At 38.5% G+C, this 144179-nt stretch overlaps 7 protein-coding genes across 13 annotated transcripts in view; 3 read left to right on the top strand and 4 right to left on the bottom strand.

The window, feature by feature from the left end:
- Positions 1-33851: 33851 nt before the first annotated feature.
- On the bottom strand, positions 33852-46416 carry gnpat (glyceronephosphate O-acyltransferase). 2 transcript variants are annotated; one of them, XM_067571507.1, is made up of 17 exons: positions 46244-46416; positions 43930-44121; positions 43293-43469; positions 43047-43176; positions 42673-42800; positions 42359-42434; positions 41897-42048; positions 41327-41457; positions 40323-40573; positions 39798-39896; positions 39195-39368; positions 38636-38715; positions 38382-38522; positions 37561-37660; positions 37363-37456; positions 36330-36391; positions 33852-36207 (listed from the first exon to the last, which is right to left on the bottom strand). In XM_067571507.1, the coding sequence occupies exons 1-17, from the start codon at positions 46265-46267 to the stop codon at positions 36164-36166; spliced, it is 2055 nt and encodes a 684-aa protein (XP_067427608.1). In that variant the 5' UTR covers positions 46268-46416; the 3' UTR covers positions 33852-36163. The 2 variants fall into 2 exon arrangements, with proteins under 2 accessions (XP_067427608.1, XP_067427607.1); XM_067571506.1 differs by having other exon boundaries at positions 39195-39371; positions 46244-46415.
- Positions 46417-46463: 47 nt separating this feature from the next.
- c18h1orf131 (chromosome 18 C1orf131 homolog) lies at positions 46464-51171 on the top strand. Of its 4 annotated transcripts, none has more exons than XM_067571508.1 (9): positions 46464-46665; positions 47467-47643; positions 47746-47864; positions 49325-49384; positions 49586-49681; positions 49848-49934; positions 50106-50140; positions 50512-50647; positions 50826-51171. In XM_067571508.1, exons 1-8 carry the CDS (start codon positions 46587-46589, stop codon positions 50645-50647), a joined length of 789 nt encoding a protein of 262 aa, XP_067427609.1. In that variant the 5' UTR covers positions 46464-46586; the 3' UTR covers positions 50826-51171. The 4 variants fall into 4 exon arrangements, with proteins under 4 accessions (XP_067427609.1, XP_067427610.1, XP_067427611.1 ...); XM_067571509.1 differs by having other exon boundaries at positions 50515-50647; XM_067571510.1 differs by having other exon boundaries at positions 47764-47864.
- A 5285-nt stretch (positions 51172-56456) lies between these two features.
- On the bottom strand, positions 56457-106212 carry LOC137168770 (tripartite motif-containing protein 67). Of its 2 annotated transcripts, XM_067571504.1 has the most exons (12): positions 105328-106212; positions 81487-81582; positions 78456-78578; positions 69394-69504; positions 66288-66441; positions 63661-63741; positions 61503-61666; positions 61005-61143; positions 59135-59259; positions 58828-59006; positions 57222-57384; positions 56457-56727 (listed from the first exon to the last, which is right to left on the bottom strand). In XM_067571504.1, the coding sequence occupies exons 1-12, from the start codon at positions 106141-106143 to the stop codon at positions 56680-56682; spliced, it is 2199 nt and encodes a 732-aa protein (XP_067427605.1). In that variant the 5' UTR covers positions 106144-106212; the 3' UTR covers positions 56457-56679. The 2 variants fall into 2 exon arrangements, with proteins under 2 accessions (XP_067427605.1, XP_067427606.1); XM_067571505.1 differs by lacking the exon at positions 63661-63741.
- Positions 106213-111115: 4903 nt separating this feature from the next.
- Positions 111116-115085, bottom strand: exoc8 (exocyst complex component 8). The gene is made up of 4 exons (XM_067572326.1): positions 113811-115085; positions 113207-113460; positions 112688-112936; positions 111116-112443 (listed from the first exon to the last, which is right to left on the bottom strand). Exons 1-4 carry the CDS (start codon positions 114958-114960, stop codon positions 112036-112038), a joined length of 2061 nt encoding a protein of 686 aa, XP_067428427.1. The 5' UTR covers positions 114961-115085; the 3' UTR covers positions 111116-112035.
- A 1098-nt stretch (positions 115086-116183) lies between these two features.
- Positions 116184-121238, top strand: sprtn (SprT-like N-terminal domain). Its single transcript, XM_067572458.1, has 5 exons — positions 116184-116796; positions 117375-117474; positions 118039-118167; positions 118285-118579; positions 119354-121238. The coding sequence occupies exons 1-5, from the start codon at positions 116465-116467 to the stop codon at positions 120346-120348; spliced, it is 1851 nt and encodes a 616-aa protein (XP_067428559.1). The 5' UTR covers positions 116184-116464; the 3' UTR covers positions 120349-121238.
- A 6715-nt stretch (positions 121239-127953) lies between these two features.
- Positions 127954-136899, top strand: fam89a (family with sequence similarity 89 member A). The gene is made up of 2 exons (XM_067571764.1): positions 127954-128373; positions 130645-136899. The coding sequence occupies exons 1-2, from the start codon at positions 128125-128127 to the stop codon at positions 130933-130935; spliced, it is 540 nt and encodes a 179-aa protein (XP_067427865.1). The 5' UTR covers positions 127954-128124; the 3' UTR covers positions 130936-136899.
- Positions 136900-140367: 3468 nt separating this feature from the next.
- The window catches only part of arv1 (ARV1 homolog, fatty acid homeostasis modulator), a 6953-nt gene continuing 3141 nt past the window's right edge, over positions 140368-144179 (bottom strand). Inside the window, exon 5 of one of the 2 annotated variants that reach the window (XM_067572384.1) lies at positions 140368-143381. In XM_067572384.1, coding sequence (XP_067428485.1) covers positions 143254-143381 — 128 coding nt within the window. In that variant the 3' untranslated portion in view covers positions 140368-143253. Of the gene's footprint in view, positions 143382-143598; positions 143754-144179 lie in introns of those variants that run through there. The other variant, XM_067572382.1, reaches the window with a different exon arrangement.

The raw sequence follows: 144179 nt of genomic DNA on the forward strand, positions 1-144179 counted from the left end.
GGTATTTTCTCATTTATTTGGGAAGGTTGTCCTCGGAAGTTTTTTAACAATCAGAAGTGAGCCTTAAGTTACAAAAGGTTGAGAACCCCTGACATAAAAGACTATATGTTCCTCCTTAACAAACTGGCATTATACTGTATGTGACAGCAACACAAAAAGCATGTCACTTTCACCTGTTTGTCACTTAAGTGTTGCAGTTGTTCATTTAAGTCAAAATACTTTAGTTAAAGCTATGGTTAAGGTAGCCATTTAAACAACACCGTGGTTAAGGTCTGGTTGAATTTAGGCACAAAAATGACTTAGGTTTAGGGAAGCATCTTGGTTTGGGTTCAGATTATTACCTTAAGGGGACATAACATGCTTTTTGTGATTTTCTGTCATTTTTATATGTCAGATGTCTATGTTAAACATAGTCAAAGTCCCAAAACTTGAGGTGAGCATATGTAAAAATGCTCCCTGAAAGTCAAAAGCCAGGGTTTCAGCCTGCCCTTAATGCTCAGTTTGTAATGTTACTTCTACTTGCATGTACAGTATTTGAGAAGTTACCATTTCAAATGAAGAACAAGAAATAGAAATAGAAATGAAATCCAACTATTACCATTTGCTTACTTAGCCTCCAGAGCTGGCAGAAGTCTGCCGGGGGGCAGCTTCTATAGGACCTACAGGTCGCTGTCACTTGAATGTAAACTTACAGTATGTTGTTGTGGGGCACCTTCAGAAACAGCTGATTCAGTCATTTCTCTTGGGAGGACAGTCTTATCCCTAACTAACAGTTAGTGCAAAAGTAGAGCACTGCTTCTTTTCATGCATAAAAATTTCCTTCTTAATTCTCATTCACAGACTATGAGAAAACTTAAGATTTCGGGCTTACTTCAATGTCACGAAAAATTTAAGTTACCATTTAATTTCTCCTCCTCCATGCATCCTCAGATTTTGTGTACTATCAGGATGATTATTTCTTTACCCAGTATAAGAAGTGAACGTTATTCAAAAAGTGTAGCTGGTGGCTCTTTCTGTCAGTTTTGTGGGCGGACTGTTTTATCTTTAGTTGAGACATCACAAGTGGACAGAAATATTCTGCTCATTTATGCCACTTTCGGGTGCACATAAATACCCTCACCTGAGTAACATCTTATTACCAGTAGCTGCCTCTTCTCATGCTTGTAAACATTTATACAATCCCTATAATGTTTAAGACAGAGTTTAATGGCTTGGAGAAAGTGAATCTGTCCTTCAAAATGTTTTAAAGATGTTGTGAATTGCCAACAAGGTCAGAGCAGCTAAAAGGGGTTGGTGACATAGACGACAAAGAAAGAATCAGGTGAGGAGATAAAGAGAGACAAAGAGAACAGACTTACCTTTTCAACCTTTACAGACAGTTACAGTGTCAGCACTCCCTCTTCAGTGCAGCGACAGTCTGAGAACAGCAACCCCGATGGGAAGGTGACATTTACCTTTTTCTGGCCTACAAAGAGCCCTTGACTTCTCAATGGGCACAGACACACACACACACACAGCACATTATAGCTCCTGATGGTCTCAATGTTTCCATTAAGCACTGAACATGTGCCAATTTAAATGTCTCTGAAGAGTAGACCAGCTCTTTTCACAAGCGAGGCTGAGAGTGTGCAGGTGTGGAGATAAAAAGAGATTTTGAGATGAATGCTTGGTTGCATAAGTGGTGTGAACACATGTATTGAAGGTAAAAAAATAAATTAATTAAAAAAACATACATTGAGATATTAAGGTAGTCAGGAAGCGTGAAAGTGAATTGTTACATCATGGTGGATGGATGGGAAGGATCAGAATGGTTCCCATGTTAAGGACATCTGACAATAGGCCATAAGGTGAACTAAGAAAAAGTGGCTAGAAAGTTCTTTTTGTTCCCACACCTAGGCACTACTTTTTAAATGCATAGATAACACCCATATGGACCTTGTGTTAAAAGTTTTTTGTCACAATCCATAAATGTATATAAATGTGACAAGTAATGGTGCATTAGTATACTTAAGTGTGAATTTAGACCATGAAATATGGCAAATTTGTTTGCTTCAGTGATTGGCACTAAGCATAATTAAACATATCCATGGTAAATTTTGCACGTTTTGTGCATCAACATTTTCAGTAGCCACTATGTAATCTGAGGAAGAAAAAAAAATGCACACTTTGGCCCAAGATGGCTGAAATTAATCAAAATGCTACCCCACCCCCCTTAATTTTTCCCTTCTGTAGTGGTTATGTGTTTGTTGATGCAGGTTCAGCGACAGAACATTGCAGCATAACCTATTTGTATGGTGGGTAGTTCCACAACTTGACAGTATCTCCTCCCCAAAGTCAATATTGTCCCACACAAGTATTGTAGGAACCTTCTTTGAGAATCCTTTTGGTATTTTCATCAACCTGTCTCTTAGACCCCATACCAGCTAGGCTGCTTAAGGAAGTCTTACCCTTAGTTAGCACCTCTTTACTAGATATGATCAATCTGTCTTTAGAAACAGGCTATGTACCATAGTCCTTTAAAGTAGCTGTAATTAAACCTTTTTTTCAGAAGCCTACTCTTGATTCAGGCATTTTAGCAAACTATAGACCTATATCTAACCTTCCCTTTCTTTCTAAAATCATTGAGAAAGCTGTTGCCAATCAGTTGTGTGACTTTCTACATAACAATAGTTTATTTGAGGATTTTCAGTCAGGATTTAGAGTGCATCATAGCACAGAGACAGCACTGGTGAAAGTTACAAATGATCTCCTAACTGCATTGGACAAAGGACTTCTCTCTGTACTTGTCTTGTTAGATCTTAGTGCCACATTTGACACAATTGACCATCACATCCTATTACAGAGACTGGAACATTTAATTGGCATTAAAAGAACTGCATTAAGCTGGTTTAAATCCTACTTATCAGATCGATATCAGTTAGTACACGTTAACGATGAATCCTCTATGCAAACAAAAGTTAAATACAGAGTTCCACAAGGTTCTGTGCTTGGACCAATACTATTCACCTTATATATGCTTCCTTTAGGTAATATTATTCAGAAACACAAATAAATTTTCATTACTATGCAGATGATACCCAATTATATTTATCAATGAAGCCAGATGAAACCAATCAGCTAAAGAAACTCCAAGCATGCTTTGAAGACATAAAGATTTGGATGACCTGTAATTTTCTGCTACTAAACTCAGACAAAACTGAAGTTATTGTGCTTGGACCTAAACACCTTAGAAATACATTATCTAATCATATAGCTACTCTGGATGGCATTACCCTGGCCTCTGTGGGAGTTATCTTTGATCAGGATATGTCCTTAATCTGTTCCAGAATAGAATTTAAAATCCTTCTCCTCACCTCCAAAACCCTTAATGGTCAGGTACCATCATATCTTAAAGAGCTCATAGTACCCTATTACCCACTAGAACACTGCGCTCCCAGAATATAAGCTTACCTGTGGTTCCTACAGTCTCCACAAGTAGAATGGGAGGCAGAGCCTTCAACTATGAGGCCCCTCTCCTGTGGAATCATTTTCCAGATTTGGTTGGGGGGCAGACACCCTCTCTACATTTTGGAGTAGGCTTAAAACTTTCCTTTTCGATAAAGCTTATAGTTAGGGCTGACCAGGCTTGCCTTGGACCATCCCCTAGTTATGCTGCTATGGGCCTACACTGCAGGGGACTTCCCATGATACACTGAACTCCTCTCTCCTCCTCCTCCTCTCCATCTGTATGCAGTCATGTACCATTAATGCATGTTACTAACTTGGCTTTTTCCCCAGAGTTTTTGTGCTTTCTCGTCTCACAGAAAACTCTAGAGTCCAAGGGATGGTGGTGTGGCCCTGTGGGTTTTCTGCCTTGACACCTTCTCCAGCTATTATTGCTATTATTATTACTAGTCATATCTCTATTATTATTATCATTGTTATTGTTGTTATTGTTTTTATTATGCTTCTCTGTGTCCTGCTACTGGCAAGCCCGTCCTAGACCTTAGGTGGAAGCACAGGTATTCACTACCTGCAGGGCTTTGTTGCCTGTTGCACCTCCACTGGTGCCACTGGGCCAGCTTCAGTGTCGTCAGCTGGGAGCCACCCTTCACAGATGTTTCACCCCTTTGAGCCCAGAACATCTCAAGGTGGTGGGGCAGTGGTAGGGACATCTCATTACCGTTCCCTGCAGCTGACTCTAAGATCCTTGCTTATCCCACTTTGCATCTTTCCTTCTGAGCCAAAGCCAGAAACTCCCTTGCTCTGCCTCCTCAGCCAGTTCCCTGAATGCCATCTTTTGCCTGGACCCGGAAATTCCGAGAACCTTCAGGAATCTTTGGGTGGATTTTCCAATGAATCCTCTGCAGGCGACTTCCACCAGGTCGGTAGATGCCTGCACCCTGCTTCTGTGCATGCCACAGACAGCTCACTATACTTCTCATTCTTCCTCTCGAAGGCTGCCTCCATACCTTTCTCCCACAGGACAGTGAGTTCAGCCATAATGATCATCTTGGCAAAGGTGGACCACAGGAGTTTCTTAAGTTTCTTAAGAGTCTCTCCCTAAGTTTCTTTCTTGAACATTAATTTGTTGAGGTACTGCCTGATGGCACAGATTTATCTCCGTGCGCATCTTGAGCTTCAGTATGCTGTGTGATCCGTTTCTCAGCCACATCCAGTCAGTTTTTCTCTTCTCTCTGTAGCAAGTGGCATGAAACCCAGCATCTTTGGGAACATTGTCAAACTCGATTTTTATCTAATGTATGTCTGTTTCTGCTATTCTTTGATTCTCACCCTGCAAGCCAAGCCACCATTTGATGCTGTTTCTGAATGTATCCCACCGTGTGCATGTAAAATCCTTTGCCTCTTCTTTCTTTATGGATGTGAGATGCTTATAACATTGTTTATAATCCCTTTTACACACTTTTGAAGGTCTGGCTGTAATTTCCTCTTCTTCGCTGCTCAATATTGATGTTGATGCATGTGACAGTTGGTTTGCGAAGCCTCATCAATCATGATTAAAATATGATTACACAAGGAAAGAACTATTGCCGACTTTAAACACTAATAAAAAAACTGCAGGATGACACATGGAGAACTTTTATTTTCTCATTCAAAACCAATAGATCTTTCAAATGAAGTAAAAATTATTTAGTGCAAAACGACTTCACCTTATGGCCTACAACTCAAGCACTCACATATTATTAAGTGCCAAGTCAGATATGTTGTAGCTCTCTGAAAAATCCCCGTTTCCCAATCATAATTGCAACTTAGAGGTTGACATGAACACTATTTTCAAGTGGGAAACTAGTAATCATGGCACTCCAATATGACATGAATGCAGCATTAGCACCTCATGTTCTAACTACTTGATACTGTGGGTCCAGTCTGTTTGATTACATGTTGTAACAACCCTGCAGGTGCCTGGAGGGTGGGGTCAGGTGGTCCGGGAAATTCAGCTCACCTGGCCTGCCCTCCTCCTTTTTATTTGAATAATAGTCCATGGCATGTACAACTCTACAACTGTATGACTGTACACCTTTCAGTGATGTTGCAAAATGGCAATGATTCATAAGTGTCTGAAATCTCCAATTACTGCTCACTGTTAAGTGCACTCAACTACTGAGTGTCTATTATATTTTGGGAGAAGTGAATGAGTGAACAAGGGAGTAATTTTGGACACAGCCAGCACCTATTATTCTTTTCCCTGGTTTGCACCTTTAAGGTTTGTTTAGTTTTGGTTATGCTAGGTTTGGTTTTATTTGGTTAGTGTTTTCTGATTTAGATGGCTAATAATAAACTAGTTTCAGAATTGAGGACAAAATTTCACTCCTTGTGTATAAAGCCCTAAAGGCCTTGCTCCACTATACCTCTCTCTGACCTAATCATTCAGTATGAACTCTTAGGTTTTCTGGCTTAGACCTTCCAGTTCTTTTGAGACTTAAAACAAAAGTTAGTGAAGCAGCTTTCGGTCCCAGCTGCTGGAATACCTTTCCAGATTATATAAGATGTGCTCCAACATTAACAGTGTTTGATTAGTTTTATTGTGTTTAAAATGTTGGATTGTTTTACTTGGTTGTCTACATTTATGTGTATGTTTTGAATGTGTATATGTATATTCTTTATATACATGTTTGTGTTTTGTTTTGAGTTTTTTAATGTGAAGCACACTGAATCTCCCCTGGAATGAAATGCACTATATAAATAAAGTTTGCCTTGCCTTAAAGAATAGCCAGGCAGTGGTTGACATCAATTTCACAATAATCATAAAAATATTCAGGATTCAGGATAGAAACCTAGAAAGTTGCTTTAAACAATATTCTAAACTAAAAAATGTTTATTCTCTAACTGAAAATATCTTAATCTACTTCATTTATGTGCATGTCTCTTGTTCTAGGACTATATAAAGTATGTCTGTGTGTGCATGTGTGTGTAAAGCAGTTGAGCTCTATAAAAGAAAGCATTCCCATGATAAAAACTCTATTTTGGCATATTTCCTGCTAAATAGAAGAAAACGTATATAAATATATATATCTATTGCAGGTAACAATCTCATCTGTCACACAGGGGTGCCAAATAAGAAACACTCTTCACCTCTGACACACTCACAAACCAACACACACATGCAGGAAACTCATCTTAAATCTCCCCATCTTTTGTCAGTTTCAATTTCACTGTACACCTCCTGCACTGCTGAGCAGAAGAAAGAAAAGGGAGAGGTCTGCAGAGGAATGACAGAACAAAGACAAGTGGCACTGTTAGATCAGCTGAAACCTACCAAATTGAATAGAGTTCTTCCAAATTTCTTTTTACCTGCTGTGAGAGCCGTCTGTCTCAGGTAACTTATTCTTAAAGGTGTGAGGGGCTTACTGCTTTCAAACAATACTACAGCTTTATGGAAGTGAATACAACTTCTTAATCTGGTCCATCAGAGTCATAGATTACCATATCACTACTTGGTTAAGGTTAGGAAATAATTGTGGATAAAACTACTTGTCTTATCCATTAGGAATTACTCAGTAGAAAATAGGATGTCAACAATTGTTTCCCGAATCAAAGTCACACATTTTGTTGACCCATCCATCCAATCCAGTCTCCTACTTAAGTGCTAATAACAATGTCACACTACTTCTGCCTTTGTTCCTGACAGACAAGAGACATAATTCACATTTCACTGAGGGAAATGTGAATCATGACATTTTAAGCATTTGAACAAAGAAAAAATGTTTTCTTTTAAGGACAGTCTTACTATAATGCACCAACCAGGAGCAACCTGTGGAAAAATGATGCTCTATGAGTATAAATGACAACATGCTGATCAGATCTGAGTTCCATACAGGTCAGAACAACCCTGTCTCCTTGAAATTACTTTTATAGACTACTAAATTGTTTTCCCTATTATGTTGCATTGGCGGATGTATTCGCTGCCTGGATTATGTTCACAGGCAATGTTTTATTGAATGAATTCAGTGCTATGTTTATATATCTCTCTGAGGTTGAAGGGAGGAGGTCAGGATGGACGCAGGACTCGGGTCCGCATGCTGAGTCCAATGTGTGGTAAGGTTTAAGCAACAAAAGTGCTTTGGTTAAGGTCAGTGAAAGATCGTGGTTTTGCTTAAATTTTAATAAACATGTTGTGCTTCAAGTCATTTTGGACTTTTTCTGTATTAAACCAAGACCATGATCTTTCCCTAACCTTAACCAAGTGCTGCCAGTGTCTAAATACAACCATAAAAAGTTTCATATTGCTGCATTTACTGCTAGCAGATATTGTACTGCAAGATCAAATATTTTAGTGGGTAAAAAGAACTATGATGTCTCTGAACAATTCACTCATACATTTAGTATCAACATTTTTGCAACTTGCCAAATACATTAATTAACAACATTATGTTGAGAGAAAACATGATTCAGCCAGCAAAATATATATGCTGTCACAATTTAGTTGTATATAAATGTAATTTCTAGGAGACAGGGTTGTTCTTTTTACGCCAACCATCTGCTGCTTGGATGGGAAATGATAAATGGACTGCACTTATTAGTTCTTTTCCTCTTTAGCAAACATAGCGCTTTACAATTTGCCTCATTTACACACACATTCACAAACCACTGGCTGCCATGCAAGGCCATTGGGAGTAATTTGGGGTTCAATGTCTTGTTCATTGACACTTGGATACATGGAGCTGGGGATCTGGCCTACTCCACCGCTCTACCACACAAAAGCTCTACGAGGGTTATTTTGTGTCTGTATGTGCACTTTTCCACTCTCATACACATTTTGTTTTGATCTACATTTTATGGGCTATAGAATGTAAATCAAATTACCAATATTTTCCCAGAAATGTATTGTAAAGAAACCACTTGGTAATTGATTAGTTTTCTGAGCAATAATCCCAACACTGCAACATTTTATCTCCAGAACTTAAAATTTAGCTATGAAATTGTATTACAGTCACGTGACATGCAAGATGGTTTGTTAGAAAGAATCATTTGAGAAGTCGTCCTTGGAAACTGTTTGGAAAAAGGCAGTTTCAAAAAAATACTTGGCAGGTGGTTGGATGAACCATCTGTCTCTCAAGGTCTATCAATGTCTTACCTTGCAAGGCAGCTAGATATGTAAGATCACAAGATCACACAAGAATCCTTATAGGATGCTGATTGGTCCAAACTGCTAATGGTTTGGACGCAAGCGTATAACTGAGAGTCTGACAAGATGAAGATTCCAGAATCCAGAAACTTTGCCTTTAGTGAACTGAACTGAACTGAACTCTCTCCTGCTTTCTCTCCACTCTCCTCCGCACATCCATTGTTCATTTATTTTCATTTGTATTTTTCCTCAATTTAATTTTTCATCTGTGATCCCTGGACAACTGAATAGGAAACTATCTCAGATTTACAGCACGATAGCAGGCAAGCAATTATTCCAGTCGCCTTTCATGCATTCATACATACTTCTGGAGGATGTGAAATTCTTTTTATTCTGTGATATGGTCAATTGAAGCTCCAAATGATGCTCATTAACATCAGTAAAGGAGCATTAGGATGGTAATGATTATGAAGGTGATATTCAGTCTTGCTCACAATACCTCCTGTTTGGAAAAACTGATAAAATATTGGTATTCAAAAGGAGGCACCTGCATCTTTAGTTTTGATTGAAGTGCTGTGAGTGCTGAGTACACACACATATGCACGCGCGAGATACATGGTGGGTGACAACTAAAAGCAACAGGGGAATTTAATCAGTTTTTAAATTGAAAAGAATTGGACTGTCATCACAGTATAATTTGGACTGTAAACTGTGTCTTTTCAGTGCCTGAGGTGTGTGTGTTTATGGATGTGTGTGTGTGTGTGTTTATGTGTGTGTGTGTCTGACTCTGATGAGACAGGGTCCTCTCCAGTGTTGTCCCACAGTTTTCAATTTGAGGGTCATTTGTTTGCATTATCCAGTTTATGACAGGCGGGGAGGGAGAATGCCACTGTTGTATCGGATTCTAATTATTTAGCAGCTGTAAAACACTTGTCGCTGCCTCTCCTGTTTGCCTCCAACTCATTTGTCTGCTATCGTCTTTTTTTTTTTCTGGCTTCCCTCCTCCCCGCCTCCTCGTGCCTTTTTTTATGTCACCTGTAGTTACCGCTAGCAGTGCCTTCTAAAGGAATACTCCAGCCATTTTCCAGTCTTACCAAGAATTAGGTGAGAAGATCAGTGAGCTAGGTGCGCAAAAATGAGGTAGCTCCGTAACATATTTAGCCCAGCTTAGCTTTTAGAGCAACTTAAAGGCCAATTCATGCTTTCTATATTCATGTGACTGTGAGGGTCTGCATGATGTAAATTTTGTCATCTGCCCCTCAGCCCAAAATATGAGGCTGCCATCCACATGCAAGTGGACATGGAACATGAAAAGCATGAATTAGTCTTTAAAGCAGTTAACAGCAATGGTTTTGCTTCTAACCCTGCTGCAGTGATGTAGAAGTGTGCTCCAGGGTGTGTCGGTACACCATGACATCACTGCTGAGTGTGGCTACAGTTGCAACAAACCACACTTCTGGGTACATGAAAATTCCTTTAATTGCATCCAAAGCATTTTGAACCAGCTGCAGGCAAGATAAAGGTGACTGACTAATTTCTATATGCAGAAAATTACAATAGTTAATGCAGGAGAAGATAAAAGCGTGTACTATGGTCTCCAAATCCTCAACAAACAGATATTATTTTAGTTTTGTAAGTGATCTGAGATTGAAGAAGCTGGTGAGTTGATTTGTTTATCAAATTTTAAACCAGAATCAAAGATAACGCGGACTTGCATGGGAATTAACATTCAATTTTAGAGGTACAAGAGTATTTACTGTGGTTTTGCAAAAGTCTGAAGGGCCAAAAATTAGGACCTCAGTTTTTTAGATTTTAGAGAAATGAGATATCCTTTCCTCTGAATCGTTAGGTGAAGCGACATCTATTTCTGATGACAGTGACACAGCTGGATCACCTGTCAGTCGGCTTTAACAGCTCTGTAGCAATTTTTGACAGAGTTTGTATTTGCACATACACTCACCGAGCACTTAATTAGGAACAGCTGTGCAAATTTAATGCAATCCAATATGACGGCTCTGCCATAAATTCTACATTTACGAAGCTTATACATTTTCAGTTTTTGTTGACACTGTCAGAAAGGTGATAATTCTACTTTATGTTTATTACTGAGGTCATAGTGGGCGGTGGTGGTGTACTGGAGTGCATTACTGTATATTGAAAAGTGTTCCTAATATTTTGCAACCCCAGCTCTTTGGAAGTATTCTAGTCGCATCCAACAAGGAGGAGACACCGGGGCAGACCCAGAGCACACTGGAAGAATTATGTATCCCATCTGGAATCTGGGAACACTTTGGTATTCTCCAGGGAGTGCTGAAGAATGACAGGGTAGAGGGATGTCAGGGTGACTCTGCTTAGCCTGCTGCCACCACTGAGATTATGCCTCTGCAGACCAAAAAGGGTCAAGCTCAGCCACTTTACTGCATCCTAAGGACACACACAGTCACTTTATGCCACACAAACGTACATGCCCATGGAAACAACACCATCGACAGTCTCTGGGACAGATGCCACCTCTCCCCGTCGCACCATCTCTGTCTCTCTTGTTCCCCTTTTCGGAAATTAATCAGGCGACGTGTACTTGGGAAATGAGGTGACATTTTCCTATAATGAGAGCGATGGGTGGAAGGCAAGGAATCACTGCGTTTCCAGGGCCCGCCATCGACAGAGATTGACATTTTCCATTACAGAGTCAAAATGTACATGTGTTGCTCCATCTGAGTTGCTGTGTTTGTGTGTGTGTGTGTGTGTGTGTGTGTGTGGTTTAAGGTTGGTTTTGGCAGCAGACGGCAAGGAGGTCATCCATCTTGTTACAGCCATATCCCAAAGTCTATGTGTGTGTACATTATGTGCGTATATGTGCCGTGGTGTTTGTGCATGTGTGTGGCGCCTGTGTGTGCTTGGGTGCAGAAGTGCATGTGTGTGTGTGTGTGTGGAGAGAGAGTGGTGGTAAGGCGTAAAAGCATGATTTATGGAAGGGAGTGGTGCTGGAAAGCTCTAGGTACAGCGACGCCTGTAAATCCTGATAAAAAACCTGGATAGAAGCAATTTAATACCATCAATCTTCCTACCTAGGGGCTGTGATATATTGGCAGGTAGAAAGGAGTGTGTGTGTGTGTGTGTGTGTGTGTGTGTGTGTGTGTGTGTGTGTGTGTGTGTGTGTGTGTGTGTGTGTGTGAATTAAAGAGGTAAGCTAAACCCATTCCTCTGGTACACAAACCTGCTTTGAAGAATTAGTTCAAATGTAAGCTGGTGGCTATTTAGTGGACCAGAGACAACAACGGCAATTTTGGAACAGTCTAATCTTGAAATTTTCAGTTTTAAAAAACATTTAAAAGAAATTAATCTTGAAATTTGTTTTAACTCTGTTCATACAAACATGAGTAGCTACCGACCATCAGAATGCATTCCACCTCTGAAAAGTCAGGAGGGAGAAGAGTTTGTTTGGTTTTGACTTCCTAATTTTTATGTCTACTAATTTGCTCCAGCAAATATGTTTTCAAAGAAAAACATGATGAGAAAACATTTTTAAGGAACATATCTGAAAAGTCACAAAACATCTGTGCTGAATGTATCTGCAAAATGTTCACTGATAATATATTCTATCCTGCAATATCCACCCTTGGAATGTTTGATTTTTGTTTTCATGTAACATTTTGTGGACAGGAAAAACAATTGTCAACAAAATCCAGGCAACAATTTGATTTCCTCGCAGATGAATTTGGCAAAACTAGTAGTATATAAACATAGTTTTGTAGATAAATCATCATAATTACTCCACAATGAAACTTGGAGTCTTGGCTTCGAGATTTACATGGATGAGACTGAACTGAGACTGAACCTGAAACATTAGTTTGGACTTGTTTTGTTTGTTGTCTCTGTTGTGGTTGTGCTGTTCCCCTCACACTCAAAAAAATGATTCCAAAGTTTCACTTTAATGACATAACTAAATCTTGTATCTCTCTGCATCAGTCAAATTCAGTTAATTTTATGGAATCAGAAGGCCAATAAATGAAGTTCTAACAAATGTCACAATTCAAGATAATGTATCATGTTCAAATGTCATTAAAGTTCATCTGTGGGGTCACATCACTGCACACGATTTCAATCCACAACTTAATTTAATATGAATAAAAGTGTGGAATGGAGCTGGGTCAGTTTGTAGACCATAAATATAAAGTAACCAGTTGTTTGATATCTTGCTCTGGACAAGTGTTTAAAAAAACTAACAAACCAAATGACAGAAAGACAAACCTGCTAACATTTCCATATTAGAACAAAAAAAGAAACAGAAGTCAGAGAATTGCTCACGCATATGCACATATAAATAAACTGTGTTTTTTATCACTTAGCTGTGAATTCAGTGCATAATTTGACCATAACTACAGACTGAAGGCCAAAAGAAACACCAAGTAAAAACAGCCTTTTGTTTACACACTCCCCCGAGGCTCCGATGACTTTCCATTCACTCGGGTTAATAAGAGTATGATTTATAGCAAGACAAGGTTCCATCTATCTAACCACAGCTTGTGTCACCGCTCGGATTTGCAGTTCTCCACTAAATGCTAAACACTTCAGCAGCATCTCAAGTAAAAAGATGTACTGGTTGTGCTGTTTTTGGGAACTTGTTCATGCAATGAATGGCAATGCAGATGAGTTTATCGCTCATCATCAAGTCAGTCAACCAAATAATCAGTGAATTCATTCACTCATAATGTTTCTGCTTATGATAGCAGGACGTTTAGTGAATGCTGATAGGGGGGGTTACATTTTTTCAAAGGAGGATGTGTGTTATATTATCTAGACACCTAAAAAATATTGAATCATGTCATATATCATATATAATGATCATCACAGAGTTCTAGTGACAATTAATAATTTAAAATCCATCATCATCACTCTGTGGTACTGAACTCCTAACACCTGTAATTTGTCAATATTGTTTGTTGTTTTGTGCAGACTTGATGTTTATATCATGTTCTTTGCTCATTTTATGTCTGTCTTGTAAATCACTTTGTTATTATTATTATTATTATTATTATTATTATTATTATTACATGCCACATTATCCTGTTTTGAGCCAAGTTAGTTCATTCATGTGTCACAAAATCAGGTAAAGGTCAACCTGGACTACTGTAACCAGGATATAATCTTTATGTGCGTGTGTAGATATGTCAGAGTGCAGAGATGTCAATTTGATTAGTACAACAGAGTATTATGGCCACTGTTGAGGTAAAACATGAGATTTTGAGCAAAAGTCATAGTCATTATTAGGGGTGCAACAGATCACAAAACTCACAGTTCAGATTGTATCACGGTTCATCACATATCAGATCATTTTTCATATCAGCAAAAAAAAGGGGGTGACAAATATAATTTTGCTTTCCATTCTTTAAAACACTTAAAGCAAGGAGCTTTTGCTCATGGTCTTAAATGAAACAACACTCAAGATGTCCAATGTTTAAATAGAATCTTAAAATATATAAGATATTCAATTCTCAATTGTTAAATTGGAGTGCAATATGAGTCCTGATACCTTCTTTGTTTGAACATGGTAGTGAATGAAACAACAGCCTGTGTCCACATCATCAAAACTCGATGATAACTTACAAACATGAACACACGTCTTGTCCTGCAGCTTGTTGAACGAGCCACCGAACAAACATTCACAGTCAAAGTGCACTACCACCATCAGTTAGCAGCTAGATAGCTAATTAGCTGCTCAGCTGCAGCACATTAAACAGCTTGTAAACATACCTGCAGATGTCACTTCAGACCCGCTAGATGCTGGTTTGGTTGTTGCTCTTCAAAATCCCTGTTAGCGACACGCTGTTTGTCCATGACTTGTAGCTACCGTACCGTGTTTACTTTGTCTCCATTGAGACTCATTAAATTTTGCAGGTAATCTGCAGTTCACATGCGTGCTGAACCGTTGGGTCAACTATGTTCTGTTACACCACTAGTCATTGTAAGAAGGAACAAATTGTAATTTTTGAAGTAAAAGTCATGATATCATGAGAATAAAGTGGTTTGATGCAATTAGAACAATTACATCTTTCTTGTCTTTATTCTCATAGCATTTTGTCATTTTCTCTAAATATAACAACTTTATTCTTGAAATCTCTTTTCCCTCCACCCCAAGAGTCATCCTAATACTCACCGTGGATTAGTATCAATGCTGCGTTTGCATCTCAATTCATGCATATTTAAAACAGCATGACCCCAAAAATGTCATAAAAAAACTATAAACACTTGAAATGAGACAAACAGCAAACTGCCAGAAAATACTGGTACACTGTTTTTGTCATTACACTCTGACAACAAAAAAGTGAGAGTGAGTTCAAGGAAACAAAACAACACTTTAACTTTAAAAAGCCCCAGTTTATGCTCACTACACTTGAATATCAACAACTTTTCAGGTCATTCAATTCTTATTCAACTACTGATTTAGGTGTTACTTCAAAACATTAAAAAAAAACAGCCTCTGAATATTTTATTGAGGCTATTTGACTGAGAACAGAGCAAACAGCATTTTTTAATATAAACATTCACCAGAGAATTCTCTTTGTTTTGGGGTGACAGAAATTTAGAAAAAGATGAAAGCTGATTGAGGTCATAATAAATCATTTACACATTATGTTTAATTGTTCAATTTTGTCCCAAACTTGTTACTGTAGTTCCTCCCTGGTCTGCTCCGATAGCATTTTGTGTGAAGATGAGGCTGCATCGACAGCGTTATCTTTCTGTGTGAAAGACTTGACTGGAGAGGCCTTGAGAAATGATTTAATTTACCCCAACAGGCACTAAATCACACCCAGTAAGAACATCTACTTCACAAATACACACACACACACACACACCAATACACATTTCCAGACAGGCACACACACAAGTGCACTTAAACACAAACATACACACACAATCAAGTATCCCTGATGGCAAACAGACATAAACATGCACACACACATATTGTCAAGGCAGTGCATCAAACCATGAGCCTGTCCACTCTGCTGTACTGCTGATTTGGAAAATTCACACCTCTCGTTTTCTCTCTCACATCACATTTCTACCAGTTATACTCATCAAGTGACACCATCAAGCTGCACAAGAGTGTTCTCATAACACAAATATGATGCTGCAGCTTGTGATTCAAGAGACAGCACTCTTTGATAATAGCACCCAACACCTCCCCCCGAATCCTCATATTTCCTCCCAGCTCACTGTTGATGTTGTGGAAGTCAGTATAGTTCACAGTTGTTCACAGTTTCAAAGAGTGCTGGTAAATTTGGGGATGCTATTTGGCACAAATATGTCAATGACCAAATTGGTGTTCATGTCCTATCAGAGTTACTTTAAGTTTCCTATCTGGTCCAATACCTTCAATCACAATAAAAGTCCGGCTCTGATTTTCCAAGTAGATTTTGTTTCCAACACTTGTGTTCAGATATCCTTACACTCCAATATCCTGTGCATCATTCATGAGTGTGTGAATTTGTCTTGTTCCTCTAGTGGAGGATCATTTGTGCAAAACTCTGAAATGCTGTCTCTTGTCTGTTGAGAAGTTTTCTGTTGGGCCGTCATTTCATGAGTGTGTGTGTTGTAACAATATCAGACTCTTCTCCAGTAGTTTGTGCTTTATTTTGCTCTGATTCGCCATTTTATGGTTCCTTAACCTAAAAATCCTCTGTATGGCAGTCATAATACAACCAGCCTAGCTAGCTTCCTACAACCTCATCAGCTGACAGCTGACAATGACAATGAGCTGTTAAAAGTCAGCTGTTTTCTCCTCTAAACTGTACATGGGCAACGTTGTGAAACTCTTACCAGGGTGTACCAACATACCCCACTGTAATAGGTCACAAGCCCATTCAGGTTGTTTACGTTGACTCTGAAACACCGCAGTTGATCACATGAGCAGTGAGCATGTCACTATAAAGAGAGGAGATCTGTCAAATTAAACCCAAATGTCATGGGTGTAGTGCTGTCTTGCTCAAACTACCAACTCTGCAGTCATACAACCGTCTTCAGTTGTTCAGTTACATGAATTCTCAAAAGTCGTATATATTGGAATCTATCCAAGCTGTGCCATCTGTCTTAGATGAGGTGAACACAGCATGAGCACTGCATTATGTGACACAGCTGTGAGAAGTATAGGCACATTCATGCATGCAATTTGCAAAAGTGTTGGGTAAAGTGGAATATAGTTAATGCTCAGCTGATCACATTTCTTCAGACATACCTTTTAAACAGCAATGCTCACTTGAAAGGGGCTGTCTTTAGTTTACAGATCTGTCAATTCCAAATAATTTTCTAATAATTTCCTAGAAAGTGTCTTGGAATGAACCATGTAATTTGAGACTGTAGAAATCATGTACTTTAAATGAATTCATTGCATTTAATAGGTATTGTAATCTAGAGTCTTTAAGTCAGTACACAATAGGTCATGCAAAAATGTGAAATGTTTCTAAAAGAAACATATGTGAAGAATTAAGTTTCCAATAATTAACAAATATTTTTTTAAAGTTTTAATTGAAGCATAGGTTCACAAGTGTGTCTTATAACAACAGTCAGGTGTCCATGTGAACGGTGAAAGAGGCTTCAAATGTGCTTTCAATGTAAGTGATGGAGGCCAAAATCCACAGTGTGTCATTTTGTGCAAAAATACATTTAAAAGTCTATCTGAAGCTTATATGAGGTTCCAGCAGTCTGAGTTAGTCAAATCAAGTAGATATCTGACACATTTACAGTCTTTTTAGCATCAAATTCTCTCTTTGTGTTTCCTCAGACAGTGTTTCCCTCTTGAGCTGCAGTGGAAGTATAGTAACAAAAAGAGAAACTTTGGCACTAAAAAGACTGTAATGTTGAAAGATATCTACTTGATTTGACTCATTTGGACACTGAAGCTTCATGTTAGCTTCAGATAAACTTTTAAATACATTTTTGCACAGAAGGACTGTGGATTTTGGCCCCATCACTTATATTGTAACCACATTATGAAGGGATCTTCTAACAGTCCGTATGAACAGGAGGAATGATTATGACAAGAGAAACCTGTTTCAATGTTCATCTGGGCACCTGACAACTGACTTGAAAAATTGTGAACCTGTCCTTTAAGCACTGCTTTTGAGGACATTCCTATGGCAATAATTAACTACATTTAAACTCAATACAACATACTAAATTCTGTAAAAACAGTTCATGAAAATTGTCTCTATTTCTCACATAAAAATAATAAGTAGTTATTATTACCAAATTACATAACGCTTTCTGGGAAATGTTCAAGAAATTATGGATCTGAAAACTAAAGGGTTACCTATTGAATACATACGTTTAATTAACTGACATGTCTGACTTTTCAGAATTTTGGATTTCAGTATAAATAGAAAAATGTGTATTTATCTTGTTTTTAATGTCTACATTCTTATTCCTAGCTCATTTTTCTTGCAGTATTCAATTGATATTTGATGCTTTATTGGCATAATTTTTTTTTGTTATAACTGTATGTACACCTCCCTCCAAACACATAAACAGGCACTTATCTGCTCCCTGACAGTGTATAGAGGAAGCTGAGGAGAAGGTCCTGGGTAGGAGAATAAAGTGTCAGCTTGAAATGTCTTGTGATGGGCATCGGCTATCCAAATGACATCAGTCCAACATCCCGCCAACTTTAAGCCCAGCGTCCACACACCTCATGACAGATAGATTAAGATTTTGACAGCCTTAAGCCTTCAAAGCTCATGCCTCGACACATTCTTCTTTGAACTTTTACTTTGCTGCTCTCTCTCTTGACCGGTGCTCGCTCTCTCGCTGAGAATGACAGACCTGTTCGTCACAACAGACTGACTGTCAGACAGACACTGAGCTTTTTTTTTTTTTCTAAACTAACCTTCCCTGCCCGTCTGTCTTTCCACACAGACACAGAGGACTGAGGCAACCAATTAAAAATGATTCCTACTGATGTTCACCTGTGTTTATGGCCTGTATCAGAATAGTAATGATTTGGTTTTTCAATAGAAATGCCAGAATCATGTCTTTAGTTTATATAAAGCACTAATGCATGTTGTTCTACTGTACTGTAAGACCTACAATTATGGCAGTATACAATATACAGCTTTGCTATGCATTTATAGACTTTAACAATGTAACCGATGGGATTAAAGCTATTTCTATTTTTCAGCATCATGAACTACAAGTGTAGAGTAGTGGAGTATTTGTACTGCTAAATGCACTATAAATAAATACCCATTGGACTAAAAATCAACATTTATAGTCAAGATTGGTGACAATTAAAGCCACTATGTGTACAATTTTCATGTGATCATCTGAGTGTTTCTCCTGCATGAAAAATGTAAAGGCAGCCACATCTACCACAACCTGATGGCAATGATAAAAGCGATTTGACATGTAAGCATTATAAGTGCCAAAAACCACTATGGAAATACCGCCAGGCTATTCTGAAGCTGATCACTGATTAGAAGTTGCTGGTATGTTTGTCACTAACATTTCTTAGCTGGTTACACACACAGCAAGCTACTGGACTTATAACTAACTTGGCTGACCTGATCAGAATTTTGGATTTCAGTATAAATAGAAAAATGTGTATTTGTCTTGTTTTTTAATGTCTACATTCTTATTCCTAGCTCATTTTTCTTGCAGTATTCAATTGATACTTAAAATTGGAGTCAGTAGTGTCACTTATAGATTTTTTTTTCCAAAGTGAGAAAAAGTTGCAAAAAGTCCATAGAAACTTCTGAAACCACTCCTGTAGCAAAATCATTTTCTCCTCTATGCCTTCATATGCATTCAAACCACTTATTTGCTCACCAAAATATGACACAGCTTCTGTTTGTTGTTTGTAGATAAGCATCTTTGTCACATAAATATGTTTGCTTGGTATTTCACCATATCCTGGCAAAAATATAAATATTTGGACTATCCTGAGCCTGTGGATAGACAGTGAAGAAGTGGACTGAGAAGTTTCCGGATAAGCGGAGTTGCTTCTGTTTTAGCTCTTGTCTCTTTAAGGCCCACCTCCCAATGAGCACACTCTGTTCTGATTGGCTGGTGGTTTGAGAGGCTACATAAACAGTAGTAATAGGATTTAACTTATTTTTCTCATTTTTTCTCGAAATGGAAACTTCTCAAATACATCCGTACATGTTTGAGTCTGGATCCGATCCGAAATATGCAAGTGGACAACGCGAACAATACATGGAAATGCCTTAGCAACAACTTTAGCAACAACGGCTATGGAACGGACAGCTGTCTGTGAGCATGCACAAGCAATCTGATGTCATCATGAGGAGGAAGTAGAGGTAACTTTGCAAACGAAGCCCCGGCTTTTGACTTGCAGAGAGCATTTTTACATATGTTCACCTCAAGTTTTGGAAATTTTACCATGTTTAATACAGACATCATAACAGTATAAAAATAACAGAAAATCACAAAAATTATATGTCCCCTTTAATTACATTTGTGTCATTCCATAAGTACACCAGCTTAAAACATCCTGAGAGCTCCCAAGGTCAGAACCACATCTTTGTTCCTTGCCAATCCAATTAAACCCATGACGAAACAATCACCACTTATCATGACTGACACATATGACACAGCCCCTAACCCTCATGTGCTCTTTTATGGAAAATGATAAGGAAAATGTTCTCCCTTTGGAGGTTTTCTGTCAGTGACATGATTCAGATCTTAATTATCCAAGATAATTATTCAAAACTACTTCTACATGTACAGTATGTACACACACTCATGTTACCAATCATGCTAGTGCTTATATTGGTTAAAGCTTGTGATTCCATTCAATAATTTGACAATTTTTTTCTTTTTTTGCATTATTGTATAATAATAATTAAATTATTATTAAATAGTTTTATTTTGTTGTTGTTTTCCTCTGCATCTACTGTATAGGTTAACAAAGTGGGTGGGGACATGTCAGTCATCCAGGGTTCCAAGTCTTGTCAGTGTCAAATTAGTTGGGCAGTTGAGCAACTTTGTTAGAAAATATCTGTTTCTGAGTGATCTGGTGATTTTCTATATTTTTCTTGTTGTCAACAAATCTCATGTGCAGAGCCAAACTAACAATGAACTGATCTACTTACAAGCATTGTGTGTGTGTCCAAAGCCTGATACACATCATTCCTCTGTGCTGTAGACCTCTGTTGTGGTCCAAAAACTATTAAAAAACTTGTTAGTGAGCCGCATTGTTGCACTGGGTGACATGTTCCTTCACCACAAAGAATATGGTCACATTAGTTCATATAAAAACAGCTCCAAAGACTAGACTTTGATAGCTTGTTGTTCTACATATCACAACCTCTTGACTGGTACTACACTGTAAATTTCTCAAAGAACTTCAGTACAAAGTCAAGAGGTTGTGATGTGTAGCACAACAAGCTAGTGAAACTCTGTGGCGTCTGCCTTACACAGAACTACTCTCCAGAGACTGAAAACGTGATCACTGTTATTAGTCTTTGGAGCCATTTCTAAACAAATTTACATGACCAAACTCTTATAGAGATAAAGGAATATGTTGCAACGGTGTGGCTCACTGACATGTTTTTAATAGTTTTTGGACAACAACAGAGGTCTATGGCACAGAGGAATACGATATATCAGGCTTTGGATACACACACAATGCTTGTAAGTAGATCAATTCATTGTTGGTTTGGCTCTGCACATGAGATTTGTTGACAATAAGAAAAATAAAAAATTACTAGCTATTTCCTGTAAGTAACTATTGAACAGTGTTTGGTTCCAAATTGCAACAATGAAGCGTTCTGAATTTATCAAGGCTCTAATTTTCACCTCTGGTAGAGTCACCATAGCAACAGCTGCTGAGGCTTATGGGTACCTCAATATTTAGAGCCGTCACAATACCAAACTGACAGAAAAAAAAGTGATTTCTTAGAAAGTTGGAATAGGATGACTATAACATAAACCTTTAGTACAGGCTAATTTAATTATCCAGAACACTCCAATGTTGCTATGATGAGAAACTGTGATTATCTTTAAAATAAAACTTTCAATTTCTAATTTACAGTGGGAAAAATACTTCTCTAACCACTAGCTTTTACTTTACAACTTAACACACCCTTATCCTGATGGGGGACATCTTTATGAACAAGCATCCTGTTGTTTCCACCATTATAAGGTTTTTCTTGTGAGTTTCGCCTTGTCTTTAAGGGTTTCAGCAGGGTGAAGAAGCCTCTCCTCTCCTCTCCTCTGCAGCAGGGAGGGCAGGCAGCTTTGTGATAACCTTGCCCTGTCATTGCATTCTTAGAACAAATCTGCTCTTATCAGGATCTTGTAGCAGGCAGCAAATGCAATTTCCCAACTCCCCCGGCGGGTGCCTGCCTCAAATCCTCCATGGGCAATCTGCCTGTGTGATCTGACGTCTTTAAGAGGGACTTGAACCGAGGCGGCATTAGCCCATCTGACAACTAGCTCTGGCTCTGACAAAGTGTCAGCCTCACAGTGCGCTCCCTCACTCTTTCTCTTTCGTTTTCACACTGATTGCTTTCTGTCTCTTTCATCCTTTCTGTGTATTAGCATCTCTCCTTTTTTTTCCCTCTTACTTTCTTTCTTTCTCTGTGGTGCCACTTGTCAGCTCTCAGGCCACAGATCACAGGAACGCATTAGCGACTCCTCTTGTCCATCATGCCTCTCTTTGCACGCCACTTCTCTGTTCTCACAAAGTCCCGTTCTTCCACATATAGCGGATTTGTTCAGACAGGCTGCTGCTGAGGTGAGGGTGTGTGTTTGCCTGTGTCTGGCTTTGGGTATGTGTGTGAGTTATGTTTCATGGAGCAAGCCTTTTTTCAAATAAACTACCTCTACACTTCATGCCGGGGCAATGAAGCAAAAACAGGCTCAGTCATCATTTTTGCTCTTGATTGTACCAATTTATTCCGTGATTATTCTCCCAACTGTCTACCTTGCAGACCTGCTGCTACATGCAAAAAGAAAAGAGCTATTAAATTACATCAAACATCCAAGAGACCTTGAAGCTAATTGCTAGACTAAGTTGTGAGGAACCTGAACAGGACTTACATTGACCTAAAATCACACAGTGAGGCTGCAACAAGGACAAGAATCAGATCAAAATTGTTCAATGCAGCATTGAAAAAAGTGACAAAGGAGCAAGATCTCAAACTTTATTATCTATTTTGTTGCCATCTTTGTTGCTTAGTGTTCATTGCTTTCTGTTCCTTGGATTTTCTGTTGGTTGGGTGATGCTCTTTCCTTCATCTATTTCAACAGGTTGGCTATGCTAACTGCCTAGTCGTTGTTCTTTTGTGTATTAAATGTAAAAAATTAGCCAGAGTTAGAATAAATGTTGTTTTTTATGAGAATGATAGAAAGGTTAATATTGTTATGGCACTTGTAAGATTTTATGATATCGTCACTGAACTTATTACAATTCATCCTGTGGGGAAATTAATGTACCGTCTTTAATGACATTTAAATAGTAGTTGAGACATTTCACTCTCAACCAAAAATATCTGTTGCCATTAGAATAAAAATTGGAGGATTGCCAAAATCAGTAGAATACATGGTCTGGGAACCATGGATATCTGTACCAAATTTCATAACAATCCATCCAATAGTTTTCAAGATATTTCACTCTTGGTTATAGTGTACAGAGCAAATTACATTGCCACCTCCACCATCACATGGCTACATGGCTAAAAACATGTAAGATGCTAAGCTACACGTGTGCCAGAGGATTTATTCCCAGAATAGAAATTAGAGATAGCCTCAAAATGGACATAGCTCTGTTTTTTATCCATGCTTTTATAATCATAACTTTGATGGAGAAAAAAAACCTGATTAAGTCCACAGGAATAAAGCAAACTCATCATCTCTCAACTATCTGGTCCTGGCAATAGCATCACTGCAGGAGCCTGACAGCAGCCAGATGAAAGCTGGTGTGACTGAGAGTCACATAGCCCTCAGAGAGATCATGTGGTGCTATTGATGAGATGCCACTCCATCGCTTTACTCCCTTGGTGGTAACGTGTTGTACTCTGATATTGAACCAAGAAAGAAAACTAGAAAATTAATCTAAATATTTTATACAGTCTTATACAAATGTTATCCAGCTCATCTTCAGCCCACCCCAAAAATATTTGTTGAATTAGTTGTGCTGTAAGTTGTCAGAGGAAACAAATCATAGCCTCTCGTCTTCTTCATCTGCGTATAGCCTATTTGTTTTAAGAGACCAAAAAGAACACAAAATATAAGTAATGAAATTACATTAAAGAAATAGTTTTAGCAAATATGTTGTTTTTTTTGTTTGTTTTCATTTGCTTTCTTTCTGAGAATTGGATGAAAAGATCGATGTCATTCATGTCATGTCTGTGGCTTGGCAGAAATGGAATATAATATTCATAAGTATGTATTCATTATTGTATAATTCCATGAAAAGGGCCTTTCGTGTTTTTCACGAGTTTCATGGCCACCGTCAGTTCTCCTACATGCTGGGAAGAGGAGGGTGAGGGGAGGGGTATTCAGTTGGTTGCACTCTGCATCCTCACCACTAGATGCCACTAAATTCTACACACTGGTCCTTTAAGTATGGAGCTAGGCTTTAGAGGTGATTAGAAAAGCATAAAGAATTAAAGCCTGTCCTTTAATACGTATCTTGTTTTGTTTAATCCGTATACAAGCAAACTGTTACAACAAGACTCTGGGAAGTCAAAGTGCAACTGTTTCTCAAAAAAATTACACCTAAAAAACACAAATTGTTTTTTGTTTTTTTTTTATCTTCTTGTAGCGATTAAACTAATGAGATTTAATATGTGTGCTGGAACACATATTTTTGAATTTTGGACAATGACTAGGCTCCCCCTGCATCCTTTCTGTATGCTAAGCTAAGCTATTAGCCTCCAACTCTGTACCAAATTTATACTTAATTATACCTTGATCCAGTTTCATTGAAATTTTATAGTTTAGTTTTTTATCTTTATTTTTATTCCTGTGTGCCATCATGTGGCCCACCCAACATGTGATTATAAGACACTGGTATTTTACACAATTTTCTGGTAATACATATGGAAAAACATATGGAAAAACAAAAGAAAGAAATAACAAAAACAAAAGATTCCAAATGAATTGTTTAAAGAAAAGAAATGTTACATTTCTACAGCTCATTTTTCTCTTCTCCCAGGCTTTCTCCAAGTAACTAATTTATATGTTTCATATGTGAACAGCCAACTTTTCGTGCATCATCCATACAAAATCAGTATATATTTTTCATCTTCCAAACAAGGTATTTTTTAATTCCCAGTAAAAAGGACACTAGAGAACAATGAATTATTTTTTCATAAAATTTCTCATATTGGATTTTGATACAAGCACATCCAGCACTGATGTGGTTAGACAGCTGTCTTGATTAAATCTATGCAATCTTTGGGAGGATATATTCTCATCTATGACTGATTAAAAATGACATTTTGGAAAGACATGATTTCATACAAATTGGCCAAAAGGTGAATGTGGTAGTAGCGCTGGAAGAAGCAGATCCTTTACTTCAGTAAAAGTACCAATACAGCAGTGTAATAATACTCCATTACAAGTAAAAGTACTGCATGAAAAATCCTACTTAAGTAAAAGTACAGTATTAGAAGCAAAATGTAGTTAAAGTATTGCAGTAAAAGTAGTGGTTTGGTCCCTCTGACTGATATATTATTATATGTGACATTAGATTATTCATACTGAAGCATCAGTGTGTAAGCAGCAAGTTTATTCCAGTGGTTCTCAACCTAAGGGTCGGGTCCTTCCAAAGGGTCACCAGATAAATCTGAGGGGTCGTGACATGTTAATGGGAGAGGAAAGAGGAATAAACAAGGTTCTGATACACAAATCTGTTTTCGGTTTTGGACTTTTTCTCTAATCTTTGATTTTTGGTGAAATATTGGATTGTGAGAAGTTTAGAGGGAAAAATCACTATTTGGTGGAGCTGTTAAAAACTCATAGACATCTGAAATGTGACCCCGACTACACACTGCTTTTTGTCAGACGTCAAAAGCCAAAAAGGTTGGAAACCACTGGTTTCATCTTTAACAATGTGTTGTATTTTAAAAGCTTGTAGCTTGTAGAGTAGAAGTATAAAGTAGCATCAAATGGAAATACTCAAGTAAAGTACAAGTGCCTCAGAATGTAACTTAGGTACAGTACAGAGATAGATTTATTTGACAACAATAAAAGTACATGCAGGACTATAGTCACTCAGTCCTGACGTACAATTGAATTATTTAGGATAAAAATACAATAAAGCTAAAAGCTTATTTCCATGGTGGTCATCTAAGGGGGGGTAGGATGGCACATATTCAACTCAGGCAAGACCATTTAAACACAAACAATCAAACTAGCAGACAAAGACAAAAACAGAAGAATCATACAACAAGCAAAACAAACTCATGATGGGCTTTTCATTAACCATTTCTCATAACACCATCAAACTTTCTATCACCCATTGCCATCAGAGGAGGCAAACTGTCAATTATTGGGGTAATCTAACACTATGGAGTAATTGAAAGAGTGTGTGTAGGACTAATTGGAATAGATATGTACAAGACTGATTGGCTTAAATGATTAAAAGTGTCCCCTTCAGCAGCCATCATGACAGCATGTGAACCTCCTGTTGTGAAACAAGCTGGTTAAGGAAAAAATCATTAAAATTTGTTGAACATCCAATGTGTGCTACTGGGATATCTTGACAGCATATTTTGACATGTGCATAGCGCTGCCAGAGGTGTGCACTCTACTAAGCGCCATCTTGTCTATGTTGTTAATAACATATTCAGGTAAGATTTCATGAGCACTGTGCAAATGAAAGCCTTCTCTTGAGTCATAGTGCATTCCTGCTGTTTTGAGCTGTCAAGTGTAAATGCTGTTGGTGCAGCCATTTGTTAAATTTCTGTCACTTTTGTTTTAATTGGATAGGTAAAAAGCAATTATTTAAAACATGTTTTGTAAAAGCTTTTGTCTACTGTTGTTTACAAGGTCAAGAGTTATTTCAATCTCAACATTTGAGCCAAAGTGGACTAGAATTACTTAAAGAGCTTAGAAAAATGGAAATTTGAACATTTACAATTCCATGACAACCGGGCAAACTCCATATGCTGAGGAAGATCATGTTAGATGATTGAAAGCTCCAGAACAGCTATTGAGGAGATCTTGTAGTGAGATTGTTTTGTCAACTCAGTGTTACCTTTCTGACATACAGAAACCTTTTAAAATCAGCTTTTTTCAGTAATATTATTAATTTGTGGTTTGTTTTGTTGGTTTAGTCTATATAACAAAACTAAGAGTCTATAGGCAATACTAACATGCTGATGTTTAGCAGGAGTATTGTTTACCATGGTCACCATGCTTGTTAGCATGCTAATATTTGATAATAAGTACAGCTGAGGCTGATGGTAGGGTCATTAGTTTTGCAGGTATCTTGACATAAACCAATGAGACTGTCCTCCCACCAAAAATGACGATGATACAACAGTGGATTATGCCACAGGAGACCACTGTTTGTTTCCTGTTTCCAAGTCCAAATCAGGACAGTTTTTTAAAAATCATAACTACGATTGTCCTCTAACCTTAACCCTGTGGTTATTATTGTTGCCATGACGACGAAGGTTGCCAAACTTTAAGGAAGTTGTAACTTTAACCCATGCCGCATGTTTCTCTAACCTTAACAAAGTGGTCATTTTAACCCAAACCATCTTTCCCTAAACCTAACCAAGTGGTTTTTGTGCCTAAACCTAACCAGTCATTCTGTGTCATTCTGGAGTGCATGGTCAAACAACATATTTGGTCATTTAATTTGGAGGACTTATTGAAATCAAAGTAATGGACAAAAATAAAATTGTGGTGCTAGATGAAAAGTTAAGGGATCACCAGAGTGATTACTATATATCCTGAGGTTGCCAGTTGCCAAGGTGTTTCAATCTGGACCAGAGCAATGGACCAGTTGATCAACCGACCAACAGTCCCATAGAGCCACGCTGCTTTTAGAAAACTGTCATATGAAATAAGATATAGCAAAACTGACAAATCCAACAAAAAACACAATTTTGTCACCTTATCTGGTGACTTATGAGGTAAAAAAGTGACCTCTAAAGTAAATTTCCCTTCACTTTCCCTCCCTGTCTACATTGCACTGCTGAAATAGTCTAATGAACACACTAAACTGTACAATACATTCACAAGCTGTTCTGCACTGTCTTCCTCACAGGCTCTCCTGATGGAGGCAAAGTCAACAATCAATTCAGTCATAATTATGGAAGTTATTTTGGCCCTAGAGAGCACTAACAATGTGGGGAGAGAGAGGAAGTTTACCCATCCTGTCATTTTAATTAGATCCAGATTTACCTTTCACAATCTTAAAAGGCCCCATGGAGGACTGCAGAAGTTCATTTGGCTTTGTGTTCTGTTTCTGAGCCTTCACCACAATCTGCTAACAGACAGGATCTTGGCTAGGAAACGCAGCTCAAACCTGAGGTTTCATACTGCCTCTTTCACCTTATGCCTGTAACCTTCCAGATGCCATTGTGGATTTAAACTCCAAACACACGTGATATTAAAGTGTGTTTGCATTCTTCAGAAGGCAGGAGATGTTTGTACTATTACTTTTTTCAGTTGTATATTAAAATGTCATGTTAATAGAGAACATATTAGGCCAAAAAAGGTCAATAATGTCAGCTTATTGTCGCTGTCAGCAGAACTGTTTTTGCTGATTTACAAAGATCAGGGGAAGCAATTTCCTCTCTGTGCCTCACAACCCTTAAATAAATAAAATATCCTTGAAATAGAAAGATTACACAAAAACATAATCATCTACATCGAAACTCCCCAGCTGCTGCTCTTTTCCCCAAATGCCCCAGCCGGAATTAGCCATGATTTATTTTCCCGTTAAATTAACATTTTTAATTGGTCAAAGAGAGGAGAACAGTTGACCGCTGAGTCTAGAAGTCAAAGAATAGCTTTCAGATAATGTGATACAACACTCAGGGAATATCTCAGGTGAAACTGAAAATATTCAAGTAACCTGCAATTCAAACTGTGACCACTACGCCAAAATAACCGCACAGTTGTTCACCAATGCTATTCCTAAGTACAAGTACCTCAAAATTGTAGTAAGTACAGTACAGTACTTGAGTAAATGTGCTCTCCATCACTGGAAACCAGCTAGCCAAACTTTTCCTTTCCATTTCTCATCATCCAGTAACACAGATGTATTGGAATGTTAAGTTTATTATAAGTGTGGATATTCAGCATATTCTGTAGTCTTCCTACAAACACTAATAACATAAAAACACTGAAACATAAAAAGCAATAGTAAACAGACATATGTTTACCTGGACCTGTTCTCTTTTCTGTTAATAAAAAACATTATATTCCAAAAATCTTGATTTAAATAACAAACCTTTATCTACAAAGGCCGTTCCACTACAAACACATTCAGACACACACATTTTCCTTGCTCCCTCGCTCACTCGCTCACTCACACACAAGCACACACTCTCGCACTACTTCAATTAGATTCTATTGGATTTTATTAAATCTTCCTTGAGCTTTCACTTCATGGCAGCATCCATCAGAGGATTATTATTTATCTTGCTGTCAAGAACTGGCAGCACGTAGAATCCCACAGAGACATAGAGGAAGACTTGTGTGTATGTATATAGAAGCACTCCTGTGTGCAGAGGTATATATGTCTGTGTTTGTGTGTGTATGTTTGTGGGTGTGTGAACTCTCTGGTGTTAAAGTTGAAAGAATGGGAAATCAGATTCTGGCTAATTGCAGACATTAGCAGAGCATATTAGAGCCATGCATGTCTATAATATAGTTACAAATGTAAATGTTTTCATTCAGCACTAGTCACTGATCTTACAGGAGCTTATATTTGATGCGTAATAGAATAGACAAAAAGAAATAGAAAATAAAAAGAGTAAGACGTTGACATTAATTGGTGAAAGCCAATACTGTAATTGTATCACTTAACGTTTGCTCTAAATGTCTCATTTGTGGCTAGCTTTTGCAGTTGATCTTTTTGAATATGTTAAATATGCAAATAACCATATGACACCCCAGATGTTGCTGACAGAATATATGTTAATATTCCTGGTAATTTCAATACTTTGAGGTGAGGTAAAAACTGTGAAAAGCTAATTTATATTAGTTATGCCAATTCCCCAGAGTCACTATATAAAACACCTTCCTGATCCAAAACACAGAATCTGCCAAAAAAAAAAAAAAATTATCTGTGTGTTTGATGTGGAAATATATATTATTTCCTATTTGAAGATTAAGTTTAAATCAGAATCAGAATCAGAAACAGGCCAAGTAGGTTTGCACATACAAGGAATTTGCCTTGTTGTTAAAGATAACTGTCTCCCTTCATGCTGCGACATAACCTCCCACTTCACCAGTAGACAGAGAACAATGTGCAGATATGATAATTGCTGCTCACTCCATACAAAAATAAGCATTATATGAAATCACAGTCGTCTTATGAAACATTTTGATCCTACTTTGTGTCAGCGAATTGTCCCCGTCGCCCTACCATTTCTCAAGATTAAATAACAGGTGATGTTACAGTGGGGGCTGAAACACTTAATGATGCCAGGACTTCAGTGGCCAAAACTAAAATACACCTGAGGAAAATAACAGGAAAAAATATATATATTATATGTGAGAAGAAACTAAAGCTGAGTGTTTTGAGCCACTTTCTCTTTCAGCTGTGCTCCTTCTGGACCTCTTAAAGGTATTTTAGGCTGTAATGTGCAATTTGCTTCAAACTGCAGGAACTAGGTGTTGAATTATTATGTGACTTATGGATGATATTTGATTCTAGTTCCCGAGGTTTCAGAAGTTTTTACCTATCAAGATGGGCTCTCTGAGCACTTTTCCTCCCTAACTTGTCAATAAAGAATGAGATGAGTGCTTTCAGGGCAAGAGCACTTAAAGCAAAGATGTTTTGTGCGATAAGAATCCTGAAATGCCATAGTTCAGCCTTTAGCCTCTCTATCTATATGTGGTTTGGTTGAGAAATCCTTTAAATGTATAGTAATTGGGATCTCCTAGACTCTCCTCAGGGATCCTTGGCAGTCCCAAGTTTGACTTTGAGTGCTGCTCCCCCTACTGTATGTAAATGCCTCAGCCTCCAGCTCAGCGCTGATAAACGGGATCTGCCGGAGCAAATGAGCTGAATCCATCAACCTACCATTACCTAAGGTTAACTGCTGAAACATTATACACCAGGGTGCCTTTTCTTTCAATCAATTCCCTACATATAGACCTCCACAAACCCCTGTGGGCACAACACCAGGGCAGTGTGCACTCAGTCACACCTATGCGTCCACACACAGACAGAAAGTAAAAGAACAACACTGACCAGACTTTAAAGAACAAAACTAAACATAGGCTACTGCACTTCTGGCCATAAAACACTAGCCGTCTGCTGCTTTTGTTTCCCAGCAGCTGCCACAGGTCAGGAGGCAGTTGATGAGGGTGTTGTTCTCCTTTAAATTGTGGGTATGTGTGTGCGCGTGTGCGTGTGCATTTGTGCCCCTTCAATAGAGCTTGTCATAATGTAGCAGATAAAGTGCTGATATGGCTGTGGCTGACACTATTATACACCACCACCAAGGAGACGGATATGGATGGAGAGAAAGAGAAAGCAGGAGGAGGGAATGGATGGATGGATGGATGGATGGATGGATGGATGGATGGACTGGAGTGTATAAGCAATTTGGAATGGCAACTTTGGATGAACCTCTAATTTGTCAGAGACTGAGTGAGTGCGAGAGAAAGGGCAATATGGATGGAAAGTGGTAGATTTGGTGGCAGCAGTCTCTTACTCAGCAGCATGAGCCACAAAACATGATGAAGAATGCTGCTGTGATAGGGTGTGTGTGTGTGTGTGTGTGTGTGTGTACATAAACAATCTGCCATGAACTGAGAGGCTAACAGCGAGGCAAGTCTGACACCTAGAGGTTGGTTATATTTGCTGTTCTCTAACTGCACTGAGAGAAAACTGCAGTACTGTATGTGACAGTTTGATGCAATATAATGTCTTCCATACCTTATCTCTCCTCACAACCTCAGCTCTATGTACTATATACTGTATGTCTACTTCTGTATGTTGCACCATTACATTGAACTATTCTGTTATTTTTGGTCTTGTTATGCACATTATCATACCATTACCTCACTCCCATTAATACCTAAATTTTTCTTGTACTACAACTTGCATATTACATTAACAAACTTTCTCATTCAAGTGAATGGGAAGGTGTGTCCAAACTTTTGATTGGTATTGAATATATACACATACATACATACAGTACTGTGCAAAGGTTTAAGGCACTGAGTAAAGTGAGGATGCTTTCTAAAATAATGATATATAGTTTTTATTTATCAATTAACTTAATACAAACTTCAGTAAACAGAAGAAACCTAAATAAAATCAATATTTGGCGTGAGCACGCCTGGCTTTTGAAACAGCAGCAGTTCTCCTCAATACATCTGCACACAGTTTTTCAGGTAGTTGGCAGGTCGGTTGTTCCTTCATCTTTGAGAAGTTGCCTCTTCTGTGGATTTAGGCGACTCAGCTGCTTCTGTGTCTTCACGTAATCCCAGACTGACTCCATGATGTTGAGATCAGGGCTCTGTGGGGGCTCTGTGTAGTTAGTTAGTTAGTTAGTTATTGTGTCATGCACATACAAGTGTCCAGCCCACATGGACTTACATGACACCAAAACACAGTTGCAGTGGTGAAACATTTGTCAAACATAGACAAGAACAAACCATTTCACATTACATTGCAAACAAAGAACTTTATCTTACCAGGCTTTAAAAATAAAATCAGCCACACAGATGGTTCCCTTCCTGAAACACAGCTCAAGATTTTTTTAATAAACATTCATCCAGAAAAATTCGTCAGGAATTATGGACTTTTTACTAGATAGTGTAGCCTTTAGAACATCACATAATGATCAATAAAACATAAGATGGAATCATCTTCAGTCTCACTTAAATCACATAGCAAACAAAGTCATTTCTCTTTAGGAAGAGCAGTAAACCTGCCAGTTTCTATAGCTAATAGTAATGTACCTGAACATGACTGTGCACAGAGATCTTTGACTTTTGACAAACAGTACTACACAGTACTGTATATATATTATTTATGTATTATTATATATTATATTGTAAGTGTAATATAGCTGTTTTTTAAATTCTTCTTTTAGTGCTACTTTTATATACTTTGTTCTATTTTATTTCCAATGTTACTGTTTGATTCTGTTCTCATTTAAAATAATTGAATATTTATTACATCTTTATGTGTGTGTAGTGTAGAGGGGGCTTCAGCTGCAATCCCAAAGATTGATTATTTGTCAGTAATTTCAGTTTGGGAACACAACAGGCAAACAGATGACGCACAACATTAGTTCCTAACCTGAGGTCCAGATCCTGCAAGACATTCAAAATATAAATTTTAGAGAGCCACAAGCTGATTAAAAGGATTTAATAAAAAGAAAAAACATATTTCTGATACATGTGTGTATATTTTCTGACTTTTTTTCTTGGGTTTGTTTTTTTGTTCTTTGGGGTTTTTTTTGCTTTTTTCGGTAATACTGGAAACTTTCACCTCTTCAGACCTTTAAATGAAACTGTGCAAGAAAAATCCCTCTTTGGCTGAACTGCTCATAACTCAAAGACATGCAACATGTGACATGGGGTCACAAGTAGATATTGCTTTATTTTACAGGGTCATGGTCAAAACATTTGAAAACCACTGATGTAGAGACCACCATATTGTACCCATTATGAGAAATGTTTTTTAGAGGTCTAGATTCCATAAAACCATTGTTTCAACTGAATTTCAATGACTATATTTCAATGTATTAAGAACCCTCTTCACACTGAAGCATCTAAATATTGAACTCTTAAAATTCAATGAGATTCCTTGACTTCCAGGATCAGTGAGAAGTATGTGAATTGGTACCTCAGTGATCAGTTCCAGCACAGGTAAATACTAACAAGTCTGAACCTGAAGAGGCGAGCTGTCAGGTTAAAACTTTGAAATCTTTATTTTTCTCTGTCTCTGAGTAAACACAATACGATTAAAACTGACCATTTTTAGTTGTTAATCAAAAAAGATCAAAGACTTTCTATCAGCTGACTATCAAGCATTTGATATCAGAGGATGATGGAGTGAATTTTAATCCATCTGCCCATCTTGACCCAAAAAGAGACACCATCTAGGCTGCAGTTTGTATTTCAAAACACTTTATTAACATGCTCTTGTTCTTCATCAGCCTGTACATTCAGTACTAAAAGGCCTCACCCAACATACACACTTAACACATAGTTATAATTATGAATGCACACACACACACACATACAAAGACACATTAGGCATACTATAAAAGCTGTTACTTTTGGGGGAAAAAAAACAATTCAACCACAAAAGCACTCACACTGACAACTTGCACTTTGGATGAAGTGTGTGTTGACATGCAGATCGTAGTTGTACAAACACCTCTAGGTTGCAGAGCTGCTTTCTTATTGGTTGAATTAACGTCAGTGAGTGAAACCTGAAGAACTAGTGTTTAATGTTTCAAGACAGTGGTGTTGTTTATATTACACGGATAATTTGGTGATGTTTCATATGAGCATTTGGGATCAATTAGAAAAAACGAACAAAAAAAAACAAAACAGATGATGTCTCATTATTCCAGTGAGACTTGTGCACTGATGGAGACGTTTAAAAGCTCAAAGTAGTTGAACATTTCAACGTAAGTGTAGCCACTTCGAGGCCTGCACACAAATAATGCATCCCATAATGCTCCAATTCAAACTTGTCAATGGATGTGCCAGCTAATCCCATGTGAACGCTGCCTTGTGACCTAAATTGGAGCTACGATATGTTCCTGCAGTGAAAATAAAGGTTGAGTGTAGAACAGAACTTTCAGTCTAAAGTTACTCTGCAGGTGTTTGGTTTTACCACCAGGTGTAACTCAACCAATGACGTTTCTACCTCCAAAGCAGCTCTGCCTGTATTTGTAAAAACCACAATCTGATGTTGACACTGGGACTGCTAGTTAACTACCAAATAAATAGCTTCAATATAAGGATTTTTTTTTTAAACTACTCTAGTTTTAATTCGGAAACTTTGATAAAAAATACACACTTCTGAACAATGTGTCAGCTAAGTGGGTAATCCTGAGTCTTCAAATCACCCGTTGGCCTGTTATTCCTCTGTGTTAGTGACCTTTCATGAGCTGAGCTTCTGTGCTCAAGTTAATGCTCTTGTTTTCTTTTATTCCCTTGTAACAAAATGATATCAAATGTGTGTGTTTCTTTGGAAATAAATAAAGACTGCATATTAAACAACTTTATAACATCCCGACTTCAATCAGTCGAGTCAGTCAGTAAAAATCAGTAACTATGATGTGACTTCGGCAACTATTTTTAGACTTGAGAATGTGAGAGAATGCAAATTTTCTTCAACCTTGACAAAGAATATGCATTGGATTCCTTTGGTGTAGCTGGTAGTGCTTCAGTAAAACTAACGGCAATTTTATCTGGTGTTTGGCAATAATGTGGCATCTGACCTGTAGTATTATCTCCACTGTGTAAACAAAGATGAATGCACTGCTTGTTGGTGTAACTTGGAGTGTTGGCAAAGGGCCTGAAGATGGGCTGCAAACTTAAACCAAGGTGGCTTAAATCCAAACATGCAACCTGGCACAACTACTTTTGAAGTAGGCCCTGGCTTTGTGGCAAGTTCAACTCAAATATATATAAGTTCATACAGAACAATAGAAAATCATTTTTACCAAAAGCTAAAATATGCAACTTCCCAAATTTTTCATCCACCTAATTAAGCAACTTTTGTTCCACAAAAAACACGAATACTGAAAAAAAAAGAGTGTCAAAAGAGAGTTAGGATATAGGTCCACACCACAGTGCATGAGGGAATTCATTAAAGTGCTCAAAAGAAGCAGACAAGACTAAAAGAAACTAACAGCAAACAACAAACAGAGACAGACTGAAGTTGATATGAAAGAGGAGACTGAAAATAACACAAAGAAAAGCCACACTGAGAATAGAAGGATACATATCAAATGCAGTCATGGAGAATGGCCACTATCCTGAGTGGAGTTGGCACATTCAGAGGCTTTCACAAGGCTGCTCGTAACAAAAAGGTCAGTTATGCAGAATGAGACAAAGAGCTAAGCAAAACACCTTCAAAGGCCTTACTCATCATCATCTGGTTTCATGTAGGTATAGAAAAAAGTTTTAATAGAAGAGTCTCAAAAAGAGAAAAAAAGGCATTTTGAGAGGAGAGGTGCAGAGAAGAGAAAGAAATGAAAGAAAAAAAAAGAAAATAAAAGAGGTCTGCGGATGGCACCTCTTCTGTTCCGTCTCTTATAGAAAGCAGGTAGGTTGGACTGCCTTTGTGGGTCGACTCGTACTGTACCGCGCTGAGATGAGCTGAGAAAACGCTGCGTTTTGCATATGCAGGTACAAAGATTCGACCCTTCTCAGTCCCTTTTTTTGGCTAACGAGGTCGGTGAATTAAAGTCGAGCGACAGCAGCTTTCTGAGTCGGGAGTTTTCCTCCTAGACAAAGAGACAAATTAGAATTTTTTGAAAAGCCTGGAAAGAAAACACTATTTTTTCCTTTATTTTTGTATTTGAAGCCAACTAAATGTTTAAGCTCCAACTGACGGCTTGTTTCTTACCTAGAGTGTCTTCCAATGAGTTCACCATCACCTTGTTGACCTTTAAAGTCCCTTGCTCCGCTCTGAAGTAAAACCATTGAAAGGAAAGGTTATTTTCAGAGCAAAACAAGTCTGCGTTCACACTCGCTGCTGAATCATAGCTTATGTAGGCACTATTTCACTGTTTGAAAGCATTTCCAACGTAATCCAGAGTAAAATGGACACCGTTTCTTGAAATATGGTGCTGCTGAATTTTTCAATGCTGTGAACATCACAAACACAATTCCTTTCACCTCAGATGGACTGGGGTGCAAGCAGAAATCTCAAAAACCAAACCCAACAAAAAAGAAACGCACTGAATGGCTGGATACCACTAGAGGTCAAGTAAGATAATATTGGATTTTGTCATTCGGGTGAACCCAAATGATTCATCTTTTGTTTTGCAATGACGACACAATTGAAGGGTTTTTTGGGAGTCTTTATCCAAATTGAAGGTTTAATTATAGAGGTTATTGTATTATGTAAAGACTGTAAATCCTTTTGAGGCAAATTTGTGATTTTTGAATTTTGGCTACATAAATAAAACAAAATAAATAAAACTGACTTGACTTGATACAAACGTACGATAAGGCTGTAACTCACTTTTCTTGACAAATAAACCAATTTCTCAAGTAAAGGGAAAAGAACAGAACAAAAAGGAGCTCAAAGCGCCGTGTCACTCAGAAATGGAAAACGAAACAAGCACCTCAGCTTTAAAAAAGTCCGGTGATCAGCAACATGATGAACTGAATATGACCACTATATAACCATACTGATTAGATTCATTAATTAAGCTAATATAAATAAAAAAATATCTGTCGACCCACTTCACATATAATATGTGTGTAATATTATTCAAGGTCCTGGTAGTTTCCAGAGAATTCATTTTCTCATTGATATGCTGTCTAGCTATTATTGGACTGTTGTATTTTCAGCTTGTGTTTTCATTTTAGTCAGCTGTTGCTTTAGGCTATCCAACCAACCAGGGACACAAGGATGATCAAAACCAACATACCCTTTGATTTTCCGTACAGCGCCCAGCCTCAGCAAAGCTGCCAGAGAGTTCTTCTGAAGGTCAGATGACAATACCTCAGTGTATCTTAGTCTACCTGGATAACAAACAGACACCACTCAAAATCAGTATATTTTGTTGAAGGTTGAGATAAAAACACAGGAAGAAACAGTTTGAAAAAATTGGCAAAGAGGGAGAAACCTGCTAGCAGGTGTTTGATGATGAACTTGCGGACAGCGGGGATGAACTGTTTTTCTGTCAGAGCCTCAGTGGCCTCTTCACACAGGAACCGACACACCACCTGGACCCAACACACACAAACACACACACACACACACACACACACACACAAACGTAGCTATTAAGGTCAAAAATGTGTTGACAACACCCTCTAAAGGACATCTGATATTAAGAGTTCTGTTGCTTAATCAATTTCTTAATGAAAAAAAGGCTTGATGTTTGCATGCAGTTTACTCTTGTTTAGTGTATGTGCATATGCATGAATGTGTCCTAAGATATGTTAAATGGGACTTGACATTACATTTAGAGACCAATTTAAAAATAATTAAATATAAATAAATCTGTAAAACTGGAAAATACTGTTTAGTGCTGCAGATGCATGATATATAATGTTTTCTGCATTAATGAAAGAGTGGACAAAAGAACCTTGTCGCTACATTTTAAAAAAAAAAATCTGACTTAAAGATGCTCTATTAGACCTACAGATTTATAATTAAGCCTGTAAAAAGTATATAAAGACTCAAAGATGTCCGACATATTTGATGAAACTTTGTAAATTTCAGATGCAAATTAGAAACAGCAACGTTCAAATAATGCTTGGTAAAGTCTAACACATTTCAGAAACTTAAATAAAGTGTGCAAATACTCTTTTCCCTCATCTGAATCTATTATCCTGCATCTGGACTAAATACAGGATTGGATATGCACATAACTAATCTCCTGTATACAAAACCAACACAACAAACATTCACAGAACTACAGTGTGTGTGTGTCTCCCTCACCTGGTATCCTTGTAGAAAGGGGTCCAGCATACTGGTGAGGAAGGTCAGGGTTCTTTGTCCTCTCTCTGTTACAAGAACTTCCTGCTGAGTAACCTGCAGAGCTCCAGTCTTCACCAGCAGGTAACAGGCCTCCTCAAAATCCTACAGGACACATGACAAGAGTGAAAAATGAAAACCACATGTCTAATGGGCCTTACCGTAATTTACTGCAGGGCCATTTATTTCAAGCACAACAGAATACAAATGTTCTTCACCTGCACTGTAGCCCCAGGACAGAGGATGAACTCATTGGAGAACATGTTTCTCAGGAAGCTGAAGCTGTTATAGACCTCCTCTGGAAAACACACAATGATTTACATGCAGGAGAAGCAGCACACTTGTATTCTAAATATCCATCTATACCATGTGGCTTTCTGGTATAAATATGTTGAACTATTAAGAGTGGAAACTGGTGTGCTCAGCCAGCACAAAATTCCTTGAAAGGGATTTAAATCTACTGCATTTTGTGGAATTTCTCTTCCCTTCTGAAGGATTTGTGTGCCTTTGTCTCCTGAGGCAAAACTGACACCCTTTTTACACAAATTTATGCATTGAAAGCCAGCTGTTATTGAGTGACTATGAAAGGTACTCATCCTATTTTCTGTCACAAACACATTTTAAAATATCTTTATTCAAGTAAATGTTCCAGCAAACAGAGAAATCCCTGAAAGTAATGTGAAACTATAGCGACAAAATAACTGAGTTTGTAGGATTGTTCCCTTTACTTGCCTGGGCTGTGTTGTTCTATCACATTTCACAATGTGTCACACTTACGTTTTTTGTTGGAGGTGGCAGTGTGTATGGCCGAGGCCAGCAGCGCCGGTCGGATGAAGACGTGCAGCGCCTGGTTCCTGTAGGAGGAGCAGGAGAGTACGACGACTGCCTGGCTCAAGAGATCCTCTTCTGGAGTGATGGTGCTGTGAGGCTCCTCTGGCTTCACTTGTCCTCCTGCTTCAAGATCATGTTTAATGTCAGATGAAGGTAACACATAAGGGAAAGATGGTTTATTTTCCAGATATTGTATATTTGAAATCTAGAACATTTTAGCCAAAAAAAGCACCATTGTTGGACTGTAATTGTGTTAATGTCAAGTTTTTAAAAGCTAGATTTGTACTTAAGAAAGTAAAAATGTATTTATTTAAAAACACCAGCTCACCTATGTGACACATTTCAGAACTAAGAAAGTTTTCTCATCCCATCTGAAGTATGTTACTTTTTTCAAGCATGTTTCACATACTTTAAGTGAAAGCTAGAAGCCTAACATATACACTGTAACTTAACTTTGTAGGACTTTTCCTGATATAACAAGGAATAAAAAATAACAAGGAAATACAAAAATCAAGGAAAGAGGAAACAAACAAATGAATAAATATAAACCTTGTTCCACTGCCAGCTGGACTCTTCCCTCAGAGATCCTCACTAGACCTCTATGCAGGGAGAGACTGGAAGAAACTACCTCTGATGGAGGCATGTGGTCTGAGGGAGAGAATTAAAAAATCTTATCGACAAAATCGAAGGAGCAGGACAGAGAGAAAGGAATAAGGGGACGTGAGCACTTGTGATTAAAACTTACATATTGCATTAAAGCTATCCAATATGCAAATGTATCTAGCAAGATGGTCTTAATCTGAATCTAATCAGATAATCTTCTCCATATGGAGAACTTAAGGTTTCAAGAATAAATCTTTTTCTGGTCTCAAATAACGCCACAACAGTATCATCATTAGTTATATCTAGATTACTTAATATCACTTCAGCTCCCACTAATAAGCTCTTTTCAACCACTACATCTGAAAATCAACAAAGGCGTCTTGTTAATCAGCTCACTTGAGCACAAAGTCAATAGTATCATTGTGACAACACTGAATGTGCCTGAGAGGGAGGACTGGGATCATACTGTACCAGGCCAGTGTAGGAAGGCTCCATACTGCCGGGAGAGGTCCCTGAGCCACACAGCTTTTTCAGTCAACTCGTCCAGCACCATCCCCTGTTTCTGCCCCGCCGCCTGGTTCTGGTGGTGGTTTTGGAGCAGCAGGGAGGCCAGAAGGACCCACGGCTTCAGGACCATGTTCTCCTCCTGTGCCCTTACCAACCTGTAGGCAGAGTTATTCACGAAGCTGTGGATCTCCTCGCTGGGCCTCCTGGGAATGTGTCTGGACAGTGAAAGCTTACAGTCAGGCAATGTTTTTATAATTGCAGAAAATATGGTATAACCAGTATATGGAATTATTTTTGCACATTAAAAGAAATATATTTTTATTTTAGAAAAAAAAAAGATTTTGTATAGATTTTTTTTAGATTTGTACACAAGGACAGCCACATATTATAAAAACACTCTTTTATCTACATATCCTCAGCTATACATGAATTAAAAAGTGAACAAACACTTGTGCAAGAGGGGTAGGAATCTATAAGCTAAGAGACTAAAGACAAGATCAACTGAATTATATTAAACATGAATGATGAGGTGTGGAAAAGCTACTACAAAATATAGGATACATACAACCAGGAACATGATACAAACCTTTACAAGAGGTGGCTGCCAGGTGAAACAGTAACAAGCTTTTTAAAAATCAAAATCAGATATCAGTGGGTTCAGAACAAGCATGATGAGGGATTTACTGACAGGTCTCAAGTATGTAAATGTCAAAATTTGCCACATTTTTTAGGTGTATACTGAAGATAGAGTAATCCTGACTAAATAAAATCTAGATAGAAGGCCCACTAGCCTTGTTATACTCCTGAAAAGAGACAATAGCTTTACTGATTGATGCACAACATGACGTGGAGGAAGTTAATTCAAGAACTATTCATGTTGTAAAAACAATCAAATAGCAGTAACAGCACTGGATGCCTGGGCGTTCCTTTAGTTTTTACACTGATAGTTTTATGCTTGTACATCATACCTTGGTTTCAGGTTGAACTGGCAGCGGTTAACCCTGCCCTGGGATATACTTCTGACAGACACAGGCTGACCAAAGTACACATGGATACTGCCATAGTCTTCACTGAGGACCTTTCTGGCTTTAAACAGACCCTGTAAGAGAGAGATGATGTAGTGATAAACAAACCTCATACAGACTTCCTACACCACTAACAGATTGCTATGTCTCTACCATAAAACTCACTTTCTGTTAGCAGCACTCTGTTAGTTCATTTACCCCCTTTTGGTAAATTAGCATAATGTTAAAATGTTTCATCTCTGACATGGACAACCAAAAGCCAGAAGTCACTTTCCCAATTTTACCGTGGTGGAAAAAAGATGATGATACCTGGTGATAAACATTTATTTCAACTAGTCATGTGAGCCAATTTAAAATGCCAAAACTAATTCTCATATATGTATCAATTTTCTTTCAGGCTGCAAAATGACTTTTGATGAAAAGATTGTTTCAGATTTAGAGAAAAAAGGGTGCAGCTGTTGAATTTTTACACTGATTTGGGATTTTTCCAAATCAAGTGTTTAGGTGACTCACTGAAGTTGACTCCTTGGGTTTAGGTACACCCAGTAGTTCTCTGGCATAGAGCGACTCCTCCAAGATCCTCTCATAACTGATACTGACTGGGACCAAGCTGACATCATACACCTCCCCTTTGAGGAATGGATCCATCACTATGTTCAACAGACCTGGATGAAGACACAAAGATAGGACACTCAGAAAAATATTGTTTATTGTACCACAAATAAAAATTTGCAAAATGATGTTGAAACATGTTAAAAATATACTGTTTGAACCAGGCTTTTTGTTTTGTTTTTTTGTCAGATATTCAGTATGTTTTAAGAAGCTGTACTGGCAGAAGAAACTACAGAAAAACCAAAACACAGTATCTGTTCAAACATCCAATGGGAAATGTTTTACAGATTACTTGTAGATTATGAATTTTGTTTTTCCATAGAAAGCTGGGAGAGCTTATGGTTGCTTTTTCATGTGACTTACCTAACTTTGGAGTCAAAGACTTGCTTGTTCGGCTTCTGGTCCCCTCTAGGAAAAATTCAACTGGTGCAAATCCATTCTGGAATAAAAAAAAACATTTACAAACACTTAAAACTGATTGTATTTACTCTCCCAAAGTTGTGCATTCAACACAGAAATAATATCACAGTTGTAAGTTGTATGGACGGTGTTCACTCTTTCTGGTTGGGCTCTGTGTACCAATTGTGATCAGGCCTTTAAATTATTAAAACGGGCAAAACAAATGTCCTTTAAAACTTTAAACAAAAAAGTCTCTGAGGAAATAACAGTATCCTCACCTTGAGCATGGTCTTAACGTACTCTGAGAAAACAGCCCAGTACAGTTTGTCTCCACCGAATGACCGCCGAATAAAGAAAGCTCCAGACATGCGCAGCATCTCCCCAACAAATTTCATCCCCATGAAGTCTGCAGGGAAATACTGACTGTAAGTTTATACGCAAATACAGGACTGAATTATGTTGAGAGGTAATCTGAATGTGGACAATATGAATATAAATCATTCTAAAACACAGCAGAGTACGTCCTCAAAAAACACCATAAAGTAGAATCAACACCTCTCTGACACAATGTCAACAAAACCTGGACAGCTTGTACATGTGTATCTAATAAGCTGGTACCTAAGCACACACACTTGTTCTTTCCCATGCTTACCCATGCCGGCAGCGATGACAGGCAGAGCCAGGTCGTAGGTGTACAGGATGTATGACATAAGCAGGAAGTCCATGTAACTACGGTGACTAGGTAGCAGAACTACCGGGTGCTCCTGAATGGCCTGCTGGAGCTAACAACAATACAAAAGCATATTAGGTGCGCATGTGTCTGTGTCAGTCTTCCAAAGTGTTTTTAACTTGTCACTGACACTTAATCATTAGTGTCTGTGCCTGTGTTTATACTCACTCTCTGGATGCCCTCTTCATTGACACAGATGCTCCTGAACAAGGTTTTAAAGACCTTGCTGAGTGTGAAGGCGAAGAAGCGAACAGTGCTGAGCTGCAGGCGGTGAGCCATCTCCTCCAAGATGGCTGATGCCTCCTCCTGGACATCATCAACAGCCCTGCCCATCTCTTTGGAAACCTTGGACATTCAAAATAAAATATTTCTTAGTACAGCATAATGTGGTAAATGTATTCAGCATCTGTCAGCTGTGTATTTGCCAAAGCACACACATGTACTTTTTAGGAACTATGGTAATATTTTCCTATAACTTAGGAAACCACTGGCATTAATTACCACAAATACTACATATTTATTAATTAAGACATGAAAACATAATTAGAGAGAATAATAGAGTTTACACTGTAGCATAAGCATTAAAGCATAAGCATAAAAATATGCCATCTATTGAGCATAATCTTAATATCATTTCACACACTGACCAGTTTTCCTTGAAAGAACATCCATCCTGTATAACCATACTTGAAATTGATGTCATTTATTGGCTAAAATTCATGCCAATACCAATATATCTACGACAACTAATATCAGCCAATATACTGGCCTGGCTTATTTCAAGTTCAGATGAGCTATGACTTACCTGATTGATGACATAGTGTATCTGCTCAGACTGAAGCACCATGTTCTTCAGCTGGTTGGCTTTGCAGGGAGCTACTCCTTTGTAAAGAACGGGAGTGTAACATCTGAGGGCGTATCTGAGGTCGCTGGAGTTCCTCCTCTCTTCCAACATGTCTTCAAAATCATCTCTTTTCTTCAGCATAGGATCTCTATGCTAGATAAAAGCAAAACATCACACTATGTTAGAAGCAGGTATTGTTTCTACAGGGTCTACTTTGTGTCTATTGGTAGTTACACATCTGAGCAGACAAAAATGACATGTGGAGTTCCCCAAGGCTCCATTCTGGGGCCTCTTCTGTTCAACATCTACATGCTCCCACTGGCTCAGATTTTCGAAAATAACAAAATATGTTACCACAGTTATGCAGATGACACACAAATTAACATAACCGTATCACCCAGGGACTATTGTCCAATACAAGCACTGAGTAAGTGCACTGAACAAATCAATGATTGGATGTGCCAGAATTTTCTTCAGTTAAACAAAGATAAAACTGAAGTAATCGTTTTTGAAGCCAGGAAGAACAATTAAAAGTCAGGACTCAGCTTCAATCAATAATGTTAAAAACCACAAACCAAGCCAGAAATTTTGGTGTAGTCATGGACTCAGACCTGACTTCCAACAACTACATTAAGACAATTACACAGTCAGCCTACTATCACCTAAAGAATATATCAAGAATTAAAGGACTTATGTCTCAGCAGGATTTGGAAAAACTTGTCCATGCATTTATCTTCAGTAGACTTGACTACTGTAATGCTGTCTTCACAGGTCTCCCTAAAAAAAAAATCAATCAGACAGCTGCAGCTAATTCAGAACACTGCTGCTCAAGTCCTCACTAACACTAAGAAAGTGGATCATATCACTCCAGTTCTCAGGTCTTTACACTGACTTCCTGCCTGTCAAAGTATTCATCTTAAAATACTGCCATTGATTTATAAAGCACTGAATGGTTTAGGGCCAAAATGCATTTCTGATCTGCTGCTACATTATGAATCATTTAGACCTCTCAGGTCATCTGGGACAGGTCTGCTTTCTGTCCCTAGAGTCAAAACTAAACATGGAGAAGCAGCGTTCAGTTTTTATGCTCCACATATCTGGAAGAAACTCCCAGAAAACTGCAGGTCTGCTGCAACTCTCAGTTCTTTTAAATCACAGCTGAAAACTTTCCTGTTTGCCTTTTATTAAACCAAATTTGAGGGTTAATATCTTACACTGCACTGTATTTTTTATTGTCCTGTTTTATCTGTCTTATTCTATTTTAACTTATTTTCATTTCCAAATTTAAAACTTTTAATTGTATTTAAATGTCTTTTTACATTGCCTTGTGTTGCTTTTATAATCTGTCTTGATGCCTTTTATGCTCTATGTAAAGCACTTTGAATTGCCTTGTTGTTAAAATGTATTATACAAATAAACTTGCCTTGCCTCCTATTCATACTGACTATTAAAAGATCCCCTTCCCCCCTTGTGCTTTCAATGTAAGTGCTGGGGGCCAAAATCCCAAGTGTGTTCACACACAGTCATTTTGTGTAAAAATGCATTTCAAAGTTGATGTGAAGCTTATATGGGGCTGCAGCAGTCTGAGTTAGTCATATCAAGTGGATATCTGCCACATTTACAGTCTTTTTAGCATCAATTTCCCTCTTCAAGTTTCTTCAGACAGTGCTTCCCTGTTGAGCTGCGGTGGAAGTATAGGAACAAAAAGAGGGACTTTGGCACATAAAAGACTGTAACATTGAAAGATATCTACTTTTAAATACATTTTTGCAAAGAGGGAGAACTGTGGATTTTGTTCCCCATCGCTTAAGTGCATCACGAAGGGATCTTCTAATTGTCAATATGAACAGGAGGAATGACTATGACAAGCAAAACCTGTTTTAAATGTTCATATGGCCACCTGACTGTTATTTTAAGACAGACTTGAAAAAATGTGAACTTATCCGTTAAGGCACTGCTAAGGTTACACAGTTTAAAGGCAAGAAATCAACTGATTAACTTAGTTCTGCCACAGTGATTCAAACCGTCGCTGCATATCATGTTGCATAACAGTGGCATGTAGTATAAAACTACCGCGAAGTAAATCAATAAACTGCCTTATTAATGTCCGTAACATTATCACCTACAGTACAGAACAGTATGTTTCGAAGCTGTGTTCTTATATACACACACATATGAATGTGTTATTTACTTGTTTGAATGAAACGTCAAATGCCAAACAGTGAGAGCTAAGTTAGCTTAGCCTTCTGGCTAGCAAAGCATAACAGTTACATACCGAACAAACAGCGTTGGATGTCATACTGCGTCACTCTTTACAAACACATACACGCTGCTTCCAGGGATGTTATATGTGCATGAAGGATTTCTGTGGTCCTGCTTCTTGGTAAAGAATGCTCCTAGTTGATGTCAGCACTTGAACAACTTCACATGGGCGTGTTACTACCAGCCGACTTTTCCGTATATTTTCACGCAAACCTACGGTGGCCCGCAAGGACCGCCCCCACGTGCTTCCACAGTTTGTTTTCATTCATGCTGTCCGGCTGCTATCGTTGAGCCTCAGCGAGTTAGCATCTGTTTTGCTCTCTTTTTTGTTAACCTGCATGTACCATTAACTTAAAATGAACTCCAAAGCTAACGGAGAAGAAGACGAAGATTGTTTGTTTCTTGAACAAGTTTTGGACAAACTGTATGACTTTGGTAAGTGTAGTGAACAAGCTAGGCGGCTAGCTCATAGGCCGTCAGAAACCTACCAACTTACTACTCCTTTCTTACTTGTTTTAGCATGTAAATACATAATGGAAAGTTAAATCGGTGCAACAGAAGTAAAAACCTATTGAAGGGATGTATTTCCATGTGTTTTAGTAATGTAGGATGAATGAATAAACGCTCTACAGTCTTATTAACCATCAGTGATCATGATGGTATAACAGTGATATACAGGCATGTTTACCCCTTGTTTCAGTTGCAGGCTTTTATCCACCTGTTTAGAAAGATATAGTTCTTAAAAATTTTATTTATATCAAGTAGTAAAGGACCTGTGCAAGTTTAAGTTTTGTATATTAGTGGCCTATACTAATCACTCCATGGAAGTCGGGGATCGATATATTTTTATTTACAATCACAGAGGTGATCATTGGTAAATATTGTTAACTCAAGTAATCAGTTAGCAAGCTGATGTGTAATTACAGAGACAGATGTTGAACTCTACTGCCCACTGTCTCTACTCTTGTTTCAATTTTGTGTGCTGTTTTATGGCTTCATAAATTTGTGTTTTATGTTCAGATTTTTTGATATTGAAAATTTTGTATTAAGGTATATATGCTAATTCCACATATTGATTTTCAATCTAATAGCCTTTTATTGCTTTTAGCTCACATAAACACCACGAGGGGACATAAACCCTGTAAAATGATGATGATGATGTTTAGCTAAGGTAACAGGGACTGGAATCAGATATTTCACGCTTTCTGTACCCGTGTTGTTGACTTGATGGTGCAGGTAATAAACCAGCAACCAAAAAGAAGTCTCGGAAGAAGGGAAAACGGAAGAGATGTGAGGAAGAGGAGGAAGAAGACGCTCCTTCAGCTGACAATGAAGACAACAGAGCGGAGCATTTTGGTGTTGCTCACCAGCAGCAACAATCAAAGGCTGACAACACTACTCCTCAGCAAACAGGTAGGCTGCCACTAAAATATGTTTTGTAACTCTGCCTCCCTCCTATACCTTCCCTTATTCCAGCACAGTTTTCTGTATGCTTCCTTTTCTCACTTGTTAAAGGTATCATGTCTTACTCAGGTCCTACCATGCAGCAGGTGAGCCAGGTGGAGGTAGTGACCTTCCAGGACCCCAATAAGAAACAGAAGACCAAGCCGACGCCAGCACCTGACAAAATACCTGTAAGTCTATGATTGTTTTTAGCTTACTCCGTATATATATCAAAGCACAGCTGAGGCTTACAAGGTCCAGCACACACTTGTTTTCCTCTGGTGCCACCCTCAGTCCTGTATTACATTTGTTAGCCTTTTAATCTAAGAATAGCAAAGTAGAAACTGGTAGAAAATTACGGACCCATTATAAATTGCTATGTTCTAGGATGCTGTATCATCTAGACTATATCTGTCTGTATTCCCCTGCTGCTCTTTGTGCTTGTTGAAACATTATTTACAGATATGATTATTTCCTCTTCAGCTTCTGCTTGTTGAACACACCATTTCATTTTATTTTTCCTTTTTCTCGCTTTTTCCATGCTATCTCTTGATCATTCAGCTTGTGAAAAATGAAAGAAAGCAACTTTATCAATTTCATAATGCTAGTTCAGGACACAAGCTATCCTTCATAACACTGTAATAAAGTTTCTTTAGTCTTGGTATTGTCATCAATATTCATACTGTACTGAGGCTGAGAGGCTTTCCATCGTCTTGAAACAGTAAAGTCAGAAGCTTAACTGATGCACACCGTTGTGCAGGAGTTTCATGATATCATAAGTCCAAGGTTGGATCATTTTATGCAACTTGTGTCATAAAAAAACAACTTAAAAACTGTCTGGACACTCAGAGCTCAGTTTTGCTTGTTTGAGATGTCTTTATTGGATTGCATTTTAATATATATCTAATTACTGTGATATTAGTGTGTGTAACCATATGAAAGATGAAGTAACATATATATATATATATATATATATATATAATTTTAATATTTCAGCAGGTAGACAGATACAGATTTTTTTAGGTCAAACAGACATATTAAACTTACATTTCCATGCAGCCAATATAAGTTTGAAAAGGAAAAAATGAAAACAGATGATCTGCTCTGTGAAATCTTTCATCTTTTACCAACTTATGTGCTGCATTTTACGTAGAGTGTCGCCAGTCAGACTTAGTAATGAATCTGAAACTCTATACAGCACAAAGGAAAAGTAGTTTTATTGCACAAAGAGGTGCTACACTTCCTCACAGCATAAAGGAGTAGAAATGGAACATAGAAGGGGTGAAGTGAAGTTTATATTCTCTCACAGGAAATGTGACAACATCCTTTCGGTCGCATGAAGCAACAGGGCTGAAGGGGAAGGTAGTTTTGACATTACAGTGGTATGAACTAAAATCATCTCCTCTAGGATCAGTTACTTTTTACAGCAGCTTTACCAAAGAACTGAATCAAGTCAGCTATGTGCACAAATGCAGCACCTTCTTATAAAAAGTCTTTCTTCCTAGAAACTTGTTTTGAATTGAAAACCTGCCACCATGTGACCCATAGTTAACCTTCTCTGTTTATACTCTTCCTGTCACCATCCATTCACTTCATTTTCTTTCTCCTCTTGTCTTTGTTGCCTTTGGATGTGTGATGTCTTCACTTCCAGCCCCTTCAGATAAAAGAGAAGAAGCAAAGCGACCAGCTAGAAGAACTCAACTTGGAAAAGGTGACAATTTTATCACACTTTATATCTTTAAGACATTTCCTGTGGCATTTATATTGATGTTGCTCCCAAGCTGATTTACTAAATTAAAACATCTGCTTTAATTATAGATTTAGTGACAGGTGATGTGAATATTGTTATTTTATAATTTCTACATGTTATAAAATTACCTTCCTTTTATTTGTGTGTATGTACTGTATGTAGGCTCGTCTGGAGGTGCATCGGTTTGGAATCACTGGCTATAAGAAGGAGCAGCAGCGTGTTTTTGAACAGGACAGAGCAGTCATGCTGGGAGCCAGAGTAAGGAAAACTTTCCTCCCGTTCCTCCAAAGTTGGAAATACTCATGACTTGATTTCTTTTAGTGTTTTTCCAAAGTGCTGTACATATTTTCTTAGCGTCACGCCGCCCTTATAACAGCTGAGTGACCAACTTGTTGACGTACAGTAATTCTTCTCTCCTGATCAGCCTCCTAAGAAGGAGTATTGCAACTACAAGGTGCTACAGCAGCAGATCAAAGAGAAGAAGCAGAAAGCAAAGGAGGAGGTTCAACCGGTAAGACCTGCACCAAAATGGGTTGCCCTAATTTTATATATAAGTGAACATATATATTGCTAGGTTAGTTAGAAGGTTATGGGGATGATAATAATAATAAATGAATAAATAAATATAATGGTAAACAAAAAAATTAAATTCTTATTCTAACCATGTGTCCTTGCTCTGTAGGACCTGAAGAAAAAGAAGAAGCAGAATAATCAAAGGTGGGTGGACTGTAAACATTTCCCTCATTACATATCTTCATGGGTCACGAGGCAGCAGCAGGGCGGTGTAAAGTGAAAGACTTACATGCTGGCAAACATTTTCTCTCCTTAAGTGTCCTTGAAGCTGTATAGTATATAATTATCTTAAATACGTAAGTCTAAAGCACAAGAATGTCTCCTTGATTAACAAGAATTCATCATAACCTGTGGATAGAAACACAGCACCGGTAATTTGCATAATATCTTTCTTCAGTATATTTGGCATCATTTGAGCTTCGGAGAGAAAATCCCACATTAACAGATGTTCACACAGGCTGCCTAGCTACATGTCAGTGGTTGAAACCTGCATTTCCATATGCTGCCATCTCCAGCAGGGACAAGAAGAAGAACACGTCCTCTGGTTCGGCCTCGGCTCCCTCAGGTCAGGTCGGGCGCTTCAAGAACGGCATGCTGATCCTCAGCTCCAAGGAGATCCAGAAAATCAAAGGCAAAAGGGGAAGCAAATAGGTGTGTTTTCTCACACTTCTATAAATCACTTAAGAGGAATTAAAAGATGAGGACTTGTGGTTATTAGGGACTTTAGGGTTAATATTAAACTCCTGTCAAGTGTGAGGGCCAAGGTTAAACATCTAGTGATGAGGATTAAGGGGAGTGCAAATGTAAGTGCATATGTTTGTGTTCACAGGTGACCAATTAAATCTTCAGGATGGGAAAATATCAGCAGACCAGAGGAAGAACCGGTATCCAAACCTCCATCAGTGACTTTGCAGCCAAACATGAAGGAGGAAATGGACAAAACCTGATGTTGAGAAGCAGATTTCCTGAGGACATGTCTCAGGTCTGCTGTAAAATATGAGGTGACGGTGTTCCTGGTGAAAGACCGCTGAGTCAGGATCCAATTTATCAGTCTTCAAAACGGACCCTGAACGTGCGCCATGGCAGGACGTTAAATGCACAAAACTGGAGTCTCTGTCGAATCATATTCCATCACAGTTAATTTATTTTTGTTTTATAAATGACCGAAAAAAGAAGACATTTTCATTTCTCGTGTTTTACACTGTAAAGGCTTTTAAAATTACGCAGTTACAATGCATTTCTCATATACAAACCATGTAGTCGTACAAAACATTTACAACTTGGCAGGAAGGGAGGGGGGGGGGTCAAAGGGATCTCAACAAGACACATGTAATTTAAAAAAAATGTCGACGTTTTCATGAAGAAACACACATAAACACACTGGATGGACCACGAGAAAGCAGAATCGGTCTTGCCCCTAAAAACCGTTATTTACATCACCTCTTGGGAGCCTCAAGAAGCTGTCTTCTAGATGTCAACGTTGCAAGTCTTCACAGAAACCAGTTCGTTCCATTTCATTAAAGGAAAAACATAAAAAAATAATGACGATGGCGAAACAAAAGCTTGTGATCTGGCAGTGTGCGGCTGGGTGAGGTCACAAATTCTCACACCATTTTCTTGAAGCAGCTTTTTGTATTATTTATATATGTTTAAAAAAAAAAAAGAAAGAAAGAGCATGAGGAAATATCTGCAGCACATCGCACATGTTTCAAGCTGTAAGCACATCTGTGTCACGTTGAGGAGACTTTGTAGCCAGCAAGCCTTTTTTTTAACCTCTTTCAATCAACCATAGACGGTATATATAATCAGTAGCCATTCAACTTTTATACGGAACAAAACAAAGAGGGTGATAGACAAAAGAAAATAAATATATAATTAAATATATTTACATACTTAATACAGTAAATAAATGACTTTTTTCCTGTGCTGTTTTTTTAAGATAACTAACTGCATTGACATGCTTTTTTCCCCAGCACCATATCTTGAAGTTAAATTAGTAAAATATCTCACATTCATGGGTGGGTAAGTGTGGGGTAAAGGGACATGCCATACAAGCACTCTTACAATACCACATCTAGACAGGAGTGACTACAATGTGAATCATTCTAAATATGTGATATTATGGTCTGAATCTGCCACATAAAGTATTGGTTTGAAGGAAATGGACTGACCCCATTTTACCTGATATACTCTCTGGCTTCCCAAACCTCTGAAACACTTTGAATCCTAAGCTTTTTGGTAGTAGCTTATATTCCCTCCAGTCAAGATTTCCTCTGTGCCACTTTGATATCAGAACTGCCCAGAGACATGCAACCCCCCCCCCCTCACCCCCCCCAAATCATCCAGACTTTCAGAAGAACGTGATAGATGTCTCACGTTGCTCGTGGGCGCTAAATCTATTCCCGGGTTACAACAAAGTCTACCTTGGGGCACGTTTCTCCTCTGGTGTGGGAGGTTAGAAGAGACCGAGCAGCAAGTAAAGCTTCACATGATGCAACGTAGCCCTTAGGTAGTAGCTGGCAGTCTGGGGCACGTCACAAAGTCCCCTGTGGCAGATAGTTAGATGTTTGGTTTCTGGGTCGGGGGGTGGAGGGGAAGGATTGGTTCAAATCCTGACGTTTACACTAATGCTGCATTCATGTCACAAGGGGAAAGGTTGTAAATATACTACTGGAAAGCACTGCTTAGGTCAACGGGTTCATATATACCACTAGAATATACTGTTTGTCTTCAGTAGCTCCTGCCTGTAGTCAAGCATAGAGGATGTTACACAGCTGGTAGACCATATATGGCTGCATGCCAATTAAATTTCAAATTAAGATTTCAACTTTAATAAAATTATTTATTATGGGTTTTATTTCTTGATCTTAAGTTAGCACAGTAATGAAATACTTTGGTTGGTGTCAATTTTTCCCAGCAGACATTTTGACTTGTCATAGTAGGAAAAGCACAGGTGTTACTATTAACATTAGCAATGACTCCTGTTCTATTCAGGTGTCTCAGTAATTAATGACAACATCCTTTTCCTACTGTGAAATGTCAATATATCTCATGTGAAAAATGTCTAAACCAAACTCTGCAGAAAACCTCAGCTTCTTCATGACTTCAGACAAGCTTCCCCACATAATCTGAATGCAGCATTCATTGCAGAGAGCCAGTCAAACTGGTCAGGCTTGTTGCAGACTCGCACTGTAGCGTAAAACACCGTCTGTTTTGCTATCCTAGGACTTAAATGTCATGGATTTGACATTCTCGATAACAGCTTTGATTCAAAAATAAATATATAATCCCGTCTCCAGCTCCCAGAAAGGTTCAATCATCATTCTTCAGTAGAATTTCTTCATTCAGTAAAGAAAGAACCCAAATTCAGGAAGCAGAACAAAACATAATTAAAAGATATTATACTACTCTAGTCCTCTACAGTTAAGTAAATTATTTTAAAATAAGTACAAATGAATGTATAATATTTCTGTTATATTATTGAAAATAGAGCTTTCTAATTTTAGTAAGAAATACCTGCTTCACCTGGCTTATTTAAAGTTTGCGTTGAACTGAAAATGAGAAGAATAAGGGTGTGGTAAGGAGGATATAAGTGCTTCCTGCGATCATAAGAATTTGTCAACATATATAAAAACATGTAAAACAGAAAAGAAATGACTGTTTTATGTCCCTGATTGAATGTTGGAATATCATGCGATAGATGAGACAAAATGCTTGCTGACATTTTTTTTTTTTAAAGTCAGCAGTTAAAGGTATGAACACACAGTTGACCCATATGTAACAACAGGATTAGTTTAGAAATGCATCAATCCTGTTGTACCTCCATCCAACAGCAGAGGGCGAGCTGTCGTAGCGGTTGGCTTTAACATCACTCTTTGCAATAACAATAATACAGTTCACTATTTACAATACAGCTTCAGATATTTTGTAAACTTGTTTGATGCGTAATCCATGCTTAATATCACACGTCATAATCACATATCAGTATTTACAGTTTGTGGATTCCCATACACACACACATATGACCCCAACATCTGTATGGCAGGTCTGCTGTCTACACTTCTAACGACTTCTCTCTCACACTCAGAACGTTATAGATAATAGAAATATTTCAATATCGTAATAAAGATTAAATAAGTTTAAATTCATTTAAAAACAAACTTCTGCATTCTCTGCTGCATCGAGCTGAGTGACATGATAAAATATACACGGGTGACGTATGTTTAAACGATATTATCTTATATCCTGTGTCACAGTGGTCTGGTTGAATTTTGAAGCTACTGTCCTCTACAGGCTGCCATATCCAGCCGCCTGACGAGACGTCTGCAAATGTAGCTTTACCTGATGTGACTATTCAAGATCATTAAAGGTACCTGGTCGTGTGAGATTCTACAGAGAGACTGAAAGATGAGCACACGATAAAATTACTAAGAGAAAACCACACTTATTTTTTTTAAAGCAAGGTTAGGCTCAGTTCCATTTCATTTTAGCATGTTTTGACGTTCATCCTGATGTGTACAGAGCATGGGAGAGGCTGATTGAACTTGTTACCTCACCTTGATTAATACACACATTTAAACCTCTTAAACCTCATTGAAACACCGGTTGGTCACTTATAACAAACTCATGCTGTGCTGCAAAACATTATTCAAACCCACAGAATAGTTTTTAAAATTCTAGTGAAGATCCAAAAGTTAGCGAAGATGCCAAATATGTCTGATAAGTTGAAATGAGGAAATATGTATAAAACGATGCACAAGACATCTAGAATATATCTATTTGATTTAATGACAGGATTCTTGAGTTTGAATAAAGCTGAAGAGCTGTAATAAGATGAAGCAGAATATAAATCTCTCAGTAAATGTGGAATAAGAGGCTTTAAATGACCCTACAGCTATTTAAAGGGGAAACCTGAATATTAAGGGTTAAATGTCAATTTAACTCCTGCAGGATGTTTCAAACTGATTTCAATCACTTCTATTAAGATGTTGGTTGCTTGCATGTAAGGCATATTATTATTGGTGGTAGTAAAAGTTACAATAATACAAGCTAAAGGACCCAACAAGCCTGGAGTGGCGCTAAAGACTAGAAATTGGAGTTGTATCAGTTAATAGTTAAGTCCACTGTCTGCAACTACATATGAAGTTATTTCCTGGGCTTGTTTTACCGCCTACTTCCATGCAGCTTTAAATAACACTGAATGATAATAATCCAAAGCAAAACACTATGCTTACAGTTGTAAGGAAATGTAGCAGCCTATTTAAATTCATTTTCACAAAGTAGTTTGATATCTTGGAAAATGTGTTCTCCGCTTTCTGCCAAGAGTTTGATGAGAAGATTGATACCACTCATTTATTTGTCCATAAAATATAATGCTACATCCAGCAGCGGATTAGCTTAGCTTAGCATAAAGACTGGAAGCAGGGGGAAACAGCCAGCCTGGCTCTGAGTAAAAGTAACAAAATCCACCAACCAGCACCTCCAAAGTTAACTGATTATCAAGTTATGTCTCGTCTCTTTAATCAGTACAAAAACAAAGATTTTTCCCCGTTTCAAGTCTTTATGCTAAGCTAAGCTAAGCAGCTGCAACTAAATGAATTCAGCACTTTGTGTTGCAGGATAAAACATCCCCCCCTTCTCTTCCAGGCTCTGTAGATCTATCACATCACTGAACAATGAAATGGAACTCTCCCAGCTTGACCTCAGTGTGTAAACCTCTTTGACAACAGCACCAAACAATCTTTACGCCACTTTGCATGACACAGAGATCTCAGATATTCCTACCCACAGACAGGAAGTCAGTTCTCCATTAAATACGAACTGAGAGGGGGAAAACAGAAAACAGAGAAGGCGGCGGTGTTGTCGGAGCTGCAACTGAGATAAAAGTTTAGCTTTTGAATATTTCATGAGTGAAACAACCCGTGGTGCCATTTGAACTCCTAAAAAAAACTGTTTTCATCTGGTTTAATCTGTAAACACACCTGAGAGAGAAGCAGAGCAACAATGAGCATCACTGAATCATTTCTCCCTCGTTTTTTTTTCCCGCCTTCTGAAAGCACCTTGCTGCTATGAACTGCTATTGATAACTAATGATGACTATGGTGTTGTTTTCTGATTGTATATCAGTAAATCAGTAAACAGATCAGATACCAGTTAGCACAATAAAAAGCAAAAATAACTTCTAGCACAATATTATTTCACTGCACAGTGTGAGAGTCTTCACTGTTGATTCTGTCAAAGTGTGAGGATTGATTCGTTTGATCACAGGCCTCTAGGAGACATTTCAGGCCGTATTGTTCTTTCAGTGACTTTTTTTTTTTTTTTTTTTTGGAATGGCACAAGCTGGGATAATAACATGAGTGCTGTTATTATTCTGGAGTTCACAGGGCAAAGACCGGGATATGAAAAAAGTATGGCGATCCACAGTAACTCTGTAGTGACATCCACAAGCTTCAATCAATGTATTTATAGCCAATAATAACTCAGATTTAATCCTTCATCACAAATTATGGAGCAGGATTTCACCCTGAAGTGTATCCAAGACAAAGGGCACCTTGAGAAGGGTGGGAGAGGGCTAAATCCCATCTGGCAGGATTTAAAAAGATCCATGTGGGAGTGAAGTGAGGCTGCATATGACGTTGTTGGTTTGTATCCAGGGCACGCTCAGACGGAGGAAGGAGCTCCTACTGTTTGATATTCTTTGGCACCTCCAGGCCCGTCAGTAAGGTCACCTGAAGAGGACAAAAAGACAAAAACACAACAATGAGATCATCACTACTGAGGCTGAGGACAGTCCAGCTGGATCTGGAGAACATACACACATTTGACATCTAGTATGATTTAAGGCACATTTGACCATTAACTGAGATCACAGTTTTAGTTGGATTTAAGGAACTTCTGAACTACCAGCTAGGTTGACACATACTCAGTGAACACTTGGGATTGGGCAACGCAACACAATGAAAATTGATCACACTTTCAAGTTCAGAAGTTGTCAATACAGCTCATGGCTTCATTCAAGAGTTTTCAGTTTTCAACAAGACTGGTTGCTATTATTGTGTTTTACAAATCAGGAGATATTTGTTTTGTGCTGCTGCAAATGAAGGTAAAAATCTGAGCACTACAAGAAAATACAACACTGGCTGCACCGTTTTTTGCTGCCGTTTTTTGCTGCGACACGTGGCAGCTCTGATGTCAATGTAAAGTCCCAACAACACACACTGACCTGTACGTTTCTATTGAGGCTGACTGCGGGCATGAAGACCCCGTCCAGGTTCTCAAAGGCAGTTGGTCCATGCTGTTCCTTGTTGATGAAGAAAGTCAGTGTGTGTTTGGTCAGATCCAGCAGGACGCCCACAGTCGAGCCTTTACTGATGCCTCCCTCCGCCCTACACACACACATACAGATAGATAAAAAAGGATAAATTTGGGGGATACGTGAAGTGAAAGTGAGAGAAAAAGTGTAACTGGAGGATCTACCCAAATGTGAAATTAAAACAAAGACTGTTTTAATTAAGAGTTTAAAACGTTTCATCTTTGATAAGTGATGAACTTCCGGTGGAACTGATTTGTCAGTAAACTAGATGAGAACAATTTGTTGACCCTCACACTGATTGACATTTTTGACTCAGTTAAAATGCCTGTTACTGACTGTGTCAAACGTGTAAAAAGGCCCAAAATCTAAACACAATATAAAGGCAGCTCACAGTGGACCTAAAGACCTATCCACTCCAGATGTTTAAAAGATTGTTGTTTTATTCTACATCTGACCACAAAGTGCTTGAGAGACATTAAAATCTCATTTTCAGTGATATAGATTTTTATATAATTTTGTTAAACATGTCTTCTACAAGCACATTCAGGACAGACTGTCTTCTACCATCTGTTCAGTCCAGTCTATGCAGTAGAGGGTGAGAAAAATGAATGTCTCTAAATGTAAAAATGAGATATGCTACTGAAAACGTGTTTTAACTGTAAAACCTGTTTTCTCTTAGAAGCTAAGGTGTGAAACCACTTTTAGATGTGCAAATAGCCACGTTTCTCTGAGCTCTAAACACATTACACCTGCCTCAGGCCTGGGCTGAGTGAAAGTCAGCACTCTGAGAGAGAGAGAGATGAGGAAATCAATACATGGCACATAACAAGAAACGCAGGCATGAGATGATTAATGACATGAAAGCAAATGGCACTGTGAATGCACCTGTAGTCTGGGTGAACTGCGAAAAGAAAGAAAGAAAGAGGGAAAGTGTGCGGTTTTACATATTCATGTGACGGGTCGTCTTTTCTCTTGTGAAGAATAGACATTTTCTTGAGAATAAATGTTTAATGAGAGTTTGATAGCTTCCTTGTGACACTGAGAGAAATGGTGCAGAGAGATGTTTTGATGTCTTCTGCAGCCTGCAGTCTTCTTCTGCTGCTCCCTGGTGTGTTTGTTAGTGGATATTGTATGAACCCCGGGGTTCCCTCTGTCATCCTGTGCATGTATCATTATCCTGTGTGTGTGTGTGTTTGTGTGTGTTTGTGCGCGTTGCTGGGTGAGATTTAACGAACAGAACACATGATGATGAATTGATGAAGAGAATGCCTCCTGCTGTTCTTGTTGACGAACGGATGGTGTTAATTAGTTCAAATGATAGTTGCCACTCTCTAATGAGGCATACTTTATTTAAACTTTATAAGTTTTAACTGATTGACCTAATTAATGGTTCATACATGATTTAAGTAACAAGACTTTATTAACTAATGACATTACACATTGTCATTTCATATACTTTGTTATTATAGCCACTTTAAACACTATTGGCCTTCTGGAACATACAGTGTACACATACCTGTTGGTGTGGGAGTTGTTGTGCATGAACCAGGAGCGGTTGTTGTCTACATACATGGCCCAGGCCTTATCATCTTTCCCCAACATCATGTCTTTCATGGTGTTGATCCTCGCTATGCCAAACGCGGGGTCCGGGTGGTTGTCATAGCGATCGATGCTGACCTCCCAGTAGTGGATGCCCTGAGATGCAAAGGAATATAGAGCACATCTGATTAATCTTCAATATAAGTCACTATAGGAGAGCCAATTAGTAGAGACCTGGTCCTACTACAAAATGCTAATCACTAGTGATACGGCGTGAATGTCACCTTAGAGAAAGCAGCGGTTCCCAGAACCACACGGTCATCATAGCTGTTACAGGAGACTGTCTGGTTTTCATTGGTCAGAACAATGTCCCGGTGAGCTGAGGTGGGGTCAAAGGTGAACCAAGCCACTGTAGGAAGGACACAACAGTCAGTCATGATGCTACATCCATGTGCTATGATTCAATTTTCAGACAGAAAGCTATTATAAAATGCAGAATAAGAAACTGATTGGACTAGTGGAGCTTTATTTGCTGGGTGCTGCACTCTGGAACTTTTCCTTAAATTGACATTGGATTTGTTCACTTTCTCATTGTACCATCAAAAGTTTGTATTATAACAACATCTCTTTCTCATTTTCATGTTATACTAAATATACGTTCTTGTTAATATGACATTATAACAGGCATTTTTCACTGTTCTCTGACATTTCATAGACAAAACAATGAATTGAGAAAATCAGCGACTTCATTGGCAATGAAAATAATAGTTAGTTGCAGCCCTACATCTAATTCATATTTTATATTTAGACATTTTAGTTATTTAATAGTTGAAAAATAAGTTATTCACATGATATAGTATATAATAAATCATATGTATTAACAGTTTGTTTCTGCCAGACAGACTTCTGTATGGAAATCAGTGTCTGAGGATATTATGATCAATTGGTAAGTCTGGCCGTTCATAAATGTGTGAGTGACTTTTACTGCAGGGTGCAAACACACACACACACACACACACACACACACACACACACACACAAATTGGACATCATAATCTGTTTGTTTTGCAGCCACAGTCTTTGTCGCCAGCTCTTTTTTCTGGTTAAGCCAAGCCAACAAAAGTCACATCCCATAATTTCCCTTTTTCAGTGTAGCTGCAAGAAGCCTCTCAGTCCTCAAGGAGAGAGGGAGGAGGAAAAGGAGGATGGGTGAGGGGTGAGACATAAAAGAGAGAAAGGAAAAGAGGGGGAGTAGGCACTTAGAAAGATGACAGAAACAGAGAAAGAGGGTGGGAGGGATGAACGGTTATGAGTCACAAAACAGACTTTCATTGTTACTGTGGCTGGCAGAGACAGACTGTGTGTGTGTGTGTGTGTGTGTGTGTGTGTGTGTGTGTGTGTGTGTGTGTGTGTGTGTGTGTGTGTGTGTGTGTGTGTGTGTGTGTGTGTGTGTGTGTGTGTGTGTGTTGAGTGGTCATCCCACTGCAGATATGAAGGATTTGTTACTGTACCTTTTTTTACTGCCCTTTTCTGATGGTTCTTCTAACCCTTTTCTTTCCTTCTTTTCTGCTCCACTCTTCGCCTTTCCTTCCTTTCCTCTCCTCTACTTTCCTTTCCTTCCATTTCCTTGCCTGTCCTTTCTTTCTTGTCCCCTCTTCTAATTTTTCTTATTTCCTTTTCCTTTCCTTTTCTTTCTCCTTCCTTTTTTTCTTTCCTTTGCATCCTTACCTCTCCTTTTGTTTCTTATTCACTCCTTTCCCTTAGCATTCTTCCTTTCCCTTTCCTTGTCCCTGCCCTCCTTGTCCTTCCTCTTCCCTCCTTTCCTTTTCTTTCTTCAGATTTCCTTTCATCCACTTCCCCTTCTCTCTTCCATGTCTTTATTCTGGAATATAAAGTTACTAAATGCTTCTTCTTCTCTTGCCTTTAAGAAAACCACCAGTCTCATCTTCTAAGAAACTTCTAAACTCAATGTTACAAAGTGAAAATAATTTGAACTTCAGTAATGTAAAAATGAAACCTGTTTAACGAAAATCATCACAAACAGAACAAGACAATCAAAGGAGTTGAATATAAAACGAGACAGACATTGTCCCTTTGTGTTGAAGCCGCTGAGGGCCAATCTTTCTCTCTCTCTCACACACACACACCACCTACCATCAGAGGTCTTGAGCACTACCGTCTTGCTGTACGGCCCAACACCGATGGCATTGTAGGCTTTCACTCTGGCATTATAAGAGCTGTTAAAATGGAGGCCGTCCACCGTACACACTGTCTCCTTCCCCACATAAACTTCCTGGCAACACACACACACAAGCACTTTAGTAACATCAAGATAAATACAGAGTACAAGTACAAGTACTCAAGTTTTACTGATAACACACATATTACATATTACTACACACACACACACACATACAAACTACCATCTGGCTTTTTTCAGAGTTGAGCAGCATATGGATTATTAATAATGAAAAGAGAGCCACAGAAAAGCTTGTATGACATAATTTACTGCATTTTGGATCAGATTACAGTCACATTAGTGTTAAGCCTTGTTCTCTGTTTTACACACGGTATGTATTTTGACTATGTGTGTGTGTGTGTGTGTGTGTGTGTGTGTGTGTGTGTGTGTGTGTGTGTGTGTGTCACACCAACCCTGTACTGTCCTCCGTTGCCATCGTCCAGCTCCAGGATGTATCCCTCGATGGGGTTGATTTGGGGCGCAACAACCCTCCAAGCCAGGGTGGCGCTGTTGTTCCTGGTGCAACATTTCTCCAACTGCAGGAGCGGAGCCGCGGGCACAGAGGGTCCAGACTCCACTGTGGGGAGAGATGAATCAATTTGATATTAAGATTTTTTACTGGAGGATGGTCCAATGGGGATACCAGGATGAAGAAGAAATATAGAAAGAGGGAAATATGCAGGGCAGGAGCAAAAAGGAAGACAGACAGGGTGATGTTGTCAGCTGGCTGGATGCCTTTAAACAAACTAAAGGGAGAGAAACAGGAGCTTTAATGTGGATCTAGTGGGAGATAAAAGTAAAAGAGCCTTAAGGTGAATGAGCTCTGGGTTCATTTACAGTACAGGGCAACAGCTGGGAATCAGTGGAGGCTTAAACAAGGCCACGTGAGGACATTATATCCTGGAGCTTTAAAGGTTGATGTGGATACTTTTTAACTGAAGCTTCTGGAAACCATTATTTGAGCACTATCTGTCTAATTTGTTGTATTATTACAGTCCAATCAGATTATGTTCCTGGAAAAACCTCTCAGACAGCGTGTAGACCATCATGAGATACTAACTCTCCACCAAACACCAGGCTGATGATATTTTTTTTAAATGAGTTAATAGCTTAAAGGCATATTTAGACTGTGCAACAACAATAGTTGTGTAAGTTTATTGCATGTCACACTGTGCCAGATGCCTGTAATAAAATCTTTGTCACAGTCTGTGTCACACTGTACTGATATAGATATGAAGCTGTCAGATTGTGCGCTGAAATGTGTGGTGAATCATAGCACTAGGATGTAAATAGAAAAAAGTATATGAAATCAGAGGCATGTCATCAGCTCGGGTCATCCATCTGCGCCACTCTGATGTTTTAAAAATACTGCAAAGTCACACAAACTTTTGTTTCGCCTCCATTGTTTTAGTTTGTGTGTGTCATGGACTGCACTCACGCCAGCCAGTGTATTCTGTGTCATTTCAAGTCTTATTCTGATTAGTTTGTTTGTAGACGTGGGTCATAGCATCAGTTACATTGTAAGAATTTGGTCTTAAATTTCTGACACTGCCAGAATTTTTCCTCAGGCTGTCTTTGGTCACCAAAGCTCCAAATCTGTTGTCGGTGGATGAGTCTCACAGTGTGATCTAGGACCATCGTTTTGGATTGACAACCAAAGATTTTGCCACATTTCTCTCATGATTGTAAATCATCTCAGACAGTCTAAATCACACAGTGACAAGGCCTTTAGGGAGAGCATAACTCCCTGGGGACATGAAAGTCAAGAAAGGCAGGAACCAGCATCATATCAAAGACTTTATCAAAGACAAAATAAAAACCTGTATATCTCACTAACCCTTGTGGTAGTAAAACATGTGCTAACAAATTGCATTCCAAAAGGAGCTGAAACAGACACACAAACCACACAACAGGGTAAAAATAACCACTGAACACAGAAGTGGAGATTTTGTGTAACACAGATCTCAGGGTATTGAAGTCATATCATGTCTTTATATGCTGGCACTTATCTGATCTTTCTAAAACAAGGGAAGTGAAGACACAGGGGGAAGGCAGCAGTCAGGACACAGGGAACCATGTGGAAGAATTTATGACTCAGTATCAATACCAATATTTATATTCATTATTTATAGCATTTATAGCCGAAGTAGTTTTTTGAATCATGGACAACCACTAGACAATGTGGATTATTTGTTGTCAAGTAAAGAAGATTATTTTTTCATTTAGATATAGCCTTTATTGCTAGTGATTGAGTAGCAAAATTAATATTTACATAAAACTAATTTGAAAAGTCAAAATACTAGATTAGGAAACAGAAAACTACTTCATGCAACTACTTCATTGGTAACTTTGTGTTCCAGTGAAGGCCACACTATTCTGTAGAGGCACTATTCTGAAACCATGCAGAGGAAAGAGACCAGATAGACACCGTGGGACAAAAAGACCAGTGAGTTTCCAACCAGATTGGCCGTGAAGGCTACCAGGACTGAGGGAGGAGGAGGAAGGAGTGACAAAATAAATTCAAGGGAGGAAAACAGAGGTTTACTGTGGAAAGTAATGTCTCTTAAATACCTCCTGGTCTCTCTGTCTCCATCTCAGTCTCACCACTGCCTGCTGCCTGCATTTGTTTCAATAACGGATTCTCCTGCACATCTGGAAATACGACGTCGGTTCGGGAGTTTTAATACAAGCGCACATGGACAGAAGACGGCACATAAAGCAGCTGGTAATGACAGAAAGTCATGCTATGTAATGACCAAACATAATAAATGAAAAGTATTTGTGAAAAGATAAATCTTCATGATCATTCTTATGCATATAATATGTATATTTCATGATTTTCACCATATATTTATTTGTAGATGAGGCCATTATAATTCATAACACTTCATAACAGAAACTCCCCCAGCCCCCGCTCCCCACTCCCCACGTTCTTTTGAAAGATGATATAAACGTTTTACAAAGTTTTATCAATGTAAAATACAGCATCATCAGCATATTAGGAGGTTTTAGGTTAGGTTTTTTTCCAGATATTGAAATAAGATCAGAAAATCCTTCAACTGCATTGGGACTTCAGAGCACAAAGGTGTAGGTGTGGTATGCTTAGTGCTCGTTTTAAGTATGAGATGGCATGGAATGGCATCAATAATGTAAATAAGTTCCTTTATGCAATTAAGTGAACATGTATCAGATGCAAAAAACATCCAAAATCTTGTTTTTCACTGCTGGAATAAAATAGTTTTTATCTGTGTTGTATTGTTCCTGAGGTTTCACGTAATGCAGGGAGTAAGTAATTAATTACAGTTAGTGCTTACTTAAAACATCTGATCCAGAGCAGCATATTCGGCTCAGATGGCAAAAGAGAACTTATAAAGATGGAGAATAATTTCAGGCTATTTCTGAACCAAAAACAGCTCCTGCACTGTGCCGTTGCTCAAGATGTCAGAGCTTAAATTCAAAGAAACTGGTGTATCTTTAAACTCTATCGCTTTGTTCTGGCTTATCAGTGAGATGTGAAGGAGGGGAAACGTACAGATGGGTTTCATGTCACTGGCCTTAAAGAACAAAGAGGGACGATCAAAGCCTCTGCTCTGCTTGACTGGAGCTCAAATTAGAGAAAGCCTCATTCAAGTGCAACTCAACCTGGGACATTACCAGCAGATCTGGGTCATATTCTTTATTAACTACCTTGAATTTGTCTCACTTTTGAGGAATCTGCAGTTGCAGTTAAAAATGTCTTTATTTCAACAACTTATATGAACTGGCCCCAATTAGACACCGTAAGGAATTATAAGCGTATTATAAACCCATTAAGAGTGCATAATTACTATAATTACACCATAATATGATAATTACTAGTTACACAGCACTATACTGAATGTAATATTCTCATTATCTTATGATTATATTGCATAAGCTGTTAGCAGCTTTGTAATACTTGTAATGGATTACAATGTAATTTCAATAATAGAAATGAATAAGCATTTATTTAACATTTTAGCCAAGGGGCTGTGTTGAATCTATACCTGCAAAGGAAAGAGCTTCATCTTTACTGCCTCAGTGGAGCAGTATGGAAATAAAATATGCACACTGCTGTTTACATTTTTAATGTACGTTAACAATACATGTGGGTAATCTGTGTGACTGCACTGGAATGAAAATAAAGGAAACTTATTCATGCACACCAACTGGATGCTAATTAGCATCAGCCAATGAATAGCTAACTAGCTGTGTATATTGTTGTGCATCTTGAAGAAAAATGTGTTTGTGTATGTTTGTGCATGTCAAAATGATTAATTTATAGAGCCCGTTTAAAGGGGCACTCCACATATTTTGCCCATGAAGTTCAGTTTACTGGTCATAAGCTCTACTACACAGCCTGCGATAACCTTTGAAAAAATTACCCTGATGATGTCAGATTTGGCTTTGAGACTTTGGCATGGAGTTTGAAAGGCATGTGCAATTACCAACCAGGGAGGGTGCAAATGCTGCATTTACACAATGTTGGCAGAGTGGGAAGATTATTCCAAAATGGCTCCTCCTGATGCTAGTCTTTTGTCACATAATTTATTCAAAGTTACCTACTTTTGCACTGTTATGTATTTGTGAAGTGAAACCAGATAACAAGCTACTTAAAATGTAACTAAATCAATTGTGTTCATTTAGGATGTTATTTAAATGCGCCAGCAATGGTGGCTTTGCAGCCATTTTGAAAACTGTTCATTGACACTTATGACAACCTGGTTTTCTTGACTTGGTAGTTCATATTAACGGTCACAAATTTATGACATGAACATGGCATAATGACACTTGAGGTGACTTATGGGAAATATAGAATCCCATGTTTTTGGAGCTTGACCCATGGTAGAGACTAAAAGTCAGGATATCTCAGCCTCTTCTGCTTCTTTTTTCCTCTTTTTTTCTTCTTTCTTCTGAGTCTCCATCTTTATCAAAGTGCAATACTACATCTATGTAGTCCTCCTTTAAAACAACAAATGTTGACCACAGTGCTAACACAGAGAGGTTAAAAATACAATGAGATAATGAAAAAAATTGAGTAGAAATTAGTGTAAGAGGCATATCGCACAGAAAAACATGAAATAATCTTCATTCATTCTCAAATGTAGTTGTAAAATGGGCCTTATAATGGGATTTTACAATATTAATAGAAAGGGAAGTGTGTGTTTTTGTGTGTTCACCTTTGCCCTGGCAGAAATCCAGCTGCAGGATGGTCTGGAGCAGCGAGTCGGTGTTGAGGGTGAGGTCAAACTCAGGGCCAACCTTTGGCTCCAGGGCCCCTTTTACCCACTGGTCCTGAGATGACGTCACCCGCTTGATCAGAGCATCTGAGATCTACACACACACACACACACACACAAAAAGGCAAAGATATACACATGTAGAACACTTAAAATCACATGTGTACACAGCGAGGAAAGATAAGAGCAAGACACACACAGGAAATGAGAGCATTTGCATTTAATATCTACAATCAAATATGCTTGCATGCTCTGATACCCTCCCTGAATACAGAGCAGCTTCTCTGTTCTGGGATCCATTCCATTAGCCTGGCTTCATTATATTGTGTCTGACAAGTGAAATGAGGCACACATTAGTGCAGTTCAAATATTTAAGGATACGAATTAGACCCCTCCTTCAACTGCTGGTAAGAGCTACACTGCCTCGAGAAAAAAGAAAAACCTAAGCGAACACATTACATTAAACTACACTAAATTACACAAAAAAATATGATCTTCTGCCGAGGCAAAGCATGAGCTGCAGACATGGAAATTCATCCTCTAGCATTAAAATGTAAATCTTTTCATTTAGCTTTTTGCCCCCCACTTTAAATAGTTTATAAATGCTCCTGAACTTACATATTGCTCTAATATCCACCTATAATTCCTCCAGTTAGCGTTTAGGTGTTGGCAACCATAAAGAACCATATAATCAATACATCATAAAATATTCAGATCAAATGGAAGTGAGAGGATGTGTGTGTGTGCGTGTGTGTGTGTGTGTCCCACAGGAGTGTCTTTGATCTCTATTTCATCTTTCCCTTTCACCTTACTTCATTTCTCTCTTCCTACTGTATCTCTCTCCAGGAAGAGAAATCCTTCATAAGCAGAAGCGGAGACACGAGAATTTCATCTCACATCTTTCAACAGAAAGTTGAGTTGAGTGAAACTAACAGCCATAAATGTAACAACTATAAGGGGTCGTAAAGTTTAAACATGTTCCCTTATGTTTTTGCTTTCTGCAGGAAATATTTCTTTGTCTTTGCCATTTAACCTTTGTGCTTTGTTTACATTGGCTGTTTCACAGACTCTAGTGTTGTATGTGTAAAAATAATAATAATAATAATGCAAAATCAACATTATTTTCTTTATTTTTTTCTCCTCTTCTGACCTCATTAAAACCCCAAATGTAGAAAAGTTATTAAGTGGTAACCCTTCACTTTGCCACAAACTGGGCATTGGGGGAGGGGGGGGGGGGGGGTGTTGTATTACTGTAGAGATTGTAAAGCCCCCTGAGGCAAATTTCTGATAGAGGCTTTACAAGTGAAATTGACTTAAATTGACTCAACTCATGTTTAGGGTCAATTAGACCCCAGAGACGTATGAAAATGCAATTTTGGGAGGGGCAGTGCTGCATAAAAAGTACTGTCAAAACTAATCACAGAAAGTCTTTTGTATTAAATCATGTTTTACAGCTGGGGTCCTTGAGACCCCAAACAGATACAGAATGTGTTATTTTCGGTACCAAAATATGGGACCAGTTCAAAATCAGGTTTGTAAGCAATTCTCAGAATTTGGAGGTCATTTCACAATGCTAAGTGTGTTTTCTGAGCTATTAAATAGAGCTTGGGTCAGAACATAAAGAATAAACCTTCTAAGCAGGTGTACATGTCACATTTGACCTTTCTCAGCTTGACCCTAACATGCCCGGATCAATGACTATTGATCAGCTATCGAACATCTGAGCCTGCTGATAACTCAACTTGTTAGGTCAATTAAAAATAGATCAGCTGCAGTATTACTAAAGCAAATCTGTCTCATCCTGTTATGTGTGAGCAGCATGAGCACATGGCAGGCGTACTGGATATATATCTGCAGTATGTTTTTATATTCTCACATCAGTAGTGAAGTCTTCCTCTTCAGACTGTGCAGTGTTTTTTCCTTCAGAGACATCAGAGGCTCCTTGAAAGTCTGATTTATCCCCTTAAGCAGCTCAAAGGAACAAAGTTCCAGACTTCCCTCTTCCTTTCAACTTTCACATTTACCTTTTTGGTTGCAAATACTTCAAAAAAAGATTTGATTCAAGTTGATTTTTTAAATGTGGACCCCATACTGTGTTTGCCTTGTGTATGATCTCAGGAACTTAAGTCATAACTTTTTTCACTTTTTAAGGATGCTGGTGTTATTTTATGTTTTCATGAACAGACAAAACTCAGAAATGACATGATTCTACCAACAAGTATTGTCTGTATGGCCACAGGCTGATATTGCTTTTATTAGTAAATAATTTTTAGATAATAATGAAGATCTACTTGATAACAGGATAAATTAATTAAACCATTTAGTCTCTACAGGGACGTTGTTCATCATAAAAAAGATATAACAATGCCACCCTTATCCTTTAATACCTTTGTACTTTGCTATTTAAGATATGAGACTGTGCAGCTTTTCATACCTGCGAGCAAAGGAAGAAACTCACACATGAACACCTCTGACCACCTCAGGATTGTTCCTTTATCCAGTTATCAAGACCTACACTAGCAGGAATATGTGCAATGAAGCAGCTCTTAAAGGGTCAGCATGCTTCAAACTAAGTGCTTGTGGGATTGTCAAGCAGCGTCTGAAACTCCCCGACACCTTTCTGATGTCACAATAAGTGAGCAGATACAGCTGTGTCCAACTATTTTTTAACTTAGTAAAACCAACAATCCAACAAGCAGGCCAGGTGTTGAGAGGTTCTCTTACGCTCTATTTTGTCTAATTCTTCACACAAATACTACTACTACTACTACTAATAATAATAATAATAATAATAATAATAAACTTATTCATACAGTACTTTTCAAAACAAAGTTACAAAGTGCTTCACATGGTTAAAATGTTTAAGTACTACAATTTGGCAGTAAAATCAGACAATTAAAATGTAATGAAAAAAAATGGACTACAATACCCCTGGTATAAGATCAAAATAATAATAACAAAAAAAATGAAAGAACTAGGTCATTTTAAGCATACTGAACCCTTTACACTCACACAATCAAACAAACACACACTGAGGGTCCGTTACCTGGAGGAAGCCGCTGGGATCGTTCTCCTTGAGGACCTCCAGACAGTACTCCATCATGCCGGTGGTCTGACGTAGCTTCATGGTGCAGTGGGTGATCTGGTCACGCACCACCTGGCAGACACACAGACAACAAAATACAGTAGTCATTATTAAAAGTAGTGGTACAGAGCAGGACTTCTGTATGGGTTTTTTAAGCCTTTGCTCATTAGACCAAGTACTTAAACTTCTAGATAATATGAATTGTTTTTAAATCCTATTTATTTAATCTTAATAAGTCACAACACCTGTCAAACAAGCTGTTTTAATATAGTTGTGCAAACTTTGTGTAAAGTGTGAATTTCCCTGCTATTCCCTGACTTCATTTCCTAAATGTAACTGCCATTTACTTTACTTTACTTTACTTTAGTTTATCTTTTCAGAAATTCCTTGTGTGTCCATGGCAACTGTCAGACAAACAAAACAACAACAAAGGACAGTACAGTTAAAGACAGATATCAAACATTATAGTGCTCCATAATATCATGCAATATAATACTCCACCACAACATCACCTATACTCAAAATTAACCACTACTACACACAACTTTCATATCACAATAGTTTAACATAACTATACTGGAAAGTATGAAGGATCTCTGAGCACAGGTAGTCCACAAACCCTGTACCTTCATCCTGATGGTAACAACTCATATTCACCATAGATGAACAAGGTACAGGTGGAAATGGGCTGATATATAAACTATATACTAGCAGGCCACAAAATCAGTTAAAAAAAGGCAGAGAGAAGCCACTGAGTGCAGACAAGAGAAAATTTTAAATTATGACAAATATATTAATGACATGGAGAATACAAAACAGCTCAGACTGGCTCAGACTGGAGCTTGGCTATTGTTATAAGAGGTAATTAGGAAATGGGGAACAGGTGCGTAGGTGAGTGTGGGGATCAGGTGACTGGAACTGGCAGGAAAAGACTGTGGGCAACTGCTGGTCGGCTGGAGAACGACGGGAACGACAGGTGAGATAAGCACTGCCAGGCAAAATAAGACAATGAAAAAGGTGCAAAATTAAGAACCGGCTGACAACATGACATCGTAATTTCACAGCTAGAAGACATCTCTAAGAATCCCATAATATTCTTGGCACGCTATCACCAGTATATGATGCAATGGAAAGAGCAGAAGAAAAAAGAGAAAGACTGAGGTGAGTATTTTACAGAAAAATCTGCCTTAACCAGAAAAATTAAATAAACCAGTGTAAACGTTTTTCCACTCGATAAGTGTTTCAGTGTCTCTCTTCCTTTTTACTCACACACACACACACACACACACACACACACACACACACACACACACATCACACTCTATCTGCTGGCTGAACTCCGAGCAGGAGGAAGTGAGATTTGGACGGGTGTCAGAGCCAGTTGTTCAGGGCTAATTGAAAGTCAGCAAACTGTCACCATCTCATTAGCCTTTTGTTTATGTTTAATAACAGTTGCAATACTGTACACTTCAACTGATCAGTGATCTCTAATTATCTGCTCAAACTACAACTGATACATATATATAATATGTACTGTTCACGTATATGTACAAGACAAATACGTCAACTTTGTAGATGTTAAGCAAGAGATTAGACAGAAAAAGTCCTATGATGTTGGTGAATCCGGGACAATTAATTATACCGTTAACCGATGGCCGCCAAATTTAATCAGGAAGTTAATTAGATGGAGTCTTGGTAATTAGTCCCCCTCGTTTATTTTATGGTTAATGAGATCACAGTTAATTATTCACCTGTCAACTGCCGTCTAAACTAAAATATGAAGACCATGAAGAGTCAGCTGAAAGAGGATCAAAATAATCCACAAACTGAGCTTTAGATGTAGAGTCTGAGTGTGTGTGTGTTTGTTCATTTTCTTTTTTATTTATTTGGTATTTAGCTTTAATCACTTACACTTACTTGCGCATTTAATAAGTTAAAATCTGTGTCTTTTTGTGTTTCTATGTGACTGAAAACATCAAAGCTAGGTTTAGACGAAATGAATCGAAGGTCAGTGAAAGGCCAATAAAAGGAAATAATTAAAAGAATCATGTGATGATTGATTTTGATCATGATTTTATAGCTATGCCATCACACAGCTGGAATTCACCTATACAGCAAAATACACACATAGTATACTCACACACACTCAAATAATTTACCAGGAGAAAACGTGCTTTTTCAATTCCACTTGACAAACCCAGCTCTTATCTCCTGTGTAAACAACATGGAGTATGAGGCGTGAAGCTTGAGTAAATCTGAGATTTATTTCAATTTCCTTCTGTCCTATCTGTGCTGAGATGTGCCATCAGCTCCCTCCCACACGCTCCTGCGGGCCTGGTTGAAGGGATTTTTCAATATGTTCCACATGCATCTGAAATGAGTTTGAGGGTGCACATATTGGAACATGTTAATGCAAACCAAGATTTGAGTTTTGACATGTATGTGTCGGGCAACGTGACTCACAGCCTCCTCATCACACTCTGAACCACATTTCAGTTCAAGGTCTACTACCATTTTGAGCTGAAAATGTCAGTTTTACATTTGTGTGCTACAATGGACAAAACCACTATCCATGAGTTTATTTATTTATTTATTTAGTGGGGTAGAGAAGTAATAATATCAAAATATTACATTTATCAACCTTTCAAGAAATTGAACTTGATATGTGAAATATTGCTTTAAAACATGTGGTTTAAGATACAATTTTTGTCTGAGATATTGAGCTATCTGTACATAAACTATTTAATCAAACTTCTCAGTTTACACTTTATAAACAATGGTCAAATTTAAAGGGGATGTGTCATGCACATTTGCAGGTCTATATTTTTTCTGTGGCTTTACTGGAATATCTTTGCATGATTTTAAAGTTCAGAAAACTCCTTATTTAACTTTTACTGGCTCTTTATGCAGCCCCTCAGTTCAGCCTCTGTCTGACACAGGCCGTTTTAGTTCCTGTCTCTTTAAGGACCCCCTCCTGATGAGTCCACTCTGTTCTGATTGGATGGCTCCAGGAAGCTGCCCCTCAGCTATGTAAAATAACCACAGTAGTAGGATTTCACTTCTTTTTTTCATTCTTTACTCAAAGATTAGGCGGACGGCTGTTTGTGTGCATGAGCGAACAATCTAACATTTAAGGAGGAAGTAAAGGTAACTGAAGCCCTGGCTTTTGACTTGCAGGGAGCATTTTTACACAGGTTCACCTCAAGTTTTGGAACTTTGACCATGTTTAACACAGACATCCGACATCATAACAGTATAAAGGTAACAGAAAATCACAAAAAGCATGAAATGTCCCCTTAAAAGATACTGAACAACAGCACCACACTATCAGGTTTCATTAAAAGAAAAAAAAAACTGTGTTGGCTTCTGACTTCAATAACCGAGATCAGATGACCCCTAATCTCATTCGAAGAGGGACTCAGACACACTTATCTGTACGAGTTAGGCAGAAGTGAATATTAATCCATCATCAGCTGCTGGATTACGGCTAAGACTATGTGTGTGTGCTCTTGAATGTCTATCTTTTTGAGGACAAAGTTATGAACCCATAGAGTGAGGACTTTTTTGGAAGGTGAGAAATTTTGTCCACTCTGCACTTCTTCGAAAGGCTGTTTGAGAGTTAAGACTAGGGTTTGAATTAGGTTTAGGTAGATAGGAACTATTGTAAAACATGTAGTTGAAGTTATTGTTTCTCTCTGACTCACTATCAGCCTGGTAGTTACAGAATTGGGAGCCCATGGAAAAGAGAAAAAAGGGCAGCCTTATCTAATCTAATGCTATGAAAAGAGGGATAATGGATGGGGAGCCCATTATTACAAGTACAAACATGAGAGCCTTGTACTGGTTAATATCTGACTCAGAAGTGATCAACTACAAAACTCAAGGACAGACACACAGATGCCTATTATGTTATACTGATGAATGCTACCATATAAACTGCACAAATAAAAACAGTATCTCGCTATGATTATATAGTATGTGATGATGCAGAAGGAGGTATACTCTATAACACTTATTCATCAATCATCATCAATACTCATCAATAACTGTTTAAAAATAATGTGACACTGTGTCAGAAGTAATTAATCAACATTTAATTAGGGCTGCAACTAAGCATTATTTTCATTATAGATTCATCTGCTGATTATTTTCTCAATTAAAACGTCAGAATGTCATTTTTCTAAATGATTAATTATTCAACTATCAAAATAGTTGCTGATTAATTTTCTGTCGACTAATCGTTGCAACTCTAATTTAATTACCAAATGAGCTCTAAAATTTTAATTTTAGCAAAATTTCTGAATCAATGGAAATGTTTCAGTTTCAGATTTTTATTGTGTTATTGTAACACTAAAAATTGCAATACACAATGTCTGCCATTGTACAATTGCATAAAAATTGACAAACTAAGTCCATTCACTCCCAACACAGACAGACACAGTGAATATTTCTGGCTGTTCTTTGAAAGAGGAAACCAAAATATGTTGCTTTTAAAGGATTAAGCTCTAGCTTTGGTAAATTTTAGAAACATCTGCCTTTCTTGATGTAGGCACAGTCTTTAGATTTTTGTTTTTTCCTTTGGTTTTGTGTCTAGTCAGAGCTGTATCTACAAAAGCAGATTAAAAGGCTTGTAAATGCGTCTGACAAAAATGGAAAGGGCAAAGGGTGACTTCATAGTCAGAAAATATAACAATCCACTGAAATAGATCATCTTTTACTGCCTGATTCTTGCTCATGTGAATGAAAAAGAGTTGTCTTGGCAGTTACACAATGTAAATTGTGCTCTTAGCAGTCCAAAAACAAACACAAGCTGTGTTCAGTCCCATGATGCATTTATGGAAAGGCTGTACTGTTTTTTTGTGACTTGTGGCAGTAGTGTGAACATTTGTTGGTAAGGTGTAAAGATTAAAATGAAAATTAGAAACAATGAAGGAGCTTTAGCAGCTTTGCAAGACTAAAAAGTAAAAATTCTTCTTCCTCTCCTTTCACATACCTCCAATTAAGAGATTATGTACAAAAACACTTAACACCTACTTGAGACCTTGACTACTTATGACCTTGTAATGGAAAACGAGCTCTTTATCTGGTAATACTCTGTTATACATGTGTAGTGGACAATTCTCTTGAAAGATGATTGTGCACTCTCATATCTGTTGATGTTCTGTATTCGAATGTGCTTAGGATAAGAGGATGTCAGCCGGACATTTAATCTTGTTGTTTGACGTTTGCTGACAAGTATCAGCAGGATGCTGCGAGAATGCGATGACTGAGGATGCAGCTGGAGAGATTGTAACTGACAGATCACAGAATATTCAGAGCACTGTGTGACAGGCGTGGCTACCACTGTAAGTATGACTGTTTGGCTGCGTTCAAGGCTGTTTGTCTAACACAGACACTGAGTCCGCATGCATACGTGTCTGATTCCAGAATAAACTCTGACAGACAGTCTCTCTCTTTGTGAAATCCACTTTTTTTTACAGACACTTCCATGACAACCTCCTGCTAACAGACATAGCTTTAGACTGAAATGGGAAGAAGAAATCTGTGCCACTATTCGTCATGATATATAGGAGCAGGGGCTTCATCACTCTCTGCTAGACACTCTTTAATTCAATTCAAGATACTGCACAGACTCCACTATACTAGAATAAAATTACACAAAATCTATCCAGATGTTTCTCCCATATGTGACAGATGCTAGTTTGCTGGAGCAACCTTAAGCTGTAGTTTTTTCACGTTCTGAAATTCAATCCTTTTTATCTGGCATTTTTGATATTATCTCTAAAGTTGTCACCTCTAATCTAGAACCAGATCCTTTAATTATCATCTTCAGCTCATCTGAAAAACGGCAAAAAAAAAAAAACAACAAAAATTTTAAAAAACCTTACACATTGGAATAAACTGATGTCTCAACCATTAAGATGTGGCTGGATGACTTAAAGGGGACATATATGCTTTTTTTGGTTTCTGTTATTTATATATTGGTATGATGTCAGATATCTATGTTAAACATGGTCAGAGTTCCAAAACTTGAGGTTAACTTATGTAGAAATGCTGCCTGCGAGTCAAAAGCCAGGCTGCTCTGAACGCTTCGTTTGTGATGTTTTTTTCTGTCTTACTGACGAGTTGACATCAGATCGTCATTCACGCCCATAAATAGTCGTCCATTCCATAGCCTTAGTTGCTAAGGTTGTTGCTAAGGTTTCTCCATGTGTTGTTTGTGTCGTCCAAGTGTCCATTGTTTTGACCCCTTATTAAGTACCTTACAGCTTAAAATAAAAATAAAAAAACTTTATTTTCCATCTTTAATATTTCACAGTATCACACAAATGTGAAAGAATGTGAATGAGTGAAAATGCACAAGTAGTTGTGGTGGGTTAGGGTAACAGAGTGGGATTATCTAGACTCTTTGTTGCCTTTACATCTTTTTTCCCCCTTGTTTCCTTCTCAGTTTATTTTGCTGCTATTACTGTTCAATTTTTTTTTTCATTTAGTCAGTTTTATTATGTACTGCTTGCATGTCAAGTAGATACCTGTAAAACACATCCATTGGCTTTATAACTGTTGCTGAGCAACAACTGACTCATCGTTATCTGTATATGAACTTAACAGCTCAGTAAAAAAAAGTTGCACAGTATGATGTCCTGTTTTCCAGAAATTAGTTCAACAAATTTTTATGTATGAATGTATAAATGTGTGAATGTTTCCACCTCAACACTGTAAACACAGAGCAGCTCCTGCCTTCATCAGCGGTTTCATTTTGTTTAGCCATAAGCTGCCTGTAAGAGCTCAGAATAACTGTTATTATTTATTATTATTATTATTTATCAATCCACCAATTTCATCAGGAAAAAATCATGAATTTCCAAAATATGAATGTATGTGTAGAATCTAAGAGACACTGAGCAGCATTTAAAGTGATTTCCAATCAACTGTCTTAAACTTTCAACCCACTTTTGTTTACAGAGTTTAAACTGTTATTTCTTATGCAGAGTCCAACAAAGCTGCAATATACAGACCACTGCTCAGTGAATAAAATCCAAGGCAATCATAGTGTGAAGTCATTTCACTGTATTAGCACTAATAGGATTCCAGGAAACTTTGATGATTATCGTGATAATACTGATAATACTGTTTACAGCATGGAAGTTTGATACCAGCACATCCCTAATACAGAGCAACAGTAAATACACACATCCTGTCACAAACCAAGCACCTAAACATCTAGGAGCAGCATCTACAAGATCTCCGTTATTGTAAACATCTAACACCTCCTTGCTGTATGTGTACTTCTGCCAATTATTGAATTTCTTGAAAATGGGAGTCATCAGCCTGATACAACATACTGAAGCACCTTCAGTTGCTGTAAGTTGGCTGGCGAATTCTGCTTTTGAAGCTCAGCCTTCAAGTTGCTGCTCTTTTCTTTTCTTTTATCTCCACATGAATGTGAGCCTGCAGTTAAATCATTAAATCAGTTAGCGATACACAGCATCCAAATTAATATTTATTCATGTAAAAAATGTTGTTTTGCTTGTCAGCCATCTACAAGCAGCTATTATTCTCTCGTCCCAGCTTCGTCCCGGCTTCCAGCTCTTTGCCCTCTAGCTAAATCTCAGCCTGCAGATAATGACAACAGCTGTCCTTGGGGCTTCCGTCCAAACAGCCCCCCCCCCCCTCACCCCCCTCCCTCCCCTGCCATCAGCCAGACGGTCAGTCGGTCGGTGAGCACGTTGAGACTGGGCAAGAGTCCATGTGATACACTGGGACTTAGGAAACCCCCAACAGCGGATTTACAGAATAGAAACTGAACTGCCAGATAGACAGAAATCATTTGAGTTGAGAAATGAAAAGTGAATCTATAGAGGTATTAAAGGCTCTGAAAATGTATTTTCCTTATCAGTTAATTAGGTCCTACATGCCCACATTACTATGCTAAGAGCGCTACTGGTTCTTTTACATGACAGATATCTGTGTTTGTGTTTAGTCTGTGCTCTTATTTAAAGTCAGTGTAGCTGTGATGGAGAAGACTCATGCAGGGATTTCCAGTCTCAAAATCCAGCAGGTAACAAGTACTACAAAGTTCTTGCACCGCATTGGATCATAAACTCTGACTGTGAAAGGACTAAATAATCAGATCTTCATCAGGCAAAATTCACAAAACCTGATTTTTTTGGTCCTTTTACAGTCTAAAACTCAGAAATCAAATCTGCTCAAACCAAATCCACATAGTCTTGATAAAGCTGTTTTTCCTTATTGTAACGATGGTCATTGCTTATTTAGTCACAAATATTGAGAAATACATGAAAAATACTTAAAGTCCCCTTTTACACAAAACTGTGTTTTCCTTCTTATTCCTTCAGTTGGATGTTTGAGATTCACTGTGCAGAATAATGTATGATGAAGAATGAAGTATTTTTTATATTTATATAAAACAAGTGTGGAGGGGATCTTAAACATTTAAAACCTCGTTTTCAGACACTTTACAAAATCTACTCTATCTAATTTGCTGATACTGTACACTGGAATATTTAATAAAAAATGCTTGCATACGAACCTAGAAACAGGTGCTGCAGGTAGTGTTTGGTGGGAGAAGACAGACAGATAGATAAAAGAGAGACAGACCAGAAAACAGGCAGGGAACCATATTTAAATTCCAATTTGCTATGAATTAAATAACCCCAAATATCCTGCTTGCTTCAGGCAGGAAAGAAAGTTAATGACTTTACTCTTATTCAGAGAAATTAAGTGATAATGAGAGCTTGAAAGGTATTTAAAGTATGAAAAATGTGCCTTTGGATATGTTGAAAGGTTTCCTGCAAAGTATCACTTCACAGGTCACTTCACAGAAAGGTCAGATGTTAAAAGTACTTCAAAAAATCAATGAGTAAATGTCTTCCTAGATCAGATTATGCCTACGATACATTATTCAAAGGCTTTTTCTCCTCTTCTCGTGGATGGTGCTGCTGATTTCTCAGCTTCAAGCCAACTAACAGCTGAATCAGATTTGAATCCAGCAGTCTCACCTTTAGTTTGTACTCCTTCTCCTTGGTGACTTTGGTGAGCAGTTTGGCTTTCTGTCTGGTCAGCGCCTCGATCAGAGAGTCACACTGAGCCACGAGGCAAGCTTCGAACTCCACACCGTTCTCCTGAAGCAGCACAAACACACACACACACAGCAGGGACAAAAAAAAACATTATACACTTAAAAAAAAGAAAGCGAACAAGAATTATAACTACTGTGTTCCTGACACTGTTTTATGTGGCACTTGTGCCAAATAAAGCTACTTTACGGTGTCTAAAATAGATCTGTTGGCGTATTTTTCTTCATTTTAGAAATCCAGTAGCACAGAGCAGCTTTGTGTTTGTTACTGATATGTTAATTTTTCAGCTGGATCTATTTTTGTTTCATCCGCGCAAACATTAGAATACAGTTTTAATTATTTCAACAGACTGCAGACCACAACATAGCATACATCCCATTTACCATCTGTTTATACAACTGCCATGTTCAACCAAAAATAGAGATGCACACATAAAAATCTCTAAAATAATGTTTACACACATATATAACTGTTATAGTTGTGGTTATGTGCTGTGATTATATAGAAGGGCTGCAATTATATTCACATCACACAGGGGCAGGCAGGGCTATTAAAATACAGCAGCAATGGAAAAAGAGTAATGCCTGAGCACGCAAAGATATATTTGATATATGTTTGATATACTACTATGTTGATGTATCATTTCTGTATTTCCACTCTTTGAGATTAGATACCTTTTTTAATAACGGTTGATTAATTTGAGATGTTTATGACCCTGGGCAGACTGACTGATTAACCCCACCTGCCACCATAGAGCCTGCCAATGTGTGTGTGTATGTGTGTGTGTGTGTGTGTGTGTGTGTGTGTGTGTGTGTGTGTGTGTGTGTGTGTGTGTGTGTGTGTGTCTAACACGGGTGTAGGATCCACTTTTTATCCATTTTGACCTGGAGAGGATCCACCTTGGATCAAAACATTGTCCATTTGAATTAAAATTAAAATTGTGGCTTTGGAGTAAGTTTCCATATGTGCTATAATTAACCAACATTCCCTGACACTGACCAGGCTTTTCTTTTGGTCAGAGCATGAATGTAGTGTAGTGTTACTGAACTTTACTTGAAATTACTTCAAAAATAACATGCTGTTGTTTATTTAACCAGATTTGCAGCACTGTTATGTTTACATAGAACCACTCTCCTGAGACTGAAAATGTGATCCCTGTCATTAGTCTTTGGTGCAGTTTCTAAACAAACTAACATGCCCGAACTCTTCATGGTGAAGGAACATGTCACCAAATGCAACGGTGTGACTCACTGATGTGTTTTTAATAGTTTTTGGACAACAATAGAGGTCTACAGCACAGAGGAATAAGATATATCAGGCTTTGGACACACACACAATACTTGTAAGTAGATCAGTTCATTGTTGGTTTGGCTCTGAACATGAGTTTTAAATCACATTTTTTCCACAAGCATCAATAAAGGCTGAAGCTTTGATTTGTGGTCTCAGCTGCATTCAGGGTTATTCTGTCTCCACCTCCGTTTAGCCACAACGCTGCAGCTACTTACAAGCCTCTCTCTGCAACAGCAGAGGGAAACCCCTCTGTGCTGTAGGTCTGCGTGCTGTTGCTGCTTAATGAGAAGGATCCACAGGGGCATTTGATCTGAGCACAGAGCTTACATGATGAGGAGATGAGGTCTTAGATAGTAGTGATTTCCAATCAAGCGTCCTCTGCTGAGTTCAGATCTGTAAGAGGATGAGTACTGGAGATTCTCTCTCTTTATTCCTCACTTTTCTTTCTCTTTATCCGTCCATCTCTCCCCCCGAGACGGTGCAAAGTAGTTCTGGGAGGTTTTTTTTTTTAACTTAAATGCAATCCTCTTCATGTATGCAATAAGACTCTTAATGCCTGCTCGTAGCACTGTGGCTGACAAGATATGACAGCATAGACAGTGTGTGTATATGTGTGTGTTTATGTGCGAGTGTCTGCATGACTGGCAGATGCTGCGGGAGAGATCAGCTGCACAGCTATGCTGTCCACAGGGAAAACACACACACACACACACATATCCACACACACACTTCACCTCTGGCTGATACGGTTTGTTTCAGTTTTGGTGCCAAACTAAAAGTAAAGTTGTGATTCAGATTTATTTTGAGCGTATTGTCCATTTGATAATGTCAGGGTCTTATTTCATCTAAAAACATCTGTAGTATGGAAATTACATGAAGAATTTTACATATGGAGGTAAGTGATTGGACATGGCTATTGATTGTGATCTCTATTGATTCTTGCTTAGCCAAACCTCTCTAGCTTCTGGGGAGCTTCCAGAGAAAGTCCAGATACAAAAAAGGGAACCCTGAGACATAGGAAACGCTGAGGCAGCTGCTTGATTGGCTGTGAGTTGTGAAACGTTTGCCTCTTGAGAGACCATTGCTCTGGATGAAGCGCTCCCTAAATCATTAGGTAATTTGTCATTGCATCCCAAAACGATTGATATGATTATCCATGATTAACTTACTTACACATCCAGCAGTTACAGAGCAACATTATCATTCATTTGCAGTCGTGCTTCTGTCAACCTGATGAATATAAGTCCAATATTCACTCTCTTTTATCTCTGTTTTTTGCTCTCTACCAACTCCTGAGGGAAATATCTGGCTCTTTAGCTGCTAAATGCTCCATTATGTTCACCGGTTAGTCTACAGCTAACTGTGTTTGTTTGCTGTTTGGTGCAGAGCAGGTAGTGGTTTTTAGAGCTTTTTCTGCTGATTATGGATGGACCAGTGACATATTTGAAGACATGTTGTAATTCATTGAACCGAGTTATAGCAACAACACTTTTCTGCTTCAGTATCTTCAGTCTAAGCCTGTCTCCAGACCCCTGACACCAACACCCACATGACATCTTGTAATCTACAGCTGGAAAGTTGGATAATTATCAAATGGACTAAGTATATAAATATTGTGTTTTATACAGGATTAATTTGACAGGTTTGAGTGTTAGAAGCTTACCTGTATCTGCTGAAGCATGTTCTTGAGTTGAACCAGGAACTCCTTGGCATCTTTAGCTTTGTCAGAGACACCGTTGAGGGCCTGAGAGATCTGGCACTGCAGGGACACACAGAAGGAATATATATATAACAATTCAGAAACATCCAAAAAGACTTTGACTTACAGGCCACACCAGTCATCTTAATTACTTTGGTGAGTATTATATTTGCTTTTAAAAAACATTTTCGGTCAAGTTTACACAGAGCAGTATAAGCCTCGAAATCACCCTTATGATTGTGTCACAGAAGCATTTCTGAAAGTTTAAGACATTTTTCAACACTTAGTTGAGAGAAATAATCCATTGAAATCTCGCCACTACTGCCTCCATTTTTCTTGACCCAAGAAGATAGCAATTACATATCCAAAAGAAGAAAAGACAACCACCTTCCAAAAGCAAAAGCTGAAATTACAGACTACAAAAAGCAAGTACTGACATCACTTACAAACAATAATTTACACATCACCACTGACAAAGCTACTGATAAGGTTGAATGGCGAACTGTTCAACCAGTTCAACCACTGAGGGTTTGGGGCTTTCTTTAGATATCTGTTATGTAATCATTTAACCCAACAGACCATTCTCCATGGATGCTCAGATCATGCCTGATCCTAGCCTAGAGCAAAGTCCCTGTTACCCCTTCTCATAGGCTGAGACCCTGTATTGTCTTAATACTAGGGATTGTCTTTAAAATCTAGAAAAGCCATGCTGAGTTTAGACACACTGTCACTTGTTAGTTTTCTCTTCCTGTACAGCACCAACACTTCAATGCTAAAAAAAAAAACATGGCGGAACTTAACACAGAGACAATCTTAGACATGTGGTCGTCTTAATGCACTGATACAGTTAATGACCTGCATCCATCACAGTGAAGAACTCAAAATCCATTACAACACTGGGAAACGTTTGAACGCAAACAAGATTTATCAGTTTTGACAAGAAAAATATCTTTAAGTGATTACATAATGTAAAAATACAAGTGTTATATTTGACAAAAACACATCACTTCAGTATGAGTCAGTGGGTTTGGCTTTCAGAGCAGCAAATATTTTGCCAGTAAGCGCTGAGAACTGAGATAAATTGGGTCTAACGGTGTTTGATCCTCACTAAATAGTCTCTATATATTCTCTCCTAAATGAAGCACTCTCCCAATTTTCTATCTAATTTCCATACAATAGCCATTGGGGATGCATATTTATAATGTTTAATATTCTCTGTATCAACAACTGTAGCCTAGTTTCCATCTTCTATCTGCTACTGATTTGATACTTCATGAAATTGAAGTCAGTGAGCACAAATGACCAAAGATTAGTTTAATGACCAACGTTTCATTTGGTTAATTTAATAATCTCATCTTGCTGGTCACAAGTTTGTTTCCAGAAATTAAATGGAAGCAGTGCAGACACTTTGTATTTGGTATTTGCAAAATATTTTTAGAATATGAAAAAAATGTTTCTATACTGTTAAGTTAATTTGCATCTTGAAAGGTGAGGAGAGAATGACTGGCATATCTTGGTCCTGCAGCTGCTAACACTGATGCCACCAGTTATTGCTGTGCCAACTATAAACATGGGTTAATTTATATGTTTAACCTCTGCAGTCCTGCTCTTCCTCTGCATATCTGAAAGGCCACGCAAACATTAAGCACTCCATATACAGAATAAAAGACATTAAACAAAAATAAAAGATGCAACTTGCACTTATACCCACTCAAATCAGCCAGTAATTTGAGTAATGGTCCTCATATTTTAAAACTTATTGTAGATGTTTTTGGCGACATACTGTATTTTTATTTCCTCATGGCAGACATGATGTTTAATTCTGTGTTGCTGTGCTACAGCCACTGCAAAGCCACTGTAAATCTAGATACACCGAGATGTACAAGTATCACAGGGTACTTACAGTGGCATCCTGAATGTAACTTTTGCAACATAATCTAAGTAAGGAGGATGAAAAGTTCTGATGGCAGATGATTTTAAATCCAAAGTCTTTGCAATATGCTCAGTTTGATTGAACTGATAGCCCTGCCTGAGATTTAAAAGACAATGATTGCAGTAAAGAACATATATTTAACATATAAGCTGAATATTTTAAACTAAAGTCATATCAGACAGGATAACGTATGGGGAAACTGCATGAACTAAGCCAAAAAAAAAAAAAAAATCCAGACACACATTGAAGGCAATGGGGCGGTCCAGATGGTCTTCAGCTTTTGAATACATAACTCAAAGCTTAGGACGAAGGTTTGTATGTCCGTGTGTGTGCACGTGTGTGTGTGTGTGTGTGTGTGTGTGTGTGTGTGTGTGTGCGTGCGTGTGTGTGTGTGCATGTGTGCGTGAGTGCCCATCAGTCACTGGTAAATAAGAAAAGACAGGACAAAGGAAGCACACACTGTTACACACATGCCAAGCTGTGATGAATCTGCTCCACTATCGCCACACCCACATGTCCCACCTGCTCCCCCTCCTCTGAATACACACACACACACACACACACACACACACACACACACACACAGACAGACACACACACAGACATATCCAGAAGGCAGTTTGAAGGGGGACAAGCGAAAGTGTCGCCTCCTTTTTTGTTATTATAAATCACGAATAACAGCTGTATTTGCTGCATGGAGCAAAGGTCAGACTCATGGCACAATCATCCTGTTGTCTGAAAACTCCAATTCTCTGCATTGTTACATTTGTACATTACATGGACTGTTTATACTGTGAACATTTGCACATTCCCGCTCAATATCTTGTACAATATTTTTTAAACTCTAACAGATATTTCCACAAAGAATATATCTTTATTTTTTTAATTGTAAAATTGTAAAATTTCACTTATGTTATTTATGATCACCTGACTTCTGTGGAATTTCCCTTCTTCTGTCTTGTTGTTATGCACAACAACACCAAGGCAAATTCCTTGCATGTGCAAACTTACTTGGCAATAAACCTGTTTCTGATTCTGATTAAAACCTAATAATAAACTGTTTTTGAAAGTTAAAATGTGATGCTTAAAAGTATCAGCTCAAGCAATGCAGGATACATCTGAGAAGCCAACAACAACAAGCCTCTGTCTTCTGTCTACAAGAAAGTGCTGAACATGTAGATACAGAGTAACAGATGAGCAAATATCATTATGTAATCACATAATAATGATTAATGGATGGATGAGTAGCGCTCAGCAAATCTAAGAAATCATGAAATATCATCAAATCTTTTATTGATTAGTGGGACTTGATATCATTTATAGAATCTCATAGACAAATAACACATTTTCTCTGTTTCCAAGTATACAACTATTAAGAAATTAGGATTCTGTGAATGACAGCATATACATTGTAGGAAATGTATTAATTAAATCATAATCAATAAACCTGAAGTGACAATCAATTAACCATATTGTTGATCATTATAAAATTCTTTCCTTCATCTCAAGTCCTGTGGTTGTATTTAAATCAAATCTGCCACTGCACACAGTCACTGCACTGTATAGATAATCCTCTCGACAATAACCCCCCCCCCCCCCCCCCCCCCCCCCCCCCCATTCCACACAAACACACACTCACACATACTGATCTTATCCCTGTCCATCCCTCTCTGGGTGCACGTGCTGCCCAGAGTCAGGAGGAGGGATGTGTGGAGGTCATGGTTCACAAATCAAGCCAACCCTTCTGTGGAGCTTCTCACTGTTCCTCACCAAGAGGCCATCTGGCCCAGCAAGCTGTCTGGCCTGTGTGTGTCTGTGAGTGTGTGTGTATGTGTGTGTGTGTGTGTGTTCATGCCAAGATGCTAACAAGGGGATGAGGGATGTGCCATACGAGGGTTGTCCTAACACATCCCCTCCTCTCTTAATTGTACTTAGTGATTCATTTAACTCCGCCGCTGCTCATCAGGTCAAAGTTCTGAGCTACATCCACCCACCTGCCTGTCTGCTCCTTCATTTACACCTCCTTCATTCACTCACTGATTGTTTTGACCCACTAGTTCCTTTTCAGAGTAGCTGTAGGGCTGGAGTGTGTCCCAGCATGCATTGGGTGGAAGGCACAAAGACACAAAGAAGAGGTCACCACTTAGCTTCCAGGAACAGCATCAGGCTGTGTGGTGGTTTTGGTGCAGTGAACAAAATTACAGGTTATTTTCTTTTTCCTTTATTTAACCAAGGAAAAGTCTCATTGAGATTAAAATATCTGCTCCATGAGAGACTTGGCCAAGCATTTAGCTTTTAGTTACAACATTAAATAAAATACAAACAAGCCACACAATGGAAACAAGAGTGCTATTTATTTTTAATCCTTTAAAATTGACTTGAATTCAAAAAGACTAATCAGCTCTGACAATTTCAAGTCCTTCTGTAAATAAATCTAAGTGGAGGCAGAGTGTTTACTGTAAAAGCTTTTTTTGTCCAACTCCACCCTTACTTGAAGACCCAACATCTTAAGAAAATCATGACAGCGAAGGTCATATTATGTCATGTAGTTTTAGTTTTTGGCCCAGAAGGACTTTTTCTTATACACAATTATTACAAAAGAAACAATGAAAATAAGTATGTACATCACACACATTTAGACTCTTTAAAGTCTTGAAGAGCCATGTCAGTCAATTATTTTTGTACCATTCATATGTGTGGAGAGTCAGCCGGCTCTGCCAGACAATTACTCTCAAACACATTTTCTTATTGCCCATAATTGCAGAAGACTGAACAACTTTTTTCAGCATATTTGCTCAGAGACCAACTTTCATTGGCATTCATTGGATGCCAACTTAGATCACAGTATCCAACTTTCTAAATACATCTGTTGCTGCTACTCAAACACTCACATTTATACCTCTGGACATTTTAGGGACTCCATTTAACATGGATCTACTATACATGCAAATACTGCTGAACTGCAATATATTCATTCTGACCCTCAATACTGCAGTAGTCTGTGGTAGCTTTCATACCAGACTTGCAAACATGTAACATATTGTTGTGTTGAGTGTTTCATATTCAACATTTGTGTTCTTTCAAGCTGCATCCTGCTTCTGCAATGACAGATTTAACTCCAAGGAGATCTAAATGTGTATATTACAAAAATCCGTTTGGCAGATTCCTTTACAACTGCTGCATTTTGGCATGAGAAACATGATAGGAGTAGACTGTCCTGTAGCCAAAACAACCATGTGTCTTCACCAAGGCACCAAACTCATTAAGTCTTGTGGTCTAATTAATGAACTCTAAGTGAGCAGCTGTTTAAATAGATTACAGCACTGATCAGTATGACATCCATCAACAGACTGAAGCTTTTTATTTGTTTATTTGTTAACCTTAAAGTCCATAATGTAACAGCTCCTCTGTTTGCAGAAGAATCTATTTGCCGCTCAATAGGTTTTCACTTGACCGACAAAGCAGTGCTATGAAATTACATTTTTATTTAAGTCATTGGTTTTTCTGTTCTTCAGGCCAGTTAAGGAGTCATGAAGCAAATTCAACATAACTTGTTTTGGATGGTTTTCTATTTACTTGTATTGAAACAAAATCATGCTCAAGTTAAGATGCCAGTTTACAAAATTCATACCAAGCGTGAATGCACTGCCAGCACAATATCCATGCCTAAATTTGGCCACAGTCATAACGTGTCAACCTGTAGTAGAGCCCAGAAAAACTGCGTGTAACAGTGTTGAAATGTGACAAGTCTGCCCTAAAGGAAAAGGAACGGTGGTCACTGAGCCACTGAAGAGATTTGGAACAACAGAGAAGCACGGAAACATGAAAAAACCAAGAGAAACAGGCAACTGAAAGCGAAGAATCAAGAGATGATAAGAAATACAATACATCTCAGTCAGGTTCAACGCACCTGCAGAGCAGAAATGTACATTCAGAAATCCAATTTCTTCACTCCTTTGTTTCTTTTGTCCTACTCTCCTTGACCTTTTTCATTCTTTATTACTCCTCCAAACGAGAGTGTCATTTTTCTTTTTCCCCACTGTCAGCACCCTTCAGAGACAAGTGCTATTATCTCATTATCTTATTATGGGAGCAATGGAGGAGCATTTATTCAGTCTGTGACATTCAGGGAGACCAGTGACATTCATGGAGGCAAAACTGTGTTGGTTCACTGATGCGTTTCAGCTCAACAAATAGCAGAATGCCCGCGAGGAGGCAGGGAAACAGATTCAGGAGGTGATCAGCCACTAACTGCAAGACGAAGACATAGGAATTAAATGTTCAGAAGTCTTCAGTTTCTTGGCCTTTTGGAAACTTTGTCAGTGTTGTCGACGGACAGTGGTGGTGAGTAATCACAGAGAGAAGATGGGGGTTACTGCGAACCACAGGAGAACAAAAGGCCAGCTTATGTGTTTGGCTGTCAGCCTACAGATGGTTGATGGTGGTGTTGACCTTGTCAAAATGATGCCCAAGGGACATCCAAAGGAGAAGGAGGAGGGGCATACCCATTCCTTTACCTCCCTGCCTCCAATTTTATTTCCTCTCATTTGCATTTATAAGCCTTTACGTCCTCTTCGATCTTTTTCATTTCCCCTAAACCCCTCTACCCTTCTACCTCTCTTTCTCAGTACTGGTTTTGACTTGGTTCTGAACATGTTTAAATTCTAATGGAAAATAAAAATCTCCTAAATATGTAAATAGGGATCTACTTTATCCTTTAAAAGTCCTGCACAATGGCACTTTTATGATGGGTAAAGCAATACAGATGCTTTTTTCCCTGCAAATAACTGACGTCCTTGTGCAGAATCACACTTAATCCTTAAGATTTTGGTGAAATCAAACCCTGTTTTTGATACCATTTATGGCAAGATTTTTTTCTGCAATAGTCATTAAATGTATTTACATCCAGTAATTATCTCTATATAGTGGTGTTATGTTGAAAACTAGTCATGCCATGTAACAGTATGAAATCAGATTACTGTTGCAATAATTTTTGCAACACTTCTTTATGAAAACAACATGAGTTTGTTTGGTTGCGCTGCAGACAGACACACCAGTTGCTCTTTTATTTCTAATGATTACTGACAAACAGATGTAGTATTAAGCCCCTTTTCCACCACATGGTACCGGCTCAACTCCACTCTACTCACCTTTTTTGGTTTACCATTGGGCAAAAGTTGTGGATAGTACCTGGTACCTTTTGGTATCACCTCCGCCGAGGTTCCAATTGAGCTGAGTCGATACTAAAAGGTGACGTGAAAACACTGCAGACCACTGATTGCTCAGAGAGAATCATCAGAGAATCATCACTCTCTCTCTTTTTCTCTCCCTAACCAGTAAGGAAGCCGACAACGAAGTCTGACTTTACTTTTAACGTTATCAAACGAAGAGAAACGTCCTCCCCTCGTGCTAAACTGGTCTTAAATCAATACCAGAGTACTTCCTTGTTTTATGAATGAAGCGGTGCACAGACACACAGACACACAAAGCAGCTGCACCATGTGTGTTTGACCAATCAGCAACTGTCATCCCTGCAAACCTCGCCCCATTGAGGAGCTACAGTCTGCAGTGAGAAACGAAATCCAGAAAAGTAAAGCAATTAAGGTCAAGTAGAGTCGAGTCAAGCTGGTACCATGTAGTGGAAACATGGCTTTATACTGCAATGGTCGTTACCATGGTAACCACCAGTGTCACAAAATCAACCAAGGCTGAAATCTTAAGGTTTACATTGTTACATGCTACCCTGGTTGTTCGATCCATTGTCTAGTGTAAGAAAATGTTTAATGAAACCATATGAAGAGCCAAAGAGAATCTGCAGCTGCCTCCACAATCTCCACTCTGTACATCACTTGGTATACTCACAGTTCATGTACACCATATCAACATGTAAACATTTTTTTTTATTTTTTCATGTTTTCCTATGTAAAAAATCTAAATAACATCATTATCCATTAAACAGGTGGTATGCTCTGATCTACTCCTCACCACACAACCACATGCGCTTGTGTTGCAAATGTATGTTTTTCTATTAAAATTTATATATATGCTTTTAAAATATAACTTTAGTCATAAGATATGCTGTACTCCACCATAACAATCAGTCTCTACCTTCCTCCGTCTAGTCAGCCAGCTGTGTTACAGTATTAGTGGCTCACATCCGAGGTCAAAAGCAATCTCCTTTCCCCTTCCTCCTCTTCATCCTCTCATCCACCGGCACCCAGCCTCCCAATCCTCTGCTGCTCTGCTATACAGCCACTTGAAGGCTAAATGCACCACAGTGAACTACTACACAGCAACTACAGTGGTTACACTAGATGCACCTGAGCAGTTCAAGCATGAACCAATAAATAAATGCTACATTTAGCTTTAGCCACACCGGAACAAATCTATCCAGCAAAGTTTAAGTAAATAAAAAAGCAGGAAAAAAAATCCAGAGAAAAACATTCTATCAAAAATTTATCAGTATTGGTCACATTTGGTTATAGCCACTATTCACTGTTTTAATAATTGAACAAAAGCAAAGAAATGTGCTTGCTGGTACATAATATAATGTAAATGGTCAGAGGCAAGGCTAATTTATGGGAGTAACAGAAGGTGTATATGTTCATTTCTACAGTATGTATCTTTGAGCAAAAGACAACGCTGCACAATATCTAATGCTGCAACTGTTCTACGGCTAAAATAAACGACACAACTACTTTATCTGCACAAAGACTGGAAGCAGGGAGAAACTGCTAGTCTAGCACCATCAAAAGAGCAACAAGACAAAGAGTCAATGCCAGCAGCTCTATGAGGGTGTACTTATGAACAGTGCTTTGAGCTTGATGCTAATGTCTAATTCACAATGGTAATGTTAACATGCTGATGTTTAGCAGGCATCCTATAATGTTTACTGTGTTTGCCATAGTTTAGTTTGTTATCAAACCATCATTTGCTAATAAGCACTAAACACAAAGTACAGCTGAGGCTGATGACAGGTATTTTGTCATAAACCAGGGTGAATAAATACCTAGTAGTAATTTTGACCTGATGATAGTACTGGATAAAAAGCCATGAACATGAATGTCTGTACCTAATTTCATGGCAATACATCCAATAATTCACTAAAACCCAAACCATGCCAATGCCAACCTCAAAGGTGAAATCAAAGTCATCCTCTAGGAACTATGAATGTTTGTACAAATGATGTGCCAATCCATGTAGTTGATACAGAGATTGAGATATTTCACTGAATAAGTTAAGATTTGTCCTGCTGGTGGCACTAGACAAAAAGTCAGCCACAATTATTGAGATTCATCTTCTGTGGACCATGAATGTCTGTATAACATGTCAGGACAATCCATCCAATAGTTGTTGGGATATTTCAGTCTGAATCAAAGCAGTATCTATCAACTTGGCCATCCTTGAGCCACACCACCACTGTGACTCCAGAAAACCAATATGAAGAGGAGAAATTCTTCAGAGCAAAAGGCAGTGATGCATCAAACCTGCTCTACGAAGCCTTTTAGCCATTTATATGTAAAACATCAATATTTATGGCATAAGGTTCAGTGCTCACACATGTCCAGTGCAGCTGTGCAAAAAGGAAGAGTTAATTTACACTTCTCCTAGTGCAGGTATTATTTTGCAAAGCCTACTTTATATCTATGAGTCAGCACACATTACATATTCATAAACATCTTAATTGAGCGTGCATGTCCTTAATTAACCATATTACTAATATATTACATTAAAATGTGGAGTTCAAGTTCAACTTTAAGTTTGTTTCTTTATCAAGAAATCACAAAGTCTCAGATGTCTCTGCACAGTAAAAAAAAAAAAAAAAAGTTTCTTTAGATGTCTCCACTGCTGCTTGCTATGATGAGACCTTTCTTAGTTTGCCACCCAACCACAGCACAACACTGTCACATCATCCCCAGAGAAACGGATTCCTCCCCAGTCGTCTTAGATAAACCGTAGCAGGGATCAGTGGTTACAGCCAGAACTGCCTGAAGGAGCTCCAGGAGGGAAAAGGAAGCATTGTTTTATCACCACGAGTCTTCTGTGTGGGGGTTTGTTTCTAAGCAGAGAGCGCTGAGGCAACAAAAGTGCTGCAGAGCAAAGAAGAACGGCCTCTCTAATCAATAATTGATCAGGGCATCTTCCATATTAATAAATGCAGAGGGTAGGTAGATCGCCATGGGCGTAGTTGTCATAAAACAAGTGCAAATTAGGTTTGCAGGGGATGATAAATCTATTATGGACTATCATGGGATGTACTGTACATTTTTCAGTGTTGAGATTTCAAACTGTGACCAGTTTCTTCACTGTTAATGTTTCAGAAGCTTACATACATGCTGGCATACACACATACAACTCATCTACAGTATAAGCATGTAATCTGCTCTTTTAATTTATTGGACTTCCTTATAGAATAGAATGATCAGCTGTTTGTATCCATAGGGGTTTAACGGTACATGTATTCGCCCTGAACCGTCACAATACAGACATTACGGTTCAGTACATGCAGTCGTACAAAGAATACACTCTGTGACCCAAACAATTACTGTCAAAATAGTTTAATAATGCACTTACTCCTACATGCGGAATAATAATTCTAGAGTGCAAATTCCACCTGGCAGTGTACCACTTAACTTTAGTATACTCATGGGTGTATGCTAGCCAGCTTGTCCAAGGTAGCCTAGTTACTCTGGTTACCCTGTAGTGTCGCTGCCATCAGAATGACCAATGAGCCATAACACTGACCAAGTGCAACACTATTATTAAAATATGCTCCGTTGTGAAGCGATAACGCGTCTCCCCGTCCCTCCCCTCTCTGTGAAAGTCATCTTTGAGCGAAGCCGTTCAGCCGAAAAACGATACAAACATGATTTCTGATGTAGTCAGATACCTTGTCGTAAGAACCAGTTCTGAGAGAAAAATGTAGTTAAAAAGTATTAAAGTAGTGGTTTGGTTCCTCTGATATATTGTTTTATTTAACCTTTATTTGACCAGGAAGTCCCTTGAGATTTAAATCTGTTTTCTGAGGGAGACCTAGCCAAGACAGCACAAGAGGTACAGGTTAAGTAGTAATAAAATACAACAGATAGGGAATACATACATCAAACACACAAGGAAGAAACTAAATCCAGCTCAAATAACACAATTCTCAGTTACATGGACTTTTAACATGGCTTTAAATTTTTCCATATATTATATATATCATTATATATGACATCATTAGATTATTAATACTGAAGCATCAGTGTGTAAGCAGCATGTAGCTGTTGTAGCTACTGGAGGTGGAGCTGGTTTGAACTACTTTATATACAGTTAGACCATAAATCAGCAGGTGTCAGCAGGTGTCCTGACTCTTACAAGTTTTCCTTTCCGACTGCTGCACAACTAAACTGTGTCAGTAATAGTTTTGACCAGTGACCTATTGTTGGATATTTACATTTTTCAAAATAAGAAACCAAAATATTATTTTCTACCTTTCTTTTTGTCTGCTGTACTGAAATTGTGACTCCAAAACCGAGGTACATATTATACCGGTACCCTAAATGTAACAATGCTCATTGTTCCTCTATAGGATGTCCACACTCTCCTCAGAGGTCTGGCATCATTTTGTTACCAAAAATAGATCACAAATACTCTCTCTGTCACACACACACACACGAACACACACACACACACACTCACACACATTGTACTATATTGGGTCTTTTCTACAGAGCATGTCCGCTATGTTATGGCCAGAGGAGAGGAAGTGCAATAAAGTGTGCATTAACCTACATTCAGCACACAAGTCTGGCAGCACAGCCTTGAGTTACCATGCCACGATGTGAGCGTGAGTGTGTGTGTGTGTGTGTGTGTGTGTGTGTGTGTGTGTGTGTGTGTGTGTGTGTGTGTGCTATGTTCTCCTGACATTGCGGGGACAGGTTTTCTCAAAGTCACATTTTGGGACTCACTTCCCATGTGGTGACAGAAATCCAGTCCCCATAAAGTCAACCATTTCTTTTAGGGTTAAGACTTGGTTTTATGGGTAAATTTAGAATTAGGACCATTTCTTAAAGCTTTTCCTGAAATGAATGAATGAATTAAAGAATGAATGAATGGTGTCATGTCTAGCCTGCATGGGCTTAAAAAGGCTCCAAAAATTAACACCAGCCAGATCCATAGTTACATATACATTTTCAAGCAATACTATAAAACATCTTACAATAAAGAAAAGCAATTTAAATTGTCATGACCTTCATGTCAAAAACAAAATTCTTAAATCATTGACAAAACATATAGTGTATAATTATAATACTAGAGAAATCAATAAATACTGATTAAATAGTCCATTTGTCCATCTTTTCCAGGCCTTTGAGACCAAGTTAGAAAATGCATACAAAACACATACAAAATTATGTTTTTATTATATTATTAAATCTTTATTGACCAGGTAAAAAGTCTCATTGAGATTAAAGGACAGGTTCACAATTTTTCAAGTCTGTCTTAAAACAACAGTCAGGAGCCCAGATGAACACTGACATAGGTTTTTCTTGTTGTAATCATTCCTCCTGTTCATACTGAACATTAAAAGCACGGCACTTAAAGTGCATTATGAAGGCTGCATAAAGGGCCAGTACAAGATAAATAAGGTGTTTTTTGAACTGAACTGTGACTCATGCGAAGCTTATCTGGTGGAGTCCCAGAATAAAAATATACTGTAGAGCTGGAAATGAGCATAATAGGTCTCCTTTCAGGTTAGGGTAGGCCTCCCGGGAATTCATGTCAGTCAATAGAATGTCCTCATAAGCACAGTATTACAGATTAGTGAGTGTTTGTGTGTGTGTTGCTGGGCCTGAAGGTAAGAGGCGAGTAGGGCTGACCTGTCATGGCCAGTACCATCTGAAATGGGGTTAGTCAGGCCTGGCAAGTTGGCACAGTTCTGCACTCACTCTAAATTACCTCAGAAACAGCATCTCAAAGAGATGAAAGCACATATGTCTGCTGATAAAACTGTAGTAACTTGTTGTAATGTGGCCTGAGGCACTGAATACAATTTCAAAAGATATATTAGATATTAGAAGATACCACATATTACACTGAGAAAATCAGTACAGTGTTCCAGTCATGTAGTCTTACTAAGACATGACATGAAGTTGTCTGGTTATTCTAATGTACCTGTAATCATTAAAACTGCTCCTTACTGTATCTGTGGGAGATATGAGCTGAAAGGGATGTTTATTACTGTATCACTTGATGATTTTTTGACCATTTGGTGATATAGTTGGCTTTCATACTCACTCTCTGACCTTACTTTATCACCTCCTGTTGTCTGAATGAGATCAAAAGCTGCTTCTCAGCTGTTATATAACAATATTATTTGTGCTATTTATTAAAAAGGGGGGCAGGGGAAGCATGATTTACAACTACTGTGCTAACCAAAAGATTCTGGATGATCAAAAAGAAATCAAATACATACGATACAATCAAGACATATTTAATATCTCGGAAATGTTCAATATTTCAGTATTGTTGTGAATTCAAAGAGTTCCCTATCCACATAAAAGCTGCATGAACAGATATAAGAGATCACAAAAAACAGCCTGCTGGCAGCTCAGATAGTAACACACTTGTCAAAATGTTTTGTCAGCATCCCGGCAGACAAGAAACAAGCAAGACAAAATGTTTACTGTCAATATTAAATGACATAATATTAGAGGAACTGACAATTCTGGAGAGGGAAAGAGATCTCATTTTATTCTATATGCTGGAGATTCATCCGGTAAATGATTTTTTTTTTTTGGTATATCTAGAAATATTCCAAAAACATGACACATGCTACTGTGGAAAGATCCAGTATGATAATTGACTTCATTATTCATTATATGTCCTCATGTGTCACAAATCTCGAGTCAGTGAGTCTGATTTCTGCCAATAAACAGCAGGGAGTAACGTGGTAAATAAAAAAGCAGGCCAACAACATCGCCCTTGTCATCATATGACAAACATCCACCACTATAAACACAAAATAATTATATTTTCAGAAGGATGTTCTGATTTTCTGCCGTCAGAGATAAGCTTCAGGCCTGTAATGTAATACAATTTACTGCAGATGTTGCTGAGGAGGAGTGTGCGTGTTTCCCAGAATAAACAAAGGTTGGTATAAACCAGCCATCCTGCCACTCCGACTGCGTTGATAGCAGTCTACACCAGAATAAATCTACATCATCTGCAATCTTAACATCAGACACAGACACATACACACACACAGGGATAGCTGCGGCTCAGGATGTAGAGCGGGTCATCCACCAATCAGTAGGTCAGCAGCATGTCATAGTGTCCTTGGGTAAAATACTAAGCTCCAAATTGCTCCCGGTGGCTGCGCCATCGGTGTGTGAATGGGTGAGTGAGCATTAGAAACACTGTAAAGCTTTGGATAAAAAGCGCTATATTGCTCCTGTTGAGCAGGTTGGCACCTTGCATGGCAGCGTCTGCCATCAGTGTATGAATGTGTGTGTGAAGGGGTGAATGTTGGCATGTGTTGTAGAGCACTTTGAGTGGTTGGTAGACTAGAAAAGCGCTATATAATTGCAGCCCATTTGCCATTTACACCCACTGACCATCTGTTTTTCTCTCCTTCTCACTACCACACACTTGATAATACCACATTCAAATTTGAGTTTGATTAAGATTTAGTGCTAATCTAACACTTATTTTTCTCCATCTTTGTTAATAAAAGCCACTGACATCTGTCTTGAACCCACATAAGCTGATATTTCATTGACAAATCCTACTAACATGCTTTACTTAACATCTCACTGTACAAAAAGGTTATGAAACAATTTGAGTGTGCATGAAATTATATTCTTGAACATTAGCATACTAGCCTAAATAAAAGCCAAACAGAATCTTGTGAGCTCAACTGTCACAGTGAGATTTAGTTTCAAGATGATTGTCTTAACAAAATCTCTCTGAATTTTGTCCAACGACTGTCTAGCTGCCAAAATCCAGATGAAAGAAGACAGGAGTTGTTCAAAAAGTTGGAACACTTGAGCTCTGAGTCTTTATCACACATGCAATGATGCATCTAACCCAAAAAAAAAACTCCCTTTATTACCCTTTCTAGATCATCAGCTTGTGGACTGACCAGTAAGGAAGACATATCACCCTCACTGGCAAATTACAATCTGGGCTGGACAATGATTCCAAATATGAGGGAGGATGATGGCAATCAACTGAGGATCTGTAGCACTCAAAGGACATGAAATACTTGTTTTCTGCAGGTGCAAACAGACTTAAAACATGTGGAGGGACATATGGGAAGCTGAAACACATTTTGGAAAAGAGAGAACTGACTACATCATCAACAGCAGCTCTGTTTCACCATCTAACACAGCGAACAACAACAACAACAACAACAGCAGCAGCAGCAAGAGTTGACTTAAAAAGGTTCAGAAGCTTGAGAACAAGCAGCAGAACAACACAAAGATAAAATCAAGTGACAGAAGGAAGAGTCAGGAGAGACGATACGATTTTCGAAGCAGCTCAAAATACCGAGGGAGCAATTAAATTTTGGTGCTGCATACAGATCCCATGGCATTTCAAAGTCAGTAATGGTACCATTTTTGAGGTACCACGCAAAAAATTCTAAAAAGCCGCCTGGGCAATGGAGAAGATAGGTTATCATCTTGGGAAAGGGGATTTATTTTGATCAGGACTTATCTGCTAACATAAAGGCACAAGCGTACACTTGCCAAAAAGAAAGCGATTACAGCAGAGGCAGGTACATCAAAACACATTTTCAATGCTGAGTTAAGGGTATTTGGGACCAAAATCTGTGGTTCCCAAAAGAAGGCAATAAAGGGTCTCTGTACACCTGTACATACTGCAGCTAATGGAGGGGAAGATCAATGAACTCAAAGTGTTACCAAGGATGCAAAATGACTCACCTAAATCTGAGGTTTGAAGGTGACATTTTCCAACCCTGTCTTTTAAAAATGACAGTGTTTCCCAAACATATAGCAGGCTGTACGTAAGCAGGCTGCAAAAACTTGTATTAATGTGTATTAATATCTTAACCTTCTGTAGAATGCAGCATAAATCAACATGGATCAGAAGTCAATCATTTTTTGATGGATTTTCATTTATTTTTTGGTACAGTCATATGCTTGAATTTGCAAGCTCACAGGATATGGTTGGTTACCTAGCAACAGAACTGTTAAATGTTGTCTACCTGCCAATGTTGTCTATTGCTTCTAAGTGTATCTGTTAAAGGCAACATAACATGCATATTTATCTTATACCGACTCTTCATGCAGTCCCTCAGTTCAGCCTTTGTCAGAAACAGCTCGTTTTGGCTACTGTCTCTTTAAGGCTCCCCTTCTGATGAGCCCACTATGTTCTGATTGGCCAGTTTCCAGAAGCTTCCCCTCAGCAGGCTACATAAACAAACATTTGTAGTAGAATTTCACTTATTTTTCTTAGTCTTTACTCAAAATGGAAACTTTTCAAATACATATGTACATGTTTGAGCTAAATATGCGAATGGACAGTGCAAAAAACCCAAAGAGCAACCTTAGCAACAACCTTAGCAACAAAGACTACAGAACAGACGGCTGTTTGTGGGCATATGTGAACAACCTTGACATTATCACAAGGAGGTAGAGTAGAGGTAACTTTTCAAACGAAGCGTTCCAGCTCAGGCTGAAGCCCTGGCTTTTGACTTGCAGGGAACATTTTTACATCATAACAGTATAAAAATAACACTGGATCACAAAAACCATGATAGGTTCCCTTTAAATATGTGTTGCATACTTCATGATTAGACCTAACAGTCGGCAGCAGAGAGCTTTTAGTGTCTTCTCTAAATGCAGTTTCAAGAAAGAGTAAATATTTTTTCACATGCTAACTGCATACAACAAAAGCTTAAAGATCTTCTCAGCCATTAAAAATCTAAAATGATTTTAAGATGACACTGCAAAAAACTGAAGCACACACAGCAGCAAAGGAGAATCAGCAGCTTTGCATTTGTGGTTTTTAATATTTAACTCAGAGCACTGCCAGAGCTCGCTGCTCTTTACTGGACTGAGCTAGGTCACACACACACACACACACACACACACACATAAATACATGCGTGGGCACACATACAGTACCAGTCAAAAGTTTGGACACGCATTCCCATTCACTTGAATGAGAAAGTGTGTCCAAACTTTTGACTGGTACTGTATGTGTATGTGTGCATGCTTTAAATAGACAGTGTGTCTTCTGCTTGACTGATCAGAGGAAATTGGATCAGTGTGTCTTCCTCTGCATTTCCTCTGTGAAAGTTCATCCGCTTCACTTATGCATATTTATGCCCTCCAAATGTGTGTGTGAGTGAGTGTGTATTTGAGTGTGTGTAGCAGTGGAATAGTCACCCCTGAGGCTGCTCCATGATATACTAGGTTTACAACAAATACAATAATGATCCAACTGTCTTTCCTTGACATCTCACATTAGTGAATTCTCAAATACAGGATTTGTAAAGCATGAAACACACACACATACGCCTCAAAACGGCATCAAATATGGCAACACACACACATTTACACGCATGCAAAAGACACAAATAAACACACAGGAACAAACTCATGCAGCTGCTTCATGTTCACTCCCTGAGGAATTCGATTGACAACTGGAGGTCTGTTTAATCCACATGAGACATACCATTACTCACTGTCTACCACCCCAGGTAACACATACACACATTACAACAGCCATCCTTCACTGAATCATGCAAACCATCCTTGAGTATGATTCGGAGGTACAGCATACCAGATGTTCAGCCTGCAGTCAAAAGTCAGATATCTTAATACTGTTTACGTCTATGACAGTTTGTTACAGACATGGCAGCCAACTCACCAACAAAACAAATACTAAGCAAACACATATCAGTCCATGAGTTTCCCTTGAGCTACAGTGGCCCAGTGGGGTCTTAATTCCCTAATGGTTTGGAGTTCTTCAAAACCTTAAGAACCTTCAAAGGTTCTGTCCAGAATTAGAGATCTTACAGTACACTATCTGCTAGTAGAAACGACAGCATCATTAAACTTTTATGGTTATATTTAGGCACTGGCAGCACTTGGTTAAGGCTAGGGAAAGATCATGGTCTACTTCAGAGTGATATATTAATGTAGCACTTCATTCATTCGAAAAATCATTGCATGTGAGTATAATCCAGGCAACGATTACTTTTGCCAACACAACGCCTTTAGGAGAGAGGTTTAGTGGGGTAGTATAATCCCATATGGGCTGGGCACCATGTGGTGCAGGAAACTGATAAATCAATCAATCAGCCTACAACCAAATCATGATTCAGCCTGTTGTTAGGTCATGAAAGCAACCGGTACTCTGAGAAAAATCATTCTGGTGCACAGAAGCAGAAGCATAGGAAGTCGAATGACGATAGCAGAATGCTGCAACACCCACTAAACCTGAGTAGACAACAAAGGAAAAGAGTGCTACCCACCAAAACAAAATCCAGCCCTGCAGTTTTGATCTCACTGAATGACACTTCAAAAACTCTACAGCCATTTCTGCTCTGCAACAAAGATTCACATGATGTTTGCTGCCTGACTCAAGTGCAGGCTTGAGAGAGGAGAAGACAGCCAATCATCGATCCCCCTCAACATGAAGGACACCATATTAACTAAGTGGCGGCCATCTCTTATTCATACACTGCTCATTACTTATCAACGCCCTCTCACTCCTGTACTCTGATGGGATTTTCACGGTCCATTTATGGGACAGGACGATAGAGAGAAAGAATGATGGAGGAAGGGCGGGAGGAAGGGGGTTAAATTAGGGGGAGGGGACAGTGTAAATAAGAGATGGAGATGGAGAAGTGAAGGGAGAGAGGCTGAAGAGAAGGTGAATGATGAGCGAAAGCCAGAAAGAAGGCAAAAGAGACGAAAACGTGTGACTGCTAAATGATGAATGGATGACTGGAGGCTTCCAATCACACAAAAAAACAGAGAGACAGAGAGATTAGTCCCAATGACCCATTTAGCAGGAGATAGACAAAAATGTCTTTTAATTTGCACTTAGGAAGTGTGGGTGTGATGATCAGGATGATGAAGGCCTTATGAAATGCTAGTCTGGTTGTCAAAAATCAGACACCGGTCCTGTACCCTTTTGCTTCCTTCATAGTAAAGATGGTAATGACTGTGAAAAGGTTAAAATATTGTAAAATTCTGCACATTTCACAACTTATGCAATCAAATCAGGACTTTATCCAGAATAAAAATGACAGGTGAGAGAAAAGAAAACAGAGAAACAAGCACAATCTTCTATTTTCATCGCTATCTTTTGAATATTAACAGCAAAGTTGGGTCATACTGAAACCCGAGAAGAGTGAACTCGAAGTGACCCCAACTCTGGAGCAGACTCCTCTTTTAAATTAATGAAACAGTTATTAAAAAATGAATTAAATCATAAATCACTTTAATCAGCCTTTAATGAAATAGGCTGGTGATTTTAGGCGTGTAGAGTTAGAGTGGCAGAGGGATGAAGTTGGACGGCAAAACAAGATGCTATCACTGGGTTTTACTCAAAATGTTCTCCATTGAGTGTTAAATGAATGAATTAAAATTTTATTACTGTCATGCATATAATGCATATAATGCGTGACAGTATGCACTCCAAGCCAGATACAAAGTGCTCCATATACATTTTCAAACCAGGCTACTTGTCCAAAAATAAGGAAAGCCATTTTGAAAAATTGTCACAATCAGATTTTCAGACCTTTTGCAACAAAATTAACTACTGACAAAACTTACACAGACTAAATATCAGAATAAAAACTTATGTCTAACTAAGTCTTTTGAGACAAAGTTAGCAAATATAAACACATCGAAACTAGACAATCATTCCCATTTTTTGATCTTCCACACACCAGAATATTTCAGGGTTTTTTTCCAGCCACTTCTTGAAAAATGTACTATTAAATCATCCTATTATGAACAATACTCGACCTGCAACAATTAGTTGATTAATCGATTAGTCGTTCAACAGAAAATTAATCAGTTCAGGCTTCATACATGTGAGGATTTTATGCTTTTCTTTGTCATATATGATAGTAAACTAAATATATTTGGGTTTTGGACTGTTGGATGAATAAAATGCATTTGAATAAGTTATTAATGTAAGTTTTGTAGGCAAAAATGCCCAAAATTTGCTCCATGACATATCATAAACCTCCATTAAGCCCTCATGTTTCGAGAGCTGCAATGATTTGTCAACTGACAGAAAATTAATCAGCAATTATTTTTAATTGAATAATCATTTTAGTCATTTTTTTTAGGAAAATGCAGAAAGTTTTGTTGGTTTCAGCCTCTCAAATGTGAGTATTTGATGTTTTTTTTTTGTGTCATACATATTTTTAATCTTTAATTAGTCAGGCAGTCTCATTGAGATTAAGATCTCTTTTCCAAGAGAGACCTGAGAACAAGAAACATTCATAAGACAAGGACAAAATCAGCAAACAGAAACAACACAACTACACAATTAACAAAGCTTTAAAATCTCCAAGAGAAATTTAAGACTCGAGTTTGAGGGCAGTTTGCAGTTCATTCCATTTAAAAGGTGCATATTGCCGGAAACCATTTCAGCCAACATTAGTGTGAATATGAGGGATATCTAAGGTTAAGTAGTTATTGGAATGTTTACTGTAGTTACTAGAATTACATGTAATAAGAGATGTGAGGTAGTTTAGAAGCTTCAACAGTAGAGCTTTATAGATGAATAATATGACATAGTTATTTCTTCTTGACTGTAAAGAAGTCCAACTAACCTTGTGATAAAGAGAACAAAGAATAATATGAAATTTGTCATTTGCGATAAAGCGTAATGCACTATGATACATAGGGTTTAACTGCTGAAGTGTTGATGGGGCAGCATGACAGTACAGAATATCTCCATAGTCAAGGACAGACATGAAGGTTGACTGCACAATAGTTTTATGGTTAGAAGAAGACAGACAACCTTTGATTCTATACAAGAAAGCCTAGTTGAATGACAGTCTGCTGTCAAGACAAATTCCTAAGTATTTGTATGACTCAGTAAGAGTAATATGGTTGCAATTTAAAGTATTAATGGCATGATAGTCAGAGTCACTGGTGGAGGTGGAGAGTACCATGTACTTGGTCTTTTTTACATTTAAAACTAGTCTGTGATTAAGGAGTGATAATTGGAAAGCATCAAAGGCAGACTGAAGCCTGAGCTAGGGTGTAGTCTGGAGAAAATAAAATGGTATCATCTGCAAAAAAATGTTCATTGAAGTATTGATTAGGAAAAATTATGTTATTTATGTATAATGGTAAAGAGCAATGGACCAAGGATAGACCCCTGTGGCACCCCATTTCTGATAGTAAGATGGCTTGACTGAGCACCATCAGCAACAAAAGTCTGAGTTCTCTCTGTAAGGTGAGAGAGGAACCAATTAAGCGTGCCTTCAGCTAACTCTATAGACTATGGCTTGTGGAGTAGGATTTTATGATTGACAGTATCACATGCTTTTGAGAGGTCAAAGAAGAGAGCGGCACAAAATTGTTTTTTATCCAGGGAGGAGACAATGTTATCAATGACTGAAACTGCATCTGTTATTGTGCTGTGACCCGGGCGAAAACCAGACTGTTGTGGCTGTAATAAGTTTAGTGAATCAATAAAAGTGCGTAGATGTAAATTGACCAATGATTCTAGTATTTTGCTTAGAAAGGAAATGTAGATATTGGACGGCAGTTGTTGAGATTGCGGACATCACCATTTTTGTATAAGGGTACCACTAAGGCGCTTTTCCATAAAGCTGGAAAAGGTTAAAATATGAGCTAAATGTGGACAGATTAAGGGGGCACTTAGATGAAGGAGATATGGTCAAGATTATCTGCACCAGTATTTTTGCATGCTTTTAACCTAAGCAGAGCTTTGTGAACATCTGTACTGCTTACCAAACTAAAAGAAAATTTGCAGTCAGCGGAAGCTGAGGTATTGGGGACTCCCTCGGTTGGACAGATATGATAATTGTCTACAGGTGAATCTACAGACATATTATTAAATAAAAGACTAGAGGACAGGAAATGGTGATTAAAAGCTTCAACGTAGGATGATCTATGGGAAATACGACCAGATACTTCTTTGATCTGTGGTGGGAGATGTGACCGTGATGAATTCTTAAAAGATGCTATAGTGTTCCAAAATTTAGTTGAACTATCACAGGCAGAGAGTGCTGACTGATAATAATTTGATTTAGCCTTCCTAATTGTGCTGGTGCAGATGTTTCTTTGTTGCCTGAAGGTTAACCAGTCCTCAGGGGTGCCACTGGATCTAGTCTTGGACCAGGTTTTGTCTCTGTTGTGGATGGCATTAGAGACTTCTGGGGAGAACCGAGGACTGTATTTGTTTTTAATTCTTTTTTTTTTTTTTATAAGGGGCATGTCTGTCAGTAATCACATTAAAAGACTGTGAAAGGTTTTCCAGTGCTACAGTAGGATCAGTAATAGAGAAAGTAGAAGTATACATGACAATAAACTGAATTTTGATTTTGGACTGTTGACCTGACAATACAAGACATCTGAAGATGCCACCATGAGCTCTAAGAAATTAGAACAGCAATTCACTAATTTCAGACAAAACAACTGATCAATTAATCAAGAAAATATTCGTGAGATTAATCACTAATGAAAATAATCATCAGTTGCAGCCCTGTAATAAGGGACAAAAATATTTCTCCCAAATCACAAACAATCTTTTTTCCACCTGAATATATTTGAATCTGCCAACCTCAACCTTGTTTAATATGCATATACATATGTCCTAAATTTTGGTTTTGACGTGTTTTTTTTCTTTAAAAGCTTACTTTTAATGGATTAATCATTCAGAAAAGGAGACATTTACACAGTTAATTGTCTGCGCAGTTTGTGACCAGACACCAGGATAAGGGTTGCAATAATAACTTAAGCTTACATCCTGATCCTGCCTGAGGAACTCCACCAACCTCCTCCTCCTACACTTCAGTCACTATTCACATCACACACACATACAGATGTGGGCCAGTAACATATGAAAACGCCAGGACAACACTGTGTGACCTATTCACGTGATGACTCACAGTTACAGGCACACACACACACACACACACACATTACACTGGGGGTTTTACCCCTACAGTAATTATTTTACAAGTGAGTTCTCTAATTTACAATTTGCCCTACAAACCGTAAGCTCAACACAGGAGAGCAAAGGTGTTTCCCTTCTGTGTGACTAACATTTACTGCATCCTCACGCTTTACATTCGCTTGAAGCAATCCTGACAATGCAGTCTGCTAAATTTTCAACAACAAGCAGATCATGAAGGATTTGGTTTGAAAACATGTAGACTGATAGCTAACAACTAATACACATTAATATAATGCCATAAAAACACTTAAACATGAAGACAGTGGTTGGTAGGTAGTAAACTGTGTGGGTGTTTATTTCCGCTCACAACAAAACGCAAGTGTATAAATGGATTGGAGCCTTTGGGGGGGATTTATGAATCCCTGCCTGTGTGTGTGTGTGTGTGTGTGTGTGTGTGTGTGTGTAAGAGACACAGAGAGAGAGAGAGAGAGAGAGAGAGAGAGAGAGAGAGAGAGAGAGAGAGAGACTGTATGCAATAGTGTCTGTAAACCATACAGCTCATTAGTATTCAACAAGTAGTAGTAGTAGCCTAATTATTATTGTATCAGTATGGCTTTACAGGACAGGTACTTAAGTGACTCTGTGTGTGTGTGCGTGTGTGTGTGTGTGTGTGTGTGTGTGTGTGTGTGTGTGTGTGTGTGTGTGTGTGCGTGCGTGTGTGTTTGTATCCCTTCATCACTCACTTTGTGTTGTTTCCACATCACAGCCAGCGGTTTGACATCGTGCTTTGCGTGTTTTCCCTCCTCCAGACACTTCATGCATACCGGAGCCTTGCAGCTGCAGCAGTACATGTTGAAGTTTTCCGCTTCGTGATCCACGCAGGTCGCGGGTTTCCGCGCGGTAGCGGGCGGCTGCTGACCGCCGCCGCTCCCTCCTCCGCCAGCCGCCCCTCCTGCCGCTTGGTTCGGCGGCGGCACCAGGCGGTGCTTGGCCAGCGGACCGCGGGACGGGTGGCACCGCTGCTGGCAGGCGTTACAGTAGAAGACGTCGCACTGCTCGCACATCACCGCCGCGTCCACCGGGTTGCGGTCGCACAGCTGGCACTTCACCGCGGTGGAGGAAGATGAGGAGGAGGAGGCGGAGGTGGCGCGGTTCTGCTGGTACCGCGCCACGATGGCCTCCAGCAGCCGGTTCCGAGGGAAACCCCGGAGACCCCGCTCATCCAGGGAGACGCTCCGGTGGCACAGCGGACAGGTGAGGGAGCAGTGTCGGTGGGCGATGGCCGGAGGAAACACCCGCACCCCGTTTGGAGACTTGAGTTGGCACGGCGTGTAGGAGCCGTATCCGCTGTCCGTCTCGCTGTACAGGCTCATCTTGTCCATGTCCAGGTAGTCGTAGTCAGAGCTGCCCGAAGCTCGGCTCTGCACCGGGGTCTCCCCCTCCGGGGTCTGCACGGTGATGTTCCGAGCGCACGCCAGGCAGACATTGTGGGAGCACGGCAGCAGGATGGGGTCCTTGAAGAGAGAACCGCAAACGGGACATTTTAACTCTTCCTCCATCGCTCCCTTCGGTTTCGGTGCACCGGGGAGAGAAGCAGCTTCAATGAAAACACTCCAGCACCGACTGACACGGACAGCTCCCTACGCTGTTCTGCGCAGGCGCAAAGGGGGGCGGGGATTGTGGGGCTTGTGGTTCGAGTTGATTGATCGGGTTAATTTAAGCTACAGGCTCTGAAATACCACGGACCCCCTTTATTGTCATGAGTCATAAATGTTTGTTTGTTTGTTTGTTTGTTTGCTCTCTTTTGGCTTGGATTTTATTACACTATTGTTTTCCATTATGATGTAATGTTTCCTTGTGTGGACCCCAAAAAGAGCAGTTAACAGGGATCCAAATAAATAAATAAATAAAAATAAATAAACTTGGATATACAAGCTAGTCAAACAGTGGGTAATGCTTTATTTTACAGGTCCCTTCATTTCATACTAATTTCCTGGAAGTAATTTGCAGGTATTTAACAGTTCATTTTTACAGAGAGGGTGGTGCAAAAAACAAACAGAAAAAAGTGTTTGTGTAGATAGTAAATACCTAGTCATTATATTTGGATTCATACTGTTAATTTGCAAAAAATCTCAATAAATTACACTCTTGACAATTTTTTTATCTGATATAAAATACTGAGTTTACAGTAGCCTATGTAGCTTTGTGTGTCAAATGATATATTATTATATGAGGTTTTTTCTCCATTTTTCCTAAAAACTACTGCTGTATCATTGTTAATACATAATATAATATAATATAATATAATATAATATAATATATACAGAAGCAGTATGTAAGGCTGGACTTACACTATAGTGTAGTGTAATAAATGTAGTGAAATAGAAAATGCAATATTTCCCTCTGAAATGAAGAAGTATAACATAACATAAAATGGAAATACTCAAGTGAAGTAGGCCTACAATCTCAAAAATAAACTAAAGCACACTATTTTAGTACATTTATGTACTATTAACCACTTTAATAATAATAAAAATAATTAATTACTTTAATAGAATAATTGCAATATCTTGGACTTTATAAAGGCCATCAGTTAAATCAGGCTGCTTACTAATCTTACAGACTTACAATCATTAACTAACTTTCTGGCCAGCTGTTCAGCAATAAAATAAAAAGGAAGAAAACTGTTAATTTCTTAAATGTGAGAGCAAAACTCTCACCTGACTGTAACCCTCCTGACTGTAGCTACAGAGAACAGAAAGGCCAGGACTGTCAATCATGATGTCAACAGTAATGGTGGTGATAATGTTGGTAATGATGATCCTTCATTATGACCTCCTCATACTGTGCATTTGTTCTGCCTGTCAGTCTGAGACAGATGGGACGTGATCACAGTGGCAAAATTAGACGACACCATATAAAAATGTGATAAAGTTTCAGATGTTGAGGATCCTAAAGGACGGATTCCTCTTAAGGAACAGGGACCAATTGAAGTCAGTTCGATCCAGTAACCTTTATGTTGTTTGACATTAGTCCTCTGTGTTAGCTTAACATTTAATTGACCAGACAGCAGCCGTGACTGAAGCCCCTGAGGGAGCAGCATTAATCCCACCCACTGGGACAGCTTTCCATTTATAGGCCCTGTTAGCATCCCATTACCTGCAACTGATATCAGCTCTTTGGTGTAATGAGTATGAACACATACACACCTGAAGCACAGATGCAAATGCTGATGGATACACATGCAAACGTACCACATACTCACATGTGGATTTCTACATTCATTATCTGTCCTAACCTCTTTTAGAAGTTTCCATTATTGTCTCATAAAATATTTAATGATAGGACTGAAAATGACTGTAAGGCAGCATAGTGTCATAGCTAGAGATGAAAGCTCGTGTTGAATCGTCACTTTGACGGTGATGCAGAAATTACATTGAAAGTGCATCTTTGTGGGATGCTTTAAGTTCTGCAAATGCCCAACAGAATTATCTTCTTCTAAATGCCTATAAAAGAAGAGCTACTTACTTACTCTTGAAGAAAATTGGTGTGATATGTTCTGTTCTTCTTCTATTTCACATCGAAAGTGCAGCCACTAGTCCAAGTAAGATAGCAAACTGGCTGACTCTGCTGGGTAAAATTGTCAGCAGTGATACCCAGGAGTAGTAGTTTCATATTATTTAATATCTGAAAAATAAATAGAAGTAATAGAAATTAATGCATCCTTTAAATCGCACTCTATCACAAGTAAATCACACTCACTCTCACATCATCGATGGATCGTCTTCAGTGACTCCAGAGTCTTTTCTGAACTTGAAAACTGTATTATTCATACCCAACAACCTGACTGTGGAATGATAAACTTCATGTAGAAACACTGCCCTCACATCAGACATTCAAGCTCCACATTCATGTTAAAAATAGCTTTTGTGCCTTTCATCCTATCTCACTATGCTACTCTATATGTAAGTGGATGTTCTACCCTGCTCTACTTTTCTTTTCTCAATTTAGCTGCTCTGTATGTATGAATTTCTATAAGGAAATGGGTTAACAGTGACTTTAATTTATATATTCATCTATTTATATGTAATTTCCAACTTTATCTGTATCTTCTATACGGTTTTTATTTTATTTTGAGCTTATAGAGTGGCAGTGATGGTGATGATGATGATGTTAGGAATGGGGCTGGAAAAATTTGGCAGGACACACTGTTCAGTGTGGTGATACATACTGTATATATGTTGATATTAAATATGTATGTGATTGCACTATATCATGCTGCTGCACCTACACACTGTGTATGTTTAAAGGATGCAGTAAAAAGGGATGGAAATTTCATAACAAAAAGTAAAATTAGATGATTAAAGACATTAAAAAGAGATGATATTTCTCTTCCTTGTTAAATAAATGTCAGTAATGAGTTTCACATTCATAAAACCATTAATTGAAGAGGGCACATGTGCCATTTTTTCCTAAAATAATAGATATCTCTTTTTTGTTAAGCTGGAAATAATGTGATGGAGAAACAACTGAATAAACCACCATGCAGCTCCCAACTGTGTGAAGCTGTATGAACGTGAAGATGAGGGTAGAAATGTGTTTTTAAGAAATATTCACACTTGTTTTTGTTCTGTTGTGAACGAAGAATCTCAGAGACAAAGTATCTAAGGACATCACCTTTACCAGAGTCTCAACATGTGCTGATGCAGAATGAAAACTACCATCTATTCATCACGTGAAATCTTTACTGTGCTTCCTGAATGAATTCCTCTCCAATAATCCCACCAGCCTGATCCTTCTACTCTGAGGTTAAGCTGATAACTTCACCCAAAGGCTTTCCTCCGGTCCTCGATCACATCAGTGATTATAACGAGATGAGCTGTGAAGCAGAGAGAACAATCATGTGTTGAATCATGAAGAGCGTCTAAAAATATCAGCGTCTGCCATCGTGGCACGTCAGGCCCGACGCTGCCGGGAAATAGTTTACACAAAGAGAGGAGCAACTGTTTTTATGTCACAATCATACAATCCAAACTGGTTTTATACTGGGTTTTACTGCAGGAACAACTGCAGGGCAGACTGGATTGAATTTAGACATTTGATTTTGCTGTTCCCTTCAGAGAAAGGATGTTTTCCTTTACACATACTTTATGGAAGATAAATAACAACATTTTATGAATGTTTTCCAGGATATGACACACCACTAGAAATAATAAAAAACAATTATAAAACTAGAAATCAACCAAAATGAATTGTATACACAGGATCTACTAGATTTATTAATAGTTTCATTTGCTTTAAGAGTAAAACCTTAACATCTGCAGACTGAGCAGCTTTTAATTCCATATTTTCAGATTCTAAGCCGCCACAAGAGGGCAACGTTGCCATAAAACTAGGATCAAGAGGTGAACTATTGATTTGGTGTCTGGACTGCAGGATTTCATTTTGTACAGGTGGAAACATGTTTTTTTCACCATGTGCTGTACAGTTGTGGAGGTGCAACAGATGCTTCAGTCCTTCTTTGTATCCATAAAAGGGTTTGAAGATGATTTTAGTTTGATTTTTTAAGAAAATCATTTCAATTTGATAGCCTACTTTTTTCTTTTTTGACCTAAGTGTATCAATTAAGCATGGTTGGGTTTATCCACTAACTCACCCAGGATCAGTCTGACATATTACACTCATCAAGTCCTCTGCAAACTGGATTTTTTTTAATCATCGGAACAGACATTTAGCGTCTCTTGCCGTATGCTTTCTTCACTATCACTGTGGGGGTTGCAGAGCTGTTAGGTGCACATGAAAAATGAGGAATCAAAGCAAACATTTTGACTTGTCACACAGGTGTAACTAATAACTATTCACTACAAATAATCATTAATTGCTGTGTTTAATTACAGTGATTGCTGGAAGGGAGCCATCGTTAATGTAATTAGTTCATTTAATTAGTTGCACCTGTGCATCAGTGTGTCAGCTGTGAAAAAGGTCAATGAATCTGATTCATTAGGGGATGATAATAAAGTGTCCTGATGAAAGTCAGAAAGATTTATTTTAACAGGGAAGAGAAGAAAAATCAGTGATGCGAGTGATAGTGATAGTGATAGTGAGGAAGCATCACATTTTTCATACCTAATCATTCATTTTGGTAGTTTGGACAAGGTTTAACTTGTATTTTCACTCCATAAACAACATAAATTATGAAATTGATGCCTGAAAATAAACATGCAGCTCATCTTTAATATTTTTTTTCAGTAATTAAATACTTTGCTCCTAAAGTTACCTGTAGTCTCAACTTACAGGTTAATAATAATGTTGTCATCATGTGCATCAAAAAGGGATGTAAAATGTTTTCTTCTTCCAAAGGAGGATGTGACTAACAAGTTTGGGAACTGCTGAACTTTTATTTTGGAAATTTTACTCTTTCAAACACATTCTTTTACACAGTTGCAACACAGACTTTGGGACATAAGAATCATGTGGGGAAATCTGCTCCTCAGTTACACCTTTCAACAAATAAAGAAACAAAGACTGTGCTTGTGCAAGATGATCTTTATTCATTTTCATGTGTTAAAACACAAACATTTGACAGTGCATTAGGTTTTCAGTCATCCCTTTTAAATCAGTCCCTCTAGCTAATATTTAGTGTACAATAACGGTCCTGTGGCCTGACAATAAGAACTGAGTGAGTCTGAATCAAACATCATAGTATATTACTTCCAAACAGCATAAAGATCAGCTTTTCATTGAGAATACAAACATATTACAATAAGATCAGATTTTAGCCAACGTCTAATCAAGTGTGTCATGATATTTCAGAGAAAACAAGGTCAAACGTGCGCAAATCTGTACATAATATTACTAGTCTGGTTAGAATCTTCACATACATTTATAGGCTGTTTGTCCAGTTTGAAATGTGTCCTGAAGGAATGTGGATTCATCACACGTCTTACACAGATTTGAGGAGCAGTGCACTTCTTGGCGATCACTACACCCTGACATGAAAAAACACAGTTCAATGTGACCAGTAGTTTGATTAATTCAACTGCCAATGTGGGATTTTTCACCGACAAATGGAACAAGTTCATTGTTCAAAAATACATATTTGATGCAGTAATATGGATTGGATAATATGGAACAAATTCAGGTGCTTTTTATACATACCTATCTTAAGGTATCTTATTCTGCTGCTCTCAGTTATAATGCTGAATCCACAATCAGCAAACTGAGGCAGACAACTAATAATATTAGACCATTGATGATGTTTATTTATGAAGTGCATCTCTACTCCATCGTGCATAGTGTCATTTCCTGTTTTGCACTCTCAAAACAACTGATATCTGGCAGTTCTTCCTAAAATGGGGGTTGAGATTGCCACAAAAGTCAGTAAAACAATGTTTACATTTGTGTTTGGCTGTTTTGCAATCTCGCATGACTTAAAGTAGTTCCCATCAGTCTCAGACCACAGACGTGGTGCTCTCTGGGTTGATTCGGACCGGCCTGGTGCTTTTCCTCAGGTCCTGTAGCTGTTTGGCTGGCTTCCCAACGCCCTCCTCAAACCTCCGCTCCACCACGGGCAGCACGGTGTCGTGGAGGAAGGTGGCGTTCTGCATGATGAAGGATTTCTTCTCGGGGTCCTGTTCGCAGCGAAGGCTGTAGTCTACGTGCTGCACGGCCACCAGGATGATCTCCCTCAGGCTCTCCAGCAGCACCATGTGCAGCTCGGGGAAGTAGAGCTTCAGGCCTTCCTCCAAGAAGCTCATCATCTGCTTGGTGAAAGCCACGATGGTGTAGCTCAGGTTCACCCAGCAGTCGTCGCCCGTGTACTGCTCGAAGCTGCCCATGCCACAGCTGCGCATCTCGTCCTGCAGAGAGAAACAAAAATACACTGTTACAGCTTATTAATGAACGCTTAAACAAAACCCAATGTCTGCTAGTTCGTTTGTAGAAAAACTCCTCTGCACATGGGTAGAAACCACTGCGTACATGAACTAAAACAGAAAATTGAAGGTAACACATTCACCTCGCTGAAAATGCTGTTAGACATTCAATCAGCAAGAGCAACCTTCAGAGACAGAATAAAAGAAGGCAGAGGGCAGATAAACAAACCTTGAGTTTAGTCAGAGCCTCAGGCGTCATGAGGTTCATCCTCCTCCACATCTCCTCAGAGTTTCGGTGCTTGGTGGCTTCGATGATAATGTCCTTGTAGCTCAGCAGTCCTGCTTTGATGTCTTTGACCAGCAGAGACTGCAGGGTGAAGGTCAGGTCCAGGCCGATCTCAGTCAGCTGCTGGCAGTGCTCCTTAGCCACTTTCACACACTCTGCTGCTGTCGACAGGCTCTCCTTACTGTCAAACACCTGATGAAGAGAAAAACTCACTTTATTAGGATATATTTGCAATTTCACAAAAGTAAATACATGTTGGCACCCTCGGGCTGCCATATGAGAGAATTTCACCTCGACTTTCACAATGATGATGAATGAATATTGAAAGCTTTGTCTCTTTTTTTTATATTTTTATTGTGTAACTTGTGTTTCATCACATTCATCACAGCTAAACCATCTTTCCTGACCTTCAAAATCAAGTAGTAGACAGACTCTGTCTTGTCTGTCTGATCCTCTGCCTACCTGCTTGCTGAAGGCATCCACAAACATCCTCATGGCTGATCTGGACCAGACCACGAAGGCGGAGTAGCAGCCTGTGTTCCCCGCAAAGTCCATCTCGAACTCCTTCGCCGTCTCCAGCAAGCTGGTGAAGAAGATGTTGCAGAGTTTGTGGATGTAGAGCAGCGTGGCTCCTTCTATACGAAGCTGCCGTATGGCCGTCTGGACCGCAGCGGCCCGGTTCTTCAGAAACAGCTCACAGGCCTTGGTGCTCTGGCCTGAAACACAGACAGTAAAACAATTCAACTTTAGTGCAAATATATGATCTAATATAGAGAGACAGTGCAGATTTTACACAGTAGTTATGCACTAAATTGACCTTTTCAAGCTGTTATGTTGAATCTTTTCATCTTGGTTATTTTTTTATCTCATCTTCATGCTGTAAAGTTTTCATGTACGTCAGCTAACATGATCTAATACTGAAACTGTGTGCTGAGTCTGATGATGTCACTGCAAATATTTGTATTAATATCAATTTTGCTGTAATTATTGTCTCCACCAAACCATATTCTCAAATTCCACAATTTCATTTAATTTGGCAATTCATCATAAAGAGAAAAAAAAGGACCTAGTCTGATCAGCTGGGACACGGCTCGCCTGGTTGCTTTAGGTCCACCGCGAAGTGACCGATCTGGAGACAACTCGAAAACCAGGACCTCTGTCAGCTGCCTCACACGCTCATCCACCTTGGACCTCAGCTCTTTGACCCTCTGGGTGACCGGCTGGTCTTTGAGATACTCGTTGAGTTTGTCCAGCAGGTCCACCGCACCCTCAAAGTCTCTCTGAGCGATGCACACGTCCAGATCCTCGGGCAGCTCCTGGATCCACTCGAGGCTGAGATCCACGTTTTCTTCAGCTTCCTCCGGCTCGTCCTCGTCCATCTCGAAGGGGTTGGTGGACACCTCGGCCCTCACGGGAGAAGTGGGGACCTCCTCCTCTTTTTTGTGAGTGTCCTTGGTGACTTTGCTCTTCTTGGTTTCATCCAAGATCTCCAGCCACTCCTTCTTGATTTTGCTGTTCTCCGCCTGGAAGATGCGGCTGTCTGGGAACATGAGGATCTTGAACATGTCCTTCATGGGAGGGTTGTCTTTGACGTTGACCACGGCGAAGCTCTCCAGGTCGTACAGGGCGTTGTATTTGTACTTCACAGTGCCCCTGCGGTTTGGCAGCCAGGTGGCAATCAACAGGCAGTCATTCATCAGGAAAGCGTGCACCTTCTGGATGGGGGACATGTTGTCTACATCAAACTCAACAAGGTCCCCATTATAAACCAAGTGCCTCCCCGGGGTGTCCATGATGTTTTTACCCCCCTCCACCTTCTCCAGCAGTGAGGTCAGCGTCCTCTGCTTCAGCTCCTCTGTTTCTTTGGGGAAAGCAGCCTGCATCTCCTTGGAGGTCTCGTCTTTGTCCGTGGACAGTAAGGCCTGCGTGATGCTCTCCATGATGCTCTTCTGTTCCGTCAGGATGTGACTCAGCTGGTACATTTCGCTCTCCAGGTAGGAAATCTCTTTGGCCGTCTCGATAAACTGTCTGTAGTTCTTGTAGACATTTTTCTTCAGGTTTTGAGCCGTCTCGTCGGCCAAGGTTTGGATTTTCTGACGATGCTCCTGCAGGTCTCTGTCGCCGTCAGACTGCTGTGACAGCTGCTTGACGTGGTTTTGCGGGTCGAAATTGGGCGATTCGAGCAGTTTGCGTAGCCGGTTCCCCGTTTCCGACATCTTCTGTCGTGTTTATTTGATTTGTTTAGAGAAAATAAGACGCTAGCGTTAATATGTAGATACACAGAGGAAGAGTTCATAAAGGAGTCGTCTCTTGCAACCCAAACAGGAAGTTGACACCCTAAAACGTCACGGGATGCGGGAAAAACGGATGGCCAACAACAAACATTTTTAGATTAAATTTGTTTATTAATTGGAATTATGTCGAGATTTTCAATTTTTACAGCACTTGAAATATAAATCGTATATAAAATAATTATAATAAGTAATAATATTACTAATTTACATTGCTTTAATCACCAAACTACAACGAGAAAACCCCACGAGAGCATTTTTGATTGGCCAACAGCCTGCAGGGAAGCGACTACACATCCCAGAATTCATTCCGATGATTTCGAACCAGGGGAAGTGACATCAAGTTTGCGTGAGTTACTCACATAAAGCGGAAACTAGGCGCTCAAGTGTGTCGCAACAAGAGCAAAATATTGCAACGGTTTAATAAGCATCAGTATGAAGCAACATAACAACAGATAATCTGAACGACACAGTTTTCTTCTGAACACTGATTTTCCCCCTTTGTTAACATATAGAAACAATTACAAGTTCCACAAAAATGATCAAAATATCAATCTTACAGTTTGCAGAAGAAAAGTTAAAAAACAAAAACAAACAAACTGAGCCAAAGGGAGTTACAGCACATACAAAGATTTTAAACAGAAAACAGGTGTCAATAGTTTTCACAGCCTTTGGATTAGAGGACAGTTTAATTGAATCAATGTGCTGTTTAACCTTTGTGAAAACCAAGATCTTAGGCTTTTTACCCATAATTTGCTTTTATAAATATAAAATTTAGCCAATAAAATTAAAAGATTTGTAAAATATAGCCTATAGCACTGTATTATTATTATTATTATTATTATTATTATTATTATTATTATTATTATTATTATTATTATCGTTTTGTTTCCAAAATAATATAAAATGCTCATCAGTATAGTTGTTGATAAAGAAACATAACAGCAAAAATAACAGCAGTCTCAGGGGAACTACAACACAATGTACAGCTGATATCAACAATATCTCCTCTGATATTTTTGGTTTGTTTGTTTGTTTGTTTGTTTGTTTGTTTTAAATAATCTTTAGCTCTTCTAAACACAGATTTCTGCTGTTGTTTTTTTCGTAGTTTTATTTTGAAGTCCTTAACGGAAATTCTTTTGCTGCATTGTGATAAACTTAACATAAGAACTGTTGGCGCTAGCTTTGGACTGACAGCTAGCAAACACCATCATCCAACATGAAGATGTGAATGTTTTTACAGATTTTATTTAGTTTATTTGACACACTGTGTTCTGACTTTGGTGATGTTGTCACTTGTGGTTTTAGAGCCCTGTACAAGCTACGTTAGTTAACGTTAGTTAGTTTGTTAGCTGGCTTTAGCAGCTAACATAAACGTTAACCAAGGCTACGTAACGTTAGCTCACGTCACCTTTTCTCTTCTTTTGTAATGGATGAGGATTTTCTGCTCGCCATTCAGCTACAGGAGCAGTTTGACGATGAATACGAGAAGTCAATATTTTCATCAGTCGGCTCTGAGGATAACGGCTTCGGGCAAAGCAGTAAGAAACGGAAAGTGGAGGTAGCTGGAGGCAGCAGCGATGTTGTTCCCTACTGGAAGCCGACTGTGCAGCCTGAGAGGCCGCTGTCCATCGTGGACGAGTCCTGGGAGATGCTGGACCCCAACCCCGATGTCAGAGCCATGTTTCTGGAGTTCAACGACATGTTCTTCTGGGGGAAACTCAGCGGAGTGGAGGTGAAGTGGAGCCCCAGAATGACACTGTAAGTCACTTCTTGTAATATCTTTTGTTGTCATTGTTGTTAGTCTAAAATGTCACTGAATTCTGTCTGCAGGAATGCCCTTACCAATATGAACTACTTAATATGAAACTGTTTTAATGAGTCTTTGTTAAGTCCAGATTTGAAAAGTCTAAGTATAGTGGTTTTTGACCTGGATGTGGTCTAATATGGTCTTGATGGGGGTGAAAGCAGTGAAATTGCCCTTTTTTCTGTTTTTAAAAGGAAAATAAAGGTTTCACAACTCTGAAAGAGGGTTTAAACGATGTTTCACACATGTAAGTGGAGCAAAATTGGAGAATCAGCTGCTAAATATCATTATTGATGTTTCCTTTAACTTTCCCCTTAAACCCGAATCAGAAGCTACCTTCAGTATTGTGAAATGTGTCACAGTCTGAACTATCCAGTAAACCATTGCTGCTGTAAATTGTCTTTCCATTTGGATTCATGTGGAGCTGCAAAGATTAATCAATAATGGAAAATAATTTTTAGTTGCAGCTCTCGATTTCGTAAAGGGTTGTAGTATGTGCTGTCTCTAATGTCTCTTATGTCTCATCTTGTAGGTGTGCTGGTGTGTGTTCATATGAGGGCCGAGGTGGACTGTGTTCGATCAGACTCAGTGAGCCTCTGCTGAAGCTCAGACCTAGAAAAGACTTGGTGGAGGTGAGCTAGATTGTAACACTGATCTTGATTTCTCAGAGTACTGAGTATTTGTACTCTGTAAATGTACTCTCTTATAACTATTTATCCAAGTACATAAGTATGCACCAAACACAATGAGAGAATCACTTGTGCCAAATTCACAGTGTACAACAAACATATCAAAGTGAATGATCACAAAAACATTTAAAGTAGGCTCAGTAATGATTATATCAAGATTCTGTCTACATTGGTCAAGCAGCTCATAATAAGGCTTACATTTTATACAAGCTGTTCAAATATAGCGGGATTAGAGGTGTAAATGCATAGCATTTTATAATACATGTACTGGTAAAGAAAAGTTGTAGGTTAGATAAAATATATTAACAATTCTTCTTATACACAATAGCTATTCTTACTTTGAATTTCAGAGAAAGGTTTCAGCATTCCTGCATGTCAGGAGACATTTATTTGTCCTTCAGCTCCCAGCTGTGTGTCAGTATATGAGATTGGATCTGAAAATACTATAAACAAACACGTGCCCAGAAAGATTTTCTGAAATTAATTATCATTTCTTTGTTTCTGCAGACTCTTCTCCATGAAATGATTCATGCGCTCCTGTTTGTGACCCAGAACAACCGAGACCGCGACGGTCATGGACCCGAGTTCTGCAAACACATGAACCGGATCAACAAGAGCAGTGGGACTAGTATTTCTGTAAGTGTATCTTCTGTTACAGTTTTAAGCATTTAGCTAATATCACAGCAACTTACAGCGATCTGAACAATAAAACAACCCTCTCAACCTTCTGTCTTCCCTTTATCTTCTTGTCAGGTTTACCACAGCTTCCACGATGAGGTCGATGTGTACCGACAGCACTGGTGGCGATGCAATGGGCCCTGTCAGAACCGCAAACCCTATTTTGGCTATGTGAAGAGGGCCATGAATCGGGCGCCGTCTTCTCTGGATCCCTGGTGGGAGGACCACCGGAGGACGTGTGGTGGGACCTACACCAAGGTCAAGGAGCCTGAAGGATATGGAAAAAAAGGAAAGAAGGATGGAAAAAAAGATGGAAAAACCTCAGAGAAGAAGCCCTCTGCAACTGGAAAGCCTTCAAGTACAACTACAGGTAATAACCTGAACCTCCTCTGTGTATTCAGTTGTAATAGCTTGTCTGTTTTCCAAATATTGTCAGCAATGTGCTACTCACATTGGTAGGAATTTTTTCCTTCCCTTGGTGACAAATACATTGCGTTTCCTGTAAATGCTTCACAATAAAAGCCGCCCCATGTTTCGCTAGGCTGCTTTTAATGTAAACTAGCAGCAGAAGGACATGTTCGCATTAGCGGCGACTTAATACAGCTCTGATTCTGCTGCAGAATGAACAGTAAACAGTGAGACAAAATTAAAATAGTAAGGCTGGATTACAAGCTTGTATCATTTCCTCTGAATCCCTCGTGCAGGTGATGGTAATTTGAATCCTGTTTGGGAGTGGCTGACCCCGCCACTAACAATGAAAACAACAGGGAGTTGATTACTGTATTATATTCTGTATTGTGTGTATAGCACCAGAACTTTTATGTCCTCATTTGTTTTATCATGTCTTTATGTTTTTGATGCTAAAATAATTTCCTCTTGTGGGACAATAAAGATCTCAAGTGAATCTGAATCACTAAATATAAACACATTGAATGGCTATTGGAGAAAAAATGTTGTGTAAATACTAACAAAAGTGGGATTTGATTTCATGAACATCTTAAGGATTATAACTTAAAGCAGATTGAATGAAGTTTCACTTCATGCTTTAAAGACTGTTGAGGAAAATCCTTTCACAGCCTATTACAGTCATTTCTCTGCACAGACATCTCAAAGAAAATCTCATTTCTACCTTTTCCTCTCACAGGCTCTGGATTACAGGATATAAGAAACATTATCCCATTTAGTGGCAAAGGCTTCCTACTAGGAGGAAAGTCCTCCACGTCCAACAAACCTCCAGTGCCTGCTGTGAAAACATCCTCATCCAGCTCCATCTCCTCTCCCACGAAACTCTTCACCCCTTCATCCCCAGCTAAAAGTCTCAGTTCTCCTGTTCGCTCTGACAACCCAACTAAAGGGATCTCCAGCACCTTTCCCTCCATCAGACCAGCAGCCTCCATGGGGCAGAAGCCACCCATAAAGAGGTCTGTCAGTAACACGAAGGTGTTTGTCAACATCAACGGCTCACCGGTGAAAATCCCAAAACCCCACGTCAGTGGCAGCAGTAGAAGTAGCAGCCAAGGAACAGATAAAACCAAACAGAAGTCCATTGATGACCTTTTCAACAGTGCAGGCCTCAGGAAGTCCATGAGTCAATCCTCCATCTCAACCACGGAGACTAAAAGAGATTCACTGACATCACCAAAGACTACTATGGGTGCTACCTCTACCTCTTCCTTCTTCCCTAAACAGTCTTCCTCTCCCAGCACATCCAAGCCTAGTCCTAGCAAATCCAACCATTCCAAACATCCATCTGTCATTCCAACCAAAGGCAGCCCTGCCAAACCAACACAGTCCAAGTATTTCCATGATTCTAACAGTGAGAGTACACCAGGAGCTGCCGGTGGGGGTCAAGCATCGAGGAAGAGGCCGTGGGACGAGCGCAACAGCTCAGCCAGCATCTTCGACTTCTTCCAGAAGACATTAGGCAGCGATTCAGTGGCCTCAAGGGAGTCAGTTAAGACAAAATCACCTGCAATGCAGCAAAGAACTGTCACTGCTGCTGCCACCTCCTCCCTCCACAGTGTTACCTCCTCCTCCTCCTCATCCTCCTCTGTGGTGATGATGGTCAGCTGTCCTGTGTGCCAAGCAAAGGTGCAGGAGTCAAAGATCAATGAGCATCTTGATTCCTGCCTCTCCTGAATGAGGAGGAGCAGATTGCGAGAACAACTGATAAAAGGGATGTTGCAATAAAAAACAATTTCCAAAAGGTCAGGACAAGTTTCAGGGAGTTTGCTGTGTTGAGTTTTAGTATTTTGATCTGACTTTGCACTAAATCTCCTTTTTAGTCTCTCGCTTAAATTTTTCAATCACTGTGGGCTTGAAAAGAAAAGTTTTACTTCCAGATTGGTTTGTTTTCTTGGAGGTTGTCCTCTTGTAATAATGATGACTCTTTTGTCACTGGTGCCTGTTTGCCTGTTTGTGCCTTAGTATACCAGGGAACAGCCAGGCTCTACTGATAATGTAAGATAACAGATCAGTTCTGTTCAAAACCTCCTCAACTGTTTTACCACCAATTGTGGTTTAAATTTAGAAGCTGCTGTGTTATGTGTGTAGAAAAGTTACTTTAGCCTCCGCTGGGGGGCGGATGGGTTGTGCAGTTCCTGCAGTCAGATGTATCCTCCACTTCAGATCTGCATTTACCGTCCTTCAGACAGCAGGAGACACTGGCTGACCTCTGCTGATCTGCTGGAGTCAGGTTTCAGGCTTGCCAGCTATTTATTTCTGCACGTCTTCACATTTACACTGCACCCAAATACAGGGTCAGGCAGTGCAGGGGTATCTGATTGTTCTTTAAGCTAAGTAATTCAGTAAATATGCTGGTACTACTATTGAATTTCATCAATCAGATCTACAGAAGACAAAAATGGAGGATGCTTTTATTGACATTTGGGGGTAAAGAGGGTGAAATGTTAATTTTACTGCTAAAAGAACTTTGTATGTGTATGTTCCATTTGTATGTGTTTTTGTTCTGAAGGAAATTGCTAAATATGTTTAGGTTATATTACCAAATAAACAGATTGACTGTTGTATTTTCCTGGATTTTTTGTTTGGAGTGTAATTCATGCCAGTATCTAACAATTAATCATCATCTAATGAGAGAAACTCAAACTGCTGAAATAATAAATGACCACAGCAGTTGATGAAATATGTATATCATCATTTTATAAATATTCACAACAAATCCATTAACAAATAGTGCAGGTAATTAAAAAATTATAAACAGACAAGTCAAATCATCAAAGATTAACTGTCAAATAATGAATGCAGGGGGAGAATAATAACCAGTAATAACATAAAGTCCAAAAGAGAACTTCCACACAAATGATCAGTATCAGTAAGAATCAGTATTTCTTGGGGGCTTTTAATATGAAAAGCAGTATTCATTAATCAATGTGGTGGTTCGTTACTTCAAGCAGCTTTAACCACCTGCTCTCATCACAAGGTAAAAAACGAGACCACTGTGAGGAACCTAAAAGTTCCAACTGTTAATAGTGAATGGAGACGTACTGCAGACAGGGAAGGGAAAGCCGACTGATAGTAGGCGTGACAGAGCTGGTGGGGGGAGCAGAAGGAGGGCGACGAGGGTGAGGGCAGAGGTCATACAACGCAAAGCCAGCTGCCGATCAGGACTACGCCCTCCTGTCACTGCAGGATAGGTTGGAGCAAAGCCAGAGGCAGTGATAAAGCATATCAGCATACACACATTTCATTTTAATGACCGAAGTCTGCTGCTGCTGCTGCTGCTGCTGCTGTCACACACATCTTTGATTACCATATAGCTGCACACGCATCACCCTTTGAAGTGAAAAATAGATCAGGGAAAGAAAGCATGGATTTTCTCTGATGCTTCAGGTAATGAAATTCGATGGTTAAAGTAAAATAAAAGAAACATTTCCTACAGGTTCAGTTGTGTTATTTTGTTATTGATTGCTTGAATGAGTCGTATTTCTGACTTCTGCATTCGGGAGTAACAGTTTACAAGAAGCACTAGAAGGCACAACAAATCATATTTCCTACTTCTTCACAAATCAGGTAAAATTTGTTTAAAATGACCTATCAGGTGAAGTTCATTTTCATCTGATGCAACCCAAAAGTTGGTAAAAAAGTGAGTACAAGTGACTGCCAGTGCGAGATCTTCTCTCTCAGTCAAGAGTTTATGACCTTATACACCTGTTTATAAGACTAAATGGTGTGTGAAAACTGTTTTGAAGTTGAAGGTTATACGCTCGGAAATAGCTCAGAAATGAGGGACACTTGAAGTCTCACAGGAATTACTTGTTGTTTCCTGTCGCATAGAAGAAACTGTTGTACTCACATACTGGCTCCAGAAAAGGGAAAATGTAAGGTAAATGTAGGTCCTTAAACTGTCAGCATGGCACCTGAAAGCACCATCGATGTGTTTTTATTGTATTTTTAATGTAGAAATGGCTTCCACATATCCACATTGATTTTCAGTCTTACAATTACCTCACAGTTACATACCTCAGTGTAATTCCTGTCCTATGTTTGACTCAGGAATTCGTCATCCTCATCCCCTTCCGAGGCCCCTGAGCAGAAGGAAACTCATGCCATTTACAGCAGCTGTTCTTAGTAACTATTCCTCTTCCCTGACCTGCTGCACGTTTTAGGAAGCTGACCTCCTCCAAACACACACATATGCACACCCTCCCTCCTTCCTTTCAGGACCTATTGTCTCTCTCTGACAGTGATGTGTCCCAGAAAAGCTCCAAGTTCAATGCACTGTTGTTCTGTTGGTTGTTGCAGCAGCTAAATGAGACTGAAAGCAAACTGTCTGGTAGAGGTTCCAGTTCTTTGTCTGCTAAGATCATTAATATATGTTTTAATATATATAGTAGTCATATTTTGCTGCTTTCACCACTTATATGCTAACTGACTTTTCAACTGCATTCCTTTCTTTCTCTTCGACTGACATTTCAGCTCCTTTCAGTAGTGGACTTGCACTTCAAACCCTTTCCGGTCTCAGATCTTCACCTGTGAATAACAACAAAAGAACTTCAACTCCTTTCAATAGTACACTTCAGCAAACACCGACCATCTGACATCTTTAAGTTTGAACATTATAACAGCAGCCAGCATGTTAATTTTATTCAGAAAATGTTGCCTTTTCTACTTCAAATATGTGTCTAGCCATTCTAGCGGCCTTCAGTAGGTTGGTCCACCACTTTAGTCCAGATTGAAATATCTTGACAGCTGTCAAGTCGATTTCCATTAAAGTTTGTACAGACATTCATTGTCCCCAGAGGATGAATTCAATGACTTTGATGATCCCTTGACTTGCACCACCATTGGGTTGACATTTGTGGTCCAGAGTGAATTATCTCAACAACTATTGGATGGATTGCCGTGATATTTGAGATATTCAACTTTCCTTGGGGATCAATTCTAATGAACTCAGTGATTGTCTAACTTTTTATCTACCCCACCAGCAGGTGAAAGTTTTCATTCATTCAGCCATGAAATATTGCATCCATGTTCCCCAGACGATCAAATCTATTGACTGTGGTCTCTGGACTTTTCCTGTAGTGCCATCATAAGGTTGACATTTTTGTTTTTTATTGTGATATCTCAACATTTTTTGGATGGTTTGATATGAAATTTGATACAGACATTCACGGTCTCCAAAGGATGAAGTGTAAAAACTTTGATCCCCTGACCATATATCATCAGTTCTGAATTTTAAGTTGCCTAACACTGGTTTATGACCAATGAATCTCAGTCTCATTATATCTGTACAGACTAACAAAGCCATTAGCATGGTTTAGACTCTTAGTTTTGTTTAATATATACTTTAATTTTTGTGATGTTAAAAGTGTCAGTCACCAAACTACCATAGTGTAAATCCATGTTATTGTTGACATGTATTTATATTGTGTGTGTGGTTCTCAAGAGAGAATATATAATATTCAATGGCATTACATCATTTTTCCTCTTTCTTATAAATATAGCAATTTAGATAAAACATACAACACTGATGTAGACGACTGAATGATTGTTGTCACATTCAGAAAACTGTTTGTTTTGTTTGACCAACAGTCAAACATTCAAAAATATTCAATTTACAAAGATACTAAGCAAAAAAACACAAATCCTCATATAGGATTGGCAATTTTTGCTTGATAAATTACTTAAATGATTAATCTAGAATCAAAATTGTTGTCAATAAAGTATCTGTTGATTGGTTTATCAATTTAGTACTTTTTAAATTGAATCTTTTAAACACATTTGATATTTAAAGTTCTTAAGATAAGGCATAAAACAACATAAAAAAGACAAGAAGTAAATTTGGAGAAAAAAAGAAAATAGAAAATAATATAGAGACAGACACAATAAAAGAGAAGTGATCAAAGTGTGTGATGGGAGACAGTCTTTGCCTTCTACTGTAATTTTTTGGCCTTTAGCAAGACAGTGCTTTCCAGCAGAGACATAAGCGGATATCTTTAGACTATTAGCCGATTTATACACTAAGTGATGCAAACTCTTTGTGCTTTTTATCAAGGCAGATTAACACGAGCCTGCTACTGTTACATGCATCCCCAGGGGGTGCCATCATATGCCTAATCCTTTGATCTCAGGGGACAGTGATGGTGATTGTGGTGGTGGTGATGAAAGCTTATAGAGGGGTCTTTCTGCTTATAAAACCCCCGGACAAAACAGATTGTCCTTGGTCAGGCTCTTTAAACTGTGCATCTGTGGATTGTCAGCTGATGGCTAATTGTTTTAAGCACAGGATTAGGCTCTGCAGAAGAGATGTGATGCTTTTCAAGGGCAAATATAACATATGATACCACCGTGTTGACTGATAGCATGGCGATAAGTCAAGAGCAAGTAACAGTTTGAGACATAAAAAGGTAACCTTGTTGGTTCAGAACACTATTTAGCTATAAATACAGAAGCTTTAAATGTTAAATCAACACTCAGCATTCAGTGGTTAATTCATTAAGTATTGAATTTAAATATAAATTTTAACCTATGATAACTGTAACAGTAGCTAAAGCACTTTCGCTAATAGGCTAACTAGCTAACACTACTTGGTAATAATCTTCATAACATTATCTAAGTCTTCAAGTGCCTGCCTTGTCTTTTGCAGATATGTGTGATTTAATATCTTTTTTCATAATATCCAACAAACTGAACAAGAGCAAGAGTTAGCTAGCCCTGTTAGCATTTGTTTCAAAGTAGCATTAGCTAGCTTTTGATTGTTTTTCCCCTAACTGATTAGAGGTTAAAGGAAATGTATAACACTTTATATTTCTTTTTACACTCCATTTTAATCATTTAACTAACTATTGATGCATTCAGTTACATTTTGTCTTATCTGATAACCTTTTACTAGTCTACATTTTGTCAGTTTCAGGGCTCCATAAATAGCATCACTGATTTTTGAAATATTTATGTAAGAGTGAAAACTCCTAAAAGACACCATTACCATTGTGTTTGCTGAAATTTATAAACCACAGACATGAGATTGTCATTAATCTGCTCATCAAATTCTCTGTAAAAACGATTATGCAACTTTCCCCACATGTTGAACTAATCCTTTAAAGGATTCATAATATCTTACAGCTCAAGAAACTATTTAAAATTTTTGACATTGTTCTGAAGTCTTTCTGTGTTATCTTTTTCAAGCAATATTTTTTTTATGAAGGCAATATATCATCATATGATTATTTCCTTATTAACAAAATAACTGGTAAAATGTATATAGCACCTTTAAATAACAAGGCAAAGTGTCTTTTTTGATGTTTGATACCCCACATGGCTGTTGCAGGGTCTTTTTCACGTTTAGTGTTGAGTATAACGAGCACATGACAAAAATGATCAAATTTTATGTCTCAACTGTAAGAGGAAAGTCAGTTGATGTAATTTATTTCAGCAGAGTGATTAGGAATAGCACACTGCAGGCTCCATTCATCTGCCCGACTTTCTGTGTGTGGTGTGTGGTGTGTGTGTGTGTGTGTGTGTGTGTGTGTGTGTGTGGTACAACACATGCGTCTCTCTTGTTGAGGAGCGTGTGTGTGTGATGCTTTAGTGTGCTGGTTTCTATGTTATTGTTATGTTATTGTTGTGACGGCACTGCAGGCTGGGGGGCGGGAAGTGAAGCCCACCATCTGTCCTTTGTAGTCACACTATTGTCCCACAGACGCACCACACGCACCACACACACACACACACACTCCTGCCATGACCTCTCAAACCCTCTGTCTACACTCTGCCATCATCAGGGGAAATCTGTCATTTTGTTTTATTGTAGGGACTCAAAATAACACAAGCAGACATTTAGCACTTGGCAGACATGTAGGTTATTGACTGTGCATTTGAGCAGGTGATAATTTAAGATGAGAATTTATAATCCAGTAACAAAGACAGAACATTGTAGTACAAGTATCAGACAACAAATATTAATATACTGAAAAGATGATAAATTCACTCACTTCATCAGCAAACTTAAATATATAGAACTTTTTGCCTTTGTGTTGATGACATTTGTATTATATTTCATGTTAATAGAAAACAGACTATTTTCCATTAACACAATATTATATTTATTTATTTATTTATTTTACTTAGAATTTTATGTGTCACGTTTCTTCAAATAATAAATTATTTTTACTTAAGACAAGGTGTAGGCTGTATCTATTAATCAATATCTTGGACACCAAAAATAAAAACAGTCGATATGCACCTAATATATATCGTATTTCTTTAATATTATATGAATAAACCTGAATGCTGGAAATTTAAAAAAAAAAAAAAAGAAGAAGAAAAGAAACAGTTTTCCTGCCTGTAAAGTGTTAGCAGGGAGACGCCCAGCAGCCACTGTGTTAAAAGGACAGGAAGCAGATTTTAGTACTCAGCCACAGTCCAGCAGTCAAGTTCACAACAATCAACCATAACAAGACCAGAAGGTAAACTTCAAAATAAAACTGATTTACCAGGTTAGGTTCATAAGATTCATATTGTGGGGAACAACAGATTGTACTGTTATGAATCTTGTTTCCACATGATAGCCTGTAAAATACCGTCTGTCTGGCCCTGTACAATGTTGAAATATATGAGTGCCAGAATAATCCAGTAAGTGCCGTTAAACAAAATGGTATATGGCCTTCCTACCAATCTAGAGTTAATATCACAGCAAAGTGCAACAACTACTACAACCAGCAGAGTTCGTTAGTTAGTTAGTTATATTATTTACAGTGTTATGCACTCAGTTGCACATCCCACATGTACTTATAAAACACCAAATTAATTATAATAGGTAAAAATAAAAAGTTTATCAGGTCTCATATCCTTTTTTTAACAAAACATCTCAACTCAAGGTCCACCTCCCAGATTTTTCAGCCAGAAACCAAGATATTTATAAGGGGATACTCTTTCAATTGCTGTCCTGTTAAGAGTAATAATATTGACTTCAGTGGAACTGTTAGTCAGTTTTCTAGAAATAGCATGCATTTTGTTTTATTATAGTTAAAAAGTAATTTAGGATAAATTAATATTTGCTGTACAGCACATCATGCAGCAGGCTGACAGGTGAGAAGCATCCCAAAGCAACTAATTATTTAATAAAGTACATTTATTCATTGATGCTGTTATCTAATAGCTTCACACCCACGTGATGTGCATATAATAATCTCATTTAACACTTAGTGAACCTTGAACATTTACCACGTCATGTGCCATGTTTATCAATCATGCTTTGATTTTGATTATCGTACCGGAAATCACATCACCTCATTCCGGCTTAATTGACGGAGCGTCGCTGACCGCCTCGGCAGAGAAAAGCACGGCTGTTGCGCGTTGTGTTTGGTACGGGACACGGTTGTGTACTCTCTCAGGACTAAACAGTCGATATCAGTGTAAATACTAACATTATTCCGCTTAGCAGCACACAGGGCGATGAATGGTAAGTCAGCGAACGGTACGGCGGGAGGAATGGCCTGTATCGAGGGTCTTCCCCCGCTGCCGAAGAGCCTGAGCGGCTTGCTGAACTCCAGCGGCGGCTCCTGGAGAGAAATGGAGAGGATGTACGTAAAGAAAACCATGATCCAGGACGACCTGAGCAGAGGCAGGAACAACGCCGACAACCTCTTGGCAAACAAGCCGGCCAACCTCGACGCTGCTCTGGCTCTTCTGCGGAAAGAGATGGTAACATTTTAGATAGTCTTTATTTTATTTTATCGATAAGAAAGTGCTCAGTTTTTCACCCCTGGTTTATTGCTCTGTCCAGTCGCGTTTAGCCAGACTCCCTCAACAAACTCCGGTAATTTGATGTCGCCTGGCTTTTAGGCAAACTTAAACACCTCTTAGCTCACAATTTAAAACCTTTTACACATTATTAGCGTCTTCTGGTAAATTCGGCATATATATAATTGACCAGACACCACAGTGTTTATAGAAAAAAACAGCTTTCAGATATATTTCTCGCTCTTTGCAAATGCGCGCTTTGATATTTTTAGTGAAGGAAGAATAAGAGTCGAACAAACCCCAAAATGACAAGTAGTGTAAAGAGCATCGATATCAGAGATATTTCGGGAATTTAATTGTCGCCGATTTTTATCAAGAGAACATATTGATTCAGGATGTGTGTCACTTCTTTATCTACTCAGTAAATAATGTCGTTTTACAGCACTGGAAGATAAAACTCGTTTTTTAACAACGCAATCTGGCATTAAGAGCACCATCTATAAGAGAAAAACGGGATCAGGAACAGCTTTGCAGTGGATGAGACAAATTAAGCTATTAGGCTTATGTTTATTCCCAGCTCGATGTAATACTTTTTAGCTTCATTGTGATTTTTTTCTTTTAACTTGAACTAGTATAACATCCTGTAGGGATCAAATGAAAGTTACGACACAGATAGAGATGTAAACAGAATATTCCCCTCATTACACACAGTTTAAGTGCACTCCTTTGCCAGCAGCAAGGATTTTCATGTCAGAACCAGACCAGATTTTTTATTATCAGTCACACTCCTCTCTGGCTCCTGGACAGTAGTCAGTTTCTGCAAAGCATATCCAGTGATTAAGAAGAAGAATGCAGCTGAAACTCTATCCTTTTGCTGTTTGTATTTTTGTTACAGGCTTTGCTAAATCCTATTTCTGCTTCATGTGCTTTACTCTACTTACAACAAGTCTCCAAGCGGATTCTTATTGCTTTATTGTTGTTAATGTATTACTATGAACTTGTAGCTGAGATTGTCTAAGAAGTTGTCCTTGTCCTATATTTTAGAAGCTGTGTGTCCCATCCCAGTTTACAGAGAACACTGCTTAGTCTCAGCTGTTTGAACTGACACTGACTTGCATGTTTGTCCACTGATTTGTTTAGAAGACAAAGCAGTGACCCTGAGTTCATACACACTGCATTGTCAGCTGAGTGGTATGCAACAAAAAATGCACTTTTTAACCTTGCTGATAGTCTTTTATTGGCCTTGAGTTAGTGATGTCATAATGTCAGGTAAGGCTGCGACAAATTATTTTGATTAATGACTCAGTCTGTCAGTTATTTTTTAATTAATTGATTAATGATTTTGTCTATGAAATATATATGAATATTGTTCATCAAGTGTTGCCTGCTTTGTGGAACCAACACTAAAAAAACACTGATATTCAATAGACAAAAAAAAGCAGCCAATCTTCATATTTTAGATGATGAAACTAGAGAATGTTTGAGTTTTTCCTTGATAAACCAATTTAACCATTCATTTTTTGCAAAAATTGTCAATCATTTTTCAGTTGATCATATAATTGATGAATCAAATAATTGTTTGAACACTGATGTTGGGCTGTTAATGTCATTTTCTTTGTAGTTACCAGTAAAACTGAAACGCTGAAATCAGTTGAAAATTGATTTTTGATCGACAGAAAATTCAACAGCCAATATTTTGATAATTTATGAATTGTCAAGTAAAAATGCCAATACAAAATGTCTTGTTCCAGCTTCTTAATTGTGAGGATTTGCTGCATTTCTTTGTCTTATTTGAGAGTCTCTTTGAGTTTTAGACTGTTTGTCAGACAAAACAAACAATTTGAAGATGTTGCTTTGGGCTTTTGAAAATTTTGATGGATATTTTCTGACCTTTCAATGACAAAACAATCAATTCATTAAGAAAATAATCGGCAGATTTATAGATAATGAAAATAGCTGATTGTTAGATGCAACTCTAGTTGTTTGGGCTTTAATCACAGTTCACAAAGAAATATGTTGCATCGCTTTTGATTGCTCATTCAGTGTAGGTATTATTGGTTGTCATTAGTCAAGCATGATGTGCTTTCAGTTGATTTCTGCTCTGGACAAGCTTGTGTTTCTCCTTGTGGACGTTTAGAATCAGCAAACTGTATATTTTAAAACCAATGCAGAAAAGTCTATATTCAGAAATGTATTACGCATTAATCAGGATCTCATTACCGCCCCCTCCAGGTGGGTTTGCGCCAGCAGGACATGTCCCTGCTGTGCCAGCTGTGGTCGCTCCACGAGTCCATCCAGGAGTACAAGGGGAGCTGCCAGGACCTGAGTGCCGCCTCCAGCCTCAGCATGATGGAGAACGGCTACTTCGACGAGGATGATGAGTATTACCCGGAGCCTGGCGCCACTCCCACCGGGGAACAGCCGGACGGAGAAGTTGGAGACGGGACGGCAACAATGGCAGCGGCCAAGAATGGGAGCAGCGGCAAGGATGACAGCTGGGACTCCTTTCACGTCACCATCTGAGGCCTCCGTTCCCAACATTTCTTCTGTAGACAGATACATATTTTGGGGGTAAAAGACTGAGTTAGGCTGGAGGAAAAATCAAGTGGCTCTGGAAAGCTTTTGGCCTCCGAGAAGGGAGTGGTTGGTTAGAGATAGCAGCTTATGGTATCTCGTTACCATAGTAGACTATAAATCTAAAGCTCCAGCTTAACTTCAACTCCTCCTCAGGTGAAACATATACCTGCTTGTGCTGCAGAATGTTTTCTTTTTGTTGTTGTGTTTTTTTTGCAGCGTGATCAGGAGCTTCATTTGACTGCGGGGCTGAGCAGTGACTTCTTAACACCCTGTGAAACACTCTGGAGTTAAGATGGATTGTATTCAAATACTCCAAGACTTCCTATACTCAAAATTAGGCAATATATATATATAGTTCTTTTTATAAACAGCTCTGCTGCTGCTTCTATATCAAGTGGTTTTGCTAGTCAGTCACCCTTTTTGGCCGAACTTTTCTACATATGATGAACAAAGTTTTATTATTTATTATATAATATAAATAACATGATATTTGCTTTCCTTTTACTCTGTGGATGTTTTGTACTGCAGCCCTACCCAGGTACAAGGGTACAGCATTTACGGGTTAGAAATCCAAGAAATTTGGAAGAGGGCGGGATTTCTGAGCCGTCGTCGGTGTAAAGAGACGATCGACTTTTACAGACATATTGACGGAGACGGTGTTTGTGTTTCGTTTTAAGTGGTGAAATCGTTCATTTACATAAACCCAGATGGTCTGGAGAGAAGTTCTCAGACCTCAAGTACGGAGAGATAAGTGAAGCGCTCACACCTGAATACAGTGTAAAAATGTTTGAACGCAGAGGTCGAGGACTTTTCTGCCTTTTTTTCGAGAGAGCAGACATTTACTCTGAAAATGTGAAATGTTCAAAATGCTGGAGACAGTTTTTTTAGCTGTTTGCATAGAATTTAAACCTGGAAGCTCGGTGTACTAGGCTGCAGATAGTTTACTTCCATGAACATTACTGCGACAGCACATCACGGGCAACTTTGATGTGTCACTGTTTCCTGACTTGTCAGTATGAAAGATTGCATCCATGTGATGGTGTGAAACTGTATAGTTTGGATCTTGCAAATTGTGAATAGTCTCCGTTTTAGTTTTGCCTTTTAGTTATGATACATCTACTGAGAAGTTCAAGATAATTCTAGTTTACTACACTTGGATCTTAATTGAATTGTTTTGGCCATCACATTGATAATAACGTTGTACATGCCTCGTACGTTTTTGAGATCTGGAAATGTGGATAAAAAGAAGTCAGACGAGCAGTCAGGTCGATCTCAGCGATTACTTTGCTGAATGCAATATTACCATATTCAATGGAAATGACAGCAGTTCTAATAGCTGAGAAATATCCTTTGATATAGGTAGCAAGAGCTAACTAGCCAGCATCAATAGGAAACAGGAAATAAACTGGATAAAATGACTAAAGAGCTTATTATGAAGCCCAACGCTGGAGTCAGCCATTCACCATATTACCAGCTTTGAGACTTTTTACTCTTAAAATGTTGCAAACATTTGAGCGACAGCGATCGACTACGATCAACTCACGTAATTTTGCACTTGCTAGTTCGAATGTTTGTTCATTTATCAAGGACGCATTAAAAAAAACAAAACTGCATACATTTGATTAGCTGACGACGGTCTTTGAGTTTAAAAAGTTTTGGTCTTAACAAGTTTGTTGAGCAGCGACACATCAGCCAGGTCTTGTCTGGTCAATGTGGCCTTTCTACACAGTGAAAACACACTACTGTAGCTCTGAACCTGTTAGCGATTATTAATTACGTACAGGGTACTTTATACTTTGTATTTTTACATTAAGATCTTAACCGATCTCCTAGCAACACATACTCTGCTGCATGTAGCTAATATACAGGCTAAAGGCCAGTCTGAACATGTGAGACCTGTCAGAGAGATGTAGTAGGTATTCTCTCAGTGTTTTATTATACCTGCATACCTTCTAGGGGCTGTTTAATTATCTGAGTCTCATCCTAAATAGATGAGCAGTTTTTATTACTCGTCAGTACTCGTCACTAACAAGATTGTAGCGTTTTTAATTCAGGAGAACTCGCCTTCATTGTATGCCTGTGAACAAAACAGAAAAAAAACCCTCCTCCTGTACACTGAAATATGCCCTCCTGATGAATATCTGCTTGCCGTTTTTGAAAAGTGTTTTTTTTAGTTGAATCTTTGAACAGAAACGCTCCACAAAGGCAGCCTTACTTCAAACTCTCGGTTGTCTCCGTTGTCCTGCGACAGGCAAAGACATTTGGATGTGCAATACTATAACTCCTACTACATATACGAATGGTCTGCTCCGTCTTCCTTAATATTTAAACTCGACATCAAAGGTCTGTGCTGAACCTGTAGCATGCAACTCCACTGCTGAATACACAGCAGCTGTTCCGTTATTCAAACTACAGATAACAGACTTTATTCTGCCAACACGCACCGTCACTCTGAGAGGGTGACCGTTCATTTTTATTTCAGTATTGTGTTGATTTATTGTGACTGTATAGATCATATGATGTCATCTGTTTGTTGACTTGGTCCGTAATTTCTGTGCTTGTGAAACACAAACCAAAGAAAGTACAGCACTCAACAGTGAAATGTGTTTGGTTTAAGGCGCCGAACGAGACGGCGTCCTTGCTAACTTCTCTAGAATGATTTACTTAAAAGGTACAGCATGCAATGATATCTGATGTCTTGAAGAATGTCTTTACAAGTCAATTTACAGCTGATGAATTGAGTCGGACAGCTACTATAAGCATATTTGTTCTGTCCTTTTTAAGGTGTAACAGTTCACGGTTGCATTGATGATATGCCTTTAGCGCACTTGAAAAAACTGTTATTTTAAGATGGAAAACACACAGTGTTTGATTTCGTATCACGTTCTTGTGAAAGTGATGTCACTGACTGACAAGTGAAAGTCTAAACGATGCTTCATTTATTATAAAACACATCTGTATTTACACAGCGAGTTTGCAAAGAGCTCTGCAGTGTAATGTCAAAGGAATAGTTTGACCTTTTGGGGAAATATGCTTATTCAAGAGTTGGATGGGAAAACCAGCACTCATGTCTGTAGGATAAACATGAAGCTACAGCCAGTAACTGGTTAGCTTAGCTTGGCATAAATACTGACTATCTTCTGGCCCAGCATCGCCTCGAAAAAATGTTATCTTGTTTGTGTGATCTGTACAAAAACCAAATTATATAAACGACACATAGTTTTTTGGAGGGTTGTGTGCAGAGCTTTAAGAAACTGAAGGAGCATATTTCCCAAAACGTCAAACTACCCCTTTTAACAGTTTGATCATTTCCATCCAAAATGTGAGGTCAATTCATCCTTTCCTTCTGATTCAAGTTCTCATCAATTGCAAGAGGTATTCTACCTCTCACACACCTGTCTCATAAACAAAACTCATCACTACCTACTCACTTTACCCCGTTAATATCCGTAATGTATTTACAAGTCTCTAAATAGAACCAGAAAATGACTTAGAGGCGTCGATAAAATACGATGGTATTGGCTCCATCATCAAATATGTTGAATGTTTGGTTTTTTTCTCACAGTTTTTGATGAGCCACAGTTGATTTGTCTGTACAGTAAAGCTGAATCTGTAATATTTGTATTTCCAGTTAAATGACCTGATTTCACTTGATACAAATGTCCGGTGTATGGCTGCATCCAATCACCAATCTGAAGCTTAAAGCACATTTGATTAAACCATTTTTAATCAATGCCGTTAAAAACACAACAGTAAAAAACTTTTCATTGGATGTCTTCACAATTAGTGCCTTTTGTAAAACCTTCAAGTCGCAAACCTGCGGCGCGCTGTTCAAGACGGGGACGAGAATTTGCTCATAACTGTCGATCATTTGACTTGCTTGACATGCATTTGGTTTTTAAAGCTGCTACAAGTAGACTTTGAAACTTTATGACTTTAGCAACCTTCTAAACCCTTTAGTGGTTCAATCAATGCCACAACGCAGCAACTACACATCCAGAAGTGTCCCAGGAAGAGCCTATTAGTTGACGCTGTGGTTACAGATTTGGATACATTTGTAAAAAGATTCCTCCTCATGGTTTTATTCACTCTGATCTTCTTCAAGTTCTGCCATTTTTTTGTTTGATGTTTTTTACTCCTCTATCAAAGGCTCCTTTGGCAGTTTGACGAGGGCGTTGGGAGTGGTGAATTTGAGTTTTTCATGCTCTTCGTTTTTTCTCTTGGTTGATGCCCTCCAGAAACAGTACACATTGAACATTAACTACGCAATATACATATAAAAACTCAGTGATTACATTGTTTTTCTTCAAAACAAACTGTCAAGATTCATTTGAGACCAGTATAGTGAGGTACGTCTACACGTAGCAGCTTTCATTTCCAAACATGTACCAGCCTTAAAATCGGTCATATCATTTGCAAAAAAAAAAAAAAAAAGCAACATGGTGCACTCCTCACTTGTTCAAACATTCCAAGTGTTCAGCTATAATTTTGCACTTGCTTGAGGCTGTTCTGTGTGAAATCCCCCCCCCCAAAACTACAACTACCTGCTCCTCTTTGAGTTGGTCTTTATGACACTCCTACTACAACAAACTGAATCCAGCACAAGAGAAATAGAAGTGGGAGCTTTAAATCAAACACCAGCAAATTGTTCCCTGAAATGATACCATCATAGAGTTTTTCCTATTATTGCAACATGAAGATTCCCCTTTTTTCATGTGGTTAATGGACATGTGATGATGTCACCTCAGGGGAAGCTTGTGGCAAACTGTTGTCTGTGTTGGTTCCTCCTGATAAGAAATTATCAACTTGAGGGGTAGAAATGATGTTAAAACGTTTGAACACAATTATACTTGTAATGTGTAATTTGATGGTTTTGTTCATTGATAACATGATGTTATACCCACACACTTCCAGCAACTACAGTGGATTCAAATTTGATGTAAATCATAAATGTTTTGGTGCAAGTCTCTCAAATGAAAGACCTTTTTTTCTAGAGCTGCCACATTGCACCAATATCAAACAATCACATGGAGAAATCTGTCATTAGAAACGGCAGAGAGACCAATTTTTCACTTGAAGTGGCCTCAATAGACCAGATTGCATTGCAACCACAGAGACTTGATGTGTTTTGACTAAAGTGAGGGGTATTGCTGCAATCACAGTCACGCCTAAGCGTTCACGCCCATGCTCGAGTGGTTGTTAAAAAGCATTCAGGGATATATGGGACAGATTTGGACATGGGTGCACCAACATAGCAAATGATAACACTTGATGATATTTAATGAGGGAGGGTCAGTGGGGAAATTTTCCCTTTAACATGCTAAAACAGGCTGTGAAATGACACCATATTTCGGCTACCTAAAACTATCTTTGCCTCCCTGAAAACAGCCTGGAGTTACATAAAAACACGTAGAGATGTCATTTTAAGACAAACATATTGACCTGTGTCGAGACCTTGTTTTAGTCAGTTGAATTTTAGCACATGAATCAGTCAAGAACAGCTGTTTTTACAGACAGTTATTAGTTATTACTGAATATACATTCAGATTATAATCCACCTTTTCTAATTACTGGCTTTAGCTGTTAAATTGGTTTGAACCTGTCTAATTTAATGAGATACCGGAAAAGTGAAATGTCTTAACTTCATATTTATACTGTATATCGTTCATCATAATCATTCATTAAATCACAATTATAGTGAAAAGAAGGTTTTAATGTGTTTTGTGTTGCATAGACAAAATGAGTTTTCACAGAGAACATGTGAAAGCTGTTTTTACCGTCCACCATTCCTCCTGTTGTTTAACCCGTGAATGACCATACTACTGTTTCTTTGGACGATAGTCTCAATGCTCTCTTATCATAGTTATTATACTGATATGAATTTAATAAAGTGATTCCGTTACGTTTCAAGTTTGGACTCAACTTTTTTCATTCTTCTACATGAAACACACTTTGCAAAATAGAGCCTTTTCTCTGCAGATTTTTGACTAAACACTTCATACAAACCACAGCTGACTCTGGTGGGAATGTTGTATATTAGTTTTTTGTTGGACAAATTGAAGTTTTGACCTGATGGCTCTACACCAGATGAAAAGTTACACAATCACCAAAGTTATTACAATTCAAGCTCATGGGAAGATGAATGTTTGTATAAAATTTCATGGCAATCCATCCAATAGTTGTCGAGATATTTCACTCAAAACCACAAATATGAACCTTAAATTGACACTAGGGGAAAAAGTCAGGAGGTCACCAAGTTATTAGGGTTTATCCTGTGAGAACCATGAATATCTCTACAAAATTGTGGCCATCCTGCTACTGTGGTTAAAAATGATAAGACAAAATATCAACCACCATCTTCCCCAAAATCCCAACCAGCCCCAGTAAAACTCTACAAGACACAACTCTCACAGACCAAAGTGCAGTCTTCTTCTCCCTCCTCTCTCTGCAGTGTTGCCCTACTTCTTCTTTCTTTTTCCTGAATGCATCTCACTCTGACCTGCATTTAAATGCACCGATCTGCATTTTGGGTCTGGAATTAGCTGCCATGCTGGTGCAGTTCCGCTTTTAATTAATCATTAGGATGCAGCACGATGTGACGGCTTTGATGTAGCAGCTTCTCATGCTGCGAGCTTCAGATGAATTACTGATGATGATAACACTGTTTATATTTTCATATTCAGAGACTCTGTGAATTCTCACCAAACCTCCCTGAGAGACTGAAGAAAATGGGTCATTTCAACTCCATATGTGTTGCAGGTTTTCAGGTGGTGTGTTATGTGAAATTAGGAACTAATTAACAGTGATTAGTAGGATACTGTATACTGAGCATTTACATACCCTGTTGCAATTAACCAGTGATGTAACTAAGTATATTTACTCTATTTTTAAAGGAACTTTACTGAGTATTTCCATTTTATGCTACTTAATTAGAATCAGAATCATCTTTATTAGCCAAGTATGTCTAAACATACAAGGAATTTGACTCCAGTTTAGTGCTACTAGTGCTAGTATTTAGTACGAATTACTGTATAGTATATAAATAGTACATAAAATAAGTAGAATTAGCTCCTACCCAACCAGCTATAACATTAAAATGCTGCTTACATATTAATGCGTCAGTAATGACAATAGTATAATACTGACATAATGAAAAAAAGTGCATTTTTCTAATAATATTTACATACTTTCACTTAAGTAAATGTTTAATGCCTTTTAAGACTTGAAACAGAGTATTTTTTGCATATTGTGCAACTTTTACTTAAGTAAAGAATCTGAATATCTGAATACTTCTTCCACCACTGTAGCCTAAGTAATCCACTGTCACCATAGCAACCCTTACATAGAGTATGTGGCAGTATAAAAAAAAGGAACATTAAGTCAGTCAAAACAAATGAAATCTGGTCTTATTTCTCTCCCTGCAACACCAACCAATAAGCTTCGGACTCAAACCGCCAGCAGCGAATGAAAGAACAACACCAGCCCTATATATCAGAAAACAAGTCTTCATTTAAAAGCTTTCTAAAGGGGCTTTTGATATTTCATTTGCGTGGAGGCTTTCTATACAGACAGTTGTGCAGTGTGCATCATTTGAAGCCCATGTGGCTTTTCTCTCTCTCTCTCTCTGCTGTGTGCTCCGGTCTCGTGCTGCCTGTCTAAGCGTCTGTTGGGAGATTAGAGCAGATTAACATAATCTTGACTGAGAGAGCAAATCCAAGGTGCACATCACTCTCTCCACAGGAAGGGAGGGGTTGCGACAGACTGCCGCATCCGAAGGCTTGTGGAAAGGCTCGTCTGTCACAATAACATAGACACACGTGAAAGCTGTGCTTCCAATGATTTAAATGGAAAACTCGATTTCTGATCTTTTGTAATAAATATTAAACGAGTTAAAAGAGTCATCTTTTTCTCTGTGAAACATCTCCAAGGTTAAATTTCTATTATACTGTGTTCCTCTGTACCACATAGAGGTAGTAATCTAGAAATACTGTTCAACATGAAGCCAAGTCTCCTGTTAATCTAAAAGAGGAATCTGACCTGTCTCCTTTCCTGTATGACTTGTAGAATATGTTCTTAAACTGTGTTTTATCTCAGACTACAATGATTCATGATGGATGCCCTGATACCTTCACTGTAGTGCACCACAGATGTGTTTTTTCAGTATGTGGTTATTTTGTGGTCTATGGTGGTAGGAAGTTGTTATGGTGTTGCCCATATGACCCACATTAGTATCTGTTTGATTGTATATCTGTGTATAGTTCTCTAAATGCATTCATTTGGGGGAGTTTAATGTTGGGAAGTGGCCCTGTGAGGTCTATGATTACAGGCAGCTACTTGATGCACCTGATGGTAATAAGTTGATTGACACTCATTGTTGGTGTAAAGATTAAAGGATCCAACCACAAAACAGAAGGACTATTGCACACTGAAGAAGGCATAGCTGAAACATCTGTGCATTTTTTTACACCCTGTGCTGAAGTTTGATGAAGAAATAAAAGGAACAATCTAACTTTGCCTTGGAGGTTTTAACATTTTTTATTCATACAAAACCCCCAATAAAACAAAAGCACTGTCATTGTTCCTGTCAGTCACACAGCAAATCCAACACAAAGCCTAATTACTTGAATATACAAGTGAAACTATTTCACAGCTCTGCACAGTTTGTGCTGTTTGCACTTCATGTCCTATCAGCTCTTGTATTTGGGTGTAGATAATAGAGGACTGATACAGTAGATGACACGTTGCATCAACTATGACTTCCAGTCTGTACTCACTGGGTAAAATAACCATCAACATGAACAAAAATCTGTTGAGATGTTGTGATTTTTAAGTTATATGAGTTCACACAACCTATAACGATGACTATTTTGTGCCAGGAGGATAAACTGACCCTCCAACCAACTCCTCTACTTTTCTTGCACTCCAGTCCTGGTAAATGGATGTGAGGCGACTGCTGTTACAGTAATCTGATTAGTCAGACTCAGATTAAACTGCTGCATGCCTCAGTAATTGACCAACACTTTCCAGACTCCACATTTAGAAACTCTCTCACAGGGTTTGTTCACAAAGGTTTCATCCAGTGGGAACAAGATACACCAATATATACAACAAGTGTTGATTTTGTGCATCACCCACTGACATTTTGCAGTGGATTTGTAAAAACATGAGTGTATCTATGGCAGAATTAGATGCTGTTATGTTGTTGAGGTAGGTGGAGTTAGAATTTAAGATGATCCAGACTGCATTTATCTCCACACAGACTGGAGCAGGGACCCACCCAGGGTGAGCACACCTAACAAAACATTCCACATGCATGTGCTGTCTCCTCAGCTATTCACAAGCCTACACATACAAACCATCACGTACAAATCTGAGCAATCACTTTAAAATGAAAAACATTTTATTTTCCCTTTTCATATCTTTGTATGATGGGCATTTCAGAGTGTACATGACAGCATGTGGCAAACTCGCTCTGCAAGTTTTTTACATTATTTATCACAGAATGTGTGTATCCCTGCCAACATTTCAAGGCTTGTCTTAAATAGAAAGCCACAGCTATTTGAACATTATTTCTCCTTTGACATTTGCAAAAAAAAAAAAAAGTTACAAATACAAAGGCACAGGTAAGACACTAACAGTAAGGATTTACTTTTGAAAATCACAGAATATTTATGATCCTCTTTTCATAAAGGTTTAGAAACAACACAGCAACAAATGTGGGCAGCCTAGTGAGACATCTTTTATCCCACTGGCGGCTGCTCAAGTCTATTTCACAATTGAGAAAGTTTGTTGTTTAAAGGTGCTAAATGTAATATTTTAACATAAATACCTTTTGATAAATTCCCCAAACTTCTCCTCTTTGTTGAGAAGACTAGCATTAATATTACTGCACTGACATTAATGTTATACTTTAAATTGTGCGTGTGTTGGAGGAGAAGTGTGATCTGCTAGAGCAGCTTTAAACAACCTAACAGCAAGACGGTGCTGCACTTAAACCACAATGTGTTAATGGCAGAAAAATATAAACGTCTCTTCTTTTAACTTAAAAAAAAACACAAAAGAGACATGGAGCACTAATGATAACAGTGATATCAGATGGAATAAAACAATTGTTTTCAGTAATTAAACCAGGGTATCACTATTAAACTGATGATATATTGATGCTACGTGCAGCACTGAATGTATCTCATCATCTGCCATGTTATCATTCAATCCAGCAGGGTGAGTCCTCTCCCAGCACAGCTGCCACAGATGGTTTTGTTCAGAAGGAATTCTGTCTTTCGTCACGTGCCCGGCTTTGCTGCACTTCATAATAACGCCACAACTCCTGCAAAGACCCCTGGGGGCCGAGGCAGGTTCAGCTGCCCTTTATAGGTAACTGTGGTGAGAACATACCGCTCATTCCACAGACACTCAGCCTGCTGCGGACGTTTGTTTTACTGACTGAACATTGCTCTGTTTACAGACACACTCCGCATTCCAGGGCCAGTAGGTGGATGTTTACCTGCTGCAGTCAGTCAACATGTTGATTATGATAACAAATATTGTAAATCAGATGTTGGGTCTGACGCCTACAGCGGTTTGGTGTTAAAGAATTTTATGCAACATTCTGTAAAACCTGCCTCAGCCTGCCTTAAAGCAGCAACTGACCAACTAATAAGATTTTCAGTAGTGAGTCTCAGTGCTCCGAGCTGCTCTAAATGTTATTTCAGTGGCTTCACTGTGACAAAAGTAAATAATATGGGAGGAAAAAATGGAAATAATTTTGTTACTCTATTACTGGGCTGTTATGAGAATCATTAAATCTAATGTCTCAAAATTAAATGAACAGTCGATTAGTCAAGATAAGTCAGAAATGTCAATCAGCAACAGTTTTGATTATCAAAACAATCATTTCTGCTGCTAGTCTCAGTTTTACATCATTGTAAATTAAATATTTTGGGGTTTTGGACAATTGGTCGGACAAAACAAGAAATTGGGAGACATCACTAAACGATTAATTGACGATGAGAATAATCGTTAGCTGCAGCTCTAATAATACAAAACAAAACATTGGTTACTGACAGCAATTTTTAACATCAGCTTCCTTCTTTCTATCTGGAGCTGCAACAATTAATCGATCAGTCAATGAATCGATTAGTTGCCAACTATTAAATCAATTGCCAAGTCTTTTGATAATTGATTATTCATTTTGAGTCTTTTTTTTTTTAAAGAAAAAATGTCAAATTCTCTGATTCTAGCCTCTCAAATATGAATATTTTCTGTTTTTTCCTCTAACAGTAAACTGAATGTTTGGGTCGTGGACTGTTGGTTGGGAGAAGGACGTCACCTTGGACTGTGGGAAACAGACATTTTTCACCTTTTTCTGACATTTTATGGACCAAACAACTAATGGATGAATCAAGAAAATAATCAACAGATTATTCAAAAAATGAAAATAATCATTAGTTGCAGCACATCTATCACATTGGCACATACAGTTTATAATCTTTTAGCACAGAAATAAACAATGTGAAAGTCAGTAATACAGCATTTATCAACTTATGTCTTCTTCATTCCCACAATTTCCACCATGTGTGTTTATGTTTATCTGTGTGTGTTTGTGTGTACATGTGTGAATTAAGGTAAAAATTTCAGCAATGAGCTGAAGAATGCGGAGTGTTGGCTGCGTCTTGTCCAAACAGAGAAGTGGTTATTGTCAAATTACAACCTCAGGGTCTGTGTTTGTGTCATTCTTTAGAGAGCAGCACTGGAATTAGAGCACGTGTAACAGTAATTTAGATCAGCGGACATTCCCATGGCTGTACCTCCTTCTCTTGGGCTTTCTGTGTAAAGTAAGCTGTTCTTGGAATTTCAACTTGGGAGCGTGTTTTCCATATTAAAAACCAAACTGAAAAACAAGATGAGAGCCACTGGCACTTCCTCTGTATCCTTCCAAACAACAGATGTTTTTTGTTTTTTTTCTCTTTTCTCAACTACTTAAGTCTTTGCTGCCTTTCTATGTGCCTTGTAAGTTAAAAGCATCTCTAACATTTTCTTAGAAATAAATATCTCTTCTGCTGCGTTCTGCCTGCGACTGTGCAGTGTCACACTGACTCAATCTGTAACCAGTTCAAACAGGCTTTTCATTTGGCCAGTGTCACCACGCAGCACGTTTTCTACTGTTTATGTTATGAAGGTTCATTGCCTCACAAGTTGGTTTTAGCATCCTCCATCACTTGTTTGTCCCTGAGATAACTGACACATGTCTGAGTCTGATGACATTCAGTCAAATGTCATCATGTCCTGGATGCTCCATGGAAGCCTGGTAACAGCCTGAGCCATGCAGGTCTCTGACAGCAGGCCTACACACACAGCCATCAGCGACACACGTCTGCTGCTGTTCAAGATCACTGGAGAAGAGACGGAGGGGAGAGACGAGTTAAGTTGTAAATACACACTTTTCATAGACAAAACCTGCACCTGTATTCACAAATGATCACCAAGCACGCTAGAGGGCCTTTCCTGCAACAAGACATTCAGTGAGAATATGATTTTAAACTTCAATGACACAAAGTAAAGCAGTTAAAAGATTGGATACTCCAGTACACTTGGCATCAGACATACTGTAATTTTTGTTCTTTATTAATATGAAGTACAGCGACTCCTCATTAGAGCATCAGACCATAAAATCACTAAACAACATCTCATTGTTTGCTGCTTGCAGGGTAGTTGCCAAATACAACAGTCTGATTTATGTTCCCAGAGCTGCTTCTGATGAAACACTGAAACAACAAGAGAAACGTGGACCAAAACCTTTTTTGTTATATAACACATTTATCTCCAGTGTCTGGGTTCTCTGTAGTCTGGAGCACATGAGCAGGGAGATGTTTAAACAAAGGGGGAGTTAGTTGCCACCTGCTGGTGCTTGAAAATATTATTTGAAGAATGAAGTACATTCCTAATGTCTCACAATGTATAAACACAAGAAGTTGTGAAAGTTTATGAGGAATGTTTCTCAAAATGGGGTATTTTCTTGGTCAATATTGGGTGCATTTGAAAATGTCTTATCCTAACATTAAGATTGACATAACATCCACAAATACAGTGTGTGACATGAGTTGTATTATTAGTAGATGTTAGCATCATTGGTCATGTGATTGGTTTTTGTAGTATAATCTGATTTTTGTTTTTTTTTGCATTTCCTCATC

The sequence above is a fragment of the Thunnus thynnus genome, chromosome 18 (assembly GCF_963924715.1).
Source record: "Thunnus thynnus chromosome 18, fThuThy2.1, whole genome shotgun sequence".
NCBI classification, from domain to species: domain Eukaryota; kingdom Metazoa; phylum Chordata; class Actinopteri; order Scombriformes; family Scombridae; genus Thunnus; species Thunnus thynnus.

Excerpts from the sequence above, each read along its gene's own strand:
- LOC137168770 (XM_067571504.1), bottom strand. The coding sequence starts at position 106,143 with ATGGAGGAAGAGTTAAAATGTCCCGTTTGCGGTTCTCTCTTCAAGGAC. Across the intron at positions 66,442-69,393 it reads ATCCCAGCGGCTTCCTCCAG|ATCTCAGATGCTCTGATCAA; the intron begins GTAACGGACCCT and ends GTGTGTGTGTAG. Across the intron at positions 61,144-61,502 it reads GCAACGGAGGACAGTACAGG|GAAGTTTATGTGGGGAAGGA; the intron begins GTTGGTGTGACA and ends GTGTGTTGCCAG.
- exoc8 (XM_067572326.1), bottom strand. The coding sequence starts at position 114,960 with ATGTCGGAAACGGGGAACCGGCTACGCAAACTGCTCGAATCGCCCAAT. Across the intron at positions 112,937-113,206 it reads TGGATGCCTTCAGCAAGCAG|GTGTTTGACAGTAAGGAGAG; the intron begins GTAGGCAGAGGA and ends TCTCTTCATCAG. Across the intron at positions 112,444-112,687 it reads AGGCTCTGACTAAACTCAAG|GACGAGATGCGCAGCTGTGG; the intron begins GTTTGTTTATCT and ends TTCTCTCTGCAG.
- c18h1orf131 (XM_067571508.1), top strand. The coding sequence starts at position 46,587 with ATGAACTCCAAAGCTAACGGAGAAGAAGACGAAGATTGTTTGTTTCTT. Across the intron at positions 49,935-50,105 it reads CAAAGGAGGAGGTTCAACCG|GACCTGAAGAAAAAGAAGAA; the intron begins GTAAGACCTGCA and ends CTTGCTCTGTAG. Across the intron at positions 50,141-50,511 it reads AAGAAGCAGAATAATCAAAG|CAGGGACAAGAAGAAGAACA; the intron begins GTGGGTGGACTG and ends TGCCATCTCCAG.
- fam89a (XM_067571764.1), top strand. The coding sequence starts at position 128,125 with ATGAATGGTAAGTCAGCGAACGGTACGGCGGGAGGAATGGCCTGTATC. Across the intron at positions 128,374-130,644 it reads CTCTTCTGCGGAAAGAGATG|GTGGGTTTGCGCCAGCAGGA; the intron begins GTAACATTTTAG and ends CGCCCCCTCCAG.
- gnpat (XM_067571506.1), bottom strand. The coding sequence starts at position 46,267 with ATGACATCCAACGCTGTTTGTTCG. Across the intron at positions 42,435-42,672 it reads ACGTTAAGACCATGCTCAAG|AATGGATTTGCACCAGTTGA; the intron begins GTGAGGATACTG and ends TTTTTATTCCAG. Across the intron at positions 38,716-39,194 it reads TGCCACCTCCAACAAAAAAC|AGGAGGTCTATAACAGCTTC; the intron begins GTAAGTGTGACA and ends TGTGTTTTCCAG.
- sprtn (XM_067572458.1), top strand. The coding sequence starts at position 116,465 with ATGGATGAGGATTTTCTGCTCGCCATTCAGCTACAGGAGCAGTTTGAC. Across the intron at positions 116,797-117,374 it reads TGGAGCCCCAGAATGACACT|GTGTGCTGGTGTGTGTTCAT; the intron begins GTAAGTCACTTC and ends CTCATCTTGTAG. Across the intron at positions 118,168-118,284 it reads GCAGTGGGACTAGTATTTCT|GTTTACCACAGCTTCCACGA; the intron begins GTAAGTGTATCT and ends TCTTCTTGTCAG.